The sequence below is a fragment of the Barbus barbus genome, assembly GCF_936440315.1.
Source record: "Barbus barbus genome assembly, chromosome: 2".
In the NCBI taxonomy this organism is placed as follows: Eukaryota; Metazoa; Chordata; class Actinopteri; order Cypriniformes; family Cyprinidae; genus Barbus; species Barbus barbus.
Genome location: NC_136730.1, coordinates 20686001 through 20822952, shown reverse-complemented (window position 1 = coordinate 20822952; position 136952 = coordinate 20686001). Strand labels below are relative to the sequence as shown.

General features: G+C 38.2%; 4 protein-coding genes across 5 annotated transcripts in view; 1 reads left to right on the top strand and 3 right to left on the bottom strand.

The window, feature by feature from the left end:
- Positions 1-16887: 16887 nt before the first annotated feature.
- On the top strand, positions 16888-94375 carry LOC306877944 (nuclear factor of activated T-cells, cytoplasmic 3-like). Its single transcript, XM_079430000.1, has 10 exons — positions 16888-17353; positions 39435-40614; positions 45532-45694; positions 69233-69432; positions 71185-71357; positions 71531-71671; positions 77989-78044; positions 78332-78458; positions 81367-82383; positions 91667-94375. The coding sequence occupies exons 1-10, from the start codon at positions 17263-17265 to the stop codon at positions 91744-91746; spliced, it is 3228 nt and encodes a 1075-aa protein (XP_079286126.1). The 5' UTR covers positions 16888-17262; the 3' UTR covers positions 91747-94375.
- Positions 94376-111681: 17306 nt separating this feature from the next.
- LOC306887397 (epithelial splicing regulatory protein 2) lies at positions 111682-131452 on the bottom strand. Of its 2 annotated transcripts, XM_079445087.1 has the most exons (17): positions 131312-131452; positions 131010-131162; positions 130360-130488; positions 122428-122541; positions 121960-122074; positions 121670-121765; positions 121487-121541; positions 121218-121328; positions 120809-120941; positions 120338-120380; positions 119577-119878; positions 117824-118057; positions 117538-117736; positions 116776-116974; positions 115773-115956; positions 113891-113992; positions 111682-112899 (listed from the first exon to the last, which is right to left on the bottom strand). In XM_079445087.1, the coding sequence occupies exons 2-16, from the start codon at positions 131139-131141 to the stop codon at positions 113906-113908; spliced, it is 2133 nt and encodes a 710-aa protein (XP_079301213.1). In that variant the 5' UTR covers positions 131142-131162; positions 131312-131452; the 3' UTR covers positions 111682-112899; positions 113891-113905. The 2 variants fall into 2 exon arrangements, with proteins under 2 accessions (XP_079301213.1, XP_079301212.1); XM_079445086.1 differs by lacking the exons at positions 111682-112899; positions 113891-113992 and having other exon boundaries at positions 114569-115956.
- A 2016-nt stretch (positions 131453-133468) lies between these two features.
- Positions 133469-135606, bottom strand: LOC306881853 (leukotriene B4 receptor 1-like). Its single transcript, XM_079436184.1, has 2 exons — positions 134416-135606; positions 133469-134160 (listed from the first exon to the last, which is right to left on the bottom strand). Exon 1 carries the CDS (start codon positions 135521-135523, stop codon positions 134453-134455), a length of 1071 nt encoding a protein of 356 aa, XP_079292310.1. The 5' UTR covers positions 135524-135606; the 3' UTR covers positions 133469-134160; positions 134416-134452.
- Positions 135607-136217: 611 nt separating this feature from the next.
- The window catches only part of LOC306881275 (leukotriene B4 receptor 1-like), a gene marked incomplete at both ends in the record, with an annotated part of 1032 nt that continues 297 nt past the window's right edge, over positions 136218-136952 (bottom strand). The window contains one exon of the mRNA XM_079435285.1: positions 136218-136952. This exon is cut by the window's right edge and continues 297 nt beyond it. Coding sequence (XP_079291411.1) covers positions 136218-136952 — 735 coding nt within the window.

Sequence of the window (136952 nt, the reverse complement as noted above, 5' to 3'; positions counted from 1 at the left end):
TGTAGGGTAGGTGTAGGGCAATAGCACATACAGTTTGTACAGTATAACAACCATTACACCTATGGGCTGTCCCCACTTTTCACAAAAACAAACGTGTGTGTGTGTGTGTGTGTGTGTGTGTGTGTGTGCGCGCGAATGTGAGGGAGAGAGAGAGGACGAGATTATAATTTTAATCAATAGTTATGTCATTATCTTTTTTGTTTTTGTTCCCTATTGAGCTTTTGTCTTTGCTTGTAATGGATACTGAAGGACAGGGAAACACTTTGAAAGAGCAGGTTATTGACTGTGTCTACTGCTTAGTCAATCCTGTCACTGGATCATTGGTTGTTAAAAAATTTAACATTTAATTTAAATGAAATTAATTACATTTTTAAGTTCTTTTTTTTTTTAAGTCGAGCTTGGAAATGGCAGTCTCAAATTATCATTATTCAAAATTCAGCAGTTTAAATAAATTTCGGGGGTTTTTTTGTTGTTGTTGTTGTTGGTTCATTTATTCATTCATTCATTAATTTTTTGAATGTTTAATGACATCTGTCACCGTGACAAAAATATCATCATAAGAGCAGTGTCATCTTTTTTTCTTTGCTTTATTTCTGCTCAAACAAAACAGCTTCTTTTAGCCACGAGTCCTGCAATAAATTGGTGTTTCACTTAAGTGTTTTCACTTAGTATCAATTGACAGACAGAAGCAAAAACAGCACAGAAATTTTATAGCAATGCAGATATGTCAATACATGCTCTGCCTCAGTCTCTTTAAAAATGCATCATACCAATAAGAAAAGACAAATGCTATACCCTAACCTTTTTTTTATACAAGTAATCCAAATTTCCTGTCTAATGTGTTTTTTTCTGGTCCAGACATCAGATTCTTTTTTGTAAACTAACTTTATACCAGGTTAACATGATGATCTTTCGGCAGTTTTTTTTTATACTGTAATGATTCTTTTCAATGTTCAATAATTCTCGGTATCCTTCATGAAGCTATAAATGTTGTGCTGCATTTCTTTCAAGTGGCTTGTTTTTCAATCAGCCACTGATTAAAATCAGATGTATCCCTGGAGTCCTTAAGTCCTGACTATGGTTTGTCTTGAGAACTTCCACTTCTCTCTCCTCTGTCTCATTCTGCTTTCCATCTGCTATCCCTGGTGGGTTTTTATCAACACTCAAGTAAATTACACGGTCACAGTCTCAGAGAGAGGTGAAGGAACCCATATCGCCACCAGCATTAATTATTTTCTCGGCATAAAATGAAAATCCATTCTTGTATCCAAACAAACAGACACAATATTTGGGTTTCTATAAATAATGATATAAAATGGTTGTTGATTACGGAGCAGTTGCAGAAAGAATGGCATTGGATATCACCAGATCAAATTTCACTGAACAAAATGTATTGCGGAGAACACTGTGCACATTATAGGTTTAAGATGGGTGCATGCGAGAAACACAGTTATGATGTGTGATTTGAATCAGTGCTTGAAGTGGAAAAAAAGAAGTGCCGGTACTCCGGTGCCCCTGTGCCGTGTCACTCTCTAATATTAGGACATTGTACTGAAGGTGTTTTGCTGCTTTTTGCAATTAATCTGTTTTTATTGTTGAACAACAATAAAACAACAGCAAAAACTGCTCAGATTAACACTGATGCCTCTGAAAGGTTTGTTTGTGTTGAGGCTGATAGCAATTACAGCTTAAACACAGCATCCCCATGAGACACTGAGCTTTAATGACTGCCTCGCAGTAATGATGTCTGCTACATCAACACGATGGCTGTTGTGTTACATGGGATAAATTGTGTGCTTAATAAGAACCACAGCTTATGCTGCCCCCTCACACTAACAATCCTCCAGCACCTCTCACATCAGCTCTTACCATTCTCTCTCTCAAAAAAGGTTTTATGTTGAGCATAAACTAGCTCTGATTGGTTGTGGCTCTTGTTGTAAGCTCCTCGACCCCTTTCTAGCCTTCATTTCATGCTGCAGCCAAATACACGCCACTTGTGATGTCAGATATAATGCAGCTTGTTCCGCGCAGGGCTTAGATACAACAGCTTCCTTGATATCATAGGGATTTGTATTGTTGTCTGGAGAATATTGGTTGCTGCTGTATTGCCACGTCTTGTATCAGAATGTTTAGTAAAAGGATCTAGTGATTTGTCTTAATGTTGAAGAATCAATAAAGGACTAAAACAGGGAATTAAGAAGTGGAAAAATAGCTGGTAGGATTTTGATTGGAACTTTCTCTGTTGGAAAAGTGCACAAATGTAGACTTGTACAGTGTATCATGTATGGATGATGCATATTTCTTTTCTTTTTTCCCATCAGTATAGTTTATTGATTTCTCTTTAGACAAATTTCAACAAAAGCTTGTACATTTAGCATTTAACAAAATAAATAACTAATTAAATAAATGCAAACATAAAAAGATACAAATAACATTTAACAAATCATACTTTTAAGTACTGGATATAAATATTTTCGGGGAAAATGGATCATAATTAATAATTCCAATTATCAGCACTGCCATTTTTGCAAAAGGTGTGTTTTTAATGTTAAATGTGACTTTTTAATGACTTTTCTGCTGCATGTATTTGATTCACTGAAAAGAGCAAACTCATCAGTCACTGTTTGAGATTTAGGCCTATATCGGGTCATTCATTGGAGACTGGTTGTGCTGTATGTTTTTGATTCAATAAAAAGAATTGAATCATAAGAATAATTTGTTTTGTAATCGACCTACACTGGTCACGACACACAGTACATTCAGTAGTGTCTTGTGCTTTCACTAAATATTTCCTGTCAGAGGCCCTGCTGTTTCTACCTGGTATTAAGAAGCTTTTCCTGTGATCCAATTACAAATGGTCAGCACAAAACAGGTTTTCAAGTTGGAAACGGAGTCTAAAACATTTTGGGATCAGATTATTGAAGCCGTGGGGGGGGGTTAGGACAATTCTAAGGAAGGGCCCGACGATGGAGGGGGACCCCCCAGAAGGCGATCGCAATTTCTACCGAGGGGAAAAACCCCAAAAAAACTACAGGAACTGCAAACTAGATTTGTACAAAATACTTCAGAAGACCAGTCTGACTAAAGACTTTTTTTAGTGACAAAACAATACTGACTGGTCCATCTTTTTCAAAGCTTTACTGTTGCTGCTGTCACACCCTACAGAAAAGACCAGCTTTGACCAGCATGAATTTCCAAGCCGGTCCAAGTTTCTTTATGCTGGTTAGTGGTGGTTTTGTCAACCAGCTTTTTGAGAAAGAATAGTTGTGATTAAAGCAGTTGTTTTTTGGGGGGCAGTGCTCTAATCTGTGGCAGAAGTGTGACGGATGGGCTTTGGGCTGCTGTTTGTAGACCTCACACCTAAATAGCTTGTGCCAGACAGTGTGATGGATTCTTCTGCAATGCCATCAGCTCTTCATTTACAGATCACTGCTCTTTATTCTGACACACTTAGTAGTTGTAGTTGGGAGGGTCAGAGGGGAATTCTGAAATACGACAATGCAATTTCATCAGGGCATTATGCTGGAGGGTTATTGGTTATGAAAAGCAATACTGCTTATAAAAAGTGATTTTAAAGTGAACAACCGCAAGATGACTGTTCATTTTCAAAGTTCTTACGATATTTCAGTGGTTGTAAGTGTTTATATAGCGAACGTGAATATGGCTTTTGTAATTGTCAGAGAGTAGGAAGTAAAAAGAGGGAGAGCAAAAGGGCGATGGTTCTGGGACATTCTGTAAATTGGACTCCCTGTAAATCATTCTGTCACATTTCAAGGTCTGTCTTTTGGTTTTTATTCAAATCTGACTGACCTGCCTCTAATTTAAAGTTTTTGTTTTCGACTGCCTGAATTGATCTTTTTTTCCTCACTGAAAGTTAATTCCCTTTATTGTTTGTGATCGCACTGCATGCTTGCCAGATTTGTGTGATTACTTTGTAAAATTTATTGTGGGTGGACTCATGACATTTTGTCTCCAGGGCAACGAACAGGCAGTTATATGTGACAGAACCAAGGTAACAGAATAGAAGAAATCCATCATTACAGTACAAAAGGTGATACAGAAGTACAGAAAGTGATGCTACAGCCATATCACCCTGCAGCCCAAGACTGGTTGCCCACTGAAGTTAAGCAGGGCTGAGCCTGGTCAGTACCTGGATGGGAGACCTCCTGGGAAAACTAGGTTGCTGCTGGAAGAGGTGTTAGTGAGGCCAGCAGGGGGTGCTCGCCCTGTGGTCTGTGTGGGTCCTAACGCCCCAGTATAGTGATGGGGACACTATACTGTCAAAAAGCACCGAACCAAGACAGCAAACCGAGGTCCTGACTCGCTGTGGTCATTAAAAAGCCCATGGTACTTCTCGTAAAAGAGCAGGTGTGTAACCCGGTGTCCTGGACAAATTCCCTCCACTGGTCCTTATCAATCATGGCCTCCTAATAATTCCCATCCACTTGATTGGCTCTATGACTCTCTCTCGTCTCCACCTGTAGCTGGTGGGTGGTGAGCGCACTGGCACCGTTGTCCTGTGGCTACCGTCACATCATCCAGGTGGATGCTGCACACTGGTGGTGGTTGAGGAGAGATCCCCCCACATGATTGTAAAGTGCTTTGGGTGTACAGCAATACCTAATAAAGTATATATATATATCATTCATTCATTCATGTTTCAGTATGTCTTTTAATTACTTCTTAATAACTTTTGAAAACAATTCACATTGTAGTCGGCTGATGAGATGTTTTTTTTCTTGAGTGCATTTGAATTTGCTACAGCTTCAGTAAAATGCACATTCATCATGGTCATGATTGAATTAAAAAAAGGGAGGATATCTCAGAGGATATGGTTGATTCAATATAGATTTGAAATAAAGCTATTTTTCATTCATAGTTTCTTGCAAATATTCTGTAATAGATCCCTTATAGTATACATAAGTTTTATTATTGTTTCCAGTGCTGCGTCCGCTTGTGTGCTTTCTCCACATCATGAATTTAGCATATTCCTGGCCCAGTTGTTAACGTGCTTCATAAAGAGCACTTTACCCTGAACCTTTTGTCAGTGCATTTACATATCAGTAAAAGAGGTCTTACTAATTTGTGTTTTCCATAAAAAATAGTAGTATTTTGTATTGTTCATTGTCATGCCAAGTTTCAAGACACAATAGAGAGAGACAGAGAAAATCGATGAATTATATTAGGAGCAATGCATTTTATGTAATTTGTATTTTATGTAAGCCTAGCTCAGTGACACTATCATACATTTCAAATATTTATATAAGTAATTCCCTAAAAGATACATGGGTTATTATTATGATCAAGGTGGAAGGGTTTCTGTTTGTACAGGAATAGTTTGTCTATGGATTCAAATTAATTAAACTTTTTCTTTGCAAGCAACTTTTGCATAAATATTCTATGCACAGTCTTCGGATTAAGCCCTAAAAGGATTACATGCTTCAAACAACGTCTCCAAGTCTGTTCAGCGTGTATATTGAAATGCTATATCAGAGCCATAATCTGAGTTAGCCTCAGTCTGTCAGTGATGCAGCAGACTTTGTACTGGCTAAAGCAAAGGTCCTGTGGATATAAGATTTGCTCAACCACCATGACAGTAAATGCAATTTCACACTCATCTGAAAAAAGACTCGCCTGTCTGTTTTTCTTCTTTCTTTTCAGAGTAAACTGATCTTTCAGTTCTATGAAATTCTGTAAAAACTCTGGAGAAAATAACAGAAAAGCATTGTTGCTTTACCTTGACACATGCAGACAAAAGAGTTTTAAACATTCCTCATAAATGTCACAACACATCTCTTTTAATCTCCTACATGATTGAAAAGACAATGGCATTTAGTTTTGCTAATTAACAATGTTAATCCTTGGGATAACTTGTGTGAACATCACGATGTGTAACCTAATGGAAATGTTTTATAATGTACCTTATGTGGCATTTAATACCTCAAGGCTTTTCCAGTTATAACTCTGAAAAGCTTGTGGTTTTCATATGAATATTAGGCTACTGTTATTATAAGCTGATTATAGATTCAGGCAACAAAAGCATTTGACAAATTTGAGAACACACGCAAATAGACTCTTACAAATAAAGTTTCTTTATTGGCATCTATGGTTCCATTAAGAACCTTCCATTTCATAAAAGGTTCTTTTATAGTGGAAAAATGTTCTTCAAACTATTAAAATGTTCTTCACACTAAAAAATTTTTCTTTTAAAAAAAGTTCCAAAATGGTTCTTCTAAGGCATCGCTGTGAAAACCCTTCTTTGCAAGCTGTACTTCATTTGTTTTATGTGTGCTTGTTTTAAGTTGTATGTGATCTGACAAATATTTCTTATAATCATTCTGGTCAATTTAATAGAATAACAAAAGATATAAGGAGACACCACCCCTCACAATGTAGAGCGCTTTGAGTGCTTAGAAAAAGCAGAAAAGCGCTATATAAATGTAATGAATTATTATTATTATTATAATATTTTAAAACACATAATGACTGCACTGCATGTTCCAGTGAGTCGATATTTACATTCTCATTGAGTCTCTCTCTCTGCACTTTGCTGCTCCTGCCCTTAATTCCCTCCTGATTCTTTGTCTTTATGAAGTAAACTAGGGAGGGCTTTTAGGCATACATTGGTTACTGTGACATTATCTCGGTTCTTCCTCTCTCCCTAATATCCTTAGTAAAGGGTTGTAGTCTCATAATAAATCTGTTTACTTGTCTTGGCTCTTAAATGGTTCAATACAACCTGTGTTGGGCATGGGGTTGAAGCTATTTTTCTATCACTGAATGATTTTTACAGGAATGGTCTGAACAAATCAAATTGTACATCATGTACAGAATTATTAGTGAGTGAGATAGTTTTCGGTCCATCAGATAATATGAAGGACTCTGATTTTGACCTAGGACCTGTATCTGCTTTTAGGTCATCACAGGTACGGAACCTGGGTGTTTTGTTGGATGACACGCTAAAATTTGATGAACAAATTTCCACCGTGATTGGATTTAGTTTTTATCAGCTCCGTACACTTGCAAAAATCAAAAATTTTCTCACCGACAAGACTCTGGAGATGGCCGTTCATGCTTTTATTACGTTGCGTCTAGATTACTGTAATTCTTTATATTGTGGCATCTCTAAATCACAAATTGCCCATCTTCAATTGGTCCAGAACGCTGCTGCTAAGTTTCTTTTAAAAAAGAAAAAAAGGGATCATGTCACTCCGCTCCTGAAGGCCCTTCACTGGTTGCCTATCCAATTTAGAATACACTTCAAAATTGTATTATTTGTTTTTAAATCGTTACATCATCAAGCACCCATTTACCTATCCGAATTGCTCCACCAGTATACCCCTTTGAGAAGTTTGAGATCCTGCGACCAGAACCTCCTCTTAATTCCACACTCTAGACTCAAGCGTAGAGGTGACCGTGCCTTTTCAGTAATTGGGCCTCGTCTTTGGAATGACTTGCCAGTTGAGATTAGAACGGCTCCTAGTCTGACGATTTTTAAATCACTCTTAAAAACCTATTTGTTTTCAATGGCCTATTAGGTTGTATTTTATCTATTCCATTTCTTATTTATGTGTCTTGTTTCCTTTTAATTTTTCTTGTGGATGCTTCCAAGTGTAAAGCACTTTGGTCAGTCTTCTGGCTGTTTTAAATGTGCTATATAAATAAAGTAAACTTGAAACTTGAAACTTGAGTGCCTCGTGGAGATGAACCACAGGGCACTGATGGGGAATTCACACTTTATTGGAGTAATTGGAGTAATCTTCCAGGTTCACTGACAGCTCTGAAATATAAAATGTTTTAAAACATACTCTCTTATCATGAATATTCATGAATATGCAAAATGTTAATGTGGAATGTGGATTTGTTTGCAGAGTTTTTACAGTTAATGACCACCTTGACAAAACAGCCTTTCTCCTGCTGTCTTAGAAGACACGGAAATGATTATATGGTTGTGTTTTTTATAGCAGATCTCCCTGAAGCATTACTTAGATATTTCTAGCAGAGGACACACTATTTAGATAACAGCTTTAGCTTTAAAACTACAGTGCAGTTTGGATTGAAATTTCAAAAAGTTGAAAAATTTCATCTTTGTAAATATTTTTTGCTAAATATTTTGTGAACAAAAACTATATACCGTGCCCTCCATAAGTACTGGAACAGTAAAGACAAAATTGCTCTGTTGGCTGTGGAGTCAAGACATTTGCAAATATGATTAAAAGATGAATATGAGACAAAACTACAGAATGTCACATTTTATTATTGGCCGTTTCAACACATACATGTTTTACCAAATAAAAAGAACAGCACTTTTAGAGTTCATCCCACTCATTGATGTGAGCATAAGTATTGGGACAGTTGAACATAAGGCAGATATAAAAGATTAAAAGCTATTATTTAGTAGCAGATCCCCTGCACACAATCACAGCAGTGAGTCTGTGACCCATAGACATCACCAGACTCTTGGTCTCATCCTTTGAAATACCTTTCCCAGCCATTAATGCAGCCAATTCCAATTGTTGCTTGTTTTGGGGAGTTTCTGCCTTTACTCTCCTCTTCAGCTGGTGAAATTCATGTTCAATTGGATTTAAATCTGGAGATTGACTTGGGCAATCTAAGACTTTCCATTTCTTTGCCCTTATAAACTCCTTGACTGAACTGGCAGGGTGTTTTGGGTCATTGTGACCCAAACAGGGGTCGGTTTTAGGCCCCTTACTTTTTAACATTTATTTGTCACCGTTAGGCCACCTTTTGAGATCGCTCGGCCTTCATTATCATTTGTATGCTGACGATACGCAGATTTATATACATTCAAATCCTCATGAGCGCCTTGACGTTGCTTATTTGTCTGACTGCATTACTGAGATTAAAACATGGATGGATAATAATTTCTTGTGTTTGAACGGTGATAAAACTGAAGTTATGCTTATAGGTTCTTGTCATCAAATATCTAAAGCCAGCCATCTGTCCTTGACTCTGGATGGCTCTGTTTTGGAAGTCCAGAGTCGAGTGAGGAACCTTGGAGTTATTTTTGATGCTAATCTGTCTTTTGATTCTTTTATCCAGAGCACTGTTAAAACCTCTTTTTTCCATCTCAGAAATATCGCAAGATTGCGCCCTATGTTAAATTTCACAGACGCGGAAATGCTGGTCAATTCCTTTGTTGTCTCACGGTTAGACTATTGTAACGCTCTTTTAGCCGGAGCTTCTAAATCTACACTTAATAAGATGCAATATGTACAAAATTCAGACGCCAGGATTTTAACTGGGACTAGGATTGGCAGTCACATTACTCCAGTATTAGAATCTTTGCACTGGCTCCCGGTCAAGTTTAGAGTGGATTTTAAAATTCTGATGCTTGCTTTTAAAGCGTTGCATGGCCTGGCACCTCATTACCTCACAGAATTGTTGCATCCATACACTCCTAGTCGTAGATTGCGCTCCTCTCTGTCAAACTTGTTGGTTGTTCCTCAAACATTTACATTTTACATTTATTCATTTAGCTGACGCTTTTATCCAAAGCGACTTACAATTGCTATATATGTCAGAGGTCGCACGCCTCTGGAGCAACTAGGGGTTAAGTGTCTTGCTCAGGGACACATTGGTGTCACACAGTGGATTCGAACCCGGGTCTCTCACACCAAAGGCATGTGTCTTATCCACTGCGCCATCACCACCCCAAACACGTCTAAGATCTATGGGTGACAAGGCTTTCTCTTTCTATGCCCCTGTCCTTTGGAATTCTCTGCCTCTAGAACTTAGGGGAGTTCAGAATTATGATGGATTTAAAGTTCAGCTTAAGACATATTTTTTTAAACTTGCATTTGTTTATTGATTTTGTTTTTTTGTATTTGATTGCATTGTGTTCAGCGCTTTGAGAAGCTGCTTTTAAAGGCGCTTTATAAAATAAACTTTATTATTATTATTTTCCTGATGCAATATGAAGCACTTCCCAATGAATCTGGTGGCATTTTCTTGAATATTGGTAGGTAAGATGGTTTTGTATTCTTCCAAATTCATTCTGCTACTGTCATCATACATTAAGTCATCAGTAAAGATGAGAGGGCCTGTTCCAGAGACAGCCATGCATGCCCATGCCATGACACCACCTCCACCATGCTTTACAGATGAGGCTGTATGCTTGGGATCATTGCAGTTCCCTTTTTTCTCCACATTTTTGCGTTCCCATCACTTAGATAAAGGTTCATCTTTGTCTCATCGGTCCATAAACACAGTTCCAAAACCCTTCTGGCTCACCTTTGTGCTTTTTTGCAAACTCTAATCTTGCCTTTCTATTTTTGGTGCTGGTCAGAGGTTTACATCTTGCTGTGTAGCATCTGTAATTCTGTGTCAAAGTCTCCTGAGGACAGTAGATTGTCAGAGCATCACCCCAGCTTTCTGGAAGTTGTTGGTGATTTTACAGACATGTCTTTTAGGGTTCATTTTCACAGCTTTTATGATTTGTCTGTCATCAACTACTGTTGTTTTCTCAGCCAATCAGGTAGTTGTTGGTTGCTGGTGGTTTCCTAACTCTTGATTTCTCCATGCCCTTTGTTTTTGCTATAGCTCTAATTGACTTCCTCTTTTCTTTTAGCATCCAAATTGCTTGCTTTTCTCTCAAAGTCAGCTCCATCATCTTCATCCTGGTTTGTGTGCGTCATCTTCGAATGCCAGATTCAGAATACAGAAGTAATGGATATAACTGATACGACACATTCCCTGCTTTTAATATCTGAAGAATTAATGCAACAGGACACAGCTGATCACTTAGAAAGGCCTGTGAGGCAACTGTTCCAATACTTATGCTCACATCAGATAGGGGGATGAAACTCTAAAAGTGCTGAACTTCTTAGCTGGTAAAACATCTATGTGTTGGATCACCCAATAACAAAACGTGGCATTCTGTAGTTTTGTCTCATATTCATCTTTTAATCATATTTGCAAATGTCTTGACTCCACAGCCAACAGAGCAATTTTGACTTTACTGTTCCAATACTTTTGGAGGGCACTGTACATATCTTTTCTTTCTAGGAAATTTATTTTCCTAGCTGATGTCATCTGCCCTGTGTTCTCTTTTTCCAAAAAAAAACAACAACAACAACAAAACACAAAGCCTTCTGGTGAGAGCTATTCTCCTGCTGTTATTATATCCTATTAGGAGAACTGGCTATCATTTACTGCTAGTCAAGACAGGGGTCAGATGAAGCAAACTCAAAGTGAGTGTCTCTGCAAGCCTGTGACACAGTGAGCCTGCAGAACATTGGTAAGTGTTCCTGTGTGGCGCTCTCGCTCGCTCGCTCTCTCTCTCTCTCTCTCTCTCTCTCTCTCTCTCTCTCTCTCTCTCTCTCTCTCTCTCTCTCTCTCTCTCTCTCTCTCTCTCTCTCTCTCTCTCTCTGTGTGTGTGTGTGTGTGTGTGTGTGTTGGGGAGGATTAGTATTGATCCTCTGACATCACTCCCAAATGTTGCATCGATCAGCCATCTGATTGATGTTCTGTTCATGCAGTGCAGCACACACACTAATGACCAGTCTCATGTTGCTCACCAACACACATTTACACACAGAACAAACAAACATGCAGTGCGTTATTATACCCCTTTAGATTATATTGGATTTGACAGAATCCAAGCTGGATGTTTCTCAATGTGAATAGATACAAATATTTATTTTTTCTTACATTGTGTTCTTCTAAATCTCACATATGTCCCTTTTTTTGGTAGCTACATTTCCTACAGACTGAATAAGATCAATAAATCAGCACATCCCCTGTTAGTAATGTCAAAATCATTCATATATATATATATATATATATATATATAATAAATTAATCAATGTATTTTAATTTTAATTTGAAATCAGTAATATTTAGTAACACCAGAAAGCTTATTGATTAAACATCAATTAAAGCTTATAGAATCAAATAATTTTATTACCTAAATAATTATCCTAATAAAATTTTCTTTCATTCTATATGCTTTGACCAAAATAGTCTTTAATTGATTTTTAATTGTTTCAGCATTACATTAAAACTAGTGTCCTTCCATTCATTCTATCTGGACACAGAAATTAATGTCACAGCTGCAACAGCTGTTCATTTTAATCACTGTGGTGCACATTTAAGTGGGCCATTGTGCTCATTGTGCCATTGTCTGACGTGACAGCAGATTGAACCTATAAGGCAATTAAAGTACTTTTCTACCATAGTGATAGTTAAATAGTCTTTTCTAACAGTCATCTGTGTATTGTGAGGAGTAAAGCATTCTGTTGTATTGTACTGTATGACAGGTACTGGTGATAAAATTATTTTTTTCTTGGCACATTAACCCCCCCTGTTGGCAAATATTGTGTACAGATGAAAAGTCTGCACAAGTACTGGGGGAAAGGAATAACTTCCCCAAAGATAATTTTTTTTCTTACCCTCAGTCCATCTAAGATGTAGATGAGTGTGTTTCTTCATTAGAACAAATTTGAAGAAATTTAGCATTACATCATAATAATCCACATGTAATCAATGAATGTTTTGTGAAGTGAAAAGTAATCTTTGCAAAAATTCTTTATAAACAAAAAAAATAAAATAAACAAAAATAAAAATTTATAATAAACAAGTTTATCATTAAGAGTTTTTTTTATTATTATTATTCTGGCAGCACCTGTTCACTGCAGAGGATCTATTGGTGAGCAAGTGATATAAAAAAAAAAGTAAAGTGAGTAAATGTTCAGCAAATTTTCATTTCGTGAACTATTCTTTTAATTCAGGGGTGTCCAAACTCGGTCCTGGAGGGCCGGTGTCCTGCAGAGTTTAGCTCCAACCCTAATTAAACACACCTGGAGCAGCTAATCAAGGTCTTACTAGGCATACTAGAAGCTTCCATGCAGGTGTGTTGAGGCAAGTTGGAGCTAAACCGAGTTTGGACAGCCCTGTTTTAATTCATTAAGGCTTATCTTAATCTAAATATTTTTCACAAAAAATGTATTACTTGAATTGTCTTCTCAAATAAGACAATTTCATTAGGTGTTTTATTTATTTATTTTTGGACATGTAGCGTGCTATAATGATATAAATGTATGGTATTTTTTAAAGAAGCGTGTAAGTACCGTTGTAAATAACATACATATAATGGCTTTATTCACCAAGCCAGGTTTGTGTGTGTGTGTGTGTGTGTGCGAGCGCGCGCTACTACTTTGTAAGTGTAGGCTATTAGTAGTCAGGCCTTGATGTACCTTTTCGGGTCTGCTCATGTAGCTCGGGGTCAAAGCCAAAGACAATTAGCAGCTCAATCTCATAGTTCTCATTAGTTGTGCTTTTTTCCCGCACATATTTCAACCTAAAACACACTGCAAAGACAGCCCTGTTCTGTAGCGGTTTCTGGGATGATTCTGTTCATGTTGGAACATGGCCAGTGGTTCAGGACAGCGAGTGTCCGAAGAATGTGCAATTACATTTACAGAAGATTCTGTCTTATCACAGTAATTTACAGAGAAATGCACATTTAGGACATCGTTAAGAATACCAGTAGTGCCAAAGCTCGGTAACACGAATAATATAAGAATCCTTCTGCATTTGTGAATAGAATGTCGATATTGTTGTGCTAGATTATTAGATCACTATATTTGATTCTCTAAAAAGGATGACTATGGAAAAACAACTCGAGAACCCACTACGGTTAATATTATTCTACAGGAGAACAACACATGCTCACTGTGCTCTATAGAAAAACCATTGTGTAATATTCTGAATACCTGACTTATTAATCATTTAAATTTTCCAGGACAGATAACATCGCGTTCATGTTTCATGTTATGGCTACATTTCTTTATACAGAGAATGGTCCAGCAGAGGGCAGCAAGCATCAGTTGAAGATACTGTTTCTGAACGTTGTAAGGAGTTTTGTTGCAAAGAGTGTTTCATTAATATATCTACTTCTTTGAAGTCTCCTTTCAACAGGAGACATTACAAATTTATTTATTTATTTTCTTAAGACAGTCATTTTGCTCAGTAAATCAAATACAAAGAAATATGCCCATCTAGGATGAAAAAAACAACAACTAAATATGTTCATAAAATACAAACTCTTTAATATTTTCATACACTTATGCTGACTGCAAATTAACCTTATTAAAAGACAAAAAATACTGTAAGTTCAGTATTGTGCAATTATTTCTAAACAGTACAATCTTTTTTTAAAGAAATACTGTAACTTGCACTACAGCAGGTTTTGATTTTTAAATCACTTAAATCACCATTGTTAATATTTATGAATGATATTCCCAATATGAGAATAAAACAATGTGCACAGAAATGGGGGAAAATATCAATATTTGTCAAATAAACCGTCTTTCAGTAGGCTATATTCAAAACGAATGCACACGATTGTTTTTCCAGTGATTACTCTGAAACAATGCATATTTTTCACATGACAAGCACAAAACACATTACCAAAACACCAATCCTTGAAAAGAAAACTAGTTTTGAACCGGATTTGTGTGAGAGTAGAAAGTACTTTCTTTCTTCTTAACTGTCTTTACGAGAACACAGTATCAAAAGCCACATCGTCCCCCTCCTACACAATCCACGGATACCGTGTTCTCTATCTTCCTCCCACAAAGGTCATCAGAGACGAAGAGAAACACAGGTATTCTGATAAACAATCAGTTTTGCAGGATCATTTCAACAGTGTGAGAATGTGTTCAGGCAATTGCCCTTTACGATCATTTACAATGGCTGTGTCTGCGTTCAACTCTGAAATTTTAACAATGAAATGAATCAGTCAGATGATTCATGATAGATGAATATTATGCAGCATTATTCATTCCCATTGGCACTTATGCAATTATAAATCAACTATATTTGGGTAATTGTATTGTACTTTCTTTCTGTTATTCTTTTGCAAATTTTCAGAATTGAGCAGTTTATAAAGATGCAGCATGATAGACAGTTTTGCAACTTTGATTTAGTTTGGCTTTAAGTTCACAAGTAGCCTATAAGAAAAAAGCAAAAGTGAGCATCACAACTTCAGTAAATGTTGCCACTGCCACGAGACCAACTGATTCTGCAACTCAGCTGCCAATAACTGCTGGCAAACTCTATCAGTCTTTTGAGCATTCAGTGAAAGTTCAGTGTTTAATGACATACGTAAATAAAGACCACAGGAAATGTGAACATGGCGTTTTTACGCCCACATGCGTCAAAGAAAACATTTTTGTTTGGCGGTGTGAATTCCGTCACTGATATAAAGCTGCTTGGTCCACACTTTATCTTTTGTTCTGACTTTTTTTTTTTTTTCCTTTTCTCAGTTATTGTCTGATATTGTTTTTTTCCGTTATAGATGAAACATAGCATCCTGTTGTGCCAACTACAGTGCAAAATTAAGTTATGAGGAAAACAATGTATGATTTAACATCATATACCTCCAACAGAGAAACTGTGGATGTGCTTACAAAATGTGTTAAAGATTACAGTTAGTTTTAAATTTGAAGTGTTGTGTTAATTTCTTTCTCTCTCATCTATGAGACAGTGCTCCACATGAATGGAGCACTTCAATTACCCAAATAAAGTCATCATAGGATAGATCAATTAGGTAAACGAACACTGTTACGTTATGTTACGTAATCGGGTTAAGTATGTTCGCTGATGACTTGCCATAAAATAACACTTTTGTGTTATACATTATGCGGAGACTGTTAGGCATCAAATAAGTTAGCTACAGTGTGGACTGAAATTTGCACCGTGTATCGTTTTCTGAGCAAGTCTGCACACATGAATTCATGTTTGAGTAAGTGTGAAGACAGAATAAAGCTAGTTTATTTTTGTGTATGGACATTAAGGCATAGTTTTTTGGTTAAACTATATGCCATCATCACTCTAATTGAAAGATTTGGGAAAATAATACTGTTTTTCTATAGGGTTGTCATTGGAAAACCCTGTACATGAGTACTGAAATAAAATTATTTAACAAAACCCAAACTTATAGAACATGGACATTTGGTTATAAATTTAACGACAAATTCAGATGTGGAAATAAAGAGGTTTATAATTATTTTGAGAAAATTAAAACAAAGAACTTTATGATGTAAAAAAAATGAAGAAATATTTAATTTCTGCAATATTTAAATAATCAAGCAAATTTGTGAAACTGGTATGTTAACACTTGAATAATGGTAAGATGTTCTGGCTTTCATTGAAGCACAAGATGCTCTTTTGGTACATTCTCACGTGATCAGCAGGTTTTTATGAAACTGTGCCGGTCATGCAGCTTTAGCACTTCTATCATTAAAGCAAAGGGGAACATACCAAAAAAAAAAAAAAAAAAAATCCAGAAATTCACATTTGCAATAATTTTTTAATGCCATTATTGTAATTTGTAAAGAAACAAATTGTATTCAATTAAAATGCAGAACTGAATAATGTTTACTACTATATAAACTAGACTATGGAGCAAAAGTATGGTTTATAGTTTAACACAAAATGTAAAGATATATACAGTGGGGTCCAAAGGTCTGAGACAACACTGAAAATCAGGGATTCAAAATGTTATTTAAACCTGGAAATAACAAAGCTATACGATTTATATCTTTGCTTCTAAATAATGTAAACAAGGAAACTTCATGACCAATTAAAATGTATTTAAATTACAATATCATTTATATTAATTATTCAGTTGTATGTAATTAGTCCTTTAAATGATGTGAATCTCACAATTTATATTAATGTAATGTAGTATATTGCATTCAAAATAAAATCCACTAAAACACATGGAACGGCTGATTCAACACCAGTTCACAGAAACTACAAGACCCAGAAGCCCTCTCAGAGCTAGGTTGTGTGTGTGTATGTATGTGTGTGTGTGTGTGCGTGAGTGATTGAGTGCGTGTGTGCGCGCGCGCTTGTGTTGTCTGCCGCCTCGCCTGACGTCACCGCTGGAACTGCCCTGTCACGCGCTGTTAGTAAAAGTTGGGATAGCAGCTCGAGACGGAGAGCAGCAGCGAAATTACGGACGAACTCGATCAACGCTCGCGCTGACGCACAAGCCTCACCCCCTCCACCCCGCGGGCAAAAAGTTCAAGCCGCTGCGAGATCGCTGAAGCTCCGCAGAAGGTCGAGCAATTTGGATTATTCTTTGGGAGAAGCAATAATATTTCTGCCCGGGCTTAGAGAAGTACAGCGCGTAGGAAAAGTTTAAAAGTTTTGCCTTTATTAGTAGTCAATGTAGTGAGTTTATTAAAGAGTCGGCGTACTTAGACGGGTGAGCCCGAGCTGTCAAACCCGATGACTACTGCAAACTGCCCCGGGAATGAAGAGCTGGACTTCAGATTGATCTTCGGGGAAGACGGGCAGCAGCCGCCGCTAGGCCCCGCAGGTCAGTGCCTCTACCTCGGGATACTCTCACACACTGCCTCTGTGTAGTAGATTAACTCATGAATCATGCATCGAAAAAGCGAGGAGGTCGATAGCAATGCAAAACACGGCATAAAAAGCAGCAGCGCCGCGCCGTTAAAACGACAACACGCACCGGCTTTTCGCCAGCAGCTGCAGTTTTGTTTAGTTTCTTGTGCGGTTGTAAATTCAGCCAATGAAAATGAGAAGCGGTAAGTTTAGACGCTGAGTGAACTAATATATAGGACCTGGACACTTTGCTGAAGACTTTAAGCAGGTCACGGCGGCTCAAAACCTTTTTAGCTGCCAGTGTTTTTGGACAACATAGACGCGTTTAAGTGGTTTGAGACAGAGCCACCATGAATCTGACAGCTGCTGCACAGTGAAATGCTATAAAATTTTCTGTTATCACTCGCCCCTGCCTTCAGCTAGAGCACATGGAAAAAGTTTCAACCTTTAAGTTTCCACTAATACTGAACTTACACTGTTTCATTTCTCCATTTTTCTCTTATTTACATTTACATAGTAGCTAGTTTTGTCACCGAGTTTGCAGGTGATACGATTTTTTTTAAATGCACGAATATATAAATGAGTCATTATCACAGTTTAGAGAGAGGTGTGTCTGTTTTTCCTTTTCTAAACAGGGTTACTGTTACTGTAGAGTAAAACTGTGATAATTAAAATGCTTTTATCAAACAGAGTTGTTAAAATCTCAGTAAGTGTTTCCACTTCATGTGTAAATAAATGTAAATTATACCTGCATTTATAATGATTTTTCTAAATCTTTTCATGTTGAAGCCCTTAGTATTTTGTAAAAAATGTGTCATGTCAGATGTATAATCAGCAGTGCAGATTGTTTCCAGTTTGCGACCACCATACATGGCCTATGTGTTTGTGTAATTGCCTAATGAAAAAACGTGTGTGAGAAGTAGCAACCCTATCAGCCCCTGTCAGTGTGCTCGAGTGTGTCGTGAAGGAAAGAGATTTGGGTATAGTGAAAGCAGAATGCCTGTGTGTGGGTGGACCCCAGTGTGTTTTTGTTTAAGTTTTGCATGTTTTTTTTTTTTTTAAGTATTGCATGATCAGTAAATTGCATATGGAGATTGCATATATTGCCTAGGCAAACGAGGACTGAGCATTTTGTGTCATATTTTAAAAGAATGACCACCATGTTTTGTATATTATGTAAAATACGGTACCACTGTGTTTTAAGCAGTAACCTCTTTGTACAAGTGATTTTCGGTCTATTGCACTATAATTTTGTACGTGTGTAAGATTTGTACACTCATATGCAGGTGTTATGAGATAATTATGAATTGCAATTGGTAGTGTATGCATGGGTTTGTTTGTTTTTTAGCTACCGTATGTAGTCCAGTTTTATTCTTATGAAGTGTATTGAGAATTCAATACTCTACACTTCAGACTCGTGTTGTTTAATATAGGAGCAGATAATAACTTACATTTGTATCCTGCCTCATTGTTTTACATTATTAACAGCAATTGACTAGAGAAAATATAATAGCTAAATTTTAGAAATTCTTTGTCAATATGTTAGGAAAGTTTCATATCCTAATTAAAAAGACTTATTTATAAAGGTCAATAGAAATGAGTTTTTAGTTGTTGAACAGGTTTTATCCTAAGTGATGTATTGTAGGTGTATATTAGGTGCTCATGTATGTCAAGAAGTCATCAGGATTTTAATGCAGCTAAAGGGCTGGGCTGTTGTTACTATACACACTTATTAGTGTTTTCTGTGCCTCTGGCTGTTGTTAGAAACAGATAACTAATACGTTTTTTTCTTGTATTTGTTAATAAAGCTTAAATTAGATCAGGATTTTCTGTCAAAATATCATAAGATCCCATTTAATTTTGATGACTCAGTCTTTTAGTTTTGGCTGGTCTGGTTTGTTTTTATAAACTAATTTTAATTACCAAAAACATAACTTTCTGAAACTAAATGAGAACTTTCTCAGAACTCCAGGCATGACATTACAGCCACTGAAATGCTGACCAATGTAGGCATTCGCACCTTTACTGATTGAGATGGGGCAAGCTGTAATTCAGATGTTTATGCAGATTTGTTTTAAAAATATAAATATTAAAGGTTTATGACCTATATGCCCATTTTGTAGAGTAATTACGGTAATTCTTCCAAAATGCAGTTAGAGACAGAGGGGAAAAAGAAACTACAAACGGATGTAAAAATGAATAAAACAACAAAGATGAGAATACGGTTCGGAGTATACTTGATTTTAACGGGAGTGCTGACAAACAGGAGGTGCGTTTTAGTGCACATACACGGTCTCATTCTCACTTACTCATCACAGCGCTAGTCTGTAAGAAACCTGATTTGTTGTTGCTTATATTGCTGTTATTGCAATTATTACCCCATCAACACATTTGTCAGGCTCAACCATTCAACCCTGTTACTCAAGTTACTGTAAGAAAACTGATCATACTAAATATTCAGTAACGATAATCTAACCTTTAGTCCCAAACTAGTTTAATTTAGAAATTTAATTTAATTTAATTTAAAGTATGTTTTTTATTTTCTAATTGCACAGATTGTGTATTTAATTTTGATATTTATGTCTTATTGCTAAAACGTAATCTGACAAATCAGACAGTTTAGACAAACACAGTTCTCAAATTCAGAAATTGCAAAGAGTTGTGAACAAAGAGTTTGAGGTCCTGTTTTATACTCTGTCCTGATGTTTGAACTGCTGATTTGATTCAAAGTGAGTTTTTGATCGTGTATTTGTAAGTTGCTGTGTATTGAGGGTGTACAAAAATGGATGATAGTTCATGTTCTTGTTAGGCGTCAATGATGTCCATAATCACACTGAATAAAGCTATCGTTCTGTTAGTTCTCAATGGTTTTAGTCCAAAGTGAAATCACACAGGAGGACTGTCAGCTCGTTTGGTTAATCTGTGAATATTTGCATAGTGGCCATCGTCACCTTGAATGACCCACCTCAGATGAACTTGAGCACATGTGAGTCAACTTTCAATTTAACTTTTTTTCTGTAAAGAAACATAACAAAAGTAGAAATCATACAAGTTTTATTTAATATTTAATTCATATTTATTTAATTTAAATAAGTGTATTTTTTAAATTATTTGTTTATTAATAATTAAGTCCTTTATGGTTGTTTTTTTATCACTTTCCCCAGTTAAAAAAGAAAAAGTGAGAATAGATTAAGTTTCATTTTAACAAAAAAGAAAAGAAAAGGATGTTGACTAATTGCCAACTTTTTCCTGTCACAGCAAATACATTTCATATTACTGAATCCAAACTTCATCTATTGATGTGATTATCAGCCTATTGATTTATCTATTGATTATTGGTGAATCTCTGGTTGGAGTTTATAATAAAGTATCAGAACACAAACACCCATTTTTATGAACATTAACTGTTGCTAATTGTGTAATGCTTTCTCAAATTATTAATCTCAAATATGTAAATAAGCTCACAATACACAAAACTAGAATTTCATGCCCCTTGTTTGAAAGACAGTGGCCTCTTCCATTGTAGAGGTGGCAGTAGTAGGGGCAGAAGGTGCTCTCTCAGGGCTTGGTAAAGTCAGATAGTGTGGAGCTGTCTGGCGTCGTGCCCAGGCACAGCATGTGGTCTTCAGATGGCAGTGGAATTCAAGGGGAGGGGCACAAGACCCTCCTGCCTAGACAGAAACAGGAAAGAGGCTTTAGTCTTTCTCTTTCTCTTCACTTTTTCTGTCTCTTCATCTTTTCCGTCAGTAGTTGGCTTAAAATGCCATCTGGAAGTGTGGCGTTGTTGTTTTCATGGCAAACTTTTGTGTCCATCTTCCTACAGTCTTCAGGCTCTGAAAAACCAGGCCAACAGTGCACAAGCACCAGTCTGGAGGTAGTTTATGAGTGGGTGGCTAAATGTCTGTGAAAAAAAAGCAGGGCGTGCAATGTTTAGCGTCTGTGCTAGCATGCATCTGCTCATCTGGCTGGCTGTCTCGGTCGTGAGAAAGACTGAAATTACATCGCTCTCAGGGTGGGTTATTTTAAGCCACTGCAAAAGTGGCAGAGGGGAGACTGCAGGTTCGCTAGTCCCGTCAGAGGAGAACTCCCCCCTAGGCCAGCAAGTTCTACCGGACAAATCTCTGCACCTTTGAGCCCCGCACCGCCTCACGCTGTGTTTGCTGAGCAGCAGAGAAGTGTTCAAATGCTGTGCGCTACGTCCCCAGGTGAGGCCACAGACTCAGGTGTAGCCTTGACGCTTGTTGGTCAGGGGACAGGTAATAGGGGGTAGCTTAGCCCAGACAGCTTTATTTAGACCACAACAGCATAACTGCAAGCCGCTAGTGTGGTAGGATGTTACCAGGAAAGCTCTCATGACATTAAAACAGCTTTTTTGAGTGGAAAAAGTAAATAGTTGTTGCTGCTTTCTAAGGCAAGCATTACATACTTGGGTTTAGGGTTTTATTTCTAAACTTTTACTTAAGTATTAATCTTCAGTACATAACTCGTCCCACACCATTTGTGTTACAGACATGAGTGGTACCTCAAATTTTGCACCTTGTTGAGAAGAGGTGTGCCATTACTTTTCTATACCATTGGCCTGAATTTTGTCAAATGATAAAAAGACTTGGCAAATGTAATAAAGAGAAAATAAGCCTGTACACTTGTATCGAAGAAGGAGAGAACTCTGCCATATACAGGCTTATTCTGAGGGCCATTCACACCAAGGACGATAACTATAGTGTTAAGTATAACTATACAGTTTTAATCACTCTAATTCTGTAAGAATAAGGAAGTCCATACCACAAATATATCAATAGTGACACAAAGGAACAAAATCATTGGAATGACTTTTTAGAATGATCTTTTTTCCTCAGCTGACCAGCGATTTAAAAAAAAAAAGAAAAAAAAAAGCAAAACAACCAATCAGAATTCCCCCTACTTTAACAAGCTAGAGCAGGGGTAGGCAACGTCGGTCCTGGAGTGCCGATGTCCTGCAGAGTTTAGCTCCAACCCTGAAAAAAAACCTCACCTGCCTGTAGCCCTAGTAATTCTGAAGACCTTGATTAGCTTGTTCAGCTAAACTCTACATGACAGCGGCACTCCAGGACCGATGTTGCCTACCCCTGAGCTAGAGCATTTTAAAGCGGCATACAACATAACTGCTGCGCCCATTTAGAGAACGTTATTGTCCATTGGTGTGGGCGCTAATACAGTTATCGTGATAGTTATAGTTGTGCTTTTTGGTGTGAACAGGTCTTTAGCCTGTAAGAAACCACTTAATAACCACCCTAGCAACCACATAGCAACGCCCTGGCAACACATAACACTCTAACTTTGTGGTATTGAATATTCTGCAGAAAGGTTTGTTAAACTTTCAATAATGTGAATTTCATCTGCTCAAGCATACAGGGCTTTATTTGTATTAAGTTAATTTTTTTTTATATATATATATATATATATATATATATATATATATATATATATTTATATTTCATATGCGATTCTGCCCGGGGTTTGAATCAGACTAACAGTGCTGACTCATTTTTGCTTCTGCAGAACCGTGTTAACATGCAACATAAAAGTGTGAATGATCTGCTTGCGGGCAATCCATCGCAGAGAAACCATGGAGATATTATGGATATTGTAGCAAGTGTACATGGAAGTGTCTTAAGTCAGCAATAATAGTTGTTGTTTTTGTTTTTTTTCAAGAATGTTGGTGTGTGTGACAATATTTGTCAGCAGGTGAACTTCAACAGCCATGTAAACTCGACTCTGCTGGGTTAAATGTATAGTTAAGTTAATCCAAAAAAACCCCACAAAACAAGATATTTTGCAGAATGTTGGTAACCAAACGGTAATCAAAACCAAAGCATCAGAGTGAGTAAGTGCTGACAGAATTGACATTTTTGGGTAAACTATCAATTTAATGGCCCAGATTAAATTATGGTAGTGGCAGTTGGTAAAAAGATGTCTCAAGGCCTTACCGGTGACCAATAAGCATCTCATCTTCAGTTGATTATTTTGTCCGCAATCCAACAAATATAATCAAAAATCCTTTTCCTCTGTAAAAGCAAAGGCATGTATTACTAAGACTGCAGCAGACTACTGATCGTTGTCTGTGGTGGTTACATTCATGTGGTGCTGCTGTTCTTATTTTGGTGAGCTTCATGTTGATTTGCTGCCAGACGCGGTGTTGTAATACATGAGAGTGAATTAGTTTTAAATGCATTCAGAGCACTTGACACTAGGGCTGCACGATTCTTGCTAAAATGTGAATCACGATTTTTCTCCATGGGAATTGAGATCACGATTCTCTTACACGATTCTCATTTTTTCAACCAAAATGTATTGCACTCAAGTACAAAAAAAAAACACACAGGACATTTCAGTATAATAAAGTGCTGGAGTAACAAAAAATGGTCTCTTTTCTTTATTTTAGACCCCTTAATGTGAATAATTTTAAAGCTTTAAGTTGTTGAACACATGAGAACATTAACAATAATAAATAAAAATATTCACATTCACACAGGGCGTCGGCGTCAACGCCTCTCGTTTACTTTGAATGGAGAGACGTCAGGTGTTGCCGAACTGAATTGTGGGTCCCTCGCGTCGCGTACTTTTACTTAATTAATTTACTTGTTCTGTTGACCAAATTTCACATTCATTAGTGTAAATTTGCCAATAAAAACCCAATTTTATGGTTTTGTTAACTGAAATATGTATTTATATTGACAGTATCAGAGACTCTGTGAATAAGAAAGCTGTAAGAACTTTGAAAGTTTGTGAATTTTACAATTTATTTATTTGATTTTATATACACGTGTATATATGTATTTCTTTTTTTTTTTTTCTTTTTTTTTTTAAGTTTAATACTTTCCTCTCCCTGGCAACTGTTTTGTTTGTTGTAATTTGTCTTTCTATCTTTTTCTTTTCCTTTTTTTTATTATTTTGTTTCTTGATAACATGTATGTTATAGTTCTTCGAATAAAAGAAGGCAGAAGTTGAAAACTTTTCAAGCGCCAACGCAGGCGTCAGCCAATCAGATCACTTTATGCAAATACCCTAGCGCAGACGCTAGCCAATCCCGTTCATCCAGCACCAGAAAAGTATGTGATTGGCTGTTATTACTATGACGGCCCGTTGAAGCAGCGCTGCGCAGAATGATCACCGTATGACATCAAAGTACCGCAAGAGCGATTTGAATGCATAGGATCCGACTGCTTTCTTATCGCTCTCGCGGTACTTTGATGTCATACGGTGATCATTCTGCAAACGCGCCTATTGACTCCGTTTAGGTCTGCCGCCTTGTTACACGTCACGTGAGTGACAGCGGAACGTGGCCAATGAGGGAGAGGAGAAAAGTGATCGAGATTTATGATTGATTGGTGAATTAATAGTGTTTTGTTATTGTGTGAGTGTGACCAATAACGCGTGAATGCAGCATGATCTGAATGCAGGGAAATACACGGAAGTGAATCGCCGTCATTTAGAAATGAGATCGCATTTATGTATGAATGATTTTTTTTTTTTTTTGATTAATCGTGCAGCCCTACTTAACACTAATGGTCAGGGCAATCAACATTACAAGCTTGTGTCCCACAAGTTGTTTCTGGAGCTTTGTTTGGTGCCATTTAACTGTTAGCTTAGCTCCAGCAAGAGGACCATGTGTACCGGTGAATCGCCTGACTCACTGGCCTGCAGAGGTGTGTTTTCTTGTTACAGGATCTGCACACTGTGTGAGAGAGGGTCTGTAATGTGGTGGGTGTGAGGGGCTTGTTTCCTGGGGCGAGGCATGAGCAGATATGTGTGGCATTTGTCTAGTTTAAATTTAGTGTAACTGAAACCAGCAACATTCATAGGATGCTAATGCAAGGGAACGTTTCTGAAGTCTCAGAGTATGGCATTAGTAAGAGACAGAGACGGGAGTGTGTTGAATCAGTCACAGGTGCTAGCTGATTTTACATTTCAAATGGGATGCGTCACAGAGGCACCTTTGGCAGTGTCCTTTAGTCTTTTTTTTTTTTAGCCAAACTCATGTGTTTTAATTTACAAAAATAATAATAATATTAATTTTAACAATGTTTTAAAATACTGTCTGTGGGGTCAGTATTTTTTATTTATTTAATTTTTTTTAAAGAAGTTAATACTTTTATTTAACTTGGATGGATTAATTTGATTAAAAGTGACAGTAAAGACATTGAAATTGTTACAAAAGATTTATATTTTAAATAAATGATAAAATAAATAAATCTTTTTGTGAAGTTTCTAATCAAGAATCCAGAAAAAAAACATTGTTTACACAAAAATAGTAAGTAAGCTCTTTCAGAATTATTTAAATGATTAAAAAGTCTTACCAACCCAAACCAAGTTTTTTTTTTCAATCATTTTACAATAAAATTATTTGTATTGACTCATTAAGTCTAATCTTTTTTCTTTTCGAAATACATATACATTTTTTGTCAAATTATTACATGTATAACAATTCAAAAAATTGCATGTATGTAATAAAATATAAAAACATAAAATATTGGAGTATAATTTAAAAATGGCTTCAGTCTAAGCATAAAGCTTTATCAAAAAGTGAACTTGAAAGTGAAATTTTCAATATGTGGTTATAAGGCTGTATGAGGAAATCTGATTGTACTTTCAAGTACTAATTACTGAATTAACTACTCTTAACAAAATGACATTCATTTGTTGATTTTAGTTGATTTTGAGTTATTGATTTTATACCTTGTGTTTGGCATAGAGGAATACTGTATTGTATGTGGAGTTTGTGAGTGTACTGTCAGAATAAACGTGCCAAATAAATCTATTGTGCTGGTGTTTGGTTATTTATCTGTAAAAATCATTGGGTCTCATTCACTAAACATGCGTACGCACAAATTTTTGCGTGAAATGTGCGTACGGACGTTTTCACGAATAAATCATGATTCATCAAAAACTTTCGTACTAAAATTTATTCTAAATGTACGAAAAAATTCAAGAACAACTTGTACCACACGTACGCAATAATCATGTACGCCCAGGGCCTTATAAGCATGTATAAAGAACCCCTCATATAATTAGATATGTTATGTACAGGGTGCGTAAAAAGTAACTAGACGTTAAAATTGATAATAAAGTATAATTAGAGGTCCAATTATATAAATATATATATATATATATATATATATATATATATATATATATATATATATATATATATATATATATATATATAAAATTAGAGGTCCAAACAACAAATCACCTGATCTATCCTTATATAAACGGTGATTATTGTTTCTCACCTTGTGTTTGGAGGCATGGCACACTTGGTACTGCTTGAAGACATTGCGGCGCGTGCTCTAAGGAGAGAGCGTCTTTAGAGAGCGCACAGCAGGGCCGGCGCCAAGGGGGGCACTCGTGGGCCATGGCCCCCAAAAACGAGTTACTGTGCCTCCCCACTTTCCATCCTCTCCCCTCCTTGCTGAACGCGATCGATTTTGAAAGCGAAAGTAAGTTACCGATAAAACAGGGCACATAAGAAAGCAATTGAACAGCAACTGCACGCGATCACAGATTGCACGCTCTTCACGAAAACACCCCCCCACACACACACACACACACACACCGTGATTTGTGCCCCCTCCCCCTAGAAATTTAAATGCCCTGGCGCACAGATATGTTTGCTGAGAGTGACGAATGGCTGTTCAGTTGCTTTTAAATAACACATTTTTTCTGGCTTCCACCTCCGACAGCAAAACCTCACGTTCATTATCGTTAAAGTTATTTTTTTTTTGTCTTTTGTTTCGATGCCATAATTGTCTTTCTCTAGACGAGTGCCGCTTTGCGGAAAGCCCTTATATGGAGCTGGTTTGGGCGTGTATTATGCTAATCACTAACCTAGTGCACTTGGGCGCTCTTTTAGAAGACTCCAGATTCACTAACAGAAGAACGAGTTTAAGAACAAGCTCATGTGCTACGCACGTGTTGTGAATTAGGCGGAAAGTTTTCGTGAGATGTTCAACTGTGAAACTACGAAAAACGTACGCATTTATTAGTGAATGAGACCCATTGCTTTTTTTTTTTTTTCTTCATTTTCACATTCGATTGGAATTTAGTAACAATTTACACAAACTTGTCAAAAACAGACCATTTTTAATTTTGCAGTTGGTTACACCACCATTTTCATAGAAAATTGCATCAACATAATTTTCAGTCCGAGGCAGGATGCTATTAGGAGGCGTTCACATAGGACACGTTCTTAGACATGTTTTAATAGTGTTTTTTTATTTTCTAAAAGAAGTATTTTCAGTGAGTGCTCGAGGACTGTTTATTTATCTGTTGAATGTTCAGATCAAATTTATATTTGATGATCTGTAATGACAAACTGGAATTCCGAGTTCAGATTGTTTGATGATCTAGTCTTTCTGTTCCTCACACTTGTTTGTTGTATTGTACCTGAGGTCCCTAGTACTCCTCTGAGTCACCGCTTCACTTCCTTCCCCTTCTTTTGGTCCCTAAGGCACTGTTACACAATTTACCCTCGGGCCATTGTGTAATTAAAAGCGTGTCTGACAGCTGGATAGTTGTGTGTGTGTGTGTGTGTGTGCGTGTGTGTGTGCGTGTGTTGGTTGTGGCGTATCGCAGATGATGCTCTGAGATTTTGGCGGCTAAGATGATGAGTGTATTTTGATTCACCACAGCAATTGTGCTGTTGTGTGTCATATAAATTTCTTCCTTTGCTTAAAAGATAACATTTAGGCCACAAAAACCTAACTTAAGTGTAATAATGCGGAAAGTAAAATCAGTAAACCCTAATTGGCATCCATCTTTGCAGCACTATTTCTCAGTTTCTCTTTCTCTTTTTCTTCGTCTCTTTTTTTTTTTTTTTGGCTGCAGTGAAACCAAAGGGTTCCTCAGACAGTGAACAAAACAAACTAACATAATCAAGGCTTGAATTTCGGCGCGGGATTGCGGGGATCGCGCATAATTTAAACCATTCCCGCAAGTTTAACTTTTATAATGCGAGAAATTCCCGCACAAATATATTTGCTTCATCTCAGATTAAATACATCTACAGACGCGAAAAAAAATAAATCACTGGTTCAAACAGCCTGTCTTTTTTTTAAAACAGCGCTGCACCGGCCTTCTCTGTCGTTGAGTCCTGTAGCAGAGCTTCGGCGTGTTCTCCGTGGCCCGCGGCGCACTGATTCACACAAGGCTGTGTAACGCGCTCTAATATTCTGAGTCATAATGACTTGCTTGTGAAGATGTTATCGGCTTCCAAATTATATTATTTTAATCCCGAAATTCAAACATCAAATGCTGTTTTGCTCTTTATAGTGTGTGAGTGGATAGAGCGCACCCGCCAACTCAACACAGCAGCAGCGAAGCGCGAGTAAATCATCATCTCCTTATCTTAAAATGCGCATTTTATCGAAAGTTAACATGAATGAACATAAGAAAATAGACTCCTGTTCACTGATCGTCATCATCTCTCACGTAACGACCCATGTTTCAACGGCGAGAAGACGCCAACAGCTTGGTATGCATGATATTTGTCCTTGTGTTACTTAATTTATGTCGGAATAAAGATCATTCACTGAAATGGTTTTTAATCTTTGGAGAGCTTTTTTTCTTAAATAAAAACAAAAATAACACTGATTAGATTATTTCACAACGCTTAAACGTTAGGGGAAAAAAATATTTGGCTATAGAAGAGGAGACACTTCTTTTTTTTATTCAGAAGGCACAAAAATGAAAGCCATCATCAAATGGAAAGAGATGAAGAGGAGGAGACAGAGGAAAGAAGTCACAAAGTCACAAGCAATGGAAAAAAAGTGACTAAAATTGAACTGAAACATGAAAGACACTGAAACTGAGATACATTAATATATAGTTTAAACAGAGTTCTTAACGTTAATTTGAAGGAGAGCATGACGTATTTTGTATGAAGTCTTTGCAAAGAAGTGAACTGATCTGAAACCCATGAAATACACTGAAATTGAGAGACCTCAATATATAGTTCTTAATGTCAGTTTGAAGGAGAGCATGGTGTATTTTGTATAAAGTTTTTTTATAAAAACAAAGAAATTGAACTGAAACTGGAATATACAAATACAGTGATTCTTAATATATAGTTTTAATACAGTTCTTAATGTCAATTTGAAAGAGAGCATGACAGATTTTGTTATAATTCTTTGAAAACCAAGATACATTAAAAACTGTAGACATAAATGAAGATGATTAATTTAGCCCGATGTGTCAATTTATTCCCCCCCCCCCCCCCCCCCCCCCAAGAATCTTTAAATCCCCCCCATGTGATCCATGTAAGGGGGGAGTTCCCCCCCCCCCCCAATTTAAAAACCGAAACTCAGGCCCTGATAATGATCTACTGTAAATATTCATGTTTGTGGTCATATAATGATGCCAAGTTTGTCCTATATAGTGTCTGTAAGCAAAATCAAAGTCTTTTTTATTTTTATTTTTTTTGCACTGTTGGCCACTTTGATCTTAGGTGAATTCAATTTCCTTTCATATACAGTTTGAACAGGCAAAAAGCACTGCTTATGATTCATAGGGAGAGGTATGAGGCCTTTCTTTACGCTTTTGGGAATCGTAAGCTGCTCTGTAATGTGAGCTGCAATTGACCAGGCATAAGATCTGAAACTAACTCCATTGCTTTGGCTATTTCAGCAGTGATTGACAAGGTTGGGACTAAATGAACCTGAGGCGTTCCCTCTGCCGGCTGAGCTTTGTTTATCCTGTAATGTTATCACAGCATGAGATGGTTTAATTAGGGAGCTTTATTTAGAAAGCAAACATACGTTCATGTTGGCTTAGGCTGCCATCACCTAGCACAGCAGACATCCGCAGCGTGTTGGTGATGTAACTGGCTGCAGAACTGGGGCCACAGCAGTGACTCGCCTGCATGGGGAAAATTTTGCTAAAAGCTGCAAATGAAGACTTAGACATAGTGGATGTTGCTAAAACCAAGAAACGAATGTTTCCTTAATATAATGTCTAAAAAATATATGAATTTTCATTCTATTCAGTTTCTGTTATAAGATTATGGAATTCCGATTTGAAGTGCTAACATTATTAAAGATAGACAGGCTTCAGATTACATTAAGAAATTGCTCAATATTATAAGAAATGGCATTTATTATTCTTGGTTGGCTGAAAATGTATTTGTTCATAATTTAAACTATAAAATATTATGTGTAAAATGTAAACACAAATAAATAAAGCAGAATCATATTTTTCAGTTTCCCCTATTCCATTTAAATCTTACCCGATATCATATTTTTTGCAACATGTAGAGTGATTCATCAGTCATGGGTTTGCTACAATGCAGTGTGTACTTGCTTCTTGGAAGGATGACTTGTCATCTTTTTTCACTTCCTAAAGCGGTTTAGTGTGTGCGAAAACTATTTGCTACTCTAGAAATCAGTTTTGTAAAATATGGGACCTGTTTATAGAGAATACTCATTCTACAAATATCCAGTTTAGGACTTCAGCTAAACGTTAAATTAATCTTATTGATTATTTTGATTGACCAGATAAAAGAAAAGAAAATTTGGCAAATTCATTGCCACAAACAAACTAACTCCGTCTAGTGAAGTGTGTTTGATTATGGTCTCAGCTTGCTGCATGCACAGTGTGACACAAAAACAGCAATGTAATGTTTTGTCCTGCTACGCTGCTGCTTGTAGGAAAAAATAGCTTGTTGCTGGAAAAGCTGAACTATTTTGAAAGCAACTAAGCTATGCTACTGGAAATATATTTAATAAAAATTTGCAAATAAAAACTGTCATTGTGTGTGACTGCAGAATCCCAGCTGACCTCTTTCAACTGAGTCTGATTGACTGAGAGCATCCAACATCGACTAATGAGAAACACATATGCCCACTCACTCGCAAGCTTAGACAAAAGCTAAAACGCGCGCACACACACACTCGTGCTGTGCGCCTCTCTGTGTTCTTAATCGGCTACAGTTGTGTGCTACAGAGATGTTGGTGCTACAGGTGTGGGCTGCTCTGTGCGCTTGCGTCAGAGACTCAGTGTTTAGAAGTGACGGCACTCTGCCAACAGTTCTTAGAAACAGGCAGTGTTAGGAAGCAGCTTGTTCGGTCAAGAGAAAGCGCTTATTTAAAGTCTTAATCATTCAGTTTCTGATTTACAATAAATATATATTTTTTTTGTTTGTTTGATTTTTTTTTTTTTTAGGCCAGTTGTATGAGAAAGACAGTTAGATGTTTGATCTGTAAGAAAAACCCTTCGTAGATGCAAGTGTGTTCTAGATAGGGAACTCCGGATTAGGTTACACCCATCACTACAGATGATACGCACACACAAGCACTCAGGTCAGGATGTTGTGTAAGCAATTCCCGAATTTACCCACTTTGAGGCATGTACGTAGACATCTTATAGCCCAGATCGGAACAGCGGGAAATCCGAATGAAGGAATTTCACGTCAGAGTTAGAGGTCACAATGCACTTTTGACATCTTCATGATGGCCTAAAGCTCAATTCTTGAGTTGTTAAAAGATTTTCACAAAGCATCAGCAAAACAAATGACTCGGGAGGGAAGCTGGGGAAAGCAAAACAACATGTGCAAGTAGGAAAATGATGTGACGCAAGACTTGAAAATGGAGCCAAAATGGAAAATCGAAGAAAGCAGGATGCTTTTAAATTAAGCTTGCGTGTTTAAATGGTCTCCTACAATAAATTCTCACTAAACTGATATGTGTACCTGAAGTGAGTATTTATGTTAGTTTTTATAGGTAAGTGCATTCCTCAACCAATAAACAGCATTGCTACATCGAAGTCATAGCACGGATAATTACAGATGGATGTTGATTCATCTACCGCATGGACCAGGCATCCCTTAAAGATCATTACAGCATCTGCCATCTTTCATTAGTGGTGGACGAATTCAAACAGTTGCATCGTGACAGGTGCGTTAGGATAAGTACTGTTCTGCCTTCACAGCAGGTGTAGATGTTTAGAGAGGTCCATGCTTCATCTGTGCTTAATTGAATTATGTGAACGTCATTACTAATGGAGGGAAGAGCTTGAGTTTTTCATAAATTTTACTTCCTGTCGTAAGTTCCCATCCTGTATGCATTCAAAGAATCAAAGCAATTAAACTGTTTGTGTGTTTGCATGCTGACATGACTTCCCTCGCAGTCCTGATCTGGTATTACATGCACACAAACACACAGACCCACTGCACCAGGTAGGGACAGTTGGTCTCACCTCTGGGTGACTTTACTGGCGAAAGCCCGTGTATTAGTAGCGTCACAGACTGTGCAAGGCATTGAGTGCACTACAGCGATTTCCCACTATTATTAGCTTAGGAACAGCAAAGCCTCTTAGGGCTCTTTATTTAACCAGATAGCCAGTCTGATGTGAACAGTGTCTGATATAAGCAGGCAGACGCTGGGACTCCTCTCCTCATACTGTATAAGATCAGTTGTACTTTCCTCATCATAGATTATTACGACCCAGGTTCTGTGAGACCGTGCTGAGGGGATTTGGAGCTGGATGAAAGGTTTCTATGAACCTCAAGCAACTGTCACATCGTTAAAGTGGTAAATTAGAGTTGTTGTCTTAACGAAACTGCATGCCATATTAGTCACAATACTACACTTTTGCAGTTTCTCTAATTTCCTTCCAGCAGATGGTTCTGGGTTGATCTGGGTCAGGTTTTCTCTCACTGACGTTCCCAGCAGACATAAGGTAGCAGAAACTGTGTGTGTGTGTGTGTGTGCGTGTACAAGGCAACAGACATCAAGTATGTAACCTGTTTGTACTGCACACAACAGTACCATTTAGGGGTGGGAATCTTTAGTCACCTCACGATCCGATTCCGTTTCTGGGAGTCACGATCCGATTCCAGAACGATTCTTGATCTACTTTTTTCCCCCCTTATTAATTAATTAGTTTACCGACTTGAGAGTTTTTTTAAAATCCTTACATAAGTAATAAAGTACTTTTTAAAATAATTACAAATAATAATTATTTGATAATAATAATAATAATAATTTAAAAAGAATATTAAAACAGTTGTCAAACATTTTAAGCTAATATAACTTCAAAACATACAAACAAGTAGCAAATAATGAGGAGCATAGAAACAACAAACAAAGAGTTCTTTCGTGGCCTAATGGTTAGAGCGTCGGACTTGTAATCCAAAGGTTGCGGGTTCGAGTCTCGGTCCGGCGGGGATTGTAGGTGGGGGGAGTGAATGTCCAGCGCTCTCTCCACCCTCAATACCACGACTGAGGTGCCCTTGAGCAAGGCACCGAACCCCCAACTGCTCCCCGGGTGTGTGTTCACGGTGTGTGTGTTCACTGCTGTGTGTGTGCACGTTGGATGGGTTAAATGCAGAGCACGAATTCCGAGTATGGGTCACCATACTTGGCTGAATGTCACTTCACTTCAGTATTTAAGATTATCTGAACGTTTTCCATTCAAGAACTTTGAGTGATTTTTCTTCATATTTACTGTTGTTTTTTACTATGACATCATAGACAGCGGGAGATCTATTAAGCTGCATTCACCACAGATCTCTTTTGAAACATAAGAAGTAATGTGGTTTGTCCTGTCCGTTTAATTCCTTAAGACATAACTGGCTGTGTTTACATAAATTTTGCATCATTAAACCATCTTGAGACGCAAGTACATTAAACCACGGAGTCGCGCACAGGCGCATGCGTGAGCAGTGTACACAAACAAAGCGCGAGTCAGCATTTGAAATTGAAAGCAGCCGTCTGTTAGTGAGGTTCATATTTTAAATATATAAGTCCACTACATTCCAAGCCACATAAATGATGACTTCGTAAAGCATTTCTAAGGAAAATACCTACAGGCGAGACCGCACACTTCAAGTGTAACATCAAATAACGCACGCGTCTCTCACACAGGACATCCAGTGCAGTGAAACCTGTGAATGACGTTGTAATTCGCTTGAACCTTTCCGAACTTTATGAAAGATTATTTTACGGAAGGTTCGAGCGGTGTATGTGTGTGAGGAATTGGAAGCAATCAGAATACGGGTGTTTCTAAAGCAAACTCAGCGTCATCGCACATCTGGTTAAAAACCAAGCTCAGAATTGATCCAGAATCGTTGGAGAGAGAATCGCGAAAAAAAAAAAATTCTCTCCCACCCCTAGTACCATTCAAAAGTCTGGGGTCAGTAAGATTTTTATTTAATTTTTTTAAATAAATACTTTTATTCAGCAAGGATGCAAATAAATTGCTAAAAAGGAACAATGAAGACTAGGGTTGGGCGATTGGCATCAAAATTGGCATCGGACAATGTCTACATTGAAACATCACAATGGACAATGACATGAGGGGGAGTGGGTGGGCGGGGCTTCTGAAACGTGAATCCGTATTCAGAAAGGCACGGAAAATAAATAACCATTGCTAACGGTTGCCTGTTGCCTGCCACTTACCACATAAACACAATAAGGAGAGATGACTGAGGATGATGACGATTTTGCAGATCCTGAGCATGACTGACAAACATCTAATCTTGTTGAATGTGTGGTAAGTACTGCCGCTCCATAGTATAAACCGAGTATGTGCGATCGCGAATCTCGAAAGTTAAAGTGATGCCTGCAATTTTATATACAGTATAATTACTAAGATAAAACTGCGAGAGAAAGTATTGAAATATATATTTTCCTCCCATCTCGTATTTATTCCCTTTAGGAGTTCCGTAGTACTCATCATATTCTTTCCGAACTCGTAATTGGGATGCGGGGGGTATGGGAGGGGGGAATCACAATACTGACTCAACATCATGATGTCTATCAGCCATCGACGATGGACGATGGCATCATCTATCGGCCCAACCCTAGTGAAGACATTTATATTGTTACAAAAGATTTCAATTTCCAAATAAATTTGAGCTTTCCATTCATCTGAGAGTAATGGCTGCTAAAAATTCAGCTTTGCCATCACAGCAATAAATTACGAATGCAATAGGAAACTTTTTTTTTTAAACTGTAATATTTTACAGTATTATTGTTTTTACTGTATTTATGATAAATGAAGCCTTGGTGAGTATAAGAGACTTGCTGTGATGCTGCTCCAACACTTTTCCATTTTATGAAGGATGATACAGATGTCACATTACTGTATGTATCTTTATTATGTGAGGACTGCCACAATACTTTCATCATAGTATTCATTAGCTCTGCTAGGGAGGTTGGGAGGTCTTTTGGGAGAACAATATGTTCCTGGAGAGCTAGTTGTGGTGCTCATCATTCATTTTCATTTATTCTGCTCTCTCTTTCTCTCACACTATAATTTTAAAAATATATATTTCTCTTTCCACATCTTTATTCTCTGCCTTAATTAAAGCTGCAGAGTGCAATTTCTGTGGCACTATTTCACACTTTTAGGTGTTTTTTGCTTCCAGGATTGTCCATCGCAGGGTAAACTTGCTTCCAGTAAGAACAATAGACTAACAAGAGCAAGGTCTAGAATAGGGTTGGTTATTGTTTTAATTTCAGCAATTCTGATTCAGAGTCTGCTTATTGATTTAAATTCTTAAAGAAAAATGTGGTAATACGGTGATGTGAATATAGGAAGGACAGAATGACTACAAATTTTGGTTGAAACTGGAACTAGTGAAGCTTTTGTGTGTCTCAACCATCTCTATAGATGTCCAACCTGAACCTTAAACCAGACTCAAAAGTATCAGCCTGCTTTTCCACTGCTCCCAATGCTCACATCACCCTCCATCTCTCTCTTTCAGTCTTTTTTCTCCTTTATTTTATCCCCCTATCATTGTATTTATTCATGGCGCTATGCTAATGAACTGGCAGCCAGCGTTTGGTGGCTTAATCAAAGCCTCTTCTCCCTCATGAATGAACTTCAGCATGAAATTGTGGGTAAAAAAAACATAGGCTTTGCCTTTGCAGATTAACTCTAGGGTTCAAAGATCTCACATTTTTTGTGTTTTCGAGTGAAAATTTTCAAGTTAGTATACTGCAGCATCTTTGTAGTATATCACAGCATTGTGTGTGTCAGATTGATAGAGTAAACTCCCAGTGGTCTGTTTCCCTTGGGGTCAGAGTTCACAATCGGATTGACATGTTGAGTCTTGTGTGACACGTAGGTTTGTTCCCCTTCCTGTCTGTCAGGCTCTGTCGTCACAGATAGGCATGTCTTATGACAGGGAGTGTGTGGAGCATCTATAAATAAGTCAATCAGATGGAGGGGGATAGAGAGGGGTAAAAATAGAGAGACAACAAAAATGGGGTAGAGAAACATAAATGAGAGAGAATTGCATTGCATTTACATTCATTTATTTAGCTGTTGCTTTTATCCAAAGCAGCATACCAGTGGGGAATAAAGATGGTATTTAACAAGACTTGATTGCGTCATGTTGTGAAATCTCAACGCTGTTTTTCTGTTTGCAGCTTGTAGAAACGCATCTCGCTGGCTGCTCACTGCTGTCTGGCCCTGTCAGGCTCCCTCTGCCCAGTCACTGGAAGCTCATCAATAACCTTTAATAGACCACAGGCACAGTATGCTCTGTGGGTGTGTGTCTGTACAGTATTAGTGCATAATAGCCATCTGTGTGTGTGCGAGCTGCCGTTATTAATAGGGTCGGTCTCTATGTGGTGACAGGCTAAAGCATGCGCCAATGTGCGAATTTGTTTCCTGTGTGTTTTTTGCGCACGTCCTGAGATAGATGACATGTGCACGGGTTATTCCTCTCTGGATTTGAGCCCATCTGTCACCCCACCCAAAATTCTCCCCATTGACTAACCCACAGGCTCTCTGTCTCATTATATCTGCTTTTAAATGGATCTGACTCTATGGATCTTGCTCTCTCGCTCTGTCACTCTCTCTGTGCTTCTCACCCCTACCACCTCCGAGCGCTGATACCAGGATATCAGTACTGTTTGTACTATAATGCTCTTATTGTTAACCTGTTGCTAGTGTTATAGCATCTGCAGATTCCCCAGTTGCTTGTTTGCAGCTTGCCCGGGTCTTTCGTTTTCAAGGCTATCAGAACAGCAGCCCAATAAAGGAGAGAGAGAGGAGAGAAAATAGCCTGTTCTCTTTCATCCCTCTTATCAGCAGACAGAGACCTTGAAGTGCCTCAATAGACAGTAATTATTTATGTGTTAGTTATACGAGCAATTACACTGTGAACTTTGGTAAATGTTAAACAGTTTCTATAAGCGACTTAATTTATGCACCTATCCTGTCTGTGTATTTTTGCTAACCATAGTTCTGGTTTTTAAAACTCCATGTCCCTAGAACTGTAGAATGCTTTATATATACAACTGTGTGTGTCTGTGTGTGTGTATATATATGTGTATTAGGGGTGTGCAGTGGAGCCATTATTTGTATCTGTATCTGTATTCGGATGGATCCGGAAGTGGGTGTGGCTTAAACTGGAAGTCCGTCAAATTACGTGAAAATACCATTATAAATGCAAATCTGTTTGATTCGTAGTTTTCATTTAACAAATATGCCTTGTATAACTAAAGAAATTATTATTTTTATTATAATTATAACTTTGCAAATATTATCATGCATTGCTGGAGTCTGTGATCATTTAGGAGTATTTTATCAACAGAGCACAACAAATCATTTGGACCCTCCAAAAGCCTTGATCAAACCTCACTTTTCTTCGTCTTGTATAATTAAATGTGATGCCATTCACAAAAAAGGCTAATGTAATGCGTTTTTACAGTTGGATTTCGAAAAGGTTTGAAGTTAGGACCGTTTTTAGGATATTTTTGCGAGTTAGTTGATATAATTCCAGACAAAGCTCTGATTTCTGAGAGACGCGCATAGACCCCAACGCGGCTTGCGCTCATTTCATTCATATAGGCTAGCTTACACTCATTCACTTTACACATCCAGGCCCATAGCCAGCTATGAGGTCCAGACATCCATAAATGTTTCATGTTCAAAAATAAAATTTGAAAACATATGAAAAATTATTTAAAATCATGGCGCTGAATAAATTAATGTGGCTGACTCGCAGCAGCTGAGTGAACGAGCTTGGCGCAAATGCCGTCTCCACTCCGCTCCACCATGTTGCCAGATAGTTATTAGCGTCACTGGACTTGTTTTAATACTAAATGTAACAGAGTTAATAAAGTAATTAGGGCATTAATAAACTGGGAAGTTGAAGGTTGAGATTAGAGATTCTGTATCCTACATGTGATTGTGTCTGCCGAATATTTTTTTCTGTTATTCGGATTAATTCGTTATTCGTTTTGAAGCCATTATCCGTTCCTTTCCGAATAAGGTATTCGGCTTCGGGCACATCCCTAATGTGCGTGTTATCAATTAAAAATAGTTCTCTGCAGCGCAGCCGTTTGGGATCTCTCCATCAATGCACAGCCACTGAAAAGAGGTGCCTTAACAATGATAGAAACGAAATATGTAATATGTAAATATGCAGTTTTTTTACACTTTTTTAAATATTTTCTATTTTGCATTGATCTTTTATAACATCCTTCATATCTGTTTTATTTGTAAGCAACAGTTACTCGAGTATATGGCGTATTAAAGGCCTGTTCACACCAACACAAAATGTTCTGCACAGAAATTTGGGACAAATTTGTCTATTCATACCTAAGTGGGGACAAAATACATGTGGACTAAAACACAATGCATGTTCACTTTCTGACAGTAGATGGCTCATGTGGAAAAGCAGAAATTTAGCTGTCCACAAGGGTATCAATGCGCAGCTTTCCATTTCTGACACCCACTCGCAAGTCAGACAGTATTCACATGTTTTCCAACAGCCGTTCAGATTTTTGTATTCGCTACACTATTTATCAAACAATACCAAATACAAGAGTTTTTAACAGTCATTAATGCACATTATTTTAACACATACCTTTGTCATTCTGGGTAAGCGCATTGTCGGAAGTATGTTTTTTTTAAGGCACAATATTTCTCTTCTGCATTCTTCATGGAAATCTATTCCCTCAAAATATTTCAGAACTCCACTGGCTACACTGTACAAATGCTTGTTTTGTCCCTTATTGTTCTGTCCGTTTCATCCTCTCCATGTTTTGTCTTGTTTTTTTTAGATCTAGAAATGGATGAAAACACATCATTTTACATTCTCAATGTGGGGCAACCTCCTTCAGTGGTGAACCAATCACACAGTTTCCAGCGGCATGGAGGCCCACATCCAGCCCAATTCATTGCCACCTCCCCTTCCCTGCAGGCCCACCACAAGGCCTATGAGCCCAGCTACGAGCCCCAGGACTCTAAATACACACCCACAGGGGTGGGCGGAGGAGGAGGGAATGGCCCACCTAAGGCCTTTGAATGTCCCAGCATCCAGATCACCTCCATCTCCCCGAGCTGCCAACAGGAGATGGAGGCCAGCGAGGATGAGATGAGAGCGAAGGGTCCGGATGGAGACTACCATGACAGGCCTCTGTCTCGAGACCATCTGTACCTGCCCCTAGATCACTCGTATCGAGATTCATCCCTGAGCCCGAGTCCATGTAGCAGCCTTTCCTCTCGTAGCTGGTTCTCCGATGCATCATCCTGCGAATCCATCTCGCATGTGTACGATGACGTGGATTCCGAGCTCAATGAAGCAGCGGCGCGTTTCACCCTGGGCTCGCCACTCACCTCGCCCGGCTGCTCTCCACAGGCTGGACCACAGGAGGAAGTGTGGCAGCAGCAGCATCACCATCATCACCCAGCCTTTACTCACTCCCTTTCTCATTCGCATGGCCATTCTCTCTCGCCCCGCCAGTCGCCTTGTCACTCGCCCCGTACCAGCATCACAGATGAGAACTGGCTGAGCCCTCGCTCACCCTCACGGCCCTCTTCACGTCCGACGTCGCCCTGCGGGAAGAGACGCCACTCCAGTGCTGATATATGCTACCTGGGCTCTTTATCGCCCCATCACTCCCCAACTGCTACGCCCGGCCCCTCGCCCAGAGGGAGCGTGACCGAAGACACCTGGATAGGAAGCCCGTCTATGGGTGTATCCCCTTTCCAGTATTGTCCCTCTGAGGCTGACATCCCCTCCAAGACAAGAAAGACCTCCCAAGACTGTACAGGAGTAATCCAGTCTGGAAAGGGCGACCTGGGCATGGATGATTCCGGGAATGTGTCTCCTTTGCTTGACTCACCTGCTGAGGATAGCATGCATGGATTAAAGAAGGATGGATCTGGAGAGCAGTTTCTTTCTGTCCCATCTCACTTCACGTGGAACAAACCCAAACCAGGACACACACCTATTTTCAGGTAAACTCCCTCCTCTGCTTTGAAGTGACATCAGAGTAACCATTATTGAATTCATGTGTGTGTATAGCTCTACAATACTTGCAAGTGTTCGTGTGTAGAGTCAATAACTCTGTTCTGAGTGAATTGACTACTACATTGTCAGCTGTCTTCTAAGGCAGCATCTAAACTGACAGAGCTAACCTCGTGACTGATTTGGCGGAAACCTTTTTTTTTTTTTTGATGGTCTCTCACATGCAGCACAAAAATAGCACTTCTTAAAGCACAAGAGACTCAACTTTCAAATTATTTTATTTTTATGGCCAATAAGCAATAAATGGGAGATGTTAAAATCCTATATTTTTGTCCAAATAAATAAAACACTAAAAACTAAAATCAACAAGTGAATTTTAGCATCACAGCATTTTACTGTAAAGACTGAAATATGGATAATCATTTGAGGTTTGCTAATGATTGTTATTAAATTAAAATTATTTTAAAGTGTTAACTAAGCGAGTGATTAGGAGTGAAAACTAAATCCAAAAATATGGAAAAGGAGCATGCACAGTAAATTAAACAGTATCGATTAATCACACCTAACCTAAAATTTAATTTGGATAGATTTTCACACTGAATCTCTTGAATTAATGTGGAAACAATATATAGAATGTGTATATATAGAAACAATATCTTCAGGAAGTAAAAATGCAGATAATTAAGTATTTTTAACACAATAAACAGCAGATATTAATCACAAAAAGTTATTTAATCTATCACTAATTAAAATAGTACCAATATATTCTACATCCTTGTGTTCAGGTAATTAAGCATGTTGCTAAGCTAACATAATATGCAATATTATTAGCACAAAAAATACCTAGGACACATACAATTGTTTACTATTGAAATAGAGCTACATATTTCTGAAATAAAAAAATGTCTATAGTCTGTTATTTATCCATTTTGGATTTTGTTTTTGTTTTTTTACTTAACCCATTCCAAAGTATTCTGAGGTTGTCTTAAATGATAGCTCACCAAAAAATGAAAATTCTGTGAGTGTGATCATTTATTTACCATCCAATTATGACTTTCATTCAGCTGTGGAACGAAATTAGATATTTTGAAGAATATTGAAACCATTTTGATTACTGGCGTTGTCTTTGATTGCATGGTCATAACAATATTTTTCCAAGACTTCATTCACAGACGAATGTCAGTTGAAAATAAGGGTGAGAATGACATATGGATGAGCAAATCATGACACAATTTTCACTGTTGTGTGAACTATTCCTATAAATGTGAAGAATATATGTGAATCATTAAATAATGGCAAGCCTTTATTTCAGTAATCCCCTACAGTACTGGTAGTTAGCTCACTACTTTTAGAACAGATCCAGTATACATTTAGAGTAGCATGATAAGCCAGTTGAGTGAACTGAAGAACAGAAAGAGTTAAATGTGTCCCCGCTATCCATATCAGAGCATCGGATAATGACTGTGTGTGTGTGTGTGTGCATGCTAGTCAGAAGAAGACGGCCTATATGTGTTGGCCTCTGTCACCATAAATCAGTAAAGAGAGCGTGTGGCATGTGGGTCGCAAACGTTTTCATACCCACAATGATTCTGTTATTGACCGCACCAACACAACACAGTTTTTTACTCAGTCAGGCCCCTTCATAAATAATTCACAATGTATAGTAAACGCACTTGATTCCAAAGTCTGATGAGAAATAAGCACATAGTAACACAACTTACTCTCCTCCTCACAAACATGTCAAGAAACTTTCAGCAAAACGGCTGTACCTTCATACAACAGAGACATGATACCTGATCCCTGTTATATGAGCTCACAGCTCTGCGGTCTGCCATCGGACCTGTTTGTGAGTGAGTGAGTGTGTGTGTGCTGACTGCTCCATCAATCAACAGCAATAGAAGATCTAGAAGCTTGTCTGGTTTAACAGATGGGTTTGCTATGGCGGGGTGGGGGAAGTTGGCACAGTATTAAGCTTGAGTCTATAGCGGGTCTAGTTTAGGACAGCCGGCTAAACATAACACACTTTCAGATGAAGACACACACCTGCTTGCTCTTAGGACCGGTCAAGGTATCAAATGTACATGATGTTTTTACTTTAGCTTTTGGCTGTTATGTTCCATAAAAATATTCATATGCCTTTCTTGTAAGGGTCAGGCTGTCACTGGTCGGCCCAGATTGACAGCTGGTCCATCCTGTCAGAGCTGCCAGAATATGTTAACATTTTGGAAATAAGCTAACTGGATTTTGTCATATGCAAATTAAACACAGCTCACATTCATATCATAGTTCTTTTATATAATGGGGTTCGTTTATTTTATCATTCTTAAATGCTGATTTGGGGCTCAGGAAACATTTCAAATTATTATCGATGTTGAAAACAGCTATGCTGTTTAATATTTTTTTTGGAAACTGATACTTTTTCAGGATTCTTTGATGAATAGAAAATTAGACAAAATAGCATTTTTTGAAATATAAATATAGTTTTTGATTAATTTAATGCAACCTTGCTGAATAAAATCATTAATTATAAAAAAAAGTACTATTTCCAAAATTATGAATAGTAGTGTAGATGCAGAGTAGTGTGAAGACATTCTTGAATAGCGGTGTTGATTTAAAACTTAAATTGGTGTTCATTTTTGTGTACAAGAGTTGTGTATGTATAAGGTAAGTGTTCATTTTCACTAAGTAAAGCCGTTTGATGTCCACAGGCCACTAGTTCACTATTGTTAGGCCACTACCGTCACACACATTCAGCCTTCTCGCGTTTCTCCTGACGAACCATCTCACGTTACCATGACAGCATGAGGAGTGAGGGGTGATTGGGAAAGAGAGAGGATGGAGAAGATGTGGTAAAGAGCTAGACTAAGACAAAAAAGAAGCATTCACTGATCACTGATTTGTTTCACTAGTCATAAGTTTTGCACATTTTTAAATGCATAATTCATCCAGAAAATTAGAACTTGGTCATCATTTACTTACTCTCATGTTGATGTGAAGACTTTTTTTTTCTGTGGAACATTAATGAAGATATTTTAAGAAATGTCTAAATTAGTGCTGTCAAACAATTAATGGCAATTAAACAAACTTTTATTTTGGATGCAATTTTAATAGCGATTAATCATTTGACAGCCCTAGTCTTAATGCTTTTTTTGTACATGCAACAGAAGTCATTGGTAACCAAAAGTGGTTTGTTTACCACCATATTCAAAATATCTGCTTTGTTTTCAAGAGAAGTAAGTCAAATAAGAGTAATATACGTTTTGAACAAATAAGAAGGGTGGCAGAATTATAATTTTTGGGTGAACTACCTTGTAAAGAGTTCTCACTGAACTGCTCTGCATCTAAAAGTTGACACATCCTACTACGTTACTGACTATGTTAGCCTTTAACCTGCCCTCACAGTATTAGGGCTGCCCTCGACTAAGGATTTTTCTGGTGATGACTAGTAGTCATTCATTTGAAGCGTTAGTCGTTTATTAATAAACCATTTAAATCACAATAAGGGGCAGGAAACAACAGTAAGGAGGCTGCATTAACATTTTAATAATTTATTGATAAACTACTGCTTTCTTTGTTCTCTGTTTAAGAGACACTGACTTGTTATCTCCGCAGTAGTGGATGTGCCTGCATGCATGTTTTATACATAATCTGAGAATATTTGTTTTCCATTTGATAAAGTTTATTTGAAAGTAGACATTTCACCCTTTCTCTCTCTCTCTCTCAATTTTTTTTATGTCGGTAAGCATATAGTTTCAGAGTTTCGCACTCAAGTTCACAGACCGAGACGGCACAAAGCGCATCCTGTTTGTTTTCATTATTTTACAAAAGCTCAATGTTTTGTTGTTATTATGAGTGCACACAATTAAACAGAGTCTTTACAGATTAGAAAGATATGACTCGTGTCTGTATGACCAAAAATGAGGGAGTATTTTAAGAGCAAGTGAGCACGCTACTGTTCAGCTTCCACACTCCACACAAACACTTGAACAGCACACAGGTTAACATTAGACTGAGCGGCCATGTACAGTGGCTGCTACTTGCATATTTCAGATGATAAGCCATATTTGAGGTCGGTGAATGATAGGCGAGTGTTTGTATGTCCTGCCCAATGTACTTTAAAGTGTTACTCCACCCCAAATTGAACATTTTGTCATTAATCACTTACCCCCGTGTCGTTCCAAACCTGTAAAAGCGTCGTTCTTCTTCAGAACACAATTTAAGATATTTTGGATGAAAACGGTGAGGCTTGTGGCTGTCTTGGTCCAGAAAAGTATGACAGACGTCATCAGAGTAGTCCATCTGCCATCAGTGGTTCAACCGTAATGTTATGAAGCTACGAGAACACTTTTTGTATGGAAAAAACAAAAATAACAAATTTATTCAACAATTCGTCTCCTCTGGTTCAGCGTAGCACTATTTTGGTGAATCCCTGCTGGGTGCAAATGCTCACACAGAAGAGTGTACGCACTTTGCGTCCAGCGGGGATTCACCAAAATGGCGCTACGCTGAACCAGAGGAGTCGAATTGTTGAATTAATTTGTTTTTTTTGCATAAATTTTTTTTTTTTTTTTTTCTGCGACTTATAAAATTTTGGTCGACTAAGCTTCTTCAAGTCGACTATTAGGGGGCAGCCCTAATATGTACAAATCCCGAACCACATTGTCTTGCATAGTACTGTTTCATGGGAAATGGGAACCATCTCTGGCAGCAGCACTGAGACTTGAGTAAACAAAAGATGTTTGTTCAGATTCTAACACAAAATCTATGCATCCTGAACTGTTGCATAGCTGCTCACTGACATGAACATCTTGTTTTATACTTTGTTTTCATTATTATAGTCAATCTACTACCTGAACACTTTGCGTTGTGTAACTGCTCTGTTCGTGTTGCTCTTGATCTGTGTGTAGGGCATCATCCCTGCCTCCCCTGGACTGGCCGTTGCCGAATCAGTACGGGCAGTACGAGCTAAAGATCGAGGTTCACCCCAAAGCTCATCACAGAGCTCATTACGAGACCGAAGGCAGCCGAGGGGCCATCAAAGCCACATCTGGGGGACACCCTATCGTCAAGGTGAGTCTCCACAATAGGACCTTTACTTATGATTACTGATGATCTTTCCCGGCCCGAATACATTTGTTTTCCCACCACTCATTTGGCTGACTGTACGAGAGGTCAAGCTTGGTTTTGGATCATCGTAGTCTTGTGGCCTTGATTTCTAAGTACTCATTACGCAGGCCACAAAAGTGGGAACAGAGCATGATGCCATCCGTTCCCTCACAGGAAGCAGAACTTGAGAAGCGAGACCACACAGAAAGCGTCTGCTGTGTGGCCTAGTAACCTCATTAATGGTCATAAAATTCCTTTTACTGGGTAACAGCTAGTGAGCGAGTGTTTTGGTGTCAGCTAGATCTAAGCAAACCATGTAGCAGTCTGATTAAGGACTTTATCTTCTACTGACTGCTCTGTGCTTCTTATATTAGGGGCTTACCGGAGGGATCATGGGAGCATGCTTCAGCAGAGGTGATGGCATCATTTATGTAAAATGAAGCCCAATTAGTATCCTGCTGTATCATGATCGGATAGGTAAACTTTCCTGGCACTGTCCTGAGGCTAGCTCTCCTAGAGAGACTAAGAGAGAGAGCTTGTTGGTAAATATTTTATGGTCTTGGAGGCAGTGGCCTCTTTTGTGGCGGCCGTAATGAGGCACACACACAACTCGGGAACCGAGATCATTGAACGTGTGAGGAAGAGAAGAAGGCCTTTACCCTGAATCATAACCTCTGGCTTTGAATGGTCCATTAAACAACCACAATTACAGGCCTGCATTTCTGCCACATCACACCTCAGTCTTGTGTCTTGTGGGCCATTAATTGGCAGTCATCCCTTGTTATAACCTTCATTAAGTTACCTGCATGATCGTCTTTCATTATCAGACATCTCATCTCTTTTATACTGCAGGACTGCCTCTACAATGCCCTTTGTTCCAATTCTTTTTGGTCACTTGGAGCCATTTTTATGTTTCTTTGCACTTTTTCTGAACTATGATACAATTAATTTATCGACCTCAAATACAAAAGAAAATGACACAATATTTGGGTAGTATATCTGTATGGAGTGAGTTTGTGTGCATAGGTGGTTGATATGGCATAGATTTATATGTGCCCAAGGTTTCATACTGAAGATAGAAATGGGTAATAAATTAGTAAATTATGAATCAAAGTGCTTTGAAGTACTACTTTGTCTTGCTTCATGATGTTATTGATGCTTTAATTGAATATACTTGAAATTCAATCAGTGCTCAAACATTTGTCAAGGGCTGAACATCTAAAGTCTTATTATGATCAAGGATATGTTCTTATTTAAAAGTTTGTATGAACAATTACTTGGACACATCTGTGGCGAAGAAGTCAAAGATGTCAGGAAGAGCAGATAACATCTTAGAAGGACATCTGATGAAGTTTTGTCACGTCACTTTTTCCATAAGATGGTATTATTGTAGTGAAGGTCATAATGTGTGACGTGTTCATAAAAGAAACCTTTTCCTTTTTTTTTTTCTTCTTTTTTTTTTTTCTTCTTTTTGTGCCATGAAATGAAATGCTTCCATATGTGCTGGATGTTTGCTGGTGACATTATAAACCATATGAAATAATAATTTCATGATAATTAGAGATTTTATTATTAATTTTTAATTTGAAGTAGTGGTTTTCAAAATAATCATCATATGGAAGTTATGTATGTCTGTAAAAAAATTAAACGCCTTTTAAGTTGGGAATAACTCATTTTAATTATAGTTGGTTTGTCAAAATTATTTGAAAATATTCAAGATTTCAAGATATGTTTCAACATATGAACAACATTTCCTAATTGATATACTTAATCAAAAGCTTGATTTCAGTAGACTAATGACTGGCAATTTGTATGCAGATCTTTCCTTTAGAAACGATATGTTCCTTCTGCATTTTTAGAGAAGAAATGTGCATTCATAATTGAGCCTGGAAAACTGTAACAAAAGTTAGTTAAAATACAAACAATTCAGTTGTCCTATTTTGTCTTGTTTGCTGAGATTTGTCTCCCAACCTCTCATGCTTAATCATCAACCACCCATATATACATGAGAATCAGTGTTGTGCGAGCGAGCGAGCGTGCCTTTCTTACTATTACAGAGTATTAATGACTAACTCTTTAACATCGTAGCCCTGCTTCCCCTCACACTACGACTGAGGATGCATAATTACCTCACATTAATGAAGCCTATTCAGTGGTAGACACTGGTCCACCCACAGGGGATACTGTGCTAGAAAACCTGGCTAAACTTTTTTTTTCCATATATCCACAAGAGGAGAATTAAATGAATAGGCAAAATTCACGTGTGTGTTTATGTGCCCACTAAATAGTGCTGTCTTTGGTTAACTTCTTTAACCCATTTATGAATCATGGGTTTATTTAACTATACCACACCATCAGTCAGAATCGAATTATGTTTTGTTCCCAGTTATGATTACGCTTGTTTTTAAGGTGGTTTAGCACAAGTGTACAACTTGTATTTTTTTCAATATGCTCTGTGTAATGTAGTTTCTGGGCAGTTTAAGTAAATCTTTGTGATTAAGTAGTAAAAATGGTAGTTAATATCAGAATTGAATGAATTAGAATTAATTAATGCATTAACAGCATTTATAGTACAAATTTTTCTATCTTTTAGTACTAATACATTTTTTATTATACAACACAAGTTATTAAAAGTCATTAATTAATTAACTCAGAAACTGCATATGAATGAATATTAACCTTTGTTTTTTAAACACTGCATTAAAATGATACCTAATGCATTCATTTATACGGAAGTTCTAAGCGGCCATGCATTATTATATTTTTTCTGTCTTGTTTTCTCGTGATCACGACTTAATTTTCTCGTGATCAGGACATAACGAAAGTTGTTTTGTCGTTATCACGACTTAATTTTCTCGTGATCTCGACATAACGAAAGTTTTTTTGTCGTTATCACGACTTTTAACCACGTTTAACCACGACTTTGTTTTGTGGTTATCTGGACATAACGAAAGTTGTTGATCTCAACATAAAAACCGTTTTCTCACGACGTAATTGTAGCTACCGTGAGAAAATCAGGGTCGCAGTTGCAGACCCGACAGCCTCCTTCTCAAGTGTCCAACACTTATGTGTAAGTTGTCAATCACTGACAGACACAGAGCTAAAATGGCCGAGTATGAATATGCATGACAAGTATTCTATCATGGATCAATGTAGTCGGTCACACACACAACACCTTCAATATTTGGGATGGTACTTATACCATATTTTTTTTTTTATTATTTCAATTTGAGTGAGTCCCTAATCAAAGTAAAAGCGAATCCGATCATCCATGATGCTGCGATGATGCTGCTTCTATAGCATTTTCTCATGCCGAATACACAGATAAAATTAAGTCGAGATAACAACAAAACAACTTTCGTTATGTCGAGATCACGAGAAAATTAAGTCGTGATAACGACAAAACAACTTTCGTTATGTCGAGATCACGAGAAAATTAAGTCGTGATAACGACAAAACAACTTTCGTTATGTCGAGATCACGAGAAAATTAAGTCGTGATAACGACAAAACAACTTTCGTTATGTCGAGATCACGAGAAAATTAAGTCGTGATAACGACAAAACAACTTTCGTTATGTCGAGATCACGAGAAAATTAAGTCGTGATCACGAGAAAACAAGACAGAAAAATTATAATAATGCATGGCCGCTTAGAACTTCCGTACATTTATGTTAACTAATTAAACTTTGTTGTAAAGTGTGACTATTGTATTTTTTCATTTTTCTTTGGTTGTTGTTCATTTTGACCTTTTAAATACTTTTTATTGTGGTTTTGAAACCCCCTGGTTCCATTTGGGAAAATCTGCACATGGAAAATCTCCCATAACTTCAGACCTTTCAGCTAGCAGCTGTTTACAATAACGTTTCCCATGATGCTTTCTGGGGCATGCGCTGCTGGAGTCTTAGGCTGCTACTGCGGAGTATCTGTTGTTGTGACGTCAGCAGGTGACACCGCAGATTCCATCTGTCTTGGGAGTGAGCCTCTCTGCGGTGACTGGATCTTAGAGATAGTGAACAGACTCACTGAGCCATATTGCCTTCAGCAGCACTTATGTTGCCAATTAGCCAGGAGGACAGACCCCTACACCTGTATGTAAACTAGCACAGACGCTGTATGTGTGTTTTTATGTATACACCAGGACATTTGGCAGAGAAGGCATAGGAGGGTAGTACCTTAAAAAAACCTGTCTATTAAATCAATACGAATATTAGAATATAAGAGATGTAATAGTGTGTGAATCAGGTTTCATTGAAATGAACTTAAAATGATAATCTCTGAGTGAACTGTGAAACAATTAAATTAAAGGTGCACCTCCATGCTCCTGGCCTCATTACACTTGCTGTGTTTACCTAGCATTTGTTGACTAATGGACCGAAAAGAAGGTAAATGTTAATAATGGGCAAACAAACAGCCACTAGTAGCTAATAAGAGCTACACAAAATATGCTACACAAAATATTCTTATTAATCTGTTATCAATGCTATTGCATATGCCTTTAACTGAGAAACCATGTAAACATCAAATGGAATCAGAATATCAATTTATACCTGATTTTTTTTAAAAACTGGGTTATAAGTGAGTATTATACTTATAAGGTCATGTGAGTGTTATTGCTTACAAAATTATTTTAAAAAAATCATTCATTGAAATAAAGTGGAAATAAAGTTAGGTGAAAAATTAAAGCCGCAGTCTGTAAGTTTTGCCTTTTTGTCGCCATCTCTGTTTGAAATCTGCAGTTGCAGTTATTTACGGAATTATCATCTTCAGATATCTTTCACACATCTACAAGAAGTGTTAAACACGACCACGCACATGGTTGCTGTGGTAGCAAGCAATACTTGCTGGCAAACACTTCTTACTGTTACAAAGTAAACAATTACTTGACAAAAATGCTACAACACAGTCATGTATTCTGCTGTATTACAGCTTTAATCAGGATAAAACCGTATATTAAAAGCTAACGTAAGCAGTAGCTTTTACAGATAACAGAGTATCTAAAAGTATGAGACTACAACAAACAAAAAAAACACAGGCAATCTTCTTCACTAATATTCTCTGGGTCTCATTCGGGCTCAAATTGATAAGCAATATTGATGACGCAAAAACAGGAAATCATCAGCGCGTTTATAGGAGAAGGGACAGAGCGGTGTAGAATAAAGTTAAATTATATGAAAAATAATACTTTTTTTTTCTTTTTTAAACGAAGCATTAAAACATGTTAGACTACATTGCATAAACACAATCAAGCCTAGAATAAAACCCCAGTAACCACCCCTTTAACAGCATCAGCATTGTGTGACTACATGTATTTAGTGTGTGTTAGCATTATGTGTAGACTACTGGTGACTATGGATGAATCTCAAGTTGTCACTGATGATTGTTGTATAGGGCTGCCACTAAAACCTATTTTTATTTCGATTAATCTATCGACTAATTTCCCGCAAAAAAAAGAAATCAACAGTTTTAAGAATATTTTATTAAACGAAATGAAATCCAAATTTCTATGAAATCCTTTTTTTAAAGCAAAAGTGAAGTGCAACAGAGAGAGCAAGAAGCAAGCGTCTATCTCATAGTCCAAATCACTGAAATCAAAGTTCAGTATTATAGTGTAATGACAACATCTCCACGTGTTGTAGTCTACTAATAATACAATTATCATCAAAAAACACTTTTTAAAGGAGTATTTACCAGAAATATTATTTACCCAAATTTATTTAGGTGAAAAATGTAAATGTGCAGTATTTCTGAATAAATACTTTTTTTTAATATAAAATCAATTAATTGGAGATGCTGTTTATTATTAAAATTTAATAGAACAATTAAAATGGAATCCAGAAAATATTGGAAAACAGAATTTGGTAAAGATAAAACTGTAAAACTCAATTAATTAGGCTTTTTGATTAATAAAATTAAAAAAACTGAATTTGGAAATAAAACCGATTTCATAGGGCCCTATAATTTTTTTTTGGTTTGTTTTGTTTTGTTTTTGTAATAAAAATGGATCTAAGTGAACAATAGCTTTTAAAATGACTTAAAGGAGCACTGCATAAGTTCTGAAATTTCTAACAGCTACTGACACCAGTGGCCGTTAGAGGAACTGCAACTGCTTCTTTTTTTTTTTTTTTTTTTAAGCTTACGAGGAGTTTCCGTGGGTGTCTGGGTTGTGCTGGAGGCTGGTCGCTTCTTTCCGTCTGCAGAGTCCATTTCAAACACTTCCGCTAGCGATTGCCGCTGTAGACGAGAACGCGCATGACGTCACATTTTGTGAATTTTCGCGCCAATTCGGACCCGACTCCTCCAGACACAACTGAGCCTACAGGCTGATAGAGGCAACCGTGGCGGACAATCAAGGTGTCATTCTTCCTATTACATTATGGTTGGCTCATAAATGGACAAATTAAAACTCTATCTTAAAGATTTTTTTGGTTTTATTGAACAAAACCGTTAAAATACATAATCTATTATAAACAAGAGCTAATGTAGATTATACATTACAACAAAGGCCTGCAGGGGCGCTGACAGCCTGACGATTATTTTTACACATTACTGTTTAATATTGACCAAGCACCATTTAATTCAAACGTACACTTAATCTTTAATATTTGTCCATTTCTTTAGGACAGAAATGCTATAGCTGCTGTAATTACATGGATATGTGGACATCAAACCGTCTAAACTCAGAGTGAGGGTTTGAGCTTTTATTTTGAAATCTCAATGTATTCTCCTGTGTTTGTGTAGATTTATAAATGATTTACCTTACAAATCTGATGAAATGGCGCACGTTGCGTTCCCAGATGAACTTTATAATAAACACAAACTCACAACAACATGCAGAGACGGAGTTTGAGACGCTCCACACATGTAAATGATAAGTTTCTGTGGAGCCGCTGTGAGAACTTAACCTACACGTATGTAAATAATTAAAGCGCATATACTGTGTGAACTGCATTGCATATAATTATTTAATTAAATCATAGCTTTTGTGAATTCGCAATTATGCTTAATTATGATTTTTAAATGGGTTTAATATATCATGTAGCCTTGGAAAATAGTCTAAAATGTGTTTTATGGATTCTCGTCCGTGAAATGCACCACTTCCGGTATTTTGCCGGTTAGTCGACACGAGCTAAATGAAGTCGACGATTTTTAAAAATCGACTAGTCAACTAAAATCGACGTATCGCGACAGCCCTAATGTTGTATGGAACTTTCTGGATTACAATCCACCATCAAAATAAATTTAATTATTCCAGCTGCTGTGAGAAAAGGCTATTAATGATCCACCACCTGCAGCATCCTCACGTGCAATATAGCCTACTAGTTGGGACTCCTTCTTTATATCCTATCCACCCCATCCTTTGTGCATTTGTCTTAGACTATTAGACATTGCACATCTATGTGTTGAGTAACGTATAGGCCAGTTTTGTGGATGGTGGACCTCACACAGGTCATGAGGTTACAGGAAGGTTGTGAAATTTGCATTACAGGCATGAACGGGCTAATGTTACAACCAGAAACACACATGCACATCTTCTGGCACTTTAACACTCCAGTTATTGTGTGAGAAATCAGAGACGCGATTTGTGGTGAAATTGAGAAACGTGTGCGAGTGTATCTATCAGTGGTGTGTAAGTCAAACTGCCATAACAGAAGGCTGCGGATTGCAGCATACAGTAGCTAGACAAACACCAGCAAAACAAAGTGACAGTGTTTACTGCTAGTGTTTGGACTGGCTTAATTCACAGTTCAGAGATCTATGAGGAATGCTGTGTAATGCCCTACAAACCTCGCTCACGTCTTGTGCTCTCTGGGTTCACTATTAACCAAAATCTGCACACCTGTTGCTAGGAGATGTAGAAGTTCTGAACCCATCTGGCATAGATCTTCCTAAATGTAAGTGTGTGTGTTAGAGATAACAATTGAACTGGTTAAACACAAAGACACACACAAAGGGCAGCGGAGTTTACATTAGCCGTAGGATCTGTTTGTGTGTTTTATTCTCAGAGAAAGTCTCTTTTACCTTTCACCCAGGGCTTTTATGTAGATAAAAAGGCTCAGTGGAATCAACACACATGGTGGAAACCAGCTTTATGAAAAATAAATTACCCTGTGTTTTTACAAGAAAAATGGTAAAGGAATATTCTGGGTAAACTGTACTGACAGCATCTGTTGCAGGCTGTCAATTATCACAGAGAAAACGAGTTTAATGGCAGCTGTACTGGAGAGGTTACAAGCAGAAATGCAAAGCCTGTATGTTTACTAAGCACTTTTCTAAATGATGATTTTGACTTGGGACTATCCTTCTGTACGTGCCTCTTGTAGAAAATTACACATTTCTTGCCTGACCGGCTGAAGAGGCTCTAACGTTGCCCTTACAAGCATGGAAGGATGATCAGCCTATCAGGCACTAAGCGGGGCACCTTCTTCCATTCTGGTTACGGGTATAACATGACTGAGAGTGAGCGAACCGGTGTTCGGGAAGTCAAACATACAGAAAATGGAACGAAACAGCACAATGTTACAGAGCTTGCACCAAGCTGACCTGTCATCTGCGTGGTTCAATGAACCGAGCTGCGTTACCGACTCGACAGAGCAGGGTGGATGTGTTTGCTAGCGATACTGAACGGACAGCTTAGTGCTGATCAATTGAAATACTTTGATAACGTACACACAAATATGATTAAAATGTTAGCTAAGCACTGTAACGACATGACATCCACTAAGCAGTCTGGAGTGAAATGATTTTCGTAGACATAAATGTATTTAGGTAGATTTTGAGGCGAGTTACTTTGAAAAATAGAAGTAATCCACTGCGTCCTCAGTAGCTCAGAGGTTGGGAGAAAATTAAGACTTATGTTCAGTCTTACATCCAAACACAGAACAGATTGCTTACGTGACATTGTTGACATTACAGCTTCTTGAGCGTGGAGAAAATGGAGGACAGCGTACAACCAAACACAACTCGCTGAGGGCAGAAACTACAGTAATGCAGAAATGTCAGTCAGCCCCCCCATGGGCGGGGCCTAAGCAGTGTGATGTCACATTGCTTAGAGAATCAAAACGGCATGCCTAGTGAGACTGATTTGGTTTAATGGGGATTTAAAAAATAAGGAGTGGGTGGATTTTTATTATTGTAGGGTGGTTGTGGTCACATACTGCTAACACTCATTTATGTCCAAACATAATATAAAAGTGGATTTTCCATAAAAGGTGCTCCTTTAATGTTAATTACTCACTGCACTTGACTGAATTACTTTTGGATCTTTAATAAGAATCAGTTAATGTTTGATTGATACAGTGAAGACTATGCAGTGTTTTATTCATATGCTTCATTCAATTTCTGTAATATTTGTAACTGCGTGTTATATAAACCTAGCCTACTGTAGCTGAAAAACTTAAGTTTATTTCATATTTATTTGTAATTTGCTTCTTTTTCATTTAGTAAAAAGCATAAAATAAAAAGTAGCTAAATTTAGAGATATATCATTATCCTGAAATAAAATTTCTCATACCATGAAATAGGATTTTAGTCATATCGCCCACCACTAAATTCATGCATTTTACTTTGTTTTTACCATCTGAGAAATGAGTTGAAATATTAATTATGGTACAGTAAATCAGTAGATTTTAATCTGGAATATTCCTACAATGAATCCTTTCAAAAAACATTAGATTTACTGTTTTGAACAACATGGTATCAGATAACATTATCATGAAAAACAAGATGGCTGACCTTGGTGACCCTCAGACCTCACGGTGGGTGATTTTCAGTGCTGATCAGAGATGTTTGTTTACTGTTAAAGTTTTGCTCGCAATGTGCTTGTCTAGGGAGCAACCCTGTTGTCTGTATACACTCATGAGTGTGCGGATTTTGTTGTACAGCAGCCTAAGGCTGTTTCTGATGTGGACTGAAAAGTGAAGTGTAGGATACAGCACAGTGAGAACAGAGGGGGTGAGAGAGGTACACATCACGGGAAATGTTGTACTCACTATATACAGGTGTTTATATCTGGCTGTATTTGGTGAGAGTCGTAGCAGTCCTTTCACACATGCTGAATGTGTGTATGAGGGCGAGAAAGTATGTGTATTGACCTTATTTAAACAACTGGTTGCCCAGCCTTTTGGGTCTGAGTGCTCTCCATGTGTATACCTCTATTTCTCCCTCTTTCTCTTTCTCACTCTCTCTCTCTCACTCACAAACACACACACACACAGACATATGTTGTGTAAACATTGCATCGGTGAACAGACCTCTCGTTGTGTCCAGTAAGCACAGAGAGCATGTCAGCATGAGTCCACGTTTTGGGGCTAGAGGCCACAGTGTGTGTGTGTGTGTGTGTGTGTGTGTGTGACTGTATGTGTGTGTGACTGTTTTTGTGTGACCTTGAGTCTCCTCCCCACCCCCTCAGGTTCGGGTTTACCCACACACACACACAAAATCATACTCATGCATGCACACACACGCACCAGCTGGCCCTCACCATAGCAACCACAGAGCAACACAGGGAAACAACTCGCCAGCAGCAGATTGGAAGGAGATAGAGAGATGGAGAAAGAAGGAGTGGAGAAAGAGATTGAAGAGAATAGGGGACCGAGACGTGAATCTTGAAGGGAAAATCAAGGTTTAGAGGGTGTGTGAAGGGAGTCAAAGCATGATGAAACGTGCATCCTCAAGTACAACAGCGCAAAACGTGCCGCTTCACACCAAAACATGCACCGCACCGCACGTGCTTTGTTGCACATTAGGCTATGTCTTCCTGCTTTTTTAGATCATCTGATTCTGTTTTTATTTTAGCCCGCACTGCAATCAGAAACAGTTGGAATGAGACATCTTTATTTAGTCCTCAATATGAAAGGCAACCCAGGGAGGCTATTTTTGCCCCGCTAGCTTTATTCCAGCTATGGGACATGTGACTGTTCTTAATGTCAGCAGTTTAATTTAACCAGTGTCAGGAAAGGGAGGTTACAGGAGTGCAGGGACAGTCGTCTGGTGAAATTTCACACAAATACACACTCTGGATTTCTTCAGGCCTGCAAATGTGATGAGAGGATGAATGAGAGGAGGTTTCCAGTAGCTGCTTTGTGTTTGGAGAGATGCCACATCACCTCCGCTTAGGGGTGTGCGATATTGACAAAAAATAAGTTAAAACAGATCATTACATTTTTATAGACATTTTACCTTTTATAAAGCCATTTGTTTTCAAAAAAAAAAAGTCCATTATCTTTTGAGTCAAATTCTTACATTTAATCAGTGAATTGGAATAATTACCAAGCAAATGAAATCCGTATCAACAAAACAAATCTTTGCAATGCAGAGGAAACACAGAAGCTGCATCTGAAGGGGAATTTAGATGTATACACGCTCTAATGCAAGGCATGAATGCATTTAACCTGCAATTACAAATGCGTTAATAATTTTTTGATGTATTAAACAAAATGTTGAATACTGATAGTTGAAATTATTTAAATAATAAATTATACTTTGTGAAATTAAAACCACCAGTAGGTGGCAGCAAGTCACTGTTAATAAGTGAGTCATTGCAATTGAACCAAATAATTTAAACTTGATTCATTCAAAACAAGTCAAGTTTCTCAGAGACTCAAAACAGTGCTGTGGCTGTGTTTGGAATTATTTTTGTTGTCAAAATAGAGCAAAATCAGGATTTTTTGTATCTAAAACACAAGTCTCTTAAATAAACTTTTTGTTTATGGAGCTGCTGTAAAAAAAAAAAAATCACATTTATAATCATAGTAATTTTTGGAGAAAAACCGCACTTTTCCTGTGAAATTGATTAATTAGGCTAAATGAAGTGGTATAAAGATATACATTTTCTTCCCCCATGTCTTGAATTTGTGATAATTCTAAATGCATTTAATTAATAGACTGAATCAAGCTGTGAAAGAGCACACTCTAAATATGCATACTAGTCTAGACTTCACTTAATGTAAGTGTGAAGTCTGTAGGGGTCTTTTGAATGGTTTATTCAAAATACTCGATAATGTCAAATTGCGCACCGTTAAAACAACAGTTACGATATTATCACAGATGATATATATCACACACCCCTACCTCCGCTATTCATTCAAGAGTCTTGGTTTTTATGCATGTTTGTTTTCTGTTGTCCATTCCCTGTATTTTTTTATTAATAATTTTTTTTTGTCATCGCAGCACGTGACTGCCTTGCTTAGCTCTTCTCTGGGATTAAACGAAGAAAATATGCCGGAATAGAGCTGGGATATAGTCACCTCACAAAGTGTTGTCGTACAAAACACAAATTATGTTCTTTGAAGAATGAATCACTAAATCAACAAAACTCTTTATGATTAATTGCCATTTCGAAAGTGGCATGGGGAAAACAGTTTTAGCACATGCACGGTAGCATTAAAAGTTTGGTCGCTGAAATTTTTGGAAGGAATTAATACTTTTATTCAGTAAGGATGCATTAAATAAGGCCCTATGATTTCTGCGATGCGGAAAACGCATATGGAATTGCGGAATCCAGTCATAAAAACAAAATTAAATGTATAGTGCAGTATGTCACAGATTTGTCAAACTTTGGATGAATTAATCAAAAGTAGGTCATTATACTTAAATCAAATCTTAAATTGCAAAAAGACTATTTAAGACTTCATGTTCTGTGCATCTCTGTATGAATGAATGGTGCAGACGCCCGGTTTTGTTTACTACACACATAATGAAGCGCACGCGATGCTCGCTGTGATTTCAGCGTTTGCCTCCTCACTAAATCAGGACATACCTGTAAATACATGTACAACATCTCCAGAACTGTTCAAAGAGTCACTTCATGAGCATTTTACCATTTCATTTGAGAGAAACTACATCATATTCACTCAGAAACTTCGAAGGTATTTATTATCCACTAAATGAGCTCATTTCAAATTTGATGCCTGTTACAGGTCTCAAAAACATTGGCACGGGGGAAAACAAAGGGCTGAAAAAGCAAGAAATAAAAATAAAAAAAATCAGCTGGGAGAATATCTAGCAACTAATTAAGTTAATTGACATCAGGTCTGTAACATGATTAGCTATAAAATGGATGTCTTAGAGCAGGGGTTTTCAACCTGTGGGGACCTGTCAAGGGGGGCGCGAGCATCAATTAATTCAGAGACATTGCCTTGAAGATTTACGAATACGAGCTTTCAAATCTTCAGCCATCCGCTAGGGGGCAATCAGACTCCCGCTGTTAGGCGACAGTGAGAATGGTGTAAAATAATTTACGGTTAGTCATGTCAGAAATCCAACCACTGGCATGTTGTTATCTCAGAAACGGGCTCAGCCATCACACTGAATCAGGTAAGCATGTTATATGTGTATGTTTCTTAATGCTATGCACTGGAAATGCAGCACACAATATGTGAATGATGTTCGCGCACTTTGGGCTCGCGCGGGGGGGGGGGGGGGGGGGGCGCGCGAGTGAAATTAGACAAACTTGGGGGGGCGCATGTCCTAAAATGTCCCCTGTCTTAGAGAGGCAGAGTCTCTCAGAAGTAAAGATGAGCAGAGGCTCTCCAATCTGTGAAAGAGTGCATATGGAATACTTTAAATGGGTCATATGATGCTTTTTTTAAAGATCATTATTTTGTGTAACAGAATATGTTGACATGCTTTAATGTTCAAAAAACAAATACATTTTTAAAATACTGTACATTATTGTAGGTCCTCTATGCCCCGCCTCTCTCAAACGTTTAGTTTACTACAAAGTCCCTCCTTCAGACAAGTGCAGTCTGCTCTGATTGGCCAGCTAGCACAGTTCATTGTGATTGGCCGAACACCACAAGCACTCGTCGGAAATGTAACACCCCTTTCAATAATCGCGAGCTTCATCTTTCAAAATAAACTTAAAGACTGTAAATAATGTCCTTAGTTTTACCATCAGTTCAAGCCCGAAAGGGGAACAGAGTCACGTGACCGACACAGTAATGAAGCTCGTAACAATATGTGTTTGCTCACAAGCTGCGATTAAGAAGGCTGACTCTCTCTCTCTCGCTCTCTCTCTCTCACACACACACACACACACACACACGACGTGCAAAACTCCGCATTTGAGCAGTCAATAGCAAATACAGTCGCTGATTCAGAAGCGCCAGATTGTCATAGCAAAGTCGAAGGTTCACGAAACAGTCGTCCATAAAATGCGTTGCTGTTCTGTTGTAAGTAATCTTAATGATTCCTAAATGCATCTGCTTTCGGATGGCTGCATCAACACTACTGCGGTTACTGAAACCACACCTTACACAAATATTTCCACATCGTGACGTAGACATGTGGGGACGTGTTTGAATGAGCTGTTTTAGGGGGGCGTGGCAGAGTCTTAACTACGGTTGGGTATCGTTTGGTTTTTTTTTCGATACCAGTGCCAAATCGATACTTTTAAAACAGTACCGGTTCCTGAACCGATACTTATAAAAAAGTTATTTAAGAATTTTTGAAAAATTACCAATTAATAATTGGATTGGCCATTAGCACTAAACACATGATGTCTTTTTCATTCATACTGGACGCCAGAGGGCACCCTCGCACAAAAAATCCACATATCCAGTCACAGAAGTAGCGGAACTCGTGAAGCTCCAGGAAATCCCCAATATGGACAAAGGCATTGCTATCACTGTAACTGAGTAAACAGAAGATATAAACGTTTCGAATGATAAAACAAACACAATAAACACTAGACTACGACAATGTATAATTTTTCTGTGTTATTCAAGCCATCTCTGGTATTTTCATAATTAAATATATTTATAATCCATTGCTAATCAACGTATTAGTAGCCTATGGAACATATTTTCTGCCTCATTCTGTGACAAGAAGCTACATCAGATCACAAAAGTTGTGGACTAAACAGGTTATAATGTTCTCTTTTGTCGGACAACAGGTTTAAAAACTTGAATAGAAGTGAATTTTAGCTTTAGGCATTTTAATTTAAGCATGTTTAGCTTAGCTAGTTAATGGAAGGCTACCTGCTGCCGTCAGAGCAGGTGTAATTACTGCATTCACGCTAGGGATGTTAATTTCGGTTATTTTTCCTAACGGACAACCGATGCTCGTTAACTGATTATTAACCGTTAACCGACAAGATTATTTTAAATTAGAACCGAAATAAATTAGAAAGAATAAGTGTCTGTGCCCCGTTAAAAATACTAACATTTGTTTTCCGGGGATTAATTTTACATGTGCAAAAAGCAACAAATAGAACATGAGGAGTCACATGTTCATCATAGCTATCACATCACGCACCTGCAGCGCTTCTGCAAGCGGAGAAAAACATAATAAAGCTAGGCTCTCTCTCTCTCTCTCTCTCTCTCTCTCTCTCTATCTCTATCTATCTATATATATATATATATATATATATATATATATATATTATAACAAATAAATAGGCCTATACGAGGAATATATTTTCACTTAAATAATAATTTAAGAAAACGAAAGAAAAACTGCAACAAGTAGCCTATGCAGATTTTCGGTTCATTTTTGTGCTGCGTGAAAAGAAACCAGGGATTAGGCTTATTTTACAATAGCGCAAAGATTTGTTTTTATTGTGAATGTACACAAATAAAAGAAAACCTTTTACAATTCCAATTATCTTCATGACTAAAAGGAGTATTTGATTCCATTGTTAGAAAGGGGAAAAAAATTCAAGTGATTGCACCAGTTAAGCATTCTACCTTGACAATGCAACCTGTTCATTATAATTCTAAAAAACAATATGGAAAACATATGGAAAAAAAACACACTGCACAGTTTAAATATGTAGTAAAATCTGTGCCATTAAACGTTATCACCGTACCGCCGTGAAACATTTTGTTTTACGTGGATATTGGAACACGATTGAAGTAGGCCTACATAAAAGGTAAATAATAGGCTGTTTTGAAATACATCGCAAATACGGAAACATTTTATTTTGTGTCGAACGAGAGACCCTACGTTGGTTTCAGTTTCGTTTTAGCCTAAATTAATTTGCTTTGGTTTGTCGTTTATATAGCCATAGCTTCTTACATTTTTAATACTTGTTCTTTTCTAAATAGCCTACTGTTAATTGAAAGGATTTGTTGTAGAGTTAGAGGAGCTAAAATAGCCTAGCTATGTTTACAGTGTTTATTGTAATGTTTGCAATTCGCGTCGGGCCTATTTCTGAATGAAATAATAAAATGCGACTTATAGGCGACTTAAGTTTTTCTCTCTCTCTCTAAAATTTTTAGCTTATTCTAACCATGCAGCAAACTTTTTAAATTTTGATAAATTACTGAAAAAATAAATAAATAAATAAGTGACTTTAAACCGTCTAACTGATTGTATTAATTAGTCAAAATTCTTATTGGTCGGTTAACGGTTAAAAGGTTAAAATGAACATTCTTAATTCACGCGCTCATGTGAAAACGGCACACTCGCGTTACTACAAAGATTTGTTGGACTTGTATTATTAGAGCATTCCGACTTGAGTTTGCGTGCATTTTCACGTGCGGTGCCGGTGATGATGCTTCTTACATTCGTTTCGGAGAAACAAAGGACAACTATTTCAATCGATCGCTCAGGCATGGCACCAAAATCTGCTTTCTGATTCGGTTCTAGTATATACCGGTTACATGGGTACCGGTGCCATATTGGTACCGGGTTTCGGTACCCAACCATAGTCTTAACTTTGATAAAGAATATCTCTTTGATTGAGACTTTAGTCTTTGCAACTTCAGGGATCTTATCCATGAACAATCAGCTTGTAACACTTCAAAGAGAAAGGAAAACTTGAAATCGCATCATATGACCCCTTTTAAAACAATGTTCCTCAATGTCAAATTGCAAAGGCTTTGCAAATCTCATCATCTACAGTGCATAACATCATCGAAAGATTCAGAGAAACTGGAGAAATCTCTGCGTAAGGGACAAGGCCGAAGACTTTTGTTGGATGCCCGTGGTCTTCGGGCCCTCAGACGACACTGCATCACTCAATGGCATGATTCTGTCACTGACATTACTAAATGGGCCCAGGAATACTTCCAAAAATCACTGTCGGTAAACACAATCCACCGTTCCATCTGCAGATGCCAACTAAAACTCTATCATGCAAAAAGGAAGCCATATGTTAACATGGTCCAGAAGCGCCGTCGTGTGCTGTGGGCCAAGGCTCATTTAAAATGGACTGTTTCAAAGTGGAAAAGTGTTCTATGGTCAGACGAGTCCAAATTTGACATTCTTGTTGGAATTCACAGACGCAATGTCCTCCGGGTAAAGAGGAGGGAGACCTTCCAGCGTGTTATCAGTGTTCAGTTCAAAAGCCAGCTTCTCTGATGGTATGGAGGTGCGTAAGTGCATACAGTATGGGCAGCTTGCATGTTTTGGAAGGCACTATGAATGCTGAAAGGTGTATATAAAATTTTTGGAGCAACATATGCTCCCCTCCAGACGACGCCTATTTCAGGGAAGGCCTTGTTTATTTCAGCAGGACAATGCAAAACCACATACTGCAGCTATAACAACAGCATGGCTTCGTAGTAGAAGAGTCCGGGTGCTGAATTGGCCTGCCTACAGTCCAGATCTCTCACCTATAGAGAACATTTGGTGCATCATTAAACGAAAAATACGTCAAAGATGACCATGAACTCTTCAGCAGCTGGAAAGCTATATCAGGCAAGAATGGGACCAAATTCCAACACCAAAACTCTAGAAAACTCATAACCTCGATGCCCAGACGTCTTCAAACTGTTTTGAAAAGAGGAGATGCTACACCGTGGTAAATATGCCCCGGTCCCAACTATTTTGAGACCTGTAGCAGGCATCAAATTTAAAATTAGCAAATTTTGTGCATAAAATTGTAAAAATTCTCAGTTTAAACATTTGTTACATTATTTATGTTCTATTGTGAATAAAATATTGGCTCATGTGATTTGAAATTCTTTTTGTTTTCATTTTATTAAATTGTTTTAAAAAAAGTCCCAATATTTCCGGAATTCGGGTTGTACTAAAATTATTAAAACGTTAAGTTTTAAGGAATATTCACAAAACATTTCTTCCATGTTTTAATTTTAGTAGTAAATCCCTCCCATTGTTTGCCAACCACAACAAAAATAAATAAATAGCATTTATTTTTTCTGATAACCAGAAAAATTTAATTACACAGCATATAATTTCTGAGGGAAAAAAACATAAGGCCATTGTAAGAATCCATTTGAAAAAATACAATTGTTTTTATGCATTTAAATAATTAGACATGGTAAAACAGAATGTGGTAACAATAAAACATTAGGTGAGAAAAAATTAAACAAAACATGTAATTTTTGTTAAACTTTTAAGTAATTGATGTGAAATTGTAGAAGTTTCATGATTTTAATCTATTAGACATGCTTTTCTTTAATATTATTTAATTTAACCATTTAAAAAGGAGTCCAGAAAAATTTAAATGGAAAAAAAATGAATTTGAAACAAAATTTGAGATGTATTTGATAGGGCCCTAATATTGTTTAAAAAAAAGTAATGGCTGTTGAAAATTCATCATAGAAATAAATTCCGTTTTTAAATATTTTAAATTTTAATACTATTTTACAGTATTACTGTTTATACTGTATTTTTGATCAAATAAATCCAGCCTGGGTGTGCAGAACAGACTTTTGTAAGTTTAAAAAAAACTTGTGTTTTGTATAAACGCATTTAAACACACTACAGACCAATAGAAATGGAGATCAACTGTGATTCTTTCACTTTAATGGTTGGAATAGGGGTGGTTGGTAAAATGTTTTGAATGGCAATTACAGAATAAGAGAGAAAGATAAAGAAAAAATGCAGGGGTCGTGCTGAAGTCAGCAACAGGCTGAGCCACAGGCCTTCAGAAACTCCTAGAGGATGTGGTGCCTTGTTGCTGCTCTGAATGTCTTGAAGTTGAAACTGAAGCCGTGGCAGCGCTCTGAAACTTTGCTGAGACTGCAGCATGTTCATGGAATTTCCAAAAGTCATAATTGTTCATGGCCTGATGTATCATCTTGTAAAGTGATTTTACATTATAGTGCATCATACTGACCGTTAGGGATTTTGGATACTTCATTTTACAACATTCCAGATTGAATTGAATGTATCTGGTGACCTTAAAGTGAACATGAAATCAAAATTGACACTGTTTACTTTAATAATACATGTTCCTTTTTCTATTGTGCATGATTCATCAGTGCATTTTATTCTAAACAGAAATGTTTGTCTTCATAATCTTTCATCAAAATGTAATTACTGGCTCCATTATGCTATGAAACGTCCACTCTTCAGGATCCAGTCAGTTCCCAGTAGAGTACTGAATATTTTGTTTTACTCAGTCAGAAATATATCATAATTTGGAAGGAAAATGGATTGTGAATGTGGTTTCATGTTGATTTAAATCATATCATAACATCATTAAAACAGTAGAGGAAAATTCATCTTTTGACGTTGCCCAGAGTTTGCGAATAGTCTGATTAGGATGAATAAGCACTATTTAGATGTGTCTTGCATACATCTAAAGGGGTGGGCAGTCATGGCCTAATGGATAGAGAGTTGGACTTGTAACCCGAAGGTCGTGGGTTCGAGTCTCAGGTCCGGCAGGGATTGTAGGTGGGAGAGTGAATAACCAACACTCTCTCCACCCTCAATACCACGACTGAGGTGAGACCGTTGAGCAAGGCACCGAACCCCCAACTGCTCCCTGGGTGCCCCAGCAATGGCTGCCCACTGCTCCGGGTGTACAAAGCAACCCATTTCACTCACACACAAGCACACACGCACACACACAATGAGAATTGATTGTCCAGTAGGACTTATAGCTGTTACCAGGGGTGGTGGAATCTTACCACTGAAATAAATCTTACATGTACATGGTGTTGGCAGGGTCATGGGTCATTTCATTTGAGCCCTTCACCTTTTTCAGGTCTTGAAGCATAAACGTGACCTCTGCTTCTGAATCCCCCACCGTCTCAATGCACTGACCCAGAGCGAGCCCATAAAAATCCAGTATTTTCAGTCCTGACTCTTCCTGGAGGTCTGCAGAGGACTGTTCACCTCAGCATACACAGAAACAAGAGTGCTTGATGGAAAAGCATTAAAGTAGAAAAGAAGAGGCCAAGATTTCATGAAGACTGACTGATAATGCTCCATTTAACTTTATTTATTTATTTATTTTTAGAAATTCAATGTGTACTTTTACTCATGCCATTTATCTAATGCCATCTAATTTACTTCAGAAATATGGTAACCATGGTAAAACATTACAATATGTTCAACTGATTAACATTACAGTTTTTTTCGATTGCTAACAAGCATTGTTCAATACTGAAGCCACATTTTCAAATCTGTTCACACATTCAGCGATACTTTGTAAACCAAACTGTAAATCATTTTTCATTGCTTTCAGACAAAATGCATGCAATGACCACATTTTTCAAAATTCACAAACTCTTTTGTCATACATACTCCACAACTGGCAAAACACTATACATTTTCAGCACATTTGCTAACAAACTGCTTTCAAAACTGATTAAAGCACATTCAAATCAGAACAATGGCAAACTCTGTCCATTTCTGCAGGAATTATATTGAAATATAAAATCTTAGCAGAATATTTATTATGAAATTGAATAATAATTTTTCCAAACACAACTAAATGCAATTTCAGCTGAAAGGCAAGCCAGATGTTCTATTTTTCTTCTTCTTCTTCTTTCCTTCCTTCCTTTCTTGTTATCTTTGATAAATGGATGGCTTCGGAATGATTTTGTTTGGAAACATGGATCAGGGAAGAAAGAATGGTGGGGGGAAAAAAAGAGTGGCAGAGAGAGGGACGACTAGAAGCCTTACAGTACATCTATCCATCCGTCTATTCCATACATTTTTCCTAGCGCTTGTCCAATGTAGGGTCATGAGGCTGGAGCCTTTCCTGTGTCATAGGCAGGACAACCCCCTGGACAGATGGCCAGTCCATAACACACATTCATATTCACACTCACTTACAGTCTCCAGTTCACCTGTCCTGTATGTCTTTGGATTGTGGGAGAGACCCAGAGGAAACAAACATCAAACTCCACACAGAAAGACTCCTGGAGCAGCTGGGACTCCAATACTGCGCATACAGCACCTCATTGTACTAGACTGATGATGTATTGTTTTGTTTTTTTGTAATTACTACTTCAGAATTTGTTATTATTATTCTCAACTTTTTATATTCATTTTTATGTGGTTTTATTTTTCACAAGGAAATATTGGTATGTAAAGAAATATGGGGGAAATGCTGATTTTCTCCTTCATTCTTTGTGCTGTAATACAGTCAGTGAAATTAAAAGATGTTATTCTTAGCCTATGATGAAATATTTATATAGAATCATTCAAAATTCAAAGATAAAAATTCATTGTTTATGTAATGCTTTTAGTGTTTATTTTTAGATCAGTGTGTTATGAATGAAATGTATGTTTTCTGAATGAGAATTGTTCGCAGTGTTATGATGAAAAAAGCTTATTTTGAGACATATATTAAGTGTTTTTGTGGGTCTGAGTGAGTTTTGGAGGCGAGATCAACTGTTTGGCCAAGATTCATGTTGGTAATGCAGACTGTATGAGCAGTTTTGAACACGTGGTTTCAGTATTGAACAATGTTTGTTAACAATTGAAAAAAAACTGTAGTAAGTGCATCATGAACAAACAATGAACAAAATATTTTAAACAATTTTAAAATCTAGGTTAATTTTTATTAAAATAAATAAGATAAAAAATGAAAAACTACCATCCATTGTTAATGTTAGTTCATAACACAGTTTATATTTAATAATACAACTTAACTGTACAAAAATGTATTGTATGCAGAAATTGTTTTTTATGTTTATTATTATTTTATGTTAGTAACTAACCTGTGCATATAGAAACTTAGAACTATAAAAAAAAACAATTGGAAACTAAGCATACCCTTTTGGTTTAATAATTTTCAGCTACACACATCTCCAAATGTAATAAAACCATGCTGTCCTGGGAACTACATGAACCAAATCCCACCACCATCCAAGTGTTCCGTTGTTCCCTGATTCTCTTTTCCCTACCGTCCATTTCTTTTTCCCCTTTCCACAAATATCTGGCTCTATTCTCAAGACCCGTCATTTTATGTGAAGCATGTTTTTCTCATTATTGTGTTGCTGTGGTTGGCTTGGTCTTTCCGTTACCTGTTGATCATCTCTCTCTCGTTTCCAGTTTCTCTCTCTTTTGCTGCATTGGATCAGTGTTTGCCAAGCATAACATTTCAACACTAGAGAGATTGTTAGGAGCCTGTGTGCTCAACCTAAGTAACACCCTCCCACATACGCATGTCAGTGGTATAGCTCCCCTCCATTTGTGAACTCCTCACCTGTCTGGGAAGTGTATTGGCAGGTCAAACGTGTGTATACTGCTGGACGGGGCATTGCATCGCCACACTGGCTCCCTGTGTCTGACCGAGGCTTAAATCGGTCACCCTAGTGTGCAGCACCAGGAAGGAAAACGTTTTTCTTAGAGCTTTTTGTCTGGAAAAGACTTCAGTGACCTCACAGAATGATGTGTTACATCTATTGACTCATTTTAATGTGTTTTTCACTTCCCTGTTTCCATTTTCAGAAGATCAGAAGTCTTGTTTATACTATTTTAGCAGCAGAAGTAGAATGTCTTTAATTGTTTTGTTTTTCTTTTCTCACCTTTCTACACGCACATTTATTTTTTCCTTCAATCCGGTTTCTGTATTTTTCCCTTACTCGTGGCTCGAAAACGTGTCTTTATGTTTCTGTCTGGATTTTAATTTACTAGCTAGAGTGCGTTTTGAATTCGTCTTGGAAAAAGTGGGCTAACGTCTGATATTAATGTGCATGTATGTGGATTTGGGAAGTAATTGTGCATATGCAGGGTTCTTCAAATGGAAACGCATTGGGGGAAATAATCGTCATGCAAATATCATCAATAATCGTCATGCTGTTTAACGTGGTGGATGTCCAGTGCTTCCAGATCAATATAGCCTGTCAAAAATATCTGAGTTTGGCCATTAAGTGCTGCAGGGATGACAATTTTGTAGGCTAACCTGGAGGTTACCATCGCCCTGGTTCCTTAAAAGCACATAAAATATTCCCATTGTCTTTTGGATTATTGCAGAAATTAAGCTCTGTGACCAATAGTTTATGAAAATTCATCAGAGGGGTATTACTGAATACAACGGGAAAATATCTTGAGCTTGTGTTAACCATAGACCTTAATTCAGACATTTTTCCAAAATCCGATTTAAAAAAAAAACTTAAACTTTGGGACATTGCAAATATATATATATATATATATATATATATATATATATTAGTCTTCCCATTAAAATTTAAGTCATGCTTCATATCTTTATTTTTCATAGCAGTTCATGTGTCCATTAAAAATGACCTTAATCAAGGACCATTAAAAATCCTGCTCAGCCACAATTAACTTTCTTTATTTTCATGGAAATAAAAATTGATATTGACTCTCCTCTTCACTCTTTTTAACAGCTTGTTGGCTACAGTGAGAAGCCAGTGAATCTGCAGATGTTCATCGGGACAGCGGATGACCGTTATTTGAGGCCGCACGCGTTCTACCAGGTTCACCGCATAACAGGAAAAACTGTCGCTACGGCAAGCCAGGAAATTATCATCACCAGCACGAAGGTTCTCGAGATTCCTCTCCTTCCTGAAAACAATATGTCTGCCAGGTACCTGCCAACAGCTCTTCACGTCTACATCTATCTAGATTCTCTCTCTCTCTCACACACACACACACACACACACACACATAAATACACAGTTGTTTTTCTATTACGGGGAGGACTTTCCATTTGACTTTTAATAATATATATATTTTTTTTATAATATTGAATATCCCCTAACCTACCCATCCTTAAACCTAACCCTCACTGAAACATATTTGCATTTTAAAATATGAATTATTTAGTTCAGGATGATAAAGTTATTGTCCTTGTGGGGACTGTCAGCTGCTCAACACAGTGTAGATGGTTTTAGGTAAAGGAATTTGGTCTTCGCAATGTAGTGAAGTATGCAGAAACTCTAAAAGCCATATTTCCAATGAGCTAAAACTTTTGACATTAATAGATTTGGATTAAATATTTAGTCTTTTAAATCATGAGAAACTCTTTACATGTCATCACAAGTTGATTTTCTTTGTGAGAGAAGACATTTTCAAAAATGTGTCATTCACAAGAACGAAACGTTTACACACACACACATCAGCACTCATTTATCACACATATACTGCTATTCATCTTGTGCTTACCAAGTCTGCTTTTATTTGATCATTATATAATATTATATCTAATTTTCAGTCTTCACTGTCACATGATCCTTCAAAAACATTCTAATCTGCTGATTTGGTGCTCAAGAAACATTTCTTATTATTATCAATGTTGAAAACTGTTATGCTGCTTAATATTTTTGCAGAAACTGTGATGCATACTTTTTTGTAGTATTCTTTCATGAATACCCTAGTGAAAAATAAATATACTTAAATATATTTGAAATACATTTATTTACTATACTTTTACTACAAATACATTTACGTAATAGAAATACTCTGCAATTGTGCTTTTAGTATACTAAAATGATTAAAAATGCCAGATATGATTGTTTTCAATCAGAAACGCATTCTTATTCTATAAATACTGTGCATTTAATTATAAATAACTGCAATTTACTCTACAGTTCAAAAGTTTGTGGTCAGCAAGATTTTTTAAAATTTCCTCTGTTCAACAAGAATGCATTCAATTAATAACAAGAATGATTAGATTTGCAACATTTACAGTTGTCATAAAATTTTTTATTTCAAATAAATGTTGTTCTTTCTACCCTAGTAAAATAGTTATTTATTTAAAATACATTTATTTCATATTAAGTATAGTTCAAATATGTTAACATATTTACTAACATGCCACTCGACTTGCTGATATATAAAATGATATAATTAAACTTTATTTGGAGTACTATTTGTGCACAATGCTCATTTCTTAATATTAAGCCTAAAATGTTTTAATGTCACTATTGATGAGGACTGTACGATCTTTCAGTAATATCAGTCTTTAAATGTAAGACATTTAAAGTGCACCTGAAGTATACTCGCAATAGCTCCACTTTAGCATAATCAAATATACTTCAGTATATGTTTAGTTGGACTTCAGCTCTAATTCCACACAATTAAAGTGCATTAAGCACAAAATTATTTGTTCCAACTTCCAATTTAGCAGACTTTAAACTTTGAATTCTGCAACAGCTTTTAATGTGCACTTCAATTAAAAATATTCCTTTTTGTAATCAGCCATTTATTAACTCCATAAAAAGAGTATAAATGACTTGGGGTGATTGTAAATCATTTAAACAGCTTTGCTTGATAGGTAGGATGATGGTAGTGTTATGGATACTCCTTACTCATGTCTTTCTTCTGCTGTGTTTTTCAGTATTGATTGTGCTGGAATCCTGAAGTTGAGGAACTCTGACATTGAGCTGAGGAAAGGAGAGACTGATATTGGACGGAAAAACACTCGGGTCCGTGTGGTGTTCCGGGTTCACATCCCACAACCCAATGGAAAAGTGATCTCACTGCAGGCTGCTTCAATTCCAGTGGAGTGCTGTAGGTTTTATACACACACATAGAAGAAAAATATATTTGAGGGAAAAAAGTAAAAAAAAAAAAAAAAGTGTATGTATGTATATATGTATGTATTTTTTGTTATATTATACTATTACATTACATTATATATAATAATATAAATTAATTTCTTATGTGTATTTGTGGTGAAATAGCCCAGCGCTCGGCACAGGAGTTACCTCAGGTTGAAAAGGCCAGTATTAGCAGCTGCCCAGTGAGTGGAAGAGAGGAAATAGTCATCACTGGCTCAAACTTCTTCCCTGAGTCAAAGGTCATTTTTCTGGAGAAAGGTCCTGGTAAGTATCAATGGGGTTCAAGTGCTATTTTAGATAGGAGTTTCTTTTCTCCATGTATTGGCTGTCTGGAACACTTGTTCAATCATTTTTGTCTAATATTTTTTCAATTTTTTTTTATGAAAATTTATGTTTCAGATCTCTTGGGCCTATTCTTCCCACATATTTTTCTCACTTTATACATAATTTAAAGTCAAATCAATATTTCATATCCATTTATTTATTTAGCAAGTAGCTATGCACTAAGCTATAGTCAGCAGGTCATTATATCAAAATTAACCCCTTTTAGGGTGATATTAGATCCCTCCACTTAGCATCGTTACTTGCATTTGGCTAGTACTAATTGCTTTTAATACTTTGCTGCAAGCACAGCTGAGTATGCACTACAAATGTCTTCTTCATTCACTGTGAGCAAATATTGCCACCTCATCTGTCTTACCCTCAAGGGTCACAGTTATACCTGCACTAATCTCTGTTTTAGTGAAGCTAAACCAGCCTTATTCTTAAAACAGCAAGATCAGCAGGTTTTTAGTTGAAGTCTGTGTGGCTTTGGGAAACTGGAGCGATGGGTAAAATGTGAGGGAGTGTCAATTTCTCACTTCTCATTTGAGAGCGGAATTTGATTGTTTCTCGTCTAACCAGAATGATTTATCTTCGCTTTATCGGCATCTTGACCTCCCACGATTTCCCTTCTCCTCTGGGGACATTGTGTGTGTGAAAGCGTGTGTGTGCACGCATATGTGTGAGTGCAGTACAGCATGAACATACCTGCACACCTACACACAAACACCACTGCACTCAAGCAAATGCTTACTCCATAAATGCATATATATATATATATATATATATATATATATATATATATATATATGCACTCTGCACACACCTACATCCAAACTGTGCTCACCCCATAGATGTGCAAGTGCATTGTGCACACAAATACACCCTCATTCCTTATGCTTATAAACTTGTTTGTTCCACCCCTTATGTTCTCTCTCTCTGTCCACACACACACGCAGACACTAGATTTATGGTTGGCCGTATTGTGGCCTGTCACTGTTGTTCTAGAGCTCACCTGTAGACCTTAGCATCTGCTGTAAGGATGACTCAGAGGTCAGCAGGGTTGCTCTGGCTGCAGGCACACTGCTGATCACTCTCTGGATCCAAGACACAAAGCAAATAATAGCTTTCTGTGTGTGCAAAACAAACTTTGCATTTACTTATCTAAAAAAAAAAGAAAATAAATAAAATGATTTGTTTCGCCAAAGCCTGTGTATTTAATGCTTTTAAAGCATAGTTTTGCATTATGATAGGTGCTTAATAAGGCACGTTAGAATGCATTTTTTTGTTTCATAAAGCATTTTTTGTACAAACAAAGCTGTACATTAAAATGCTTACCCTTATTGTTGCACATTTAAGGAGTGTGTTATAATGCCATCTGTTCATGAGTAATTTAAGACAGAATTTACAAATGTAATCTTTTTGTAAAGCCACAGTCAGCTACTAATTAAATTAAATAGTTAATTAGTAGCTGACTGTGGCCTTACAGAAAGATCAAATTTACTTTTTGTCCCAAGGCACTCAATTAAGTTTGATTTTTGGACCTTTTTTCAAGAAAAAAAATGCTTTAAAGGTGTAACCATGAAAATCAAAATATTTCCATATTTCACACAGTGCTTTTTGGTGGCTTTTGTTTCTGCTGTGTTAGGTAAGACAGTGGATTTTTATTTACTCTCATTGGCTACTTGCTGATAAAAAAAAAAAAAATACAAATATGCTTTCTCTTTAGTCAATTAAATATTTGACTCAATTTGACATTATTGTATTTCTACTTAGGGCAAGAAATCTCAAATGTGGTGTTGTCTAGTGTAGTTTAGGCCTATTTATTATTATTCTTAACTGTATCACATACAGCATATATTATAAGGTTTCGTACCGAATACCTTTAATATGTTAAACATACAGGCTTAAATGAAAGTTTTACCACAAATTACTCTCTGAAACTGCGCAGCTGTTTTTGAAAACAAGTGAAATGCAATGTGAACGGCCCTATGAAATGCATTTGGTGCCATATGAACCTGAAACCAGCCTACTTATTCAAAGCTTCCTTCATATTAGTTGACTAATCATTCAAGCAACCCTCTTAGTAGTCAGTTTTACATATATTTAGTTTTGAATGTCGCTAGTTACATCTACCTGGCAGATGACTGAGATTCATTTGTTGCAGGTTGCTCTTTCTCTCCCGTTCGACACACACGGCTTCCATGTGGCTGTCAGTCTGAAGCCTCAGCTTTCAGTCACTCGGCTTTCAAGAGGCTTTATTAGAGTGACTTTTTGGGGTTAGACTATGTCAAGATCCCCAACAGCGCACTGTCTGTATGGATTTTTGTTGATCCTTTGAGTCTCACTGTGAGCTGAAATAGACCTTTTACACAATGAACAGAGCCCTCACAGACAGTCTGTCATCTCCAGCAGACAGTCTTCCTTTTTTATTTATTATTTCTCTCTCACTCACTCTCTTACTCTTCATAACGTCAGGGATAGTAGAAAATCAGTCTTTCCTCGACACTTTCCAGTATGCTTTTGCTTAAATTCTTCGATAAGCAACTCTTCTCAGTCTTTCTCTCTCTTTCTTTGTCTATCTTGCTCATTTTTTTCCATCGCTCGTTCGTAAATAATGAAACACAAGTTAGGACCAGCCTCAGATGAAGGCAATGAATGAACGGCATTCTGGGAATACGAGTCTTGGCCTGCCTGGAGTGTGTGTCTGTGTGTATGTTTATAGACAATGAAACACTGACTCACTCGACTGGAGTTTACACATGAACACACAGGGCTGTTCTACCCCAACAATCTGACTTGGAGAAACACCCTTTGGATCTTACCTCTCCTCCAATTGGCTCCCTGTAAAGTGGCAACCCCTCAAGGCGACCTTTATGGTGGTAACCCATGTTTTTGTTGTGCTGTATAAAAATGGAAAGTCCTGAGATGCTAGAACAAGTTGAGTGGAAATTTGGCTCTTATGTCTGGCCTTGAGCCGCTTTGCGGGAAAGTTTTTATCTTTTCAAGCAGGAGCTTATCAGAGAGTGTCTATGTGATTTGTGAGAATGTGTTCTGCAGATGTTTTATTGATATTGAATATGTTGTTAAAGGTGCACTCTGTAATATGACCCCAGTCTTGTACTTTATACTGACCTAGCCACCTCACATAAACTGTTGGTTAGTGATGTCAAATACTGATGCCCTATTTGCAGTAAGCCATTAAATATGTATTCAGCAAGTGAAAATGTTCAATGACCAGTTTACTGAGAAAAAAATGAGTAGAATTGAGCTGCTCATGTGTTCTTAACATGTCAGCCTCAATAAGGTAACCAGCTCAATGAGCAAAGAAAGATGATTTTTTTTGTTTATTTATTTTTGTATTATTCATGATAACATACCACATGTAGATGTGACATTGCTCCAATAGTAACCCATGCTAAGATCATTCAGAGTTTCTTAAAATTAAAAAAGATCTCTGGCTAAAGTCTGGAATCCATCAAATTATATCCACAATTCACTCCTAAATATAGAGAGAAGGCAAGTCTTTTTGTAGACTGGCACAGAGCCATCCATCTGAGAGGGTTTAGTCTCTAGGGGCAAGTCTAGTGGTAGGTGACAAACCAGGACATTTGAGAGGAAGAGGACTGATCATTTTTGTCTAATTTTGACAGATTGTATCGAATCTAATTGGGTGATTATTGTATCTAGAAAGAGAAAGAGCAATTGTATCAGTAGATGGGTTGTGTCTAAATGAGTGGCCCATGTGGTGGTCCTGAGACTTTGTTACTCATTGTTGACTGGCTGAGTGGATAGATATATAGTTAAGTAGACAAAAGGTTCAGGTTTTTAATCACCTGGATAAACATAGATCTGGATAGCAAAGGTTGTACTGCCCTCATACTCCGAAATTTAACGGGATTGTTTGCCGTGAAATCTTTGCTCATTTCTATTATGTGAAAACAAGTGTAACTATTATATTGTTTGTAATATTTCAGGAAGATCACTTAATAGACTGAAGCAACTCAGGTTTGCATTCACTTGATTATTCATGTGTATTTGTTTTTTATAAATGATGTTAGAGCATAAATATAGAGAGCATCAAATGTAAGACATGAAGCTTTTGTGGAATGTTTATTTGTACATCTCTTAGTCATCATTGTATTGTATTACATTGTTTTTCCCCTTACAAACAGAAACTGCATAGCTTTGATCATAAAACTAAGCTTTTAAATTTCAAGACAAAAATATGCATTTTAAGTACTTTCCTTATACTGATATAAAGATCTCATTGATTTACATGATTTATAAGCTATCAGAACTTTTATTCTACTTTTTGATCATATAAATATCAGCAAATGCAGACAATTTAATGTTTTTAGATACAATTAAGCTTTTTTTTTCAAGTACAGTATGAGGGCCATTTTCTCTTTTGTATACATTTATATATAATTTTTAATATATTTATATCTATATATTTTGTCTAGTTTTAATTATCTCTTCCACTGCACTGTTATTTCATATGTTAGGCTTTACAGGGTTAACACCCTTTTCCCTCTAGAGTCTACAGAAGATTAATTCATTTGTTTTGGTTACAATGAGAGAATATAAATGGCAGATATGAAATATTAAGTACCATTAAGTGTTTACTATGAAAAAATCAGACCCAGGAAAGCTAACAAAAAAAGGTTTTTGTTTTTATAATTAATGATTCAGGAAATTGTAAATGAAGAGTTACATTAACCATCTGTTTCAGTTGACGCTAGTTTACGCTTGCCAGCAGGACATTTAATTCCACATAATGACACATAAAAGCTTTGTATGATTTTGCCAGAAGTTTATTTTTCTTGAGTTTGTTTATCATAGTAATAACTGAACAGCGGTGTTTGTGCTGAAGAATTAGGACAGCTTGTGTGCTTGTCGCTGGGCTTTAGAGTCTGGTTCCTGGTGCCCTCATGTGGGGCCCTCTCTGGTGTCCGGTGAATGTCAACATGTGCTGCTGTACTACTACTGCTGAAGTTACAGGCATCCAAGGTCATTCTCATATTAGCAAAATGCCTTTTGACACAGAAGGGAGTTGAGAAGCTACACAGTAACCTTGTGTAAACAGCCGTCCCTGGAGTGTAATGCACCAGGTGATTATGAAACTGCTCACAGCGGTATATTTACTTTGATAACAGTCCTGAAACACTGCCCTCTGCATTACTTCTTTGAAAGGTTTTTTTGTGACATATATGCACATGTACCCACTCATAAACATTACACATTCAAAATGACTAATTTTAGACATTCTTGGGATTATACTGCTGTTTGACTCATGTCAGGCACAAACTTCAAAGCTGGAAATGTGTTTAAGAACGTAAATCAGACCTGTGTCATGCTGTTTGTGCAGTTTATGTAATTTATGATCCATGAAGTGACTATTTTCCCTTCTAGATCAGTCTTAACCAGTTGGCTCTGGTCCCTTGGCTTTCATTTTCTGTCTGCAAGACGTCTGCGTAGTTGATTAGCTTCATGGCAAAGAAAAAACTTGAGATGACAGCATGTTTTCCGAAAGATCCTGCACCTCTCTACGGGCAGCACGTGGAAGCATTATGCTATGAATAAAGTTATTCCACGCATCTTGCCATGATTCAACAATAAATAATGTTCTTCCACACATCTCTCTAAAACTCTAATGGCTTTATAAATGACATCATTACCTGTTAGGGGCCCAAGCAAATTCTGTGTTCCTGTCAGCAAGGGTAAACAGAGTGAGACTGATCTGATTTTCATTCAAATGTCTCTCAAGTAGCCCGCTGTTAAGAAGTCACTCCGCTAATACAGCTCCAGTGTTTCTAGCCCTCTTTCTTGGGAGAATTTATCATGTGATTTGTTTTCATAGTCAGTGTTGTACTGCGTGGAGCTGACATTTTGATCTATTCGAGCAATTGAGCCTCTTTCACTATGTGGAAAAAGGCTTGTCGTTTGCAAGCAAACTCAATTTATCACTTTATTTTTCTCAAGGCAAGGCACAATTTATCAAGCTTCTCTCTGGATCCGGTGCTGGACTTTATAAAACTTCATTCTGATTGGCTTAATCTCTATAGCTTCCCCACAGCAGAGGGCTGGAAGACATGATGATGATAGTGGTGGAGGTGGTAATGAGGAGAGGGTTAGGTTACCTAATTTTGAGGGGGCAAATATTGGCACACAGAGTTCAGTTCAGGTCATCGTGTATGCTATCTTTCCTAATATGTTGTTCTCATGTATGCAGCCAACACTTTTTTTTCTTTCTTCAGATGGACGACCGCAGTGGGAGGTGGAGGCAAAGATCATCAGAGAGAAGAGTCAAGGAGTGAGTGAAACTTTCCTTTTTACATGTCTAAGAAAATGTTTGCCAACAAAAACACCGATGATACACAATACATAAATATGTCTACAGACCCTTTTCAGTCTTTTCTTTCTTGAACTAAAAGCTGAAATGCCTCCGAGTGTTTAACGTTTAACAGATTTGAGCACATTGTAATATGTTTTGACTATATTTTCACTTTGTATTCGTCAGTGGGACAACTTTGATTGGTTTGTCTCAGACACCAATGATGTGTTGTTTAGTAAAGTAATGTCTCTTGTGTCCATCTGTAGTCTAGCATCGTGGTGGAGGTGCCTCCTTATCACAGTAAGACGGTCACTTCAGCAGTGCAGGTGCAGTTCTACGTGTGCAATGGCAAACGGAAAAGGAGCCAGTCACAGCGCTTTACCTATCTGCCAGGTACGTATTCGATAGCACATTACAATCCATTGCATATCACGGCACTTATTTCCTAAATGAAATTAGAGCTCAGTAATTGTTGCTTTTCATTAAGCAGTTTCATACCTTTACCTCATAATAGTTTATAGGCACTACTGTTTAAAATGTTGGGTTCTATAAGTTTTTTTTATTCCTTCAGTGTCACATGATTCTTCAGAGATCATTCTAATATGCTGATTTGGTGCTTAAGAAACATTTCTTATTATCATCAGTGTTGAAAACAGTTGTGCAGAATTTTTTTTGGTAGAAACTAAAAAAAATGTTTACCCTAGTATTCAGGGTTTTTTTTTTTTTTTTTTCAATTTCTATCCAAAAATAATAAAAATCTTACCCCAAACCTATGAACGGTAGTTTATGTAAGTGCTTAATGGCAAAGGTGAAAAACAAAAGTAATTTACAGATTCTGAGAGCCTCAAATGTTAAAATTGGATTTGACTCCGTTAAAAATAAGCTAGTTGCATTTTACAGTAAAAATAAGCATCTGTAATCAATAATCTGGTCCTTAGTAACTGAATATAAAATAAGCAATATGAAATATATTAAATCTTTATACATATACAAAATATATACATATACACATTATTGCATATTGGAATTTGTGGCGACTGTAACTTAGTGTCCACCTTACATCAAGTATTGTGTCTGAGTCTGGCGTCAGCAAACATGTGACTCAATTTCATGCAAAATAGTTTTCTTGCTAACTTGACATAACAGTAACAAGAATGGCACACATGTGGGTTTTCACAGCAGAGTCACCCGTTTGATCATGCCAGCGTTCCTCTGCATCGTGCACCAGTGTGGTTAGGGATGAGGTTGTTCCAGTAACAGTTGAGCACCTGGTAACCGCTCATGTAAAATACTGTAAAGAAAGAATCAGCATGATTTACATGTGGCTGGAGGCATGAAAATCGAGGGTTTTCAAGAACTAGACCCCTTCAGTGTCTTTGTCTTTGTTTTTCTCACTCTCATTAAACGCTGTCATTCTTTTTCATCTCCCATTGGCTTCATCTGTCTTAATAGTCATATTCTGCAGAATTACTTTGCATTTTGGAAGATTTTCCCCTATGATAAGTCTGTTGAATGATGAGGTTGATGATTCACATGACTATTATAATTTCTCACACATGTTGAGTTGACATGCATTACATCAGTATGTTATTAGTTCTGCTTTTGAAAATGACATTGAACATCTGATGAAATAGACCAAAACGCAGGGTGTTGTAAAAGGCGACATCTAATTATGGCTTATAGATTTTATAATAAAGTGTAGTTTTGTGTGGTTCTCGTAGCAATAAGCCGGTTTGGTATTAATTTCCCAAAGTGAGTCAAACCGAAAAACAGCGTTGGCGTAATTAAATCACACGTGAGCAACTTTTTTGGTGTCTTTATCTCTGAGTTGCATGCTAACCTGTTGAAGAGATTGAGAACAAAAAGAGAGGGAGAGTAAGAGAGCGAGATAGGCCCAGCCTCCCGCCCACCCTCTTCGCTCCACAAAGCACCCACTCAAATTAGGGTTTCCTGTTTTCCACACTAACCCGTCGGGCCTCAGCCAATCAGACGACAGCACAGGCAGCCAATATTCAGAACAGGCCACGCGACTGTGGTTGCCATGACATCGGCCCGCTGAGAAAGTGGCATGGCAGGGGGAAGGGCTGAGGTGCTGTGTTGTTAGACTAGAGCCAGACACTTCATCTGCAATGAATTAGCCATCTGATGCGATGAGCAGAGAGATCTTAATCCAAGTTCAAATTAAATACAGTGTGAAAGCTGTTGGGACTGTGAGGAAGTAGTTTGTAATGAACCTAACTGAATGTATGAGGCTTCTTTGTTGGTCACAAATCCACCAGCTTTGGTCCAAAATGCATCTGGAAATGAATGGTATAAGCTGTGTTTATTAACTGAAACTAAACTTTTTTCAGATGCATTGTAGGTACACAGTGAGTAACACCAGACTCAAATGCATTCACACTCTCTCCCACACATTGTTGCCACTTGCTCTTCATATCAGGAAACTGCAGTTTTACTGCAGTAATGGCCTTGCAGCAGTGTATGGGCTGTGAACTGAATTTTGGTTCCCATTTGGAGCTATGCTGGAGGGCAGACAGCATTCTTCAGTTCCCAAATTCAGCACTGGTTTACATGGCACTCAAGTAGGCAACATATGCTCTCCTAGAGTCCACGGCAAGTAAAAATATCCCCCACTCATGCGGGCCAGGGAAATGGCAGATCGGGAAATGGGTTACTGAATACTGTGTTGCTATTACTCATTGTCTGCGTGTTTGGAGAAGAGAAGAGAAGAGAAGAGAAGAGAAGAGAAGAGAAGAGAAGAGAAGAGAAGAGAAGAGAAGAGAAGAGAAGAGAAGAGAAGAGAAGAGAAGAGAAGAGAAGAGAAGAGAAGAGAAGAGAAGAGAAGAGAAGAGAAGAGAAGAGAAGAGAAGAGTTTGGTGGAAATACTGATTCAATTAAATATGTGCAATTTTTGTATTGGCCATAAATCTTGAATTTAATGTTGCTCTCAGTTTTATTGGAGATGGGAAATTGGAAAAGAGTTAATTAGTGCTGTGAATCTATTAAACTTTAAAAGAAATAGTCAAATCTGTATGGTTAATCAGTTTGGGATGCTAATGTAATGCCATTATGAGATCTCAGCAACTCTCAATATGATAACAATAGAAGTATAAATAAAAATACATATTTTATTTATATTACTGAAATGTACCAAAGATGTGAAACAAGATAATTACTGTTCAGGCTAATTCATTGACATTTTATAGCTAACAACTCATGAAATCTTAAGATTTTCATGTCAAGTTTTCTCTTCCTTTTTTCACCCATATATTTCTCTGTCTTTCTCTCTCCACTCTTGCAGTACGGGTCAAGCAGGAACATAGGGATGATTTGGACTCCCCTGCCGTGCCGCCCATGTCCATGCCTCTGGTCCATGCTGCCAGTTTGGTCTGTGCTCAGCCACTGTCCTCCCCAGAGCACTCCCACCCACCAGACGGCCTTCTGTCCAGCTCCCCACGTGGCCTGGCTGCAGGCCTGCACCCTCTCCAGGCCCCCTGCGCCCCAATGGGCTCACCAACTCTTCCCCACCTGCCCCACCTTCAGGCTCAAGGGCTGAATGCACCTCCCGAATGCCAGATGCCCTTCCACCCAGGCCCTGCTGCCACTGCCAGGCCATCTTACCCACACATACAGCACAACATGCCCTTCAACGGCCAGCACAGTCTTCCTATGACTGTGGGCTCCCCACAGGCATACGAGCGAATGCCCTTCCAGGCCGACCCGGCTGGGTGTCACTCCCTGGGTTTGGGGATGGTGTATGGACCGGCTTCTTCGACACCCACCTCTGGAGTGCCTCCGGGACCTGGCTCCAGCCCTAGCCATGCAGCCTGTACGGGTAGCAACCAGGTCATGGCCCACTCTGCCCCTCACCTTCACTCTCTAGGCTACCACTGCCCCACTCCAGGGCAGGTCCCGTCACCCACCCACACTCTGGGACAGCCGGCCCCACAGCTCCAGCGTCCCCTGGTTTACCATCCAGCCGGGCAGCGGTCCACCTCCTGCCCCACACCCTCCAGTGCTCCTGCTCATATGGTGCCATCTCCCCACTCTGGGCCCTCGTCCCCCCAACTCCATTCTCTCCCTTACCACTCACCCACCTCCCCGTCTCCTACGTCCAACAGCCCCCTGGGGCCCATGGCACTCTCTGGACAGCCTTCTCCCCAAGCTAGCAGCCCTGTCCTGGCTGGGTTGTCCCCTTCAGGTCCCTTGGTGCACCCGTTGACCCAACAGGAAGAGAGGCTGAACATCAAACAGGAGCCAGAGGATAGAGAGCCCACCTTCCGTACCATCGGCCTACAGGATATCACACTTGATGATGGTGAGTCTTTTTTTTGTTGTTTTGGTTTGTTTTTTTGTCTTATGACACTTGAGAGTGACCACTGCAACTTGCAGTTCGGTGTATGAACAAAAATGAAATCTTGAGAAATTGTTTTAATATAATATACTAAAATCTTAGCATAATATATAGCATTGACTTTTGACTGGGGAACTCCAGGTTGCATTTGCTTTAGCTATGATGTCCAAACCTACATTGCATGAGTCCCCCTGGCTATGTAGTACTCACTGAAATAATTATATTCATAAATGGTCATTTATGGATATTAGAGTAATTTAATCGGTCTACAAGTGTGTGAATAATACATTAAGGGGTGAATAAATATGTGTGCAGTTGTAACTAAATCATAAGAGGAACTAGTAGAGCAAGAACATTAGAAAGTATTAAATAAACAAGCAAATGCTACATTTACTAAAATTAATTTGCATTTTACAGTGTTTGGCAGTTCCAAGATCTTAAAGAGTGTCATGACACAGGGCGAGTTCATTACACCGGTAATCCTTCTTAGCAGAACTATGAGACCTAATGTCAGTAGTATGGGGGAGGGAAACAGACTGTGTTTGGCATTTATTGCTACTGTATCATATTCCTCTCACTGTTTTGCATTATGTAGTATGCATACTGTGCATAGTATGCATAATTAGCTTAGAATACTCAAATGAACTACTGAATTTGACAGTTGACTGCAAGAATACACTACAGTATATAGAGCATGCTTCCATAATGTAGTGAGCTTAGTATGACCTTCTATTTTCAGTGTGATGAATGAAGCAGATGTCTCACAAACTGCAATTTTAATATACATTACCATGTCAAGAAGCCACTTCTGCTCAACAAGGCTGCATTTATTTGATCTAAAATACAGCAAAATAATAATTTTAATATGCTAATTTGGTGTTTAAGAAACCTTTCTTGAAAACTGTTGTGGATTTTTGAAGAATAGAAAGCTCAAAAGAATAGAATTTATTTGAAATGGAAATCTTTTGCAACATTGTTTTTAGTGTCAATTTTGGTCAATTTAATTCATCCTTGCTGAATAATTTCTTTAAATCTTACTAACCACAGATTTTTCAGTGGTAGTGTGTGTAGCCATGTTTATTTTTGTGAAGTTGTCGCCAGTCAAAGAATTACATGGGAGAGCTTGTTTCTCAACTTTTGTGTTTATATGGATATTTGTTGCTGATTGTGTGTTTATGTGAGAAGTTAAGACAACAGACCACAATGGATTCCTTAATCACAACTCAGCTATTTATTATTGAAAATTAAAATGCCTTGTGGCTGTATCACTTTAAACCTGGTGCATCTATCATAGTAGATTATTTTGTTCGTGGATGACTGATGAAAAAGTTCAGGCTAATGCTGTAGTTCATCAGCACAGATTTCAGCAATGTCGTCATGTTTTTAAGATACGGATCCTAGACCAGAATATGATCATGGGGAGTCACTTCTGCTTTTTTGCCATTCTTCAGTTACATATTCAAATGTGCAGTCAGACAGAGTTAATGAACAGCTTGAGTCACTCAAATTAGTGTGTGTGTGTGTGTGCATGTTTATGTGGTTTATGAGGACACAAATTTGTATAATGACATGGGTATGACAGAGGTATTACAATATGAAGGTGGTTTATGAGGACACTGCCTATGTCCCCGTAATTCAAAAGGCTTAAAAAACATACTAAATGGTGTTTTTTTGAAAATCTAAAAATGCACAAAGTTTCCTGTGAGGGCTAAGTTTAGGTGTAGGGTTGGTATAGGGCAATAGCACACACAGTTTGTTCAGTCCAGAAGGATGCAGAATTTGTCTGAGTAATTAAAACTACATATAGTGTGGGCTACATATAGTGAGGGCAGTGTCCACACACACACAATTCACACTCTTGGCCAGCTGCATACTAATTCACAGATGTGCACAAGCTAATTCACCGTTTCATATCATACACTAACACAAATGGTTACACACATACTCGCTCAATATTTCACAGTAGGCATGTTCAGCCACATTAACTATTCACTGCCTACATGTTGCTCACGTATAGCATTAGACGTTCTTCTGAATTCAGTGTGTGAGATGGGATGGAGTTGAGCCTTTTTAAAAGTGACGTTTTGAACTGATTTCATCAGGGACTGTATCCTCCCTAAAGCACACGCTATAAATAGGGTCTGTGTCATTCTGACTGAAGTTCTTGAGCACTGTGAGTTGTTAAGGAGGTCAGAAATGAACTGCAAATAGAACAGAACACAGCTCCAGTCACTGACACAAACCTCCTTTCACGTCAACATAGAGCTATCACTAGTGAAATGTACGGCGTGTTTGCTAAAGCATTGATAGGCCTATTTAATGAGTAAATTGAAAAATTCTGAACACAAGTTGGAAAAATACACATGTATTTATACAAAATTATTTACTATTTTGCATATAATATTGTATATTAATATTATTATTGTTTATTGCATTTGAATAAAAACTCTATGGCTATCACTACTATATGTTACTAAAGGATTACGATTTATTACTTTAAAGCATTGTTGAATTTATTGAAAACATATAAAAACAATTTTGAAAAATCCAAATAAAATGGGGGGAAAAAATCAAATGTCACAATAACAATTCATAAATATATATATATATTTTTTTTAAAAACATTATTTACTCATTCATGCATGGATTGTGAGTGTTCATAATATTCCATATAGTAATATAAATCTGTATCTTATTATTATTATTATTATGCTTATTGTTTATTGCATTTAAATATAAACTTGCTCATTTTTTGAGCAAGAAATATAAACTTCTCTCTTTTCTCTCGCATCTGTTCATAAAAGAGCAATGAATCACTCGTCATGGTTAACTGTAAGAGCTCTGCAGCTGGCTGAGAGTTTCACTAGATTTAAATGCAAGTTGATGTATCAGTCAGACTCTGCAGTTCTTAATCACACTTTCCTGGCACTTTTCTGGCCCCAGATACTTCAGTTCCATTTGATGAATCACTTTTCAGCAGAATTCAGTGGTTGTCAGTGGCAGTGCACTCTGGGAGTTGTGTGATTGCTGTGTGAATGCAGGTGATCGTTTAGCGTAAAACCCAATCTTTGTTTACAAATCGCACTGGCTTTCATTTCCAAAGCCGTTTTGATTCGGGTTAAACTGGTTTTAATACTGCTGACTAGTAGTTTGCAGTAGGCGGGAATCCCACTTGATATTCCGGTCCTATTGTTTATATTCCAGGTTTGCGTAGAGCTGGTGCCGGCACTGGGTAGATTAAAGTTTATTTATATAGAAAGCTAATATTTAAGGGCTGGAACTGTTTTGGGTTTTTCATGGACAAATAAGAATCGTCCGTACGGCAGTGTGTGTTTGTGTGTGCGAACAGATGGCACAGGTGATGTCAAAGACTCTTTGCAGGTGGTGCTGGGGAGGGGCTACAGACAGACTGACAGATGGAAGACAAAAAACAGGGAATTGACACAAGCGCACACACTCAAACAGAAAGGTCAAAGAAGGACTAGAACGTAGGAGATGCAAACCAAATGTTAAAAGACTATTGTCATTTGAGCAATCTACCTGTACCATTGCATATACTGTATCTCTCAACATGATACCCGTGATTAAGTGTAGACTGCTTATGTGCTCAGTGAGCCGTATGCGTGTGTGTTGTGTGTGTTAGACGAGCATAAGGAATTTGGGTGCCATATTTTCCTGATGAGTTTGGACTGGTTCCCTCGTGCTGAACAGAAGGAGCAGTGTGTGTCAGTACTTACAAGAGACTTGGTCTCTTTTCTCTTGTCTCATCTCTTCCTTCTACTCTTTTTCATGTCAATTGTGTTTAATTAATGTCCTTCCAGAGGTCTGTGTTTGAGATGTGTACACAGGCGTGTGCTTGTGCTCCTTTGTTCTCGTGGATGTCTGTGTGCAGCTGCCACCCCGGCGTGAGTGCACTGATCTGGGTTAATAATAGGCAAAGCCTGCTGTCTTCGGGTCTTGCATCCCTGTCGTACTGTACACACACACACTCTTTGTGTCATAGAGCTTATATCTTGTGTCACTCTGTTTCTGTCAAGGGATGAGAGTTGGTTTTAACGTTTGGAATTCACCAATGTAACAATCACATTTGTCAATGATATGATAGTCTGATTTCTGTACTACTCCTTACATAATGTTCTACCCTCATCCGTCTGTTTGTGTCCATTTCCCTCTTTCCGTTTGTGGGTACGGAAACTTCAACGTGTAACATATTCCAGGTCTGTAGACTATAGCCAGTGGTAAATGACTGTGTCAAATTAATAACACAACTTCTCTCATCTCTGAGGGAAAAAGAGAGCGTGGAAGGGAAAAAACGCAGCTCTGGGCCCAAAGCTGCCTGCTCATTAAACACAATCAGAGAACTCTTCTGAAAACAGTGGAAACCTGGTTTTGTGTCAAAATTCTCTTATGTACATCTCCTTTTATCTCTCTAAATTATTGATTCAGAGTTCCATTTTGAATCTGGTTATAGAACAAAAAGATGTATTTGAGTGGAGGAGGGAGACCTGAATAATTACGCTAAGAACTGCAACATGTGGCTGTGTATGCACTTTGTGGTTTGATCTTGTCGTTTTTGCTGTAAAAATGTGCTTCTTCCTAACTTTCGCTAAGAACGTTTTGTTTTATTCACCTGGGGTAATCTACGGGTTTCTTTTTCAAACTCACTTGATGAGCTATTTATTTGTTTTGCATAACTGAAAAAACTTCTCCACGGGTCAGACGTGCTTTAGAACAATCAAGTTTTTTACGGCACCTGTATTGCTGTCTTGCCCCATGGCTACGCTGCGCTGATAGTTAAAGCCAATGACTAAACATGTTAAAGAGGTTGCTGAGGCCTCTGGTCAGAGAAAATGGGGATGAATCACAGACTGACTCTTTAAATGGGGAATCCACAATATGATTCACAGATCAAACTGACTGCTCCCTTGTGCTTTTTGTGTCACGTTCTTTTTTGCACTCTCTTTTTTTTTTTTAGAGTTGTTTTAAAAAGTAAGATTTGCAGTGTAGTTTTCTGGATACCGCTGCCAAGGTCAAAGTAGGTTGAGGGGAACGCAAATTAAAAAGTAAACAAAGAGATCACCCTCTCATGTCCTAAACACACACTGGATTTCACGCTCTGTAGTTTTAAAGTTACAGATCAGATCATTTAAACATCTGACATGTTTTTTTTTTTCCTAAATGGAAACGGGTGTTTGCTATCAGTTGCTCTGGCTGATGAGGTCAGTCTTACCTAGTATAATACTTTCCATCATAACACAACACATTCGCTGCTTTCAAAATAGAAAAGAAAAAATATATATATAGCCAGGATCTCATCTACAATGGAATCATGTTCCATAGAAAATTGGCACTACATAATGTTTAACTGCAATTTTGTTAATTTATAAATACATATTTGAATGTTGGTTTATGTGATTTTTATTTTTTAATATCCAAGTTAAATATATACCATAAAACTATCCCAGAATTTAGATAAATTAAGCTTTCACATAGCACGGCTAGCTATTGTGGAGCCAAATGTAGGTCATAAATTTATAAAAAATATTTCCTATTATTTAAAATAAAAAATATATCTGACCCAGTAGGCTGTTATGACAGCCCTTCTCAACTGTTGCCTCCGTTAACGGTCAGCCAGTGCAGTGGCTTGTCCAGTGATTCACAGTCTTGGGGCAGCACCGTCAAACAATATCATTTACCCCAGCTCAAAGTTTTGCTGTCAGTGAGCTCTCAGCCTCAGACCCTGTATATTATATGTTAATAAGGGATGGCCCCTTCCACTCATCCAAAGAGGATCCCCTATTTAATGACTCTACGCTGAGACTCTCAAGCGTTATGCGAAAGAGATTGAGATGAATCATGCTTTCTTACATGTGGGGAAAGATGATGTTGAAACCTCTCAAGTCAGTTGCTGCTATATTGTGCTATATTGCACAGTAACTTCCCGTATTTTACTGAGTCAGATGCATCACTAATATCGGCAGCTCCCCTTCAGGCACTCACTCCCTTAATGTATCGTTGAGATTTGTGCTTTGTAATTTGTACACTCTGAACTGGTCCAAACGTTGAACAAAGAGAGTACGCATTGAAACTGCAGCATGCATGTGTGTGTTTGAAGGAATGTGAGAAACTACAGTGTGCTTTTGTGTCACGCAAAAATGGAAAAAGTGAGAAAAGAAAGCTTTTGATCCAGGAGGAGACAGGGAAATAAGGTTTTAAAATAAGAAAGTCATCTTCAAAGCAGAGTAAATACCGTGGCAGACGACATATTAGTCTTTTCAAAAAATCGGCACCCTTAAAAATCTGCCAATACCACAGGCACACCACAGACGCTGATTAAATAGCTGTCTGTATTTATTGACTGACCGTGCTGTGCTAAAAATACTTTTTTTTTTTTTTTGCTGTTTGCTTGTTCTTGTCCTTAGCAGATGTTTAAGTGTGCATTTTTAATGCTCCATGCCAGTAACTGAAATCAACCATTTTTGCTTTTAGTCTTGTTTTTCCCTTAATTTATTCTTAATATATTTTATTTCATTGGTTTCAGACACATTTCTACAACAGGTGTTTTTTTTTTGTTTTGTTTTTTGTTTAAAACGTTTGTTTACTGGAGTTTTGAATGTTGTACTTCAAAACAAATAACTAAAGTGTGTGTGTGTGTATATATTACTTTTTATTTTATATATATATATATATATATATATATATATATTAGTTATTAGTTTTCATTCATTTTTTCTGTTTTACATCAAATATAGTTCATCCCATCTTAAACTTAAATAAAGTGCTGCCATTGACATTTACTCCATATATTTTGAAAGTTATATTAGTTTTCTACAATGTGTGTGAGGTTGTGCAGTGCAGGTTTGTGCAGAGAGTGTGTATAAGATTGTTAGATTGTTTGTGCGGCGTGAGAGGCAGACAGCGCACTGAGTGGGTTTTAAAGCAGAACTCACAATCAGCCCAGAGCAGGTCTGCATGTGTGAAGTGTGTTCATGCAAGAGGAAGAGCCGCCTACGCCAACAGGATGATCTGACAGCGGCTGGGCATTTGAAACATAACACACACACACACACTCAAACATGCAACTTTTGCACACAAAGCCATCACAAATAATAACATCAACCACAAAAGAAGTGTACCAAAACAACTCTAAACTTCGAACACACAAAATAACAATTGACACGTATACTGTGGCTAACTCAAAATGTAAACAAAGCAAGAAAAAAAAACAAAGCCCTAATAAACATAAATAAAAGTTTAAAAGACACTGCGCACAAATAACCAAAAGATATAATCTACATTAAACAAGTAACTACATAAACGTATGCAATTATGAAACGCTTAACCTGGATGATTCTAACACAGCAGTAGTATAGTTCTTGTGACATTTCGATTTTTTTAAACACCAAAGTGCCATGTTTAAACCATCACAAACATCAGTAGCGTTGACTTGTTACTCGAGCATTGCATAGCTGCTTTAAATATTCACCCTACACTATTGTAGGAGATGCTTGTTATTTTGAATTACAGAGTGGATCAGCAGTCCTTTTTTATGCTGCCGTATTTCACATTTAAACCCTTTAATGCTATTCTTAGCACTGAGTCCAGCTCTCTGGCTTTTGATGTCTTGTTAACAAATGACTGTATATGCTATTATATACGTCTACTGATGCTGGTTTAAAAAAAAAAAAAAGAAGCTTAGCTGTAATACTGTACAAGGACATATTTGTTCACTTTGACTGAGCTCCCTTTTTTTTAGTTCTTTTGGAAAATGTGGTCCATCCCAGTCAGTCATGGGTTGTCTGGATGAGGAATGCAGGGATTATTAACTCGCTTGCAGAGGCAGGTACCTGTATGAAAGATACCTGAGACCCCCTTCAACAGTCAAACCTGTTTATCTGCTTATCCGCTTTTCTCTTGATTTGTCATCGCCTTTTTTAGATGTTTTTTTTTACTCCGATGACAAGCTTGGAAATCTGGTGATTGAATGTTATGGTGAGTGTGTGTCAAAACCTACCATCCCTCCTAAGGAACAATATTTTTTTCCACAAAGCAAGGATCCGTCTTTGCCCTAGTTCTCTCTCTCTGTTGCTTTTTTTTTAATAGGATGAACTTTTTAGCATGGTTGTCTTTGACGGATTTTGTCATGGCAGGCAATATCATCGCACTTGCTGTAGTGTTGAGAACATCCACTACAATAGAGCATGTGGAGAAACAGTCATATTTTCACAGCATTAATAAGAACTCTGCTGGGATGACCTGTTAAAAAAGTTTGGCTGCTTGCTTAACATCAGTCTCCTGGCCTGCTAAAGTAATTACCACACTTGCTCCATTGCCTTCTGGGATATAGAACATGTGTTTTAACAATAGATCAATTTTATACAGGCCTTTCATAGTGCGCTAAAAGCCCAAGCCAGCAGGTTAAAGGAAATGTAGTCAAAGGCTATTAAACTCATAATGAACTGATGCAACTGCCTGCACCAAAGCCTCGTAGTTAAAGAAGCAGTGGATGGTTTTTATAGCCTGTGTTGTGGTCATCTTGGTAAGACTGCTGCTGTCAGAATTTACATCCTCACGCTCACAGACGCACAATCGTGCATGTGTTTTTCCTAAGAGGTCACATACCAAAGTTATTTTTTTTAAATTTTGCATCCCCTTCAATCTGTCTTTTATTTCCATCAGTCCCTGAAGAGGATGTCTGAACTCGATTGTACACAGCTCAACACTGCCCTTCAATGGTTAGATACAGGAACTGATTTTTAAAAAGTTCACACTAATGTTTGGGGTCAGCAATCTTTAAAAAAAATTATATATATTAATACTTTTATTCAGCAAGGACACATTAAATTGGCAGTAAAGATGCTTGTACTATTACAAAAGTTTTCAAATAAATGCTGTTCTTCTGAACTTTCTATTCATCAATGCATCCTCGAAATAATGTTCCACAAAACTGAGGACTGTAGCCATGGCTGCTTAGAATTCAGCTTTGCCAGCACAGGAATAAATTAGTTTAAAATCTATTAAAGTAGAATATTTTTTCAGTATTCTTATATAAACTGTTGTTTGTTTGCTTTTTTCCAATATTATTTTTATTTTGCAATATTACTGATTTTATGGTATTTTGAACATGGACTTCTTTTAAAAACGTTAAGAAATCTCACCAACCAAAACTTTCTGAACAGTATTCCAGTCCTTGAAAAAATATCTTCTCCTAAATAATCTAAATAATGCCTCTTTTTGTGTGTTTCAGTGAATGAGATCATAGGCAGAGACATGTCTCAGGCCCCAGAGGCTCATGGGGGCTCGCCAGCTGCACACAGTCAGTCCTAGCCCACACCAAGCCACGTCAGACTCAGACAATCTCCACAGGACTGCCCTGAGAGTCCAAAAGCAACCCTTCCCAGCGTGGATCCAGAAGCAATTTGAGCAACCATTATTCCTTCTTCTAGATTCACAAACACGGCTTTGGCTGTAAACAATAACAGCTGGGAGAGTTGGGGGTACATACTGTACGCATGCACACAAATTCAGGTGTACTGTACATATACACGAACGCAGACATGGTTGGGTGGGAGTTAACTTGGATTTGTGTTGTTCTCCTGGAAATAAAACCAATAATTCAGGGCTCTCTGACAGCATGATGTATTATTATTTGTAGCTCACAGATTCACCCCTCAGATTGGTTAGCTATGCAGTCGAGCCCCCTCATCCCTGACCGGAATATGCAGTACACAGCAGCGATTCTACAGTCACTTTAGTGGGATAGTCGAGGGGTGCTCCAAGCGTGATAGATGCCCACGTCACGCCTTCTTACCAGCGAAAACGCCGCCTTTTTTCAGTACACATTCTCCCAGTGCTGCCCCCTAGTGGAAGGGTCCTCGGGCGCTGCATTGAGTCTGTAGTAACAATATGCAACATTCCACATGTCTAGTGACCTTTCTGAGCTGTAGATAATCTGTTTAATGGTTGGCCCATTTCCTCTTCAGGTTGAACAAATGCCTTATTTAGTAGCTGTGATTGTGAACAGGCCTTCTGCTGAGAATTAATATTAGTTTTTTCTTCTTTCCGATTTTTTTAATTTTTTTTTTTGAGGAAGAGGAGGACACGGTTGAATCCAGTGTGTGTATTTTATATTTAGAAAGTAGCTAAGCTTCATCTTTTGTTCTGGAGTGCTGTGAATTGTGTTGGTTCAATCTTACATTGACAGTGCTGTGCTTTAAAAGTCAAGTGAATTGTTAGCAGACTCTAAAGATAACGTATGTGTTTTGTATAGTTGCATGGGAAGATGAACTCATGACCGTAGACCAAAAGGTCTGGAGATAATAAAGCTCATATATAGATATAGATGGATGTATAGATATAGATATATATGGGCTTCATGTGCATTGAACTCAAACACATGTTGACTATGCTGAAACTCGCTTTGTGCCTTTGATTAGAGAAACAATTATGCATAAACAACCCCCAAAAAAAGGGTTGATGTCAGGGAAACCATATTAAATTGGTTGTTTTTTTTTTGTTCTTTTCAAAAAAGGTTGCAACCTGACAATCAACATGTAGACTATCTGTTACGATAGAGTGACTTGAAAGCCACTCTCGATTTGTATCTCCTGCATTCTTGGGCAAAAAGGTTCAAATCTAAACCAGCTTCCAAACCCCTCAGCCTATTTTAAACCATTATAGTGCTCATTTTTGCTCACAATTTGCTCTCTGTGTTGACAAAAACAGTGCAGTGGGCAGGTTTGCTCTGTCTGATCTCTACACTGATAGAGCAGATGTCGTATGACGCAGAGTTTCTAATGGCTCCTTGCCTTAAATTTTAATCTGGAAAATTAATTGTTTTCTTACAACAATAATTTTTTCCTCCATGAAAACTGGCACAATTCAGCTGAGACATCGTTTTTCTGTTGTTTTTCAGTCTTTGAGACATACAGCTGTAACCATGACTGTTAATTATGTTTGAAAAAGACAAAAAATCTGCTATGCACTATAAACCTGCCTTCTGCCTTTAATAAAAAAATCAAATAAAATAACAAAAAAAAAACAAGACAAAGCCTTGATGCCTCTAGATTAGATGCTGTAGAGATGCTTCTTCGTAGGGTAGTATGCCAGACAAAAGTTGCGCGTGTCAAGATGTGTCTGTTCATGCATAGAGCAAGTGTCTTAACGGTTTTGTGCATATGTGCTTACGTCAGTTTGTATCCAATGAATTGTAGATATTTGTTTTGTATCTTTAAAAACCTCTTAGATTTGAATGGTGTAAAAGCACACTGATACATTAGGCTATGCAAGGACGGACAAATACGATGGTGTGACATTTTCAAACATACAAATAGCAGGTTTGTTTGTTACTCTTTCATCTATACAGTAAGTATATATATTTTGTTGTATGTAAACCCTTACATATAGTGACAGGTGTTTTCAATGCCACTTTTGACTATTTAATTTAAACTATCAAATATACAGTAGGAAAGCCTTAACTTGTGTTAAAATGCAATTTTAGAGAACGTGTGTCATAAGGTTTGGGTTTGATTTAGGTTTAGTGTTTTTTGAGAATCAAGACAAAAATACAAGCAAACAAAAAAATAAAGATGGGGGAGTTCTGGGATGAAACAGGGTCCCTAGATAAGCACCTATTTTCATTCTCTAGAAACCAAAGATCGAACAATGTGTTCCCATTTTACATACAGATGACAACACAAACACCAAACTCTATTTTTGATACTTTGAAATGGATGTCATTCCTAAAGTTTGGGTAGCTTAGATGATTTGTAAAATAAAAGTACAGGTTCAGTTGATGTTTACGGAGCCTTGTATTGTCGTTTCATGTACATTTTGTATTTAACATTTTGTAATTTTTAAGACTGCAGTGCTTTTTGAAATTATTCAAAGGGAACACCGTGCGGCATAGGCTCTTCTGAAGTAGTGTATCAATAAAAATAATAAATGCCCAAATGTCTCTCTTTGTGTCAATCTGTGTCATTGTGTTCTGGATTATGATATGCATCAAGAATGAAAGGTTTAGTGAACGGGCTGCTACCAGGATAACATCACATATACACTCTTAGAAAAAAAAAGTACAAACCTCAGTGGGGGGGGATAGCCTAAGGTACAAAAGCTAAAACATACATTGCTGTGCCTTATCCCTAAATGGTTCTATTAGTACCTTAAAGGTACATACTTTTAAAAGTACGTGTTAGTACCTCAAGTGTATATATATTAATATATTTTGAAAGGGGCTTTTTTAAACAATCACATCATGCTACTGATCACGGTTGGGATAGATTTTTCTATAATGACATTATTCCAGGGATGATTAAATTATGAACATTATAGAGGAACTGTTATACAAACCCGATTCCAAAAAAGTTGGGACACTGTACAAATTACGAATAAAAAAGGAATGCAATAATTTTCAAATCTCATAAACTTATATTTTATTCACAATAGAATATAGATAACATATCAAATGTTGAAAGTGAGACATTTTGAAATGTCATGCCAAATATTGGCTCATTTTGGATTTCATGAGAACTATACATTCCAAAAAAGTTGGGACAGGTAGCAATAAGAGGTCGGAAAAGTTAAATGTACATATAAGGAACAGCTGGAGGACCAATTTGCAACTTATTAGGTCAATTGGCAACATGATTGGGTATAAAAAGAGCCTCTCAGAGTGGCAGTGTCTCTCAGAAGTCAAGATGGCAAGAGGATCACCAATTCCCCCAAAATAGTGGAGCAATATCAGAAAGGAGTTTCTCAGAGAAAAATTGCAAAGAGTTTGAAGTTATCATCTACAGTGCATAATATCATCCAAAGATTCAGAGAATCTGGAACAATCTCTGTGCGTAAGGGTCAAGGCCGAAAAACCATACTGGATGCCTGTGATCTTCGGGCCCTTAGACGGCACTGCATCACATACAGGAATGCTACTGTAATGGAAATCACAACATGGGCTCAGGAAAACATTGTCGGTGAACACAATCCACCGTGCCATTCGGCGTTGCCGGCTAAAACGCTATAGGTCAAAAAAGAAGCCATATCTAAACATGATCCAGAAGCGCAGGCGTTTTCTCTGGGCCAAGGCTTATTTAAAATGTACTGTGGCAAAGTGGAAAACTGTTCTGTGGTCAGACGAATCAAAATTTGAAGTTCTTTTTGGAAAATTGGGACGCCATGTCATCCGGACTAAAGAGGACAAGGACAACCCAAGTTGTTATTAGCGCTCAGTTCAGAAACCTGCATCTCTGATGGTATGGGGTTGCATGAGTGTGTGTGGCATGGGCAGCTTACACATCTGGAAAGGCACCATCAATGCTGAAAGGTATATCCAAGTTCTAGAACAACATATGCTCCCATCCAGACGTTGTCTCTTTCAGGGAAGACCTTGCATTTTCCAACATGACAATGCCAGACCACATACTGCATCAATTACAACATCATGGCTGCGTAGAAGGAGGATCCGGGTGCTGAAATGGCCAGCCTGCAGTCCAGATCTTTCACCCATAGAAAACATTTGGCGCATCATAAAGAGGAAGATGCGACAAAGAAGACCTAAGACAGTTGAGCAACTAGAAGCCTGTATTAGACTAGAATGGGACAACATTCCTAAACTTGAGCAACTTGTCTCCTCAGTCCCCAGACGTTTGCAGACTGTTATAAAAAGAAGAGGGGATGCCACACAGTGGTAAACATGGCCTTGTCCCAACTTTTTTGAGATGTGTTGATACCATGAAATTTAAAATAAACTTATTTTTCCCTTAAAATTATAAATTTTCTCAGTTTAAACATTTGATATGTCATCTATGTTGTATTCTGAATAAAATATTGACATTTGAAACTTCCACATCATTGCATTCTGTTTTTATTCACAATTTGTACAGTGTCCCAACTTTTTTGGAATCGGGTTTGTAGTTTAGTAACTGCCAAATCAAGTATTACAGCGCTTTCTGGGTAAAAATGAATACTTCATAGAACATGAATAACTAGGGTGGGCATTATGACCAAAATCTTATAATTTTATTTTACAATAACAATATATGTCACAAAATAGTTATTTTTGCTCTAAATGAGGTCTTTATTATATTAAAATTTGTGATGCTATAGAAATTCCATAATTCTTGTCACCATCGTGACAACTAAAAAAAAACATCAAAGCTCACTAAGACAATTAAACGAGAAACTAATTACAAGCAACTGGACAAAACCCTAAAGTATCTCAATAAAAAAAATGCTACACACATTGTAAAAAGTAATCAAATGTATAAAACACTGCATATTCCAAACTATGTAAATTAAATGTGTTTTTTCTTATTAAAGTTACAAACGTGATTTAGTCGAGAGCAGTGAGAGACTTCCTCTCTTTTGTTGTCTGATTAACATGAACAACAGACAGCAGGAATATTAGACTGCAGTCACTGCCCGGATCCAATATACTGTTACACGTTTTCTTTTTTAGCGGTTTGCTTTCACTTAAGACCTAGATTGATGTGTTTACGAGGCTACTTCCAAAGACGGGCATTTTGACACATACAAGTGTGTGTATTTAACCATTCAAAGCGGCAAAAATAACTCTGTTCAATACTCCCGCGCTCTATGAGCACCGTCTTCACGTGCCTCTCAGACAGCACGCGCACTCAATGAAATGAGTTCTCTTTCACTGCTGATTGACTTTCAAAGGCTTAAACTCACTTGTTTTTAAACCGCAATATACGGTGAGCAAGAGAGCTCAACGCGCTGCAACTTCAGAAAACACGTGCAAATAGAAAAAGCACCAGCAAATCAAGAAAACGTCTTCAGTTTGACAGCAGGGGCCTGTTCCATAAAACAAGATTAGAGTACAAGTCAGGCTTATTGTTGGTGGATTCGGTTTCACAAATCAAACTTAAAACAGTTCAAACTCAGTTACTCTGGCAACTTATGCTGAGAAATTAACCTGGTCCGGGGCAGAAGTCTTAGTGCTTAACCAGAATACCATTAATACTCACCTGCTGGTAATTTCATGCCATTTTATTTCACTTAACCACTATTAATAAAATAAATAAGGAAATGTACTTTACTAATAAATGTAAGAAATTATAAGGTACAAAAGCACTAAGAAATATAAAGAAGTTACGTGTTTAGTTGATGAGTTTGGTTGATGAGTTTGGTAATGAATTAATTAAAAGTGTATAAATAGGGAGCTGAACTCATTTCCAAACTTTACTATGGCGTGTCCTTTCATTGATGAGGTGGTGGATGAGGGAGCAGTTGTACAACACATCTGCGATGCTACCATACACCCATTTCTAATGGATGAAGCCTTGGCCTGGAAGAGAGGTCGTCAGGTGGTCCCCAAATTTCTCTGGGTGTTTCGACCCTTAACCACAACACCCTCCAGTTGGCGGGTCAGCAGTGACTGGCCAGGTCACTGCCCCTCCCCTCCAGGCTTCCAGCTTGTGCCCTCTCTCTTGTGCCAGAGCCAACAGGAGGCTCTCTCTGACACTTCTCCCAGCCTACGGACAGCTGCTTTCCTCAAGTGGCCTCTCAGTCCAACCTTTGTCAATAGATTCCACACAGATTGAGCTGGGAATCCTCGACATCTGACTTCTACCGTCATCAGCCATGTTGTCCACCCCTTGTCCCGGCAGTCTTGGACAAGTTTCTGGTATTTGCCTTTTTTCCTCTCTGCAGCTTCCTCACAGCCCTCCTCCCACAGTACCGTCAACTCCACCAGGATGATCTTCTTTCCCTCTGGAGACCACATAATGATGTCGGGCCTTAGAGTTGTGGACAGTACTGCCTCGGGGAAGTGGAGTTTCCTCCCGAGGTCAACCTCCATTTCCCATCCCTTGGCTGACTGCAGGAGATTCTGCCTGGCCTGGTTGTGGACAACAGGTCTTTGGCCCTCTTTCACAAAGGTGATGGTACTCAGCAGTGATCTTGCTTTGGTTGGTTGTTTCTTCCTCCTTTCCTGCTCCAGGATGTCTGCGAGCACTCCCAACACCTTGTCGTGGCGCCACCTGTATCTCCCCTGTGTTAATGCGTTCTTACACCCTGACAGAATGTGCGCCATTGTTCCTTTCCCACCACACAACCTGCACAGTGGGTCCTCCCTCCTCCCCTACCTGTGCAAATTGACTGGGGTTGGTAAGGTGTCATACACTGCTCGGAGTAGAAAGGATATATGGAAGGGCTCCAGCCACCACAATTCGATTGTTCTCTTGGGGAGATTCCACCTCGTCCAGGCGCCTTGAGTTGCGAGCTCGATGGATTTTGCTCTTCTCCCTTCTTCCTCAAGGTTTCGGACTTCATTCTGGATCATGGTTCTCTTCTCCCTAGGGGTGGACTTTGACCACTGCTGGAAATGTGCCGTTCCTAAACCCTGTCTTCAAGTGCAAGGGTTTCCGATGATGTCTTTGGTCCGAAGATAACATTCTGCCTGGTTAATTGCCGTACTGGCAGCCCACTTACGGCCAGATCTTGTTCTGACTCCTGCTTCCCTGGTGAGTTGGTCTTGAGAGTCCCTATATGTCAGGGACAGTCTGCACTTGGCGACTTTAAACTCCACCACTGATGACAGGGGAAGCTGGAGCTGGCCCGACCTTATGTAGAGACCCAAGGATGTAAAGCTTGGGGGTATTCCCAACCATCTTCTAAGGTGCTTGTTGAACTTCCTCTCCATTTCTTCAACAGTTGATAGGAGCACCTCATACACAGTGAGAAGCCACATGAGTCTCGGGAGCAGGCCATGTTGGTAAATCCAGCACTTGTATTTCCCAGGCAGGCCAGACTTATCAATCTTCTCCAGCCATTCTTCTTGTTTTCCGGTGAAAAAAAAATAGTTTTCCGGTGCTGGAGATGCTGGTCTTGTCTGACAGGGAATCATCATACCACTTTCCAAGGCATCTAATTGGGCTATTATCGTGCGAAGGGCATTTCAAAGAGAGCGAACTTTCAGGGACAGGTCAGACCCATTGGCTTTTCATGACAGCTACCTGTATGAGCGGTATAGGTTCTCAAGAGATGGGATTGCATAAATTTGTAGATTGCTGAGCCCACACATTGCAAATAACACATGCCGCAATACAGCGCTCACAGTCCCGCAGACAGTGTGCATTGAACTTTGCTTTTTTGCCAGTGGAACATTTTTGTACACAGTTGGAGATGCAGAGAATATCAGCAAAGCATCGGTTTGCCACTCTGTACGAACTGTGTACCTTTCTTTAAAAAGACTCCTCAATGTGTTCATCACATTCCCTGGCTACAGAGCAATTTGTGCCATTAAACATGCCTTTTATGGAATAGCTGGTAAGTTCAAATAACTGTATAAAACGTGGAAACATTTCTTGACTCTTGATGTTACACAGGACACATTTTAAACCAAACAAATAATTTTCCTAGGTTTCCCAAATGTTATCGGTGCACTGGACTGCACCCATGTGCGTATTAAGTGTCCGTCTGTTCCACATGAAGCAGACTTTGTAAATAGGAAATCAGTACACAGCATCAATGTACAGGTACGGTCCCACAGAGATGATATTGAAGGCTATACTGTAGCACTGATTGTTCTGTACTAAGCTGGGCACCGATGTTTGGTTCATTGCAATTAAATGTAGTTACAATACTCATGTTTTATATTTTTTATATAAATTACAGCATAGTGACCTACATGTTTATTTATATATTTTTTTTAAATGATTTGTGATGCAGATTGCTTCATCACAAATGTAGAGGCCAAATGGCCAGGCTCTGTGTATGACTCCAGAATCTGTAGAGCCTCATCGGTCTACCAGCAACTGGCAAGAGGTATGCTAGTCACTTAACGAATGGCAAAAAGTCTTCAATTTAATTCCTACAAAAAAAAAAATATATAAATATCTTTCTATGCAGGTGAATTCTCAGGAGTTTTGCTGGGAGACAAGGGATACACATGCCTGCCTTACCTCTTGACTCCCTATCAGGAGCCCCAGACAGAGGCACAGCACAGCTACAACATTGCCCATTTACGCACAAGAGGTCGTATAGAGATGGCATTTGGGCTCATGAAGTCAAGGTTCCAGTGCCTGAAGCATCTCAGAGTGACTCCACCTAGGGCATGTGACATTGTAGTTCCTTGTGTAGTGCTCCATAACATTGCCTGTCTGAGGAGAGAGAAGCAACGAAGGATTGTTGCAGAGGAAGACTGGGGCATTGAATCAGTATTAGAAGAAAATGAAACGGGCAGAGTTATACAAGACACATATGCCAATAATTATTTTGTTTAATATGGTCCAAAAAACCATTTGTAGCCTTTAAAAAATTTTCACTGGCCCCTCAACTTTCCCCTTAATTTAACAGACACACAGAAGTCAAAATCTTTAATCTGTCATTTTCCTTTATTCAGAGTCAAGCGGCCTGTTAAGGGTGAAAACATACAAATAAATGTTGTGGAAAATGATCAAAAAAGGTTGCGTGTTTTTTTTTTTGTTTTTTGTTTTTTTTTAAATGGCATTGCTACTTGCATTTTTCTGTAGTTGTTGAATTTCCAGCTCCAACTTTCTCATCTTCAGTTTTTTTATTCTGGATGTCAGTATCAATTGCTTCCATTTGTTTAAGGAGGTAGCGTTTATGTACTCCTTTTATGTTTTCTGGGTTCTGTAGCAACATATATTTGAGTTATTTCATTGAATGCTCTTGGCACATTGTTTTCATTTCTTAATAGTCACTTTGTCACATGTGGTCCCAGACTGAGAGGGCTCTAGAACTGTGTCAGCATCCTACAGCCAATAATATTTGAAAACACATTATGATCATCTTATCACACAAGTACACTTTTAAATATACAATACAGTATCACATGGAACCTGTGACTCCTCAGGCATCCTTGAACATGGAGACACTGTCTCCTCATCCTCCTCAACTCCTTCACCCTGTAACCAATTAAACTCAGTAACTCATTTTACATGACTGTTTTAAAAGCGGTCATACTCACAGGCAGCATGATGTCTGGTGGATCCATCAAGCACACAGAATCTTTCGTCACTATGAAACCAAACATGATAGAATAAAAGATTTTTTACCAAAAAGCATCATTAGCACAAGTAGCCTACCTCTACATGACATTACTGCTATGATCTACTTAGGCTTACAATGACTATGGAAGGAATAATGATAATAATAAAACACACACCTTTTATATAGTCAATTTCTGCGTATAAATATTACGCCAAAAAGAAACAGAAAACCGTGCTATAGCCTACGCACTTTCACGAGATCGTGTTAGACATCAATTAGCTATTTTACAAATGGGAATAGGCTACAATGAATTCATAACAATGTTTTACATTCAAGCTTAAAAACCCTTAAAATGTATAGGGAAAAGTTATTTTAAAGCATTTGAAATGCAATAATGTAATTTTAAAGCATTTGCTGCATGGATTAAAAAGATAGGTCAATAAATAATTCACATAAATTAGGCCAGTCAGACAAAATTGCGTCGCAGCAAATCCTTTAAATTTCAAGGACAAAGATTTACATACTTTTTATAATTATTATTATTATTGAATTCAATTATAAAATAAAACGCAAATTATAATCGGGCCCGTTTTAGGCTTTCCCTTATTTTATATTTTAGACGGTGACGGGGAAAAATGACTCGCCATGGCACAGAGAGAAATATGCATCTTAACGGATTACATAGACTAATGAAGAGTTTTTACTTTTCATTATTTCGTTTTAAAGTAGTAATGTAAAGCTTTCTATAGATATATTTATCATATGTGAGCCAATTTCGAGTTGCCGAGTTTCGGTTCATCATTGAAGCCTCTTGTTCAAGACCGGCAGAAAGCGCATTCTCTGTTTTCCTATTTTATAAAAGCACAACGTTGATATTGTGAATGCACACAAATAAAAGTAGACACTTTACAGTTCCAAATGATATATTACTCTTACCTTTATTAGCCAAAAAAAAAAAAAAAAAAAAAAAAAAAAAACAACGTATTTTAAGTTATTTTTACTGTAAGAAAAAAAAAAATACAAGTGTCCCAAAGCTCGCTTCAGCTTCCACTCTCCACACAAACTGTTGGATATGCGTCTAACAGCGCGCATTTATATAGGTTAAACATTTAAACTAACACACTGATATGCTTGAACTGTTTTAGGCCTATCTATCGATTTTATTTTAGTCAAGTCGTGATGATTTGATAAGGCTAAATTAATCAAACATAGGCGATCAACTCACTGTCCTGAAGCTGGCCGCTTGGTCGTTGCTTAAATACAAAAAAAACAAACAAAAAAAAAAAAAAAATTTAACAAACAAAAAATGCTCCCAAGGTTTTTCTAAATTAACTTTATGCAGAAAAAAACGAAACATAGCCTAATCACTTTTCCATTACATACAAAACTGAACTATTTTAATAGGTAGCTAAGCTGTTTTGTACGGAGCCCCTTAGAGCTCATGGTGGTGGAAAGATTTCGGGGTGGGAGGAAAAAATATTTCTCAAATCTTTTGCGTTCTCTCGCAAAGATGTTTGCGTTCCCTCGCAAAACTCGAGAGAACGCAAAAGATTTGAAAAATATTTTTTCCTCCCACCCCGAATTTCTCTCACCACCATGAGCTCTTAGGGTCTCCGTAGACTTTAAAAAAAAAAAAAAAAAAAAAAAAAAAAAAAAAAAGTTTAAAACGTTTTTTTTTTTTTTTTTCCCAGTACATCCATGATATTTCCATGTTCCGCTTTTAAGCCACAACCTACAGATCCCACAACATAAACATAACATTCATGCTACATCTGCTTAATTATCAGCTGATCAGAGCAGATGGCGATGCAGAATCAAAAGGGAAATCGCGCGGCGGCGGGACGTGCTTTTACATCAATGAGAGGTGGTGTACAGCTGTAACTGTGTTAAAGAAGATGTGCTGTTCAGATCTAGAAACGCTCTTCATTCACATCCAGCACTCGAACCATCAGCACTGGAGCTCCTCAGGGCTGCGTTCTCTCCCCACTGCTCTTCTCCCTCTACACCAACGACTTCACCTCTAAAGACCCCTCTGTCAAGCTCCTGAAGTTTGCAGATGACACCACACTGATCGGCCTCATTCAGGACGGTGACGAGTCTGCCTACAGACAAGAGGTTAAGGAGCTGGCTGTCTGGTGCAGTCTCAACCTGGAGCTTAACACGCTCAAAACTGTGGAGATGATAGTGGACTTCAGGAGAAACCCCCCTGCACTCCCCCCACTCACCATCATGAACAGCACTGTGACTGCAGTGGAGTCATTCAGATTCCTGGGCACCACCATCTCCCAGGACCTGAAGTGGGACAGTCACATTGACTCCATTGTCAGGAAGGCCCAGCAGAGGCTGTACTTTCTTCGCCAGCTGAGGAAGTTCAACCTGCCACAGGACTTACTGAAACAGTTCTACTACATTCTGATAATGTATACAGTGTTCAAATTTCTAAGTTCAGTTGTTACATGATGTCTGTAGTATAATCTTTTACTTATTATAATTCTTTATTTTATTAATATTTTATTAACACTATTAACTTTTTTTGTTATATCTAGCCATGTGTTTATATAATATTGCCTTTATTTAGTTTCATTATTACTATTACTTTCTCTAGGCTTTACTAAATGTTCAGATATTCTAAATCATTTTCTATGTTGTTTCAATGCTTTGGTAATACAAAATGTATGTTTTTGTCATGCCAATAAAGCTTTCTGAATTGAATTGAGAGAGAGAAAGAGAGCGAGAGTCTATGCAAGTGGCAGATACAGCAACGACTAGAAGTTCTCTTTTGCGACATGCTCAAGCGCTACCTCCGTGAAGTTGGCCCCCCACCCAAAGCAAAACGTCGCAAAAATCGTCTCATTCGTTTGTGCTGTAAAAATTTTCGTTTGTGTTGCTTTGGTTTGTTAGATATAAAACATTTATTTAAAAAGGTAATTCTGAGGTCACTCAGCCCCCCCCCCCCCCCGCCATCAAGTCATAGCTTTATGTAACTTCAGCGCTTTTGTTCTCACCTTTTTGACCTTACTTACAAGTAATATCATCTGATACACTTTACTCCCACCACGAGGTCACACTTCTGTCCAAGATGCTCTTATGGAAAATTAATTAGTAGAGTTAGCGGAGGAAAAGTTGATACAGTTACGAACTCAAATTTCTGGCCAATGTAAGTATGTTTAAATGTCAGTTCACAATGTTATTAGTTACCCTTTCAAAAATTAACCATGGCGTTAGTACAAATAAAACCATGGCTACTTTAGTTACATCATGGTAACCATAAATTAACCATGATTTTTGCCAACCATAGTTTAACCATGGTACTTGTAGTAAAATTGTAATATAAGATATAACATCCTTATATATTATTACTATATTATCCTTACATTCAGGACAATACTATACATTACATTTTTGGAGTCAGGATTATTTAAGTGGGTTATTGTTTTGCTTATGCCAGATGCCCAAGAAACCAGCAGTCGATAGGGATTCCATTTTCACAGACATGTATGTGTTCATCAAAAGAGGCTATAGTCAAAAATGGCAACATAGCTACTCCTAATCAGAGCTTAGTAAGCAGCTAGAGAACAAGATCACCGCAAAGGCTCTATACACTTTTAAATTAAACAGACAACATCTGGACTGCTTTAGGGTTTACTCATGAAAGCGTTAATGAAACAAGTGGCAGCAGTGATGACACGGACTTTGAGCCAGGGTCCCTTTCCCCCCAGACTAAAAGATTGCTGGACTTTTGATCTTGAAGTTCCATTTCAGAAATGGATTGAATTTATGCCTGAAACAGTTCAATACAAAAACAAGATCTCTAAAACACAAAAAAGGGAATACACAATTTTGAAGCCTGGCATCTGGACGCATGTGATAAATCATCATATCTGGCAAGAGGTGAAGAGTCACTGCACATTTGCCTTTAAAAGAGCCAAGGTCTATCCATCAGCCACAGAGAAATGCATAGAAATCAGAGGCACGTGTAAGGAGTGTCATGGCCACGTTCACATAAAATGTGACAGAAAACCTGAAATGAACAGCCCAGTGGTGCTAAACTGTACACTGGCTGTTCCAAGCGTCCAATGTCTGGTAACTTGTGTGTGCAGATATCCAAAGAACTGTGTGAGGGTAGAATGGAATGCCATGTATGGAGGTCATCGGAGGCAACAAAGCTGATGGATTTTGGAGATCCTGAGCCAAGCCATCTGCCTAATTTGACCACCCTGCGCAAAGCAAAAGCAAGGCAGAAATGCCTTAGAACTAGGTGACAAGGATCCTATTTTGTCACTGCAGATGTTAAAATACAGGGCACCTCACAGTGGTAGCATTAAAAGACATTGGACTGGACAAGTTTTTCTGTCACTATTGGAGTCAAACACAAATGTATATGTACAAGTCATTATCAAAGACATCTACTAGCCCGACTGCGAGTTTTGATGCAACTGGCTCAGTAGTGAGGAAACTACAGAGACCAATCGGCATGTCTGGCCAGGTCTTATATCAGGGTGTTCTGGCAGGTGATGAGAGCTCAAGTGTTCCAGTCGTGCAAATGCTGTCAGAGAGACATGATCTTAATGCAATAACACATTGGCTGAAAGAATGGATACGTGCAGGTGCACCAACTCCAAAAGGGGTTGTAAGTGACTTTTCACTGGCTTTGCTCGGAGCTTTGGTCAAGGCTTTTACGCCGCATCCTGATTTGAAGACCTACATCAATGTGTGTTGTGGCATCTTACTTGGTAAACAGTCTGCAAAAGTGCCACCTTGTTTTGTCCGGGTTGATGTTGCACACTGCATCAAGATGATCTGCCAGTGGGACTGCTTGAAGAAAAAAAAAAAAAAAAAACATATCGCATTAAAGATTTCTTTGTGAAGTCAATGGCACAGCTTCTTATGTCACAATCCATGGACGATGCTAAAGAGCTACTACGGAGCATTACTATTGTGGCTCTCAGTGAAGCAGAGGGCAATGACAGCTCGGGAGTCCCCCTCATATCAGAAAGGTGCAAGAGATACCTGAAAGCCCGAATTGCAGAAGAGAATGTCGTCATTCCAGATGTAGAGGGTGAGGACCTGGAAAAAGCGGATCAAATGCAGTGGGTGGGTGACCAAACACAGACAGACCTACGGCAGTGGGTGACAAATGTGTGAGGAAAGCAGGTCTCTCGCCGTAGCTAATGGAGATCATGATAATATGCACTTCCTCCCTGAGATCATTCCCAATATAATCTGGCTTGCAAGCTACTTACCACTCTGGACAGGGGTAATGATCCCTCACTTCCGAAGCACCAACATCATGGCAAGTTCAGCCAATGTTGAAGCAGAGTTCAAAAACATTAAACCTGGCCTTTTCAAGCATGAAAACTAGCCAATTCGAGTGGATCGATTCATTGCTCGACATCTGTCCTTCGTTGAAGGCAACATGCGCATTTGTTCTGCAAAACAAAAAAGTAAAGGAAAAAAAAGGTGAAGATGCAGCTGTTGCTGTTGTTACAGCCGTACACTCGCAGGCGCCACTGCACACACGTAGCTTGTATAAGCACGGAGATACAGCAGACATATCATGGTGTGTGTATTTATGACATACATAAAGGTGGACATGGGGGTGGTGATGGCGCAGTGGATAAGACACATGCCTTTGGTGTGAGAGACCTGGGTTCGAATCCACTGTGAGACACCAATGTGTCCCTGAGCAAGACACTTAACCCCGTCCCCTAGTTGCTCCAGAGGCGTGCGACCTCTGACATATATAGCAATTGTAAGTCGCTTTGGATAAAAGCGTCGGCTAAATGAATAAATATAAATGTAAATAAAGACATGCAGTAACAAGTAAAAACATTTACCTTGGAGTTAGTGTTACATTCCACACATCTGGTGATCCGTTGGAAACACAGTCTATCGGCAAGTTAGGGTCTTACTTCAACTGGTGATGGCGCAGTGGATAAGACACATGCCTTTGGTGTGAGAGACCCGGGTTCGAATCCACTGTGAGACACCAATGTGTCCCTGAGCAAGACACTTAACCCCTAGTTGCTCCAGAGGCGTGCGACCTCTGACATATATAGCAATTGTAAGTCGCTTTGTATGGAAGCCCGTTTCCGCCAATGAATAAAAAATAAAACAAGGTAATTGCGACTTTTTATCTCACAATTCTGACTTTTTTTCTCGCAATTCTGACTTTATAACTCGCAATTCTGACTTTATAACTCGCAATTCTGACTTTATAACTCGAAATTCTGAGATATAAACTCGCAATTCTGACTTTATAACTCGCAATTCTGAGATATAAACTCGCAATTCTGACTTTATAACTCGCAATTCTGACTTTATAACTCGCAATTCTGAGATATAAACTCGCAATTCGGAGATATAAACTAACAATTCTGACTTTATAACTCGCAATTCTGAGATATAAACTCGCAATTCGGAGATATAAACTCGCAATTCTGACTTTATAACTCGCAATTCTGAGATATAAACTCGCAATTCTGACTTTATAACTCGCAATTCTGACTTTATAACTCGCAATTCTGAGATATAAACTCGCAATTCTGACTTTATAACTCGCAATTCTGAGATATAAACTCGCAATTCGGAGATATAAACTCGCAATTCTGACTTTATAACTCGCAATTCTGAGATATAAACTCGCAATTCTGACTTTTTTTCTCAGAATTCTGACTTTTTTTCTCGCAATTGCGAGTTTATATCTCACAACTCTGACTTTCTCGCACCATAGCAAACCACTCTCCGTGTAAGGCTTTGCAGTACTTTGTTCAATTAGCTGAACTATATATTGAACTAGATGAATGTTGCGTCCGAATATGATTTTTGAACAAACATAAAAATTACTCCTTATTCTTTATTTCTGTGTTTTGCGCTCACGGTTTGGACAGTACCATTACCGCCGGGCTTTCAGACACAACATTCTTCATTTCTTTATAGTTCTGAGTTTGAGGCAGCTTCTATCGCATTATTTTAATAACAGCTGTCAAGTAAAGCGCGTATATTGTAACACGAGAGTGGATATATATGAATGCACGCAGGTGGATTTCCTTCACTCTCGCATAAAGCGCGCTTTCATCTCTATGTTCTTGCTATAGAATTATCTTATCTCCTGTATTTAATGTTGTAAGATATCGACCAAGCAAGACATCCCCAATGAAAATTATAAATAAAGGATTCATTAATTTTATTATTATTAATGAAGAGTTCAGATGCAAAAGCCATAAGTGCCATCTGAAATGTTATTCTAAAATGAGCATTTTTCTCAGGAACAGGTTCTTTTCATTGTCATTAAAGTAAAATAACTGAATATAAACGAAAAATACTAATTTTAGAAGAAAATTTCAGATGGCATTTAAGCTTTTGCATCTGAATTCTTCATATATAATTGACTAAATAATTTTCATTTATTTATAATTTATTTATAATTTTCATTGGGGATGTCTTGCTTGGTCGATATCTTACAACATTAAATACAGGAGATAAGATAATTCTATAGCAAGAACATAGAGATGAAAGCGGGCTTTATGGAGAGTGAAGGAAATCCACCTGCGTGCATTCATATAATATCCACTCTCGTGTTACAATATACGCGCTTTACTTGACAGCTGTTATTAAAATAACGCGATAGAAGCTGCCTCAAACTCAGAACTATAAAGAAATGAAGAATGTTTTGTCTGAAAGCCCGGCGGTAATGGTAGGCTACTGTCCAACCGCGTCCAAAAGCCTTACACGGAGAGTGGTTTGCTATGGTGCGAGAAAGTCAGAGTTGTGAGATATAAACTCGCAATTGTGAGAAAAAAAGTCAGAATTGCGAGTTTATATCTCAGAATTGCGAGTTATAAAGTCAGAATTGCGAGTTTATATCTCAGAATTGCGAGTTATAAAGTCAGAATTGCGAGTTTATATCTCAGAATTGCGAGTTATAAAGTCAGAATTGCGAGTTATAAAGTCAGAATTGCGAGTTTATATGTCAGAATTGCGAGTTATAAAGTCAGAATTGCGAGTTTATATCTCAGAATTGCGAGTTATAAAGTCAGAATTGCGAGTTTATATCTCAGAATTGCGAGTTATAAAGTCAGAATTGCGAGTTTATATCTCAGAATTGCGAGTTATAAAGTCAGAATTGCGAGTTATAAAGTCAGAATTGCGAGTTATAAAGTCAGAATTGCGAGTTTATATCTCAGAATTGCGAGTTATAAAGTCAGAATTGCGAGAAAAAAAGTCCGAATTGTGAGATAAAAAGTCGCAATTACCTTGTTTTATTTTTTATTCATTGGCGGAAACGGGCTTCCATAGCTTTGGATAAAAGCGTCAGCTAAATGAATAAATGTAAACTGTATTGTTAAAAAAAAAAAAAAAAAAAAAAAAAGCACAAACGAAGCACTAAGGGTTGAGCCTATTTTGGGTGAATTTGGAGCGTGTAGGGGGGCTGATGACGTCATCGCCTGTAGTATAATGTCTAATATTTAAAAAACCAAAGCAGCACAAACAAACGAGGCTATTTGGGGTGAATTTGGAGTATGGGGGGGGGGGGGGACCTCAGAACGACCTTTAAATAAATGTTTTATATCTAACAAACCAAAGCAGCACAAACGAAAATTTTTACGGCACAAAGCAATGAGACTATTTTTGCGAATTCAAATCACAATGTGTATTATTAACCAATCAGGTTTGTTGTTGCCAATTACAACAAACCTGATTGGTTAATACACATTGTGATTTGAATTATTGAATAACTCAAACATAAATAAAATCTCTTTTCATAGTCAAATCCCAAATATTCTTGAGATATAGATATATATAGATATACACACACTTTTTATTATTATTCACAACAGTTTACAGTCGCCCCGGGGGGAAAAAAAAAAAAGCAGGGTAGATTTACTTTACCATTCTGAACAATATTTTTATATTTTATTTTCACCTGCTGCCAGGTTCTTTTTTCTTCACTTAAGTTGCTGTTGTGTAAATGTTATAGCAATTACTGTTAGTCACACACAAACTTTGCAATGTATTGTGACACACATTTAACGTTGATAAAGTATTTTAAATACTGTACACCGCTACTTACGCATTGAGACCCGCAATTTCCTGCCAACCTTTCTCTCTTGCTTTGTTTATTGCGCTGTATTTCCTTTTTTTGGTGATTACATCTTTAAATTGCCATGGTAGCCCACCCACAGTAAATCGATGGGTCCCTGCTCGACCTTCAGGGCTTTTAAACAATAGCGTGCACGCGCAATTCTCTAGACTAATTAAACCTGATTCAAATAAGTAAGATCACATGATCTTCAATTTACTGTGTTTGTGGAACCAATTTAAGCGCGGATGTTTAGATCGGCTCATTCAAGACAGGTTTTGGACTTTAATCTTAACAGGCCCCAGGTGCTGCTAATGCTCACAACACAAACAAATAAAGATTTTTATTTGCAGCGCGTTTCTTTGTTTGGTTGTGTTGTGAATATTTGCAGCGCATGTGTTGTCAAATTGATGAAATCGTTTTCTTAATTTGCAGCGTGTTGAGCTATCTCGGCCACCTTAGCAATAATGGTTTATAAACATTATAGTTGGAAAAAGTCATGTTTTCTCCTTCGGGCATTGTACTGTTTGACATTTGAGGCTGCCTAAAGTGTATGAAATTTAGCCTACTCCACAAATTTACTTTATTAGCTGAGGGCACTGACTAGTAATGTTATAAAGGTTAAGCACATTCAGAAAAACAACTTCCTTTCAGGTCTGCTTATGGTAATGATGAATTTGAAAGTGAATTGGTCATATCCCAGAGGATGTTTGAATTGATAGCGTTCAGTTTAAAAAGGTCCCAAGATTTCAACTTGCTTCATGTTTTTTGACTTTGGTGTAAGTTAACCCACAGCGAAACAATGTGTGTGTTCATGTTTAATAGACAGAGAGAGAAAGCGATTGCATTCCCCATCACTCATTGGAGGTTGAACAAATTGATTTCTTTAAATCAGTGGTTCTCAGTCAGGGCCAAATAGGGGGCCTCTAGATGCATATTTAAAACCAAATAATATTAAAATAACCTTTTTTAACATCTCAGAAAACCTGGATATATTATGTAGTTTAGTCTAAGTATCATTTTATAACACGGTAAAACCTGCAAACTAAAATCCACAGGCATTTTTACTTAGAAATTATGAAGTGCAAAAAATATATATCTTTATCCAATAAATGATGAAAAACAAGGAAAGTAATAAAATTGTTGTGGACAACAGGGTATCTAAATTCTAAACTTCCATAACACAAACCTGGACCAAAAAAGCTCATGTCCACTTTGACATGATGTCAGAGCAATATCAATTTATTTGTTGCATCTAAGAGTCACATTTTATACGCACATACATAAACATTCCATACACTTTAGAGAAAAAATGCCCCTTCTTTCACTAGAGAGATGTGACATTTTGTTCCGCCTTCTATTGCACTCAGGGTAATGTAGTCATGGGGGGGGGGGGGGGGGGTTTATAAAACATCATAAAGTCCAAAACAAGGTAAGACCTCGGCACAGTTCAGTCTGCACATTCTCAGAGTCAGACTGGGGGCAACAGAATACACACCTCTATCGATGCAATTCATCTAAAGGAGGAGCATTAATGAATGTAGATCACAAACAACTGATCTTTTACTTTAAATAAAAAAATTCACTTTTCAAATGGATTAAACTAAAAATCAGTTCATGCAAGTCTATGGAGTACATACTTGGTCTGATCTCTATTACATAAGGAATAAGTCTGAAGGCTGCAAGTCCAAACAATGCAGAGGTACACTGGAAAAAAACCTAAACATTATGCCCTTTTTAATCCTATGTGCTGCATAACAGTCTTAAAGCATATATTTGGCATCTTACAGTCTCACTGTATTTCAAAACATTCCTTTATCCAGAACTACAAATAAAGTATAGCATTGCACTTTGGTTCCCTAGTGTAAGGCAAGGACTGCAGCCTAACTGGACTGACCAGCTGTGTTTATAACAGCAGGAAGATCTCTTGTTCCATAACCTGATGGCTTGCAATATTATAAGTTTACTTTAAGTCTTGAAATAGGACAGAAGAGATCTTGACATCAAAAACCACAGGAAGAGTTTAGCATGCATGCCACTGATCTCAATTTCTCTCTCACACACACAAGTAGTGAGGCAGTGCTACAGACATGGTTAAATGTGTATATAAACATATACAGTGCTTCTGTGTCAGATCCCGTCCTACTTTGTGTCAAGAACAACAGGACAACTGTCTGGAGAGTCAAAAGACAGGTAATGAGGGAGATAGGGGTAAGACAGGTGAAGTGCGGTCCTCCCTCGGGGGTGTAGCGGTCTGTGTGTGGTCACTCGCAGCAGACCAGGCGGATGGGGTGGCTGGAGAGGGGAAGATTGGAGCATTCGGCTACAGCCCGTCTGGCTGCGTTCTCACTGGGGAAGGTCACCAGTGCCTCCCCACTACGCTGACCACTCCAGTTATACAGCATGAGCACAGAGTCCGCCTGGAGCTACACCAAAAAGAAAGAAAGAAATAGCAAGTTTTTTTTTTTTTTTTTTTTTTTTAAATGTTATGTTTTTTTATTTTATTTTTTATTTAATAGAATTTTAGTTTCCACTGGAATATTTATAAAACATTGCTTTCTTTCTTTTTCCTAATACGTTTAATTTAATTCAATTCAATCCAATCCACTGGCACAAAGAAAAGAAAACGCAAGCAATGTTTTTTTATATATTCCAGTGGAAACTAAAATTCACCACTGGCATGTAAAATAAAATAAAATACAATATAAAATATGAAATAAGTTCACCACTGGCATGTAAAATACAATATTTGCAATAATACATTATTTTAATTATTAATACATTAATAAGATACAATTTTTTTTTTATAAAATAAAATTAAATAATTTTTATATAAAATAAAATTCACCACTGGTGTGTAAAATAAAATAAAAAAATTAAATGAAATCAAATTAAATAAAATCCACTGGCACATAACATAACATTCACCACTGGCATGTATTAGAATAAGGTCAGAAAAGGTCAAGATCCCTTCTCATGCATACACACTGAAGTGAATTACTATGGCGAGAAACAAGATTTGAGTTTGGATTAATCAAAAGCTGAAAATGAATGAGAGTATATAATTAGGAAACTCTTATAAAAGGCAGGAGACTTGCAGTAAGTTAAGAACAATGATGCTACCCGAACAAAACATTCAAAAGCCCAAACCAATTAGTCAGACTGGAGAGAAAGAGCATTATTACAACTGAAAGCTTCTTAAAACAACAGCACTTGGATCAATAAAGCATACTGGGACTAATTATGCAACAAGCAGAGAGTGAAGATTTACACCGATGTAAAAACAGAAGAGAGAATTACGGGACTCCACTTCTGATTGGAGGTCACCCCAGAGCAGTGGAAGTGAAGGGAGGAGTTAGAGTATTAGTCCATGCACAAGCGAAGGGTTCAGGTCACAGGGGCATCATGGGAGCTTACCTGGAAAGGCTGACCCTACAGACAAAGCCACTCTTTAGGCTGAATGAGACTCCGGCCCTGATCACTCACTCCGACCAAGCTGCTGTAGTCTTCAGGAGCGTACTACAGCACAATGAGCCACAGTCAGTGCCACAGGCCTCACGTTACACTCACAACAATCAGCACTTCTCTAAACCATGTCCATACATGTACAGGTGACACTACAGCAGTATGCATTTCTACTAGGGGTGTAAAAAGAGGTGCAATTTTTTTTTTATATAAAGTGGATGTAAAATTTTTATCTTAAAGAAATTAATACTTTCAGAGAGGATGCATTTAATTGGCCAAAAGTAACAGTAAATACATTTATAGCATTCTTTCTATTTATTAAAGAATCCTGGAAAACTATTAAGCAGCACAACGGTTTTTCACATTGATAAATTAGCATATTAGAATGATTTCTGAAGGATTATGTGACACTGAAGCCTGGAGTAATGACTACTGAACAATCAGCTGTGCCATCACTGCAATAAATTACATTTTAAAATAGAAAAGTTATTTTAAATTCCAACTATTTTTTACTGTATTTTTGATCAAATAAATGCAGCCTTGGTGAGCATAACAACTTTTACCAATTGTGCGTGCTATACACTACCAGTCAAAAGTCTGAAATTATTACAAGTTTTTTTTTTTTTTTTTGTAAGTAATCCTTTTAATGTCGAAATGGTTTTTGCTGCTTAATATTTTGTGAAAGCCATTATAATTTTTTCAGGAGTTTTTTGATGAATAGAAGGTTCGAAAGAAGAAATCTTTTTAGAACTTTTAAGCAATCGATCTTACTAACATTCAAAATGTTGGCATATCATGGTTTCCACAAAAATATGAAGCAGCAAAACCTTGAATCATAAAATCAAAGAATCATAATTGAATTAAAATATTGACAGATGACATTCACACCCTTTAGTCTACTGTATGTTTGAAATTGTAAAAAGTAAACGTAAATGAAGGAAAGAGTATTGAGCAAGCTAAAATATTAAGATAATTTAATCAAGTCTTATAGTTCATTTAAAAGATCTGAAGCGCAGTGCCTTATCATAAACTAAGAGGTGAAACCAGTCCAAACATTCATTTAAAACACACCAGCCCAATACACTGCACAACAGAAATAAAAAGTATTCATCGTACAGGGTTGCACATAAGATGTTCAAGCATGAATGCACTATAGATATAGAAAGAAAGAGGGGGTCCAGACCACCTGCCAAAAAAGAAACACTTCCCGCACACAGAGGCCCATAGTGTGCATTTTGTATCAGAGCTTAAAAGCACACTTGGAGGGTGGACTGGGCTCTGATCCATTTCATCGGTTCAGCCAGGAGTCAAGCCTGAACTCAGCATTTCACACACACGCCACTGTGCTACGCTTGTGAGCAGTGTTAGACGTACAGCTCAGAGTGTCACCCGCCTTAGAGGAGAGGGCAGGGATGCTGCATGCTGAACACAGTTTTACCAACCCCACCACACAACAGAGAATAAACTAGAATATCTAGGAAACCTCCATGGCGGTGTATTTATATACTGTGAGAGAGAAAGCACACACAAACCCGTGCCCACAACAAAGCATCACTCATTTCCAACTAACTCAACCCTCTTTCCTCCTCTGAGTGCTGGTGTCATACCATCCTCTGACGTCTCCGCCTAATCGGCTGTTAGCTAATGAGAGGACAAAACGTACACAGTGATTCAGCATAAAACACTACACAAACTTTAAGACATGTGCTGTTTATCCAATAGAACCAGGGTCCTGATAAAGTCTCAGGTGAGAGGTGCACTGCTTGGGAAACCCTACTTTTTTCCCCACTTGTTTTTGAACTTGAGAACCTGAATGAGTGAGTGAGTGAGTCACCTGATATCCCTGAAAGAAGCTGAGGATGTCTTTGACCCCGGCATTGTATGGCAGACCCTGCATTCGCACCAGTGCCCCGGGCTGAGGGGGGAGGATGGCAGGGGCCGGCTGGGCGGCCACAGCTGCTGCTACTGAACCAGGCGGGGCCGCAAAATAACTCACCGTGGAGGGAGAGACCGGTGGACTAGTCAACAGAGAGATATGAGATGAGTTTGTGATGAAAAAAAAAAAAAAAAAAAAAAAGGTTTTCCAAAATAGATGCATTAACATTTTATATTATAACAAATTATACATTCTGAATGGAGGAGCTACATTTGAAGTAAGCTGATTAACCATGTTTCAATTAGATTTACGATGTCAAATGTTTGGGATTTGTAAATCTAAAAATGTATTTTTAAGAACTCTCATGGTCACCAAGGACTGCATTCGTGGCCGAAGCCTGAATTGCTGAAAAAAAAAAAAAAAAAAACAGTAATACTGTCAAATATATTACAATTTAAAACAAATACTTGCGATTTTAATAAGCAAGTTTAAAAAGCATTTTATTCGTGTGATGGCAGAGCTGAATTTTCAGCAGCTATTACTCAAGTCTTCAGTGTCACATGATGCTGATTTGGTGCTCAAGAAACATTAATCATCAAATGATCAATATTTTTGTGGAAATTATGATATTTTCCACAGGATTATTTGACGAACAAAGTTCAAAATAACAGTATTTATTTGAAATAGATTGAAATTCTGACACCTTCAACAGTGGTGTATATTACTTCATAGTTATTATAGAAATCATAGTTATTGTGATTATTACTACTTCTGCTAATACACTTATATACTGAACATTGGTGTTTATAATATTTTTTTTTAAATGGTAATGATAAATATGCTAATGTTTAATTAATAAATTGCACAGCAAATTTTACCTCCACTATGTGCCACAGGTAAAAAAAATTAAATTTAACCAAAGTAAATCTCTGTACAAACTTGTATTGTACATAAATTGTACCTGGGGTAGTAGGCGGTGTAGCTCATGTTCATGTTCATGTAAAGCTGTGGAGAGTAGTAGGCTAAAGCAGGTGCAGGGTTATGTGCTGGGGCCTGTGAAGTTCTTGGAGTGGCCAGCAGGGGGGGCTGATACAACGCTGCCTCAGTGGGAAGCATAGCTTGAGTCGCAGGAAATGCAGCATATGTTGGTGGAGAGAGACCTGATACAGACATGACAAAGTGCTTTATTAAAAATAAATTTTCACCATGTGGGCATGCTAAATCTCTCTTTCCCACATACACACACACACACACACAGCTGACCTTGCAAGAGTGTGTGAATGTCATGTATACTTAGCTTAACTGGCACAGGGACAACTACAGTCTTCTCTGATGTAGTGCGAGCACATATGGCCCATTCTCAAGCCAAGGTCAAACAACCAGATCAAATCACAGAGTAAACAGGCCTTCTTTTAGTGCCACTACAGGCTTGCTCTTTCTAAAATGCCAAAATGTTGCACCTTTAGATCAGTGACAGAGGTGATCACACCGCTTTCTTGTAGATAAGCTGAAATCTAAAATCTCAAACAGACCAGCTGATAGGAGTAGAAGACTGCATACTGGAACACTGCACAAATCAGCATCTCTCAAACAGGAACAGATTACAGCTGCTGGCTCACGTTAAATACTAACCCAAATTAACAGCACAGTTCATCTTGTCATGTGGTTTCCAACAAGCATTTGGCATTTAATAAGGCCCATAAAGTACCAGACAGTCTCTTACAGGGCAGTTTGCAAGGAGGTGGCGAGAGGCCACTGCGGTTAAGTGTTCCCCCCATCAGCACAAAGCTCATCTCCTCAGTGGAGCACTGGAACACCTCCACGTAACGATCCTTCATCATCTTCTTGTGGCACTTCTGAGCCACCATAAATGCACGGTCAGCTGACTTCATCTGAATGAAGGCATCACCAGAGGGTCGACCCTATAAAGATGAACCAAAAAAAAAGTGGGTCAAAGGGTCATTCCAGAAACACTTGATGTGTCTCGTTTCATGAAGTTCCTCTGTCACCTGTTGGTTAAGGACCATGTGCACCCCGTGTGGTTTGATATCAATGGTGTGTTCTCCCATAAACTCTAGGATGTCCTCGATGGCGGCGGTGTATGGCAGACCTCTCAGCCTGATGCAGTCTCGCATGCTGCCGGTGGTGATGAAGGGTGGCGTGGCTAACACAGGCACAGATACCATCGGAGCCGGAGGAGGAAGTGTGGAGATCAAGGGAGTGGACATGTAGCGATTCAAAACCTAGTTTGAAGATACAAAAGATCAAGATCAAGAAAAAACAAGATGCTGGTTTCATACAAAAGTAGGCTTACACCAAGCTTTTTTTGCTCTAGTTAACCCACAGGATCCAAAATAACAGAACTGCAACGTTTGTGAAAAGCAATTAAATAAAACTTCATTTTTCACTAAATGTGGATAAAAACTACACGTGTCTCATATGGGTCGTGTTGCTCATTTTTATTAAAGCTGAAGTCCATAAGTTTTGCCTTTTTGTTGCCATCTCTTTTTGAAAACCTGGAATTGCAGCTCTGTGCGGAATTATCTTCCTTGCGTGGGGTTGTGCTCCGGCACGGCTCCAGAGCGGATGAATCTAATGTTTTGAGGAGTATGTGTGTCAGTCAGGCACCGCACCAGTGTGGACTGTACTTAGGAATCACAGATTCTAGCCTACATCTTGGAATATATGACCCAAATAAGAATTTTCACCGTATATTGTCATCTGAACAAGTCTGCCACGTTTGTTCTGACCAACTGAGGAAAAAAGCATTACAATAAATCACACTACCAATGGTAGTTCAATCTAATGATTGGTTAGCTCATATCACATCTAACCGTGCAAATTATTATTATACCTTATTCTCAAATTATTAATGTTAACAATATCAGCACTGCGTGACAATGAGCATAGTGAGTATAGTGTGTATCAGTTTATGTAAGTGCTCAAATATTGATTTAGGATCATTGTTAACCCAAAAAAGTTATGGACTCCAGCTTTAAACAAGCAATTTTTGGAATCACATTTTTTTTTTTCCCTAGTGTGTAATGATGGGAAAAAGCTTACATGCCGTTTTTCTAAGCAAAAATGTAACACCGGACATTAGGGATTAAAAAAAATCTCTGCAATACTTTATTGTCAAGACCAATTCTCACTATTAACTAGTTGCGTATTAGCATGCAATATACTAGCATATTGGCTGTTTATTATTAGTACTTATTAGGCACATATTAATGCCTTATTCTGCATGACCATATTTTAGATCCCTTAATCCACTCCACACCTAAATATAACTACCTTACTATTAATAAGCAGCAAATTAGGAGTTTGAGGAAAAAATTAGGTAATAGTGAATGTGTTCCCTAATCTAAAGTGTTAACAAAATTATGAGTTATGCATCTCACACAATGGACGCTGAAAAAAAATTTTTTTTCTTCAACTGAGCTTTTGTCATTGTCTCATTGGTATAACAATACATATAAAACAATATAATGCATCAATGGCTATTCCAATTAATACATCATAGTAAAAATAGCTTTGATATGAATATTTATTACAGATTTTAACGCAACTAGTAACATAACATTTCATGACTGCATCCTTAATGGCTGAAATATATTATTTGTGCAATTTTTTTGCCATATTCCCAGATGCAAAACAAAGTGGATTTTATAACACCTTCCTAAAGAAAAGCAAAAGGGTGAAATAATACATCATAAATACCAGTGCTTGGGTATCTGAGGGTTAAATATAAATCATCTGTACCTGCTGGACCTCAGCTGCAGTACTGCGGAACAACTCAATATATCTCTTGCCCAGGATCTGTTTGTGCTTCTTCAGGGCATTCTGGGCATATTCCTCACAGGCAAAGAGAACAAACGCATCACCTGTGGGACGTCCGTCTGGGTACTTCACAAAAAGAAGCCCCTCCGTCCCATCAGTCACTGGGCTGTCTGGGCCCAGGAAGCCCAGAACATCCTGAGGAGTAGAAGTGAACGGAAGCCCACGCATTCGGATTATCACTTGGTTCTCCTTAGAAAGAAACTGAGCTACCTCATTGGACGTGCCTGTCAAAAGATGAGGAATTTTACATTTAAAAATGGCGAGTGGTAAAAATGTGAGAAAGACTCTGCTGTGAAACAGTTCAGCAGACACATCCACACGCACTGAAATTATATCTCGGCAGGCCGCTGTTCTTTTACACCTGCTGTGTGAGGCTTTTCAGAGGCTGCTGACCCATCTTCCTCCCTGAGGGAATGGCTCTTTTTCTCTGTGGTCTGGCCAGAGCTGGGGGCAGGAGGGAAGGGGAATAGAGTTTCCCCCTCTACCTGCCCTGCATGAGTCAGCAAGGGGAAGAGACTCACAAAGAGTCTTTCATTCCCGGAGAGGGGGGAAAAATGAGGGACGGACACACACACACACACACACACACACACACACACACACACCTGGCAATAGGAGATTTACTCTACAAATGGAAAGTGTCTACTCATATTACAAATGAAGACTTCACGTAAATGTCTCACCTCCTGCAATCTTTAGAAATTCCTCCCCAGTTGCTTTATACACCTGAAACAAAATACATACAGAGTTTTCATAAGAGTGGGCCGCATGACTTTAATCGAAACTGTATTATTCAGACTGTGTAAATTAGGAATAGGTCAGGTCGATTTGTTAATTACTGAAGTTGACTGCATTTTTAATGACACTACTTTAAAAGGCAATAAATTCAGAGATGCAGCTTCTTTAGTATGCTGTGTTTAAGCATGCTGTTAGACTCTCCAAAAAGTTGTCTCTCTAAATTCATCATCAGACAACTCAAATTCTAGTAGGTTATGACTATATGTAGTTTCTCACAAGCCTAGTATACATTTAATCTTTGCATATAAGAATTAGAACTGTCTCAGATTAAAAGGGATTACTCTTGCATAATGCATATTTGAGATGAACAGAGTAAAATAAAGCGTGGTTTGAATGCCTTGAGGAGGTGAACTCACTTCAATGTATCTGTTGCCCATGTGGTGTTTATGTCGATCCAGTGCCATGTCTCTGTGCTCAGGGTTTATGAAACGCACCAGAGCTTCTCCGTTCCTCCGGCCCTGAGCATTTAAACACAGTGCAACGCCACCTCTGATATAAAGACACACACACACACAAATCAAACAAAGTCAGAGATACAACACATTTAGTATGCACCCTTTAAAATATACTCTTTATGATAAATCAGCTTGGACACTAGTGAAAACACTAGTGAAAGTCCTGATTTGACATTTGGCTGGATTTGCCTTCAAGGTCTTACTGAGTTTTGCATTACACTGTTAATGTGTACTTAAGGGTCTTTTCTGAGTGCATGCACCATGTCATTGTGAGTGTGCCTTTCAGTATTACGCTGAGCTGTAATCTCACTTGGCAATGTTGAGGCCCTTGAAGAAGCGAGCGATGTCCTGATCAGATGACTGCCATGGCAACCCACGAGCTCTGATGACCGTCTCGCTGTCCACAGCTTCTGTCTTACTGCTGGAAGGCATGCACACATGCAGACACACAGGTAACAATCACTTGTGCTTAGCAGCACTCTTATGGGCTTTGACCATAGTAAAGACCACAGTCTTATAATGGGAAACCCCAAAGATGATTAAAAATCAGACTACGACATTATATGACTGAGTACATACCATGCTCCGGATTCAAACTTGTAGTTTACAGTCTCAAAAGTGGAGAATTTGTGATCTCAAAAAAAAAAAAAAAAGGTTTAGTTATTATGAGATCACGTGATCAGTTGTGCATATCAAAAGCGAAATCTGTAAGGTTTTATCAGTATATAAACTACATGGATCAATCCACTATGAGTGACTCACTGTAAGGCTCAACCAGGAGATGTAGAATTAGCAGAACCATGTTCTTCACCTCCCTCAGTCCGGCCTCTTGCTCCACTGTCGCTGGAATACACACATCTGACAACAATGTCAAGGCCTCATACAGGACATATGCACACATGAATGCACATATTCCTACCAAAACTGCTGAAAATGCTGAATACATGAACCAGTAAATGCAAATGCAGTCCTAAAATAGTGATGTTCATTTAAAATAAATAAAACACACACACACACGTTGCACAGTAATAGCAAAAGCATATGCAGGATACAGTCCAGCATGGAGGTCAGAGTGAGATCTTTGACAGGGCCTGCGTTTGGACAGCATTTGTTAAACTCTTTCTTCAAATCCACAAATGTGTAGAGGCACTCTGGCAGGACTAGATTCTACAACAAAAACACACACAGACAAATAAGGGAGATGCACACAATACAATATGTTTAGGAGGAGCCTGAGGGAAGGGCAGAGGAGATCAAACAGTAAAAAAGAGGGAAAAGGTAGAGAACGGATTGAGGGAACTTTAATGTCCTATGGAGGAGTACAGCATTCCTGTGAAGATTATAACATGTTGCTGCTAAACAGATTATACCACAAACTGACAGCTAATTTAGAAATGTCAGAAGAATACACACACACCCTAGGCTTTTCCATTCCAGTTTAAATAGCCTTAGTTAAAGATGGATTAAATCGAAATACTCAAGGATGACAATGTATTTGGACTGTGGAAGGAGTGTGTTACCTTTTTGGAGACCTCGGGGTGTAGCACCTGTCGGATAAGCAGTGGTCCGTCCACACACAGGGTGTAGGAGCTTCTCCCCAGAGACTTCAGTTCAGCTGACACTGACTGATGAAACTAGAGACAGAAATGGAAACAGTGAAAAAGAGAGAAGGAATGGAGAAATAGGGGAAAAAAAAAAAAAAATACACCCAGCATTAGATGCAGGTGTTGGCATTAGATTAATTTCCCTTTGTATCTAGTCCATTCAGAAGTTTGAGGTCAGTAATATATATATAAAATAAATATAATAATAAATAAATAAATATAATAATAAATAAAGTATATATATATATCTTCTATTCGTTAAATTTATCAAATTAAAATAAAGACATTTCTAATGTTTCAAAAGATTTCCATTTTAAATTTAATTAAAGAACATATCAAACTTCAAGAGGTATCATGGTTTCTAAAAAAACATTGATAATAAGAAATGTTTATTGAGCACCAAGTCTGCATATTAGTGTGATTTCTGAAATAAATCATGTGACACTGGAGACTGGAGTAATGACTTCTGAAAATTCAGCTTTGCACTCACAGGAATAACTTACAGTTTTCAGTATATGTTTACTGTATTTTTCCATATCATATTTTTTGCAGCCTTGGTGAGCATAAACTTGTTTAAAACATCTTACCGACACCAAACTTTAAAACGGTAGTATGTTCTAAATTGTTTTAAATTCAATAATGGTTTAATTCAATAATGGTTTAAATTTTTGCTACAAAAGCTAAAAACAAAAGACCTCACATCAACCACTGAAACTCAGATAATTACAGGTGACACTGTGAAAGTTTTATTACTGGTTTATTATTTATTAATATCCTTGTTAATCATGAAAAAAAATAATTGAATTGTACTTTATATACACACACACACATATATACATACACACATATACATATAGTTCAAGTTCAAGTTCAAGTTGAGCTTTATTGTCATTCTGCTGCATGTGGGGACATATAGTGGAACGAAATGTCGTGTCTCGCAGGACCACGGTGCTACATAAATACAGACATACAACAATGGAGTAAAAAACACTATAAACCTATACACAACTAACCTACTGACAGATTTAACTATAAGTATACTATAAGTATTTACCCTATACAAACAAAGAATAAAGGATAAAAAATACAACTATACGAATGCTTCACATAAATATTACCCTATACAAACTAAAATGTATAGGAGAAGATAAAAAAATACAAACTATACGAATGCTTCACAAATACTGTACATGTGCAAAGAGAGACATTTGAGTCAGCAGCTGGTTGGGGAACAGTGCAGGATGATTTGTAGTGCATGAGCATGTAAACATGCATATATTGCTGAGTCTTTTGTGAGATTGTGCACACGCAGCAGTGTGTGTAAGTGTCCATAGTGCACATAGTGTAAAGTGTCCATAGTGCACATAGAGGAGAGTGTGTTACTACAGGTGGTTTGTACAGGCCCACTCACCTGTGTGTAGCACACTTGAATTGCACAAAAAAAAAAAAAAAAAAAAAAGTTCCATACAGTTTTTTTCTTTGGTGTGGTAAGGTTTGGGGTGGGGGGCGGTCCATGTTCAGGAGGTAGGGGTTTGCATGGGGTTTCAGAGGGGGGCGGAGTGGTTTGAGTTCAGGGCTCTCACAGCCTGGGGGAAAAAGCTGTTGAGCAGTCTGGCGGAGCGGGCTCTGATGCTCCGGTACCGTCTTCCTGATGGTAGGAGCTGGAAGAGACTGTGGGAGGGATGGGTGGAGTCCTTCACGATGCTGTTGGTTTTGCTGGAGCATCGTGTAAGGAAGATGTCCAGGATGGAGGGGAGAGGGGCACCGATGATCTTTGCAGCTGTGTTCACTGTCCGCTGGAGGGTCTTGCGGTCAGCAGCACTGCAGTTCCCGTACCAGACAGTGATGCAGCTGGTCAGCACACTGTCAATGGTGCCTCTGTAGAATGTGGTGAGGATGGGTGGAGGGAGACTTGCTCTTTTCAGCCGGCGGAGAAAGTGTAGGTGCTGTTGTGCCTTTTTGGAGAGTGACATGGTGTTGGTGGTCCAGGTGAGATCCTCTGTGATGTGCACCCCCAGGAATTTAGTGCTGCTGACTCTCTCCACAGTCGAGCTGTCGATGGTCAGTGGGGGGTGGTCAACGGAGTTTCTCCTGAAGTCCATCACAACCTCCTTTGTCTTCTCCACATTGAGGGACAGATTGTTTGTGCCACACCATTCAGCCAGCTGTGCCACTTCCTCTCTGTAGTGCGTTTCATCGTTGTTGCTGATGAGACCTACCACTGTTGTGTCATCAGCAAACTTGATGATGGTTGGAGCTGAACTTGGCAGTGCAGTCGTGGGTCAGCAGTGTGAAGAGCAGCGGGCTAAGCACACAGCCTTGTGGGGCACCTGTGCTCAGTGTTGTGGTGCTCGAGGTGTTGTTGCCGACACGGACTGACTGAGGTCTTCCAGTTAGAAAGTCCAGGATCCAGTTACAAAGGGAATTGTTAAGGCCCAGCAGGTTTAGCTTATTTATGAGCTGTTGTGGGATTATTGTGTTGAATGCCGAGCTGAAGTCAATGAACAGCATTCTAACATAGGAGTCTTTATTTTCTAGGTGGGTAAGAGCCAGGTGGAGGGTGGAGGAAATTGCATCGTCCGTAGAGCGGTTTGGACGGTATGCAAACTGGAGCGGGTCGAGTGTGTTGGGGAGGCTGGTTTTGATGTTATGCATGACTAGCCTCTCAAAGCACATATATACATATACACGCACACATACATTTTTGGTCTCGTACTGTATCGCGTATCTTGTCAGTGTGTGCACTTGCTTGGCCATTTTTAGTTGATAAACAGGAAAGTGGGTCCAGCTGAATTGAAATGATCATTTGTTGGATTGGTATAATAAAGGTTATTATACCGCGGCAGCGGTCGCGGCAGTCGTCGTGTGAAGCCCTCTTAGTGTGAAGACCGAAGAGTGTAAAGACCATCAACTCTACCGTGCGACTCCACCAGGCAGGGACACCGGCAAGGGATAGAAGTAACGCTTTTTATTTTAGTTAATTCATTTATGTGTTTATTATTCAAATGTTGTTATATGCATGTCAATTTTATTTAATTTCTTTATTTTCTTAAATATGTGGGTATATAGTATTAATAGAGTTGTAACTTTTAGTTTTAGTAACTTTTTCTTATTTGTAAGTCGCTTTGGACAAAAGCGTCTGCTAAATGACAAAAGTAAAAAGCAAGTACGTACATATATACACACATATACATATATATATATATATATAAATAAAACTACAATGTCAAGAGCAGCACAGAGGACACCCAAATTATGTTGTAATATGTGAACATGCTGCTCCGTGGGCATGCGCATGCATATACTTGTTTTGTAGATTAAGCAGCTGGTCAGACCGGTTCAGTGAAAATACAGGAAGTGAGTCATGGCAGTCATTTCAGATGAAGTATTTCACGTGACCAGAGAGATAGATGACAAAACAAATGAAGAGCGTTTGTCCTGCTCTGAAAACACACCACCTGCTCACTCCCAGCTATAGGGGCTCCCACATTCACCAGTATTTAGCAAAAACAAGAAGTCTTTAATGAACCATTACATATGTTTAGTAAACTTGTCCATCCCTGCATCAGTCAACAGCAGTGCAGGCTAACCAACTATGAAGCGACAACTGATTTGAGTGCTTTGATACAATACAAGCTAATACAAGCTCAGATTAAGTGTTGGGCAGAGAAATTGTTTAACTACTGACTGAATGTGATAGATCAAACATGACGTTTCTACTATTTAAATAAATCTACAGTGAATTACAACAGAGCAGGGATGAACAGTTACTGTTTGTCAGACTCTAGCTAGAGTATGAATAGAACAGATAGTCCCTTTATGGCCTAATTTTCATATCATTTGGGCCAGCGCTGATAACACAAGCAAATGCTGCCTTTACCCAGAGCAATTAAAAGTAAAAGGAACCAAGACAAAGTGGTTGACAAAGGTTTAAAAGATTCAGTGTAACATACATAACCTGACTAATCTACAAACTGGGAATTTTGGAGGATTTGACAAAGCAGTATAAAGCTCTCAAACCACTGAGAACAACTAAAGGCAGAACAGCAACTCATTCAGATGTTCCCATCATGCTCTTGGACAGTGACGTGATGTATTTCCATATAACCTGTCCATCTTCATACCTCATGCAAATATGAGGCGTCTGTTAGTCATTAAGGGCTTAACAAGACTTTCGTAAACACCTGACAATTCTAAAAGTATACATCAAGAGCTTTACATCTCATTTTAAATAATTTCAAGGAAGGCTTAAATAGTACACGGTCACACTCATAACACACACACACACACACACAAAATAATGCATTCACTTAGCGATTGGAGCTGGTGCATGTGCACTTCTGTATTGTGTGTCCATGGCTGGTTTTACTACACAACCCCACCTTGCACAAATTAGCAACTGAAATTAATTACAATTAAGTACAAACTTAATTTCTGCTACACAAACATTCTGCTAAAACACATTGACACAGCCTCTGCCTACACACGATTAGAGAGGTGAGATCAAACTCCAGGAAAAAAGCTAGATATGAAGAGTAACATTTCACTGGCTAGAAAAGGAAAAACTTCAAATTTAAGTAAAAAGACAGAATGAGTCAAACAGCCAGTCCAGCCTTGAGAAAAAGCATTTACATAGTTAGCATAAGATACACATGGCAGTTAAACTTGATCTGAGTTTCAGTTTCACATTCTCCTCTGCCATGCTGTCAGTGAGAGTGAGAGAGAAATTTGATCTTTGGCATGACAATTAATCAGTGTGTCCTGTTGAGTCATGTTTGCTCTGTGTGTGTGTGTGTGTGTGTGTGTGTGTGTGTTTGCGCTCTCTGTATGTGTGTGCGTGCATGTACAAAGAGGCCAAATTCCAATTTTTGCTCTCTTGAATGAAAGGGATGCTATCTGTAGGGTCGTTCTACATGCAAGTGAGCAAACAGAATCCCTCTACGAAAGATTGCTCCTTAAGGCTATTAGTTAAGGTCAAGCTTTTACCATTCATTTTAAAACCTGTGAAACTAAAATAGCTTTTGTACACTAAACATTGCTTTTTTTTTTGTACACCAACTATCAGCAAAAAATATTCCTTGCATATATTACTGTTCAAAAGATTAGGGTTGATACAATTTTTTTTTATTTTTATGTTTTTGAAAAAAGACAGTAATATTGTGAAATATTATAACAATATAAAATAACTACTTTGATGGCAGAGCTGAATTTTTAGCAGTTTTTACTCTAGCGATCAGTGTCACATGATCCTTCAGAATATTCTAATCTGCTTATTTGGTGCCCAAGAAACATTTCTTATTATCATCAACATTGAAAACAGTTGTGCTGTTTAAAATATTTGTGTAAGTGTGATTTTTTTTTCCCCAAGGTTTACCAACTCCAAACTTTTGAACGATAATGACATAAGGCTTCGTGAAAAATGTACCAAATGCTAAAACACAAGACAGTAATGCCCTGTCTGCCCTCCAAAATTAGTAGGGCATAGTGATGCTTACTTTTGAGTAGAACTCAACCTGTCTGTTCAGGATGAAGTAAAGTGGGAGTGTCATTAGATGAGGTAACAGGATGTGCCAGCTGAACTACCCGGATGTTTAAGCAACAGTCACATAAAACCGGTTTTGATTAATCCATTCTGTAATCACTTTATGCAATGCTGTAAAAACGTGAGACACAAAGTCCATCTAATTCATTTCTATAAATGACCACTTCACTTATTGGAAGTCTTTCGGAGGCTGAATGAAAGAATGGATCAATGTGTCACTCATCCTTTCATAGAGGCATTTCCCAGAACCCTCCCTGCACCTTGACAGTCTGTAGAGAAATAAAGCTCTCTGCTCATCACACACAGGTACTGACACGCTCCTGCCAGCCTGCTGTGCTTTCTCAGCGAGCTCACAGAATAGCACACTTTCTCTAAAACACACTCAAATCACTTTCTCCCACAAACACACTCATGATGTCATAGTAACAATTTTATTCTGTTTATTCTGTTTTTGTTCTGTCTTTTCTCCCTCAAACACACAGTGTTAGCACCACACCATCCCCACAGAGTCTAAGCAGCGTCTAAAAGCAGGTGCAAAGCCAAAGCGAGTCACCAGGTGAGTGCCAGCAGCAATAAATGTTTTTTTCCTGCGTTTCACTTTGGATACCGCATCTCAATACAAACAGAAGAGATCAGGTTTGACTCAGGTCTATGAGTAAGCTACTCTAAACCCTCCTAAATACCGGTTTCCTAACCCAGACACACTGGTGAGGATTTTATAAAAAACACTGAGTCAGAACAGTGAGAAAATAAATGTGTCACAATTCCATATGTATAGGGAATTGATCTTGAATGAATCTTTCACTTAAGACAACATGTCAAAGTCCTGTGTGAAACTCTGTCAACCCTTCCCCAAACCCCTCACTGCTTCTTATAAGGCTGGGCGGTAATGATGTTAAATATTGTGGTGACAATACACAGTGTTTAGAGATAGATTCTGTTACATCATGGTATGCAAACATATTCACATACAACTGCTTCAAGTTGAGACATCTGAGTGAAAAAGAACTCATACAGTGAAGAATGTGCAGTTTTATTTTACATCTGATGATTACATTTTTTTACTTGAATGCTACTGTTAAACAGATGTAATGTACCTGGAAAGTTAATGTTATTTCCTATATTGTATCCTATTGTTTGTAATTTGCTTTTTGTTCTTAATCTTAATAACACATTAAATAAAAATAACTATATTGTGATTATATGTTAGTATTTGTGAAAAAGTTACTCATATCATGAAATAATTTTGGTCATATCACCCACTCCTAGCTTCTTACAACACCTGATGGAAGTGGGTGTATTGCTTTGAAAACAACAAGAAAACGGAACCGAAATGAACCAATGGTTTGATAGTGCTTGTCTTTCTAGCTATCTCTCTGAAAGCTAGGCAGGGAGAAATTGATTTCACTAGTTAATATTTACAGAGCCCCCTGGGGATAGGCTACAACTGAATCAAGATAACATGCCACCACCTGAATGCTACAAAGGTATGCAATAAAAAAAGTGAGAAAATAAATGTGTTAAATGAGACCAATCACAGTTTAATGATTTCCATTTGTACTTTAATAAATGAAATATATAAATTACAACAAACGTCTAGTCCCAAAACTGAGCTTAAACTCTGAGCTCTAAATACTTTTCTGTGGGACAGTAATGAGAGGGTGTCCATTATGAAACAGTGGGGGGTGGGAGCAGGTTTACAGAGTACAAACAAATTTTCTCTGCGTCATGCTTGAGAAACACGTTTGGCAACAACCGTCTTTTGGCAAAACAAACATGCAAAACTAAGGAGCCACCCAAAACTATACATATCTTGCTTGATAAATGAGCCTGGATAGCAGCAGAAAAGAAAAACAGGAACATCTTTCTGGCTCGCTCCATTTAATTTTAATCCCTCTCTCTTCTATTCTGTTCACCCCACTGTGTCTGTATCACTCTTGCTCACTCGCTGACATATGGTTCTCAGGTAGGTGTGTTCGCAGGTAAACATTCCGTCTTCCAGATGTCTGCTCAACACATCAGTCCACAACAAGACTAAACCTGCATTCTTCCCTAGAGCAGAGCGTCTGTGCCTGCCTTCCTTCCCACACCCAAACCACACACATACATACACACACACACACACACACACACCACAGCAAGCCTCCTAAAAATCAACCAAATGCTAAAATCATATGGACAACATCAAAGACTTACCTTATGCTGACACATACTAAAATGATGTGGGTCACTGCTTTATATGTAACTTTTAATTAATTTGTCTATAATATTATTTCAAACTACAGAAACACATGGTCTCTTCTCACCTGCTGCAGGACGCTCTCCAGGGGCTCGGCCTTGCACAGCTCCTCCGCCGTGAGCCCGGTCTCTTCCTTGCACTGCTCCGACAGATCCACACTGTCCGGCTGTACTAGAGTCCGCTGAAGCTCGCCCACCTGTAAACAACATCATCTCTTTCAACCAGCCTCGCAATGCAACTCTAGCGGGGTTTCTTATCGGCGCCCCTTTTAACACACCTGGCCGTCGAGAACACAGACGCAACGTTCAATGTTCTCCACGCGCCTATGCGGTCTAGGTAGGCAGCTCACCGGGTTTGACACCGAGTCACTATGGCGATGATGATGATGAAGATATCTCAGGCAGTGTGTTTGTGTGAATGCAAAGCAGACACGGCAGGGTTACTGACCTACAGGCGATGACACGCACCAAACAAGGCACGCTTTCGTCTCTCGTGGCTTGAAAAGACCACATTATAAAGCTCGAATCAAGCTGTCAAACAGATCGTCAAATAAAACAGCTGTTGCTGGTAATGTAAATCACAATGTAGCGCGTTTAGCTCTCTAAAAGCGCACCTTGTTGGTGAATGTCAGCTGTCAAGGTGGTTTCTAACACTAGCACATTACTAGGTGGGTAGTTTAAAGTTAGAGACCTTACAACAGGGTCAAAAGGTCCGTACCTTATTCTCATGTAGATCCACAATTTGCCACACCAAGAGAATTAATTCCCTTTCATCCGACCCCAGTTTACCCCCATTTGCACCAGCTGTTGCCCCAAAGAACACCACCAGAGTATCACTGTGCGAAGCCATCAGGGACCACAAGGGTAAAAACTACAATTAAGAGCAAAGATCAAATAAAACAGTAACACGAGGGTTCACCTTTCTCCAAGAGAAGCAAACAAAAGAAATGGAAATTCAATTGAAGTACACGAGGAAGGACAGAAGAAGGACACGAGAGAGAGTGCGGCACGAGACTCTACCTGTTGTAGTACTTGTGTGTGCTCTCTATCCAGAGTTACTGGTTTGACTGGTAAAGAAGGCAGAAAAAAAGTCCTGGTTCGTCTCACGCTAACCCCATAACAAGCCCTGAAGGCTTTTCTCGCTGTCTCGTTTTTTCTTAGTTACCTGGCTTTGGCTCGGCCTCCTGTTTGGAGTCAATCTCCCGGGAGAGCGCGTTGATTGGCTGGTTTGTAAAGGTGAGGGCGGGGCGTATTGCCATGCATCTATGTAACCCGTTCTGATTGGTTCATTACGCTCTCGGTCTCTAGGAAGTAGGATGAAGAATTGAAGATCAGAATTCATTTGTCCTGCTTTGCTGTTACACACCTATGCGGACGCGCTGTTACCTTTCACTATAAACGTTTTTATCTACGTAAAAAGGTGCACTTACGTTGAAAGAAATAAACTTTGAAAAGCTTTGAAACAGGCCTATGTTTAAAAACACACACAATATATGAGCTCCCTGAATAAAAGCTCGAATAAAAGTTTTGTTTTTAGATGTGGCCAGTGCGCTTCCATAAAATCTCAAAAACGACAAATATTCGTGCCACTCTCACTAGACAAACACATAATCTCTCAAAACAGTTTTAGACGATCGATATTAATTGTGCTACGTACTGTATGATAGTTTATTCTGGCCATGTAGTTGTTTATGAAGTTATGAAGGGGCAGTATGACTGACACTTTGAACCACCAATCACACTTCAGTTATTTAAAGTGACGTTTATGGGCAGGTCTTATTCATTCCACCTTGCTACTACAATATGACAAGAAATATATTTTATATGCCAGAAACACCGTAATCTTAAAATTTATCGTTGCCGCGATTAATGTCCAACTTTGTTTTTCTTAATATTGCCAAATTATTTTTCCCCTTCAAAATGTAATGCTTTTGGTGTTTAGTCTGCTCTTTTTTTTAAAGGAAAAATACAATTATAGGTAACAGGTTTGGGTTTTAAGGTTAAATTGGGCAAAATAATAAAATACATGGCACTATGACATAGCTTGGAACGGCACAAAAAGAAATTAAATTAAATTAATTCTTGAAATAATTTAGGAACCCAAACCTGTCCTGGGCTCCATACATATACTCTATATAGAGACAACTGTACTGAGATCTGAGTTTTGTTTCCACGATTCAGTGCTCTTGTGTGCCTGTGTGTCAGTAATGAAATCGGACAAAAAGCCAGACAGAGACTGTTTGTCTGCAGCCCTCTCACTATTCCATTGCGTGCCAAACTTAGGTGACGACTCCATGTCCTCTTCCAGACTCAGGCACCTCTCTCCTTCTCTCTGGTTTCATCTTGAGCAATCGTCAGCTGATTCTTTCAGTCGTGAAATTTGTGGTGTAAAAGAGAGAAAGAAGAACCACAGGTCACAACATGAGAAATGTCATGTCACTAATCTGGAGTACACTACACGACCTTGAAAATCAGATTTTAAAACACTGGGCATCATACACTTGTCACCTTTGTAAATGGTCACAAAGAAAAATTGGGCATTAACTGAGGATGACACACTACTAGACTTCAAAGTTGTTCTGAAAACAGCAAACTCACCTGTGCCCATCCTACACTGTGCAATTATCTGTGAAATCCGTCAACTCTGATTGACCAAAATCTGCAGACTTGCTCTGACTTTGGCCAGCTAGAGCTGATTCATCCAGTGCTAATCAGGGCAAACATTTGTACAAATGTAGTGTAATGTATTCCAACCTTTACTCATATCGGTGCAAATTTTGCATTTCAAAAATTCAACAAATTTATTTATTATTTTAATTCAGTTAATAAAGGTATATCACTGAAAAGTGCCACAAAAGATTTCACAGATGAAGAAACAGCCTGGTACGTTTTTCTTTTGCTAGACAGTGGCCCTATGCAAGACAATTTGTATGTTTAGGTTTTAAAAAATAACAGTTCAATTTTCATATGAAAGGAGCAACATAGAAAAGAATGACATTGGAGTGGAATCTTCTTCCAGACGGACATCTGTTCCATTTAATGCCCACTTCCTCTTTCACACACGTTGCAAGGAGAAGGAAGCTGTTGAAATCACAATACACAGAAGATTTAAGACTAAAGACACTCTGTTTACATAAGATACCATGGGAATTTGATTGTAAACAGACAGAAATATTTGCTATAAGGCAAGGCAAGGCAAGTTTATTTATATAGCACATTTCATACACAGTGATAATTCAAAGTGCTTTACATAAAAGAAAGTGAAATAGACATTAAAAATCAATAAAAACATGGAAATAAAAATAATAAAAACAAGGAATTTTAAAATGATATAGAAATTGATTTAAAATAAATTTAAAGAAAATGATTATACTTAAAATTCATTGCAGTCAGTTCGGACATATTAGCACAGTGCTCATTCAACAAATGCACAGTTAAACAGATGAGTTTTGAGTCTTGATTTAAATGTGGCTAATGTTTTAGCACATCTGATCTCTTCTGGAAGCTGGTTTCAACTGCGGGCCGCATAATAGCTAAAAGCAGACTCCCCTTGTTTTGTGTGAACCCTTGGTATTTCTAACTGACTCGATCCTAATGATCTGAGTGGTCTGTTCGGTTTATATTCAGTGAGCATATCAGCAATATATTTAGGTCCTGGGCCATTGAGTGACTTATAAACGAGTAAAAGTACTTTAAAATCAATTCTAAATGTAACTGGAAGCCAGTGTAAGGACCTGAGGACTGGTGTGATATGCTCAGATTTTCTGGTTCTAGTCAGAATCCTGGCAGCAGCGTTCTGGATGAGCTGCAGCTGTCTAATGGTCTTCTTGGGAAGGCCGGTGAGGAGACCATTACAGTAATCCACCCTGCTGGTGATAAAGGCATGAACAAGTTTCTCCAAGTCTTGACTGGAAACAAAACATCTAATTCTTGCAATGTTTTTGAGATGATAGTATGCTGATTTAGTTACTGCTTTGACATGACTACTAAAACTAAGGTCTGTCTATAAAGGCATTTGAGTTATATCAGAAATATCGTAGAATATGCAGTTGCAATTTAAGACAACGTAATATACAACTTCAAGCACTCTTTTTTTGAGAAATAACAGTTGTAAAGGTTATTACTTTTATTGAGGTTGTGGGTATAAAGCTTCTTACAGAGTCAGTCTGAGGTACTGATGCATGATTCCATAGCCACATCTACAGGCGCTTTTGAGTCCACGAGACACTGTGAGTTGGTGGTGTGTGAACTCTGTCTTTTGGACACAAATGATAACTCTTTATTCCCTTCGCCTGACACTGCACTGGACAGATGCTGGAAGAGCTTCTGTATTCCAGTTTCCCGGAGCGAGCTACAGAAGGCACGAGCGGCAAACACGTAAAGCACTGGATTGACTGAGCTACTGATGAACGTCAGGGCTCCTGCTATAATGGTCATTGTGGTGCAGGCTTCCTCCAAACTTTTCGCCATGTTGGGGTTTGAATGCTTGAGAGCGAGCGAGATGAGGGAAAGAAGGTTCCCCACATGATGAGGAATCCAGCTCAGAGCGAACATCACCACCACACTGCAGATGAGAACCGTCGACTTTCGCTTGGACTTGAAGTTCATCTGCGCTATGCGACTGAAGAGGCAGCCGTAACAGACCAACAGAGTGAAAAAAGGGATGACAAAGCCTATAAGAGACTCTAAAATGAGCAACACGGCCTCCTGGGCATCAGTCTCATACTCCCTGAACAGACATTGATTTTGTCCATGAACTTCTCCCAAATTGTGAGTTATAATAACGGGAATACTGAGGAGAAATGAAGCCATCCATATCATTAGAAGTACCTTGTTCAGTGCTTGTCTCCTCCTCCAGCCGATTGAGGCGAATGGGTATCTGATAGCTAGGAAGCGCTCCACGCTCATGATGGTGATGATGAAGACACTGCTGTACATGCAGGCATAGATGATGTACACCATGGCTTTGCAGGCAGCCTCTCCAAACACCCAGGAACGGGTCAGCGAGTAAATCCACAGCGGCAGTGTGATCAGCACCAGAAGATCTGCGGCTGCTAGGTGGAGGATGAGAAGCACCGTATGTGAACGCTGTTTCACATGCTTCAAGATGGTCCACACCACCAGCAGGTTCCCAGGTGTGCCCACCAGGAAACACAGCCCCAGGATCACACAGGCCCCCACCAAGACCAGCTCGGTCTCCTCATCCTCCTGAAAATAAGCTGTAGCGTTCATGATTCTCTCTCTGTCCACTCGAGTCTGCTATACATCTAACCACTGAGCTAGAAAACCTGCCTCAGCAAAACTCACTTCCCTTCTGTGGAAACTGCAAATTCAGATATAAGACTTCTGTAAAAAGTGGACGCAATTACGATTTGTGTTTAAACTCGTGAATTTCTGACAATTTGGGCGAGACAGTTTACCTCACTGTGGAGTTTTAACTAGGCCTACTTTAACAGCACAGGACTAATATATATATATAAGTATATGTTTTAAAGGCCCTTCAGATATACAATACTGGGGCAGAGAAACATTTTTAAAGCCTTACACATGCTCAAGCAGAATATTTTAGGTTTTTATTTATTTATTTATTTAAAAAAAAAAATTTCACCTCTGTATTAAGTGTTATGACATTTAAACAACTTTAATCATTCAAAAAATCAACTATTATGGCATTTAAACAAATTTGATCACAAATTTTTGAGATATTGTGGCATTTAAACAAGTATCATCAATAAAAAATCTATGTCATTTCAATTTTTGACCACAAAAGTTTGATATTTAAACCATTTTGATAAAAAAAAAAAAAAACATATGACTATTGTGGCATTTTAACAATTTTGACTATTAACAAACAGAAATATTGTGGCATTTAAATAAAGTTGACCATTAAGAAAATATCTTAATTTCTTATAAGACTAACAGTTACTCAGGGAGAGCTGTGAGATCCCTTGTGTTCACAACCATTGGGATCTTCAAGGATCTTTCCATCCTGCAGTCCACAATCCTGTAAGAAGCCTTGCTGTGTTTGTGTTGTTAAGTCCTGAAACAGCTTCACTATCCCAGACTTCTTCAGACTTCCATGTAAGTTTTTAGAAGCAAATGCATAAAGCACGGGGTTTACTGAGTTACTGATAAATGCCAGAGCTCCAGAAATGAAGACAACACTATTTGGGATATGAGACCATTCATCTGATTGTCCTACTAGAAGAAGCACCATCCCTACGACATTGAGGATGTGGTGAGGTAACCAACACAAAATGAAGGCCATGACCACTCCACAAATGAGAAAGGCCGTTTTCTTGGTCCTAAAGCGCACCTTTCGGAGCTGTACTGCAACCTGACAGTAGCAGATCGCAAGTGTGAGAAATGGAATAACGAAGCCAAGCAGAGTCTCCAAACACATACAAAAGACTTCGAAGGACATAGAGTTGTACTCCCGGAAGAAGCAATGTTTCACTCCATCGTCATCTTCATCGATATACTGGGTTAGGATGACTGGAATCCCCAAAATGAATGACAGGATCCAGGTCACTGCCAGTATTCTGGACATGGACATCCTATTTTGCCAATACAGCATCTTTAAGGGGTATCTGATAGCTAGGAAGCGCTCCACACTCATGATGGTGATGATGAAGACGCTACTGTACATGCAGGCATTGAT

What these genes read in the sequence shown, in the direction of transcription:
- LOC306887397 (XM_079445086.1), bottom strand. Translation starts at nt 131,141, where the DNA reads ATGGCTTCGCACAGTGATACTCTGGTGGTGTTCTTTGGGGCAACAGCT. An exon ending in TCTCCTGGTTGAGCCTTACA is followed by an intron (nt 121,542 to 121,669) that starts GTGAGTCACTCA and finishes TTTTTTTTTGAG; the next exon opens with ATCACAAATTCTCCACTTTT. An exon ending in ATTTCTAAAGATTGCAGGAG is followed by an intron (nt 119,879 to 120,337) that starts GTGAGACATTTA and finishes ATCTTTTGACAG; the next exon opens with GCACGTCCAATGAGGTAGCT.
- LOC306877944 (XM_079430000.1), top strand. Translation starts at nt 17,263, where the DNA reads ATGACTACTGCAAACTGCCCCGGGAATGAAGAGCTGGACTTCAGATTG. An exon ending in TCAGAGAGAAGAGTCAAGGA is followed by an intron (nt 78,045 to 78,331) that starts GTGAGTGAAACT and finishes GTCCATCTGTAG; the next exon opens with TCTAGCATCGTGGTGGAGGT. An exon ending in GGATATCACACTTGATGATG is followed by an intron (nt 82,384 to 91,666) that starts GTGAGTCTTTTT and finishes TGTGTGTTTCAG; the next exon opens with TGAATGAGATCATAGGCAGA.
- LOC306881853 (XM_079436184.1), bottom strand. Translation starts at nt 135,523, where the DNA reads ATGAACGCTACAGCTTATTTTCAGGAGGATGAGGAGACCGAGCTGGTC.